The 143,418-nt window shown below is 38.0% G+C and overlaps 10 protein-coding genes, 1 long non-coding RNA gene and 1 pseudogene across 19 annotated transcripts in view; 5 read left to right on the plus strand and 7 right to left on the minus strand.

Annotated features, from left to right (window-relative positions):
* Positions 1–3,933: 3,933 nt before the first annotated feature.
* LOC131768961 (nucleoredoxin-like) lies at positions 3,934–13,447 on the minus strand. The gene is made up of 6 exons (XM_059084670.2): positions 13,026–13,447; positions 10,452–10,706; positions 8,761–8,965; positions 7,888–7,976; positions 6,940–7,030; positions 3,934–6,357 (listed from the first exon to the last, which is right to left on the minus strand). Exons 1-6 carry the CDS (start codon positions 13,320–13,322, stop codon positions 6,029–6,031), a joined length of 1,266 nt encoding a protein of 421 aa, XP_058940653.2. The 5' UTR covers positions 13,323–13,447; the 3' UTR covers positions 3,934–6,028.
* Positions 13,448–15,444: 1,997 nt separating this feature from the next.
* Positions 15,445–28,670, minus strand: LOC131768948 (vacuole membrane protein 1). Its single transcript, XM_059084649.2, has 14 exons — positions 28,380–28,670; positions 28,195–28,259; positions 26,470–26,531; positions 23,943–24,141; positions 23,586–23,676; positions 22,536–22,646; positions 21,708–21,787; positions 20,758–20,842; positions 20,083–20,134; positions 19,058–19,221; positions 18,373–18,489; positions 17,736–17,797; positions 16,971–17,076; positions 15,445–15,738 (listed from the first exon to the last, which is right to left on the minus strand). The coding sequence occupies exons 1-14, from the start codon at positions 28,533–28,535 to the stop codon at positions 15,586–15,588; spliced, it is 1,503 nt and encodes a 500-aa protein (XP_058940632.1). The 5' UTR covers positions 28,536–28,670; the 3' UTR covers positions 15,445–15,585.
* Positions 28,671–44,552: 15,882 nt separating this feature from the next.
* On the plus strand, positions 44,553–68,007 carry LOC131768918 (A-kinase anchor protein 1, mitochondrial). Of its 6 annotated transcripts, none has more exons than XM_066162185.1 (8): positions 44,553–44,882; positions 47,851–47,936; positions 50,133–50,245; positions 52,833–52,969; positions 58,786–59,943; positions 63,343–63,410; positions 63,712–63,842; positions 64,599–68,007. In XM_066162185.1, exons 4-8 carry the CDS (start codon positions 52,917–52,919, stop codon positions 64,656–64,658), a joined length of 1,470 nt encoding a protein of 489 aa, XP_066018282.1. In that variant the 5' UTR covers positions 44,553–44,882; positions 47,851–47,936; positions 50,133–50,245; positions 52,833–52,916; the 3' UTR covers positions 64,659–68,007. The 6 variants fall into 6 exon arrangements, with proteins under 6 accessions (XP_066018282.1, XP_058940604.1, XP_066018283.1 ...); XM_066162186.1 differs by lacking the exon at positions 44,553–44,882 and adding an exon at positions 46,695–46,719; XM_059084621.2 differs by lacking the exon at positions 52,833–52,969 and having other exon boundaries at positions 64,599–68,005.
* LOC131768919 (uncharacterized) lies at positions 51,353–73,228 on the minus strand. The gene is made up of 3 exons (XR_009339018.2): positions 73,119–73,228; positions 72,458–72,516; positions 51,353–51,881 (listed from the first exon to the last, which is right to left on the minus strand). It is a non-coding gene; the product is annotated as an uncharacterized lncRNA (long non-coding RNA).
* On the plus strand, positions 69,770–73,121 carry LOC131768917 (protein ANKUB1-like). The gene has a single exon (XM_059084619.2). It carries the CDS (start codon positions 69,943–69,945, stop codon positions 72,136–72,138), a length of 2,196 nt encoding a protein of 731 aa, XP_058940602.2. The 5' UTR covers positions 69,770–69,942; the 3' UTR covers positions 72,139–73,121.
* A 1,000-nt stretch (positions 73,229–74,228) lies between the features above and the next one.
* On the minus strand, positions 74,229–94,253 carry LOC131798273 (uncharacterized). 3 transcript variants are annotated; one of them, XM_066162223.1, is made up of 9 exons: positions 93,976–94,253; positions 92,114–92,178; positions 90,793–90,873; positions 83,987–84,152; positions 82,761–82,969; positions 79,147–79,225; positions 77,416–77,469; positions 77,137–77,232; positions 74,229–76,250 (listed from the first exon to the last, which is right to left on the minus strand). In XM_066162223.1, the coding sequence occupies exons 6-9, from the start codon at positions 79,178–79,180 to the stop codon at positions 74,731–74,733; spliced, it is 1,704 nt and encodes a 567-aa protein (XP_066018320.1). In that variant the 5' UTR covers positions 79,181–79,225; positions 82,761–82,969; positions 83,987–84,152; positions 90,793–90,873; positions 92,114–92,178; positions 93,976–94,253; the 3' UTR covers positions 74,229–74,730. The 3 variants fall into 3 exon arrangements, with proteins under 3 accessions (XP_066018320.1, XP_066018321.1, XP_066018319.1); XM_066162224.1 differs by lacking the exon at positions 92,114–92,178; XM_066162222.1 differs by having other exon boundaries at positions 92,114–94,253.
* Positions 87,151–90,775, plus strand: LOC131798276 (E3 ubiquitin-protein ligase TRIM71-like). The gene has a single exon (XM_059115938.2). It carries the CDS (start codon positions 87,248–87,250, stop codon positions 89,495–89,497), a length of 2,250 nt encoding a protein of 749 aa, XP_058971921.2. The 5' UTR covers positions 87,151–87,247; the 3' UTR covers positions 89,498–90,775.
* An 11,552-nt stretch (positions 94,254–105,805) lies between the features above and the next one.
* On the plus strand, positions 105,806–107,956 carry LOC131798277 (E3 ubiquitin-protein ligase TRIM71-like). Its single transcript, XM_059115939.2, has one exon. The coding sequence runs from the start codon at positions 105,818–105,820 to the stop codon at positions 107,954–107,956; it is 2,139 nt and encodes a 712-aa protein (XP_058971922.2). The 5' UTR covers positions 105,806–105,817.
* A 1,580-nt stretch (positions 107,957–109,536) lies between these two features.
* On the plus strand, positions 109,537–111,428 carry LOC131788788 (E3 ubiquitin-protein ligase TRIM71-like; annotated as a pseudogene).
* A 2,496-nt stretch (positions 111,429–113,924) lies between these two features.
* LOC131790068 (scoloptoxin SSD14-like) lies at positions 113,925–122,385 on the minus strand. Its single transcript, XM_059107249.2, has 8 exons — positions 122,204–122,385; positions 119,182–119,627; positions 118,751–118,952; positions 117,291–117,595; positions 116,934–117,070; positions 116,521–116,711; positions 115,912–116,152; positions 113,925–114,843 (listed from the first exon to the last, which is right to left on the minus strand). The coding sequence occupies exons 1-8, from the start codon at positions 122,257–122,259 to the stop codon at positions 114,577–114,579; spliced, it is 1,845 nt and encodes a 614-aa protein (XP_058963232.2). The 5' UTR covers positions 122,260–122,385; the 3' UTR covers positions 113,925–114,576.
* A 1,791-nt stretch (positions 122,386–124,176) lies between these two features.
* Positions 124,177–139,113, minus strand: LOC131791043 (glutathione hydrolase 1 proenzyme). Of its 2 annotated transcripts, XM_059108367.2 has the most exons (11): positions 138,951–139,113; positions 136,980–137,024; positions 136,074–136,139; positions 131,362–131,540; positions 130,627–130,923; positions 130,036–130,234; positions 129,124–129,428; positions 128,230–128,366; positions 127,352–127,539; positions 126,253–126,493; positions 124,177–125,551 (listed from the first exon to the last, which is right to left on the minus strand). In XM_059108367.2, the coding sequence occupies exons 2-11, from the start codon at positions 137,000–137,002 to the stop codon at positions 125,288–125,290; spliced, it is 1,899 nt and encodes a 632-aa protein (XP_058964350.2). In that variant the 5' UTR covers positions 137,003–137,024; positions 138,951–139,113; the 3' UTR covers positions 124,177–125,287. The 2 variants fall into 2 exon arrangements, with proteins under 2 accessions (XP_058964350.2, XP_058964342.2); XM_059108359.2 differs by lacking the exons at positions 136,980–137,024; positions 138,951–139,113 and adding an exon at positions 136,277–136,465.
* A 2,331-nt stretch (positions 139,114–141,444) lies between these two features.
* The window catches only part of LOC131797301 (gametogenetin-binding protein 2-like), a 25,651-nt gene continuing 23,677 nt past the window's right edge, over positions 141,445–143,418 (minus strand). The window contains exons 9-10 of the mRNA XM_066162069.1: positions 142,429–142,539; positions 141,445–141,965 (exon numbers count right to left, since the gene is read on the minus strand). Of these exons, the coding sequence (XP_066018166.1) occupies positions 141,795–141,965; positions 142,429–142,539 (282 nt within the window). The 3' untranslated portion in view covers positions 141,445–141,794. The remainder of the gene's footprint in view (positions 141,966–142,428; positions 142,540–143,418) is intronic.

Below are 143,418 nucleotides of genomic sequence, written 5' to 3' on the forward strand. Positions count from 1 at the left end.
CTTGTGAGAAATAGAGAAATTAATTCTGTTAACAATTTGGGAGACATCGTTGCTAAGATTATACTCATCAAGTTTGGTTTTAGTCTCAAGTGATGAGAAACTTTTAAAATCAGCTAGGCCCTGGCCGTTCATATAGAGAAGAATTGCCCTAGGTCAGGAGGTCACCCTCCCAGCCGAGTTAACTTTAGCGAGCGTTTACATGAGACAAAAATTGACCCCTTTACCTGAGTCAACATTGCTCGTGTATGTTCTGATTGTCTCGCCTTGACCGAGTTGACCCAGATGGGCCAACCAAAATGTTTGTATAGGGAAATTGCGTGCGTATATCATGAAAAACGGGTGGCCCGGCGAGGTGCGTCACCCCTCCTGCTGAGAAAAATTTTTGTTTGTCATGTAAACGGTTCCCCAAGTTTAGTAAGGAAACGTAGGAAAAGTTGTCTCGCCCAAGGTAGCTCGGGTACGAGGGTGAACCTTCTATACGATAACTTTTCTCCATATAAACAAGGCCTTATGATTCCGATTTGAGAAGAATTCTAGACAAAATGTTGAATATCCTGGGAGCATATTGAGTTTGGTTTTGGCTCAATAATTAGGAAACTTGACAATCAGGCTCGAAATGTTAATTGAATTGTCTAAAAAATTCTGAATCAGAAAAAATTTAATCAGGAGATCAAACTTAGGACAGCTGTAGAAATGATTATTTAAAAAAACAATCCGGGCATATCCATGTTTGAAGCATACTCTTTGAAGTTGGTTTAGACCTCAACAGGTGAGACACGACAATCAGGCTCCTAGGTTTAAAAGGTACCATTTTTGAAAAGTACTCCACAGAAAAAAGGAGTAACATAAATTTTGGAGTGCATTGAGTTTGCCTTTAGGTTCAAGAACAAGGAAATTTTACAGTTAGGGCCTCAGGGGTTTACTTAGCCCTTTAACTGCCCGGAGTGATTAACCAGTAATTTCTCCCTATACCATCCATACTTTATCCAGCAAATGTGTAATAAGAATAGTCAAACTTATCAGGTAAAGGTTGTTTTCTTGATCTAAAGCCAAATTCTCTCAACTAATTCACGAGGAAATGTGAAGCAGCTAGAGGGGAGAATTAATAATCGGATCTTTGGAGTTAAAGGATTATATTAATTATCGCACAAAAATTATATTTTAGAAGCGAAAAATATTATCGAGTAATTAACTTGGAAGAGATAGGTAAATGATTCGAGTATACAAGAACTTTGAATTATAGTGGATGGACTATACTCTTTGAATTTGCTTCTAGCCTCAACAGCAAAGATATTTACCAAATCGGTTTATTTTTTCTAACCTCTGTAAATAAGTTATTCAGTTCCAGCTCATGATGGAAATTTGCTATCAAACAAACCCATAAACATTTTCCAATCTTAAAACTAAAGCAGTAATAAAAAGGCCAACCGTTACTATGGTAAAATGGACGGTAAAATGGATGATAATTGCATGTACGATAAATTCTTGATTTTTTTTTACACTATTGTCTTATTTTAAACAGAAAGCTAGTGGTATCGATTTAGTTAACCAATTGTGCAGTTCATTTCTATTGAAGTCCACCTCAATCAGGGAGATATTTTGGATGTCAAACATTTCAGGAATCAAACTTATTTCTTCGTTTGTAGTTTTTTTTAAGGTTTTTGATGGTGGTTAACTTTGTATCACAGACTTCTGTCAAATCAAGATTCAGTGCAGACCAGACTTATAAGCGCAGATAATCAACTCGCCATAAAACAAAAGGGAAAAAAATATCGACAACAAACCTTATAACAAGTAATCCTGCTTTTCTCTTCCTCTCTTGAACTTCTGGAGTTTTAGATTTTCTCGTCTATGCTTAACGCTGTCCTAAAGAGAGAAAGAAGAAAAGTAAAATGTAAATATAATCATATTTATCCTTAGTGTAATAAAATATTTTTTATTTGTAAATGAAAATGATCATCATCAGGATCGCCGAAACTTGATTACGGCGAGCACACTTTGTATTGACAAGGAAAATATCCCTAAGTAAACAAATGCATCATAAAAATTTATTTCAAATGACCCAGAAAATATTCTGTCAACAACTTTAGGGGATCGCCAAACTCGCTTGACTAGAGGTTCTTAGTTCTGAAATAACAATGGGCATTTGACGAGCTAGACAGTTGCTATGGCATCTTAGTAATGGCGAATACGAAAAGAAAGGAGTTAGTCTTAAACTGTGCTACTGTCTATCGCGCTCTTCCTTTTGAAACCCAACTATGAAATTTAATTTTTAAGGGCAACAAAGAGGTACACGAACATTGTATGTCCATCAAAAATAAGCTAATAAATAAGTTATTTACCAAGCGAAAAGTCGTGACAAAATTACTTCCAACAATCCTCCAAGTCGAATTCGAACCACCCCTACCAGCATGCAGATTCTAATCACCACCGCACGCTGCTTTTGACAAAACGGATGATATCTCAGGTAATAACGTTGAAATATCGAGCTTTCTGGTGCCCAAGAAGCTGAAAAAGACGCTGAAATTTCTCCTTGTTCATAAGCCCTTTCCACGTGCAAAACTGATAGAAAAAATTATGAATTTTAATTTTAAAAATTATTTGAAATTCAAATGAGTTTTCCGACTTTGAAAGACGGGCCGAACACCATCGACACGCTCTTCCGTTGGTTTTGATCGATTGTAATACGAAACACCTCTCTGAAGGCTTATCTTAAACTTAGTTAAGTTTAACAAATTAGAGGAGCGAACATCGTACTCGTTGAAATATTACCTTCATTGTAACTTGAAGACTTTTTCATTTACTAAAATTGGCACTCCAAATCCAAATGAAACCTGGAAATTTATATTATTTCATCAATTTGTTTCATTTTATAAACTATTACTTTAGTCAAACTCGTTTGTGTAACAATCTTTTGAGATATGGGGTTGTATTTTTATTTAACTGTATCTCTGTCGATGGAGAACATAATTTTATTATTGTTTCCTTATTTTTAATAATATCTTCGATTAGGTTTCAAGATTTTTTTGGCCACAAAAGCATTTTTTTGACAAACAAAGTTGTCTTAACTTTAGAAAAAAAATAGGTGTCGTATTGCTCCTTTGATTCTATGGTGAAGTCTTTCTTGTGTGGCCGACATCAGTATCCATATTCTTCAAACTGTTATCTATGTATTCCCTAGGGTGCTTACGAGGATAATTTGTTTAGCAATCAAGAGCCTCTTAAGTTGGTGACCACTTTCCATATTCTTGTGACCTTAAAGTTTGATTCCCCGGGGATCACGTAAGGGGAAATTAGATGCTAGTTACTCCTGGAGGTTGAATGGTTAAGGAAACTCGTGGAGAGAGGATCTTCTTTCCTTCTTGTCCCTACTTTGTTTCCAGGTCCCTTTTTCCTGTTCAGGATGCAAGTGAGAAAGAAACTGGGACAAAAGTTGGGTCAATCCTCCCAGACGTTTCAACTTGCGACCAGGCTCTCAATAGTAGCGCTAAGGTACGACCGTCGTAGCTCGCGAGTCCCTCATTTTCCTCGTACGAACCTTCTTCATTTGAACTAAAAATGAGAAATCTTTGTTTCTCAGAGGTAAGGGCATCTGCCATCTTCTGTATCGTCTAATTTTGTTCTCAGTGAAATGCTCTCGTTCATTCCGAATCCAAGGGATAAGTGCAAGGGGAAATGGAGCGCGAGGAATTTATAAATATGTCAATACATGATTATTCTCTGGGATTACCAGCTCTTCAGAATGGTTATTCTAACTCTTTTTATGATTCACTCGTTCCCTCTATGCAACAGAGTCGAAGTCAGTCGTGTCTCGGTTGTCCTAAATGTTATTATGTTCCAGTCAAGTTTAGGACACCTATTTATTTTGTAGATGTGTACAGCGCTGAAAGGAAGATTCGTGTTAAGAATAAGGCAAATATTTCAATAAAGGAGTTACTTCAACACACTTTTATTGTTGAACAAGGTTACGATTATTTCCACACACGCTTGCATTGTCATGGGATAAAATAAGTAACTTAATGTAGTTCATTTAAAATTACTTACTTCGTTCTACCTACTTAGTAAGGGTAACAAACTAACAACCTTGTGTCTTCCCTGCTAAGGGGAGGGGGCACTCCTCTGTGTACATTTCTTGGTTGTATGCCACCCCAAAGAGTACGATTGCATGATTGACTTGTACGGTTAAAATTGGGTATGAACCTCTAGGGGGTTACAGCGGTATTTAGTCTTATATAAGATCAGGATTTAGAGAACCCACCGACACACCCCAACAAAGAGCTCCAGGGAGTACCCCCAGGATTTTGCCCTAGACCCAAGAAATCTTCAAGGCGTTTATAATTACATAAACTTGCATTAAATTATTATTACTACACACTTTTTTCACAGAGGATATGCCCTGAGGGCTAGCACACTACAAAAAACCCTCCGAGAGAGTTGTACAGATATTTCCCTACACACTATAATAAGGTACAATGTAGTAGTAGGTTGAATACTAAACATGACAATTCTAATGAGCTTAATACATATACATCTGGTGTGATCTGACTATAGAAGTACCTTAAATACTACAACATAATGAGTTGAATTGTCTGACTTGCGTGAACACCCTTTAAAATCAGAGTCGGGATTCTTATCAAAGGCTACCAGACTTTTTTTATTTACCCTTTGACTCCCAGAAGTGATTGACAAATAACTCCTCTCTACAATATCCACATCTTATCTTGCAAATGGGTAATGAGAATACACAAACTTAACTGGTAGAAGTTATCTCAATCTAACACCAAATTCTTGTAACTGATGTAAAAGGGAATGTAAAGCAGCTAGAGCAGAAAATAAATAAACAGATCTTGGGAGTTAAAGGGTTAAGTCTTGTAGCACTTAGATTGTTTTGCCATTTTTGCTTGGAGTGTCCTCAGCATCTTCCAGAGTAAGATAAGGAATCATAAAGAGTTACACCTGGTCAAATCCAAATCAAGTTGAAATTTCAATCCTGGATTAGGGCTAACTACCTGGCTATATTTTGCACTAACACAACTTCTCAAAACAGTTGCAATTCACTTAGTTACACCACTGCTTCAAAAAAAAAAGATTATGACCATCTGCACTGTACCATTACTGATAAAATACGTTATGACTAAAAACAGTTTTTGCTTGAAGATAATGAAAAGCATAATTATTTTATATGGCATACACAGCCACTTACAGTAAATTCATGCACCGTTTCAAAATAAAATTAATGGCATGTAAATTGATGGGAATGTACCATTTAACCACTGTTATTCAGCTTTTATGCTTGCTAACACCCAGCTTTTACAAATAGTGATGCATGCACAGTTAATAAATTAAGTTATTGCCTAAAAGTTACATGATCCACTGTACAGTTTGTCTTAACATTTTACAGAACTACAACAAAATAACTACATCAAAAACTGTTTACTTGCTTCACCCTTTCATCATTAAAATGCTCTCATACTTGAAACACATAAGTGTTATTTTGTTTGCTTTGCATCTAATTTATAATCCAAGATCTTATGCAAATTCTCTCAGCTAGCCTCTGAGCACTTTCTGGAGACAACAATAAGTTCCTTGTATTTGAAGCAAGATCACACCCCTTAGCCCCTTTAACAGTACAAAATATTGATACAGTAACAAGTAAAACGCTCATTGTATATGGGGATTAAAAAATGACATGAATACAAATTTGCTTAGGAACATGTGCACATCAGTCATGTTCAAATGAAATTTTAGTCTGTCCCTTCCAAAATAATTGTCCTAAATTGCTACTACTAACCAAAAACAAAAAGAAAAAAAAAATACCTTAAAAAGAAAAAAAAAAGGTGAAAACATGAGGAAGGCTGCATACATACAGTGTACACTGAAAACCAAAGTCATGTTCATGTAATTAAGCTAAAAAAAATGCTTAGGTGTCACTGATTAAACGTTTCTTACATTTGCATCATTAAAACAAAACAAAATTTTTCTTATAGTCATGTGGAAACTCAAATACCCAGAAATCATTGGTATCTCATCACCTTAAAGGTAGCCTTTCGCCAGCTAGTTTGTCATTGACAAAATCATTTACAAATGCCTCTACAACCTCTTTAGTCAGCACCTCTTCTTGACACTCGTAGATCATTTGCGATGGAATATCTAGTATCACTAGAATACCCGCAGATGTACCATCATCCTCCTCATTAAGACCTATAAAATCACGCAAACTGCTGGAGGTGTCATCTCTTTTTGTGTAAAAGAAGAACAAAGGAGGGTCGTCATCTGCTTCCTCTGCCACTTTGAAGTAGTGCTCAGCCACTGGTTGAATGATATCTTTAGCACCCTGAATAGAGGCTTCTTTACCATCTTAACAAAAAAAAAGCAACAGAGAGATAAGTTAGTATTATTGGAGCTTGGTCACTGCATCTCTCTCCTTTTTTGTGCTAGTGGCAAAAGCCTTCAAAATTGATTGCTGGTCAATTCAGCTAAAGCTTGGAGCACTAATTTTTCTTGGGGGAGCATTGAAACAACTAAATTTGCATGCATGAGCACAAAAGGAAACTTTGGCAAACTACTGTACAACAAAAACAGCAGGAAGAATGTGGTTAACCAAAAGGTCCAATAACAAAACAATGGCTGTTCAAGTAAATCATGAAACTTTATCATTTCTAGACAGTCCTCAGTAAAACAAAGTGAAATTGCTACATCATGATTAACAAGGACCCCAGTACTAACTGCAATTTTTTTATGTTTCTGTTTGGAAGAGAAGCTGGCCACCACATACATGTACTCTCATGAAATTAATTCTCAAATAGTTAGACTCACCAAATACATCTAGCCACTTGAAAAATCTACTATACAAAAAAGTTGATTATCTAATTGAGGTTGTCTTTGACCTGATTCTTTGCTATCCTTTTTACCCAAATCAATAATTTTTTAACAACTAACCAGTGAAATATATCAGACATTTCTCATCATTCACAGTAATGACTGTTAGTTGATTGATCACATTTAAAGGCTTCAGTTTCCAAGGAAATTGCTGCAAAACAAAGTCACAATGATAAAACAATCAACTCTACCCTTTACTTCCTAACTTCAATACAATAATACAATCCCAACACCAATACAACATACTGTATGTATATTTTGTATAATACTTGTACACTCTCTATACTGTTCTCTACACATTTCTTAACCCAGTTTCTCACAAGCTCTTGGCCCTTTGTTCTGAGCTACTTCTGAAAAGAGGAAGGTAAAACAAAACAAAACAAAACCACTGTCCTTCATCATTTTATTTTCTGTATTTGTTTTGCGTTCCCCTGTGATGTGCACCAGTAATCATCTTGCTATAGGAGGCGCTAATGTTCATCTGGTTTTTCTATAGATAAATGAATGTTTAATTGTTTGTCTCACAATGTAAGATTCAGGCTAATGAGTTGTGTCTTCATCAGGCGATGAGGTAAATAATTTGAGCCGCTATTGGTGTATTATAGCAAGCTGTCATTGGTGCATTTTGATCCTCATGGTTATTTCAAGTATTAGATGTTAGATGATGATCAGCTGCTATGCTTTTTGGTAGTAGGCATCCATAATTCAGGAATTTCAATTTCATTATCTCCATTGATGTTATTAGCTTAAAGTCTTACATGGATGGCTTCTTTAAACAAGTAAGGTTGACAATTAAACCCTCATTTAGTAATCATCTAATCGATAATATATGGTGACCCCCATAATGTGTAGTAAGCTACCTTAATCAAATATTACAAATAGATGTAAAATCAGCAAGGGTATACATGTCCAAATATGAAGTGTATAAAAAACTTATATTTTAAGATAGAAATAGGGTTCAAAAAATCTGGTTAGCACAAAATGAATTCTTGATTTATGCTAACTAACCTCTCCTTTTGGGTCAGCTGAAACTACATGACGACCGTTTGAAGAGATGATCTTGTGCTTCTCATCAAAAAGAATCAAAGTTGGAATGCCTGCAAAGAATTGAAGTGACTGCTCATCACTGCATTTTGATTGGACTCTGTAACAACCCTTTGATCCCTAAGAGTGACTCGCATCTAACCTCTCCTTACAATATCACCCCAATTCCAAGGAAATGATTACCAACCCAATCAAGCCCTTGATTGTTAAACAAATTCTCATTGTTAGCACCTTACGAGAAGATCGCTCCAGAAACCACATAATTTTTACTTCTTTCATTAAAAGGCAGTTATTGCTGTCTCTTAATTACCGCATTTTGAGATTTCAGGGTGTGACCTTTAACCATTTTAAATTCTCTGCAAAAGTGATTGGTTACTCATTGCTGTGACTACACTGAAATGAAGTGCAATTGTTCGTCTCGTTATGTCATCATTTCCAAAGTGGATTGCGATGTTTCAAGCCTTGAATATTCAGGCAAGCTGAAGAAGGCTTTCAGTCTGCAGTCAAAACCTCACAATTCACATCTGAAATGACGACATCACAAGACAAACAATTCTACTTCAGTGCCAGTTAGAGTCTATGATTTCACTCTGTTGAACCATCAGGCTTACACAGGCAAGTACTCAGCAATCACCAATATCCCTTGCTTCAAACAGATGCTGTAGGTCATATTTCTACTATTGTGACTACTGGAACATGTATGTGAATTGTATCTTCACCAAAATCACAAGTACAAGTATGCAAACTAGACTCTTCCAGCTGGATGGTCAAGAGTACCTCTCAATATTTTACAGAAGAAACCTTGATAAGTTTAAATTATTTGTAAGTACCTCTTACCTTGCACTCCATACATCTGGGTCAGGTCTTTTTTGATACCTTCCTGGAACCCAGTAGAGAGCCAGGGCATCTCTTTAAAATAATCACTATACCCTTCCTCACTGCGATCTGAACTCACAAAAATGATTTCAAAGGCGTCTCCCTTCTCCTTAACCTTTTTGTACGTCTTAATCAATTGTGGTGTAAAGGCTCGGCAAGGAGGGCACTGATAAAAAATAGACAGTCAAAATCTGTATGTGGCTACTGGCATAGCACAATCTCTATAGTATTGAAAAGAACCAGAGGTTGGATAATGACACTTGAACGTAGTTTTGCGGAATATTTGTCTCACATGCACTACAGAAAACCTGCTGCATCCCACGTACATTTATTTATGAGTACCATGTTCCACAAGAGAAAGATAATGCAACAATATGTTGTCTAAATGACATTCAATCAATAATCAAATGGTAACAAGTACTAATACCAACAATAATAATGTTGATAACAATGGTAATAAAATATTAATCAAAAGGGGTTCGCTTGAAAGCCTCCTAGTTTCCCAATCCTCTGGGCTCTGACAATGATAACCTTAGTTTTGCCTTAACCCTTAGGGTTTTGCCTTTAATGACTACAATTAATTTTGCTTGTTAATTATAAATAATATTCTTATTGCAATTCCAATTTTCTGAGACTGTAGTTTCATAGAAAAGGAATTCCGCGCTTTAGGATATTCTGACATTCTGTGTCTTAAGACATTCCATTGTAATGGTGATCAACCTTTACTCTGTTCCACAATTCTGATGAATAACCCAAGGTATCCTATTCCCAGCTTGCTTGCTTAGCAGTTCTCACTGCATAATAGTTGTTGACTCATAAGCAAAATACTCTCTTTTCCAAGAAAACAAGAATTCCACAAAGCTTCCATGATGTGCAGATCATTTCTATTGAAATATTTCTACAAGAAAAAGTTTCAATTTAAATTATGCCTCAGTGGATGCCAATGGGAAATTATTTTGACATGAAAGATTATGTCTTCAGATCTATATAATTTGCTGATTTAAACAGTAAAATGCTCTCTCTTCGAAGAAAAAAGAATTTCCTCTAGGTTTCATGATGCGCAAATCACACCTATTGAGATAATTTTTCAAGGAAAACATTTGTTTTTAATTGCACACAATCCTAAAAAGGATTGTGAGATGTTTACTGTCTTCAGCTTTCTTCTGTAGTCTCATGGTAAGAACTGAAACAATACTTTGCCAGTGGCTATGAGCCAGAAATCACAAAAGGAGAGAACTCAACCAGGTATTGAGTGAGAATGTCACACTACTGAGATACTCCAAAAAAAAAAACAAAAAAAACAAAAAAAAGTAGCACTGAAAACCATTAGGTCAAAATTGGGTCAAGATCTCATCATGAAAACATATCTGGCTTTGCTTCCTTTAGGAGGCAGGAACCACAAAAAATGAAAGAAAAACATTTTTTTGAAATACAAATAGTCACAATTTTTTTCCCTGCAAGATGGGAGTTTGATTTTACAATAAAATTGGCTTTCAGCTACCTGTATAAAAATTGGTGATGTCTTCTCTACTTTTTGTCATTGTTAAGTAATGGATACATGTAGCTGGTTTTGGCACATGTTTGGCTCAAGATACATAGGCAATCCTCATCATGTGCTTAATGTACATGTACATATACCAGTCATTACATACCCAATGTGCCGAGAAGTACAACCCAAGGACTTTCCCAGCTAAATCAGCAAATGACTTCTCCTCTTTCTCATGGTTAACCAATTTTACATCTTTCATTACTTCAGCCAGTCCTTTAGGTCTCCACGGAAAGTCTTTGGCTTGCTGATCTTCTGCAACCTTTGTTCGCCCATTGGCTACTATAACTTTTCCATCCTTTCCATCCAGTATGACCAGTGTTGGTATTCCATCAACTTTAAATGTTTTTGAAAGTTTCTCCTGATGAAGAGGGAGGAAAACCATTTAACCTTGTAACCTCCATGAGTGACCAAGACAGAATTTCTCCTTACATATCAATACACTATCATCAGACAAGTGATGAGAATAAAGAAAAATTGACATGTAAATTAGTAGATTACTAGTTGATACAGTGCCAAATTTTCTGAACTAAAAACATAAAAGTTTTATAGAAGACAGTTAATGTGAATTCCTAATGAAATCTTGGAAGTAAAAGGGTTTGGTCGCTAGTTCTGTTTAATGCATAGAGCAGTAATACAATAGTATGCCATGTAAGAGTCACAGAGTTGATAAAAGTTCTAAGTATTTAGAATCAAAGAAGCAAAGAGAGTTCAAGTGTTACTATTTTCCTTTAACTTTATCTGTTTTCACATGGCTTTGATCCTGAATGCATGTATATTGGAACAGTAAACTGATTAATTATTTAGCTTTTGAATATTGTATTGAAACACATTCTGCCCTGCATTCATATCCTTTAGCTCTGATGTGTATCTGTTAGTTTTCTTCATTAGTTACAGGTTAAATACATGTACACAGGCCAGCATTATAGTTACTCAAAGTTGCTAAGAGCTACTCAACTCAGAAAATTTATTATGAAAGATTGCTGGAAAAAAAAAAAAAAAAAAATTGACAGACACAAACCCAACAGTGTGAATTGCTTTGATTGTTTATGAACTGATGTGGAACAAGAACCATGGGAACAGTAAAAGTCTACTGGCTGATTGCAACCATTGGTGGCTGGATCAATCAATAACACTTTTGGGGTTGAAAAATTTCTCTACTTTCATGAGATAAAAGAAAACTTATTGAATTCACTACCTTATAATGTCTAACAATTCAATCCTTCAAAAACAGTTGTGGTCACATAAAATAGCTTCTGAAGTGTATCCTTCTGAGGCAGAAAACTGATAGATGTTTTTGTCAGATGCAGGTGGGAGAAAACCCAGTAAACATACAATTGTTGTGTTACAGTGTAAATATTATCGAGGGACTGTGAAGTGAAACATGAAAAATTTCAAACATGTGTAGAGCTGTGCACAGCTGCCCTCTTTTGAACTTCCACACACATTATCTTAACTATTGACTTTGCCACCCAAACAACTGTGACTGCAAAACCCTTTATTCATTACAGAGTGAAAGGAAACAAGGGAGTGCTTTCAAAGTACTACTGAAACTCAGAATATAACATCATTGTCCGAGTAAAAAGTGAAAGTAAATTTTTGTGACTAATCACACTTTCCCTATCCATGAAAATTAATTGCAACATATAGCCTCAAAATAAATCTTGACCTCTACCAATTCAGAGGTTATTGGGGATGGATAATCGAATCAAATGAAATGACTTTAATAAATGATTGTCAATCTCAAAGTAATATTTTCAAACAAAGAGTCAAGTTCCTAGAATTAACCCAACGAAAGAAGGTTTTTTTTTTAGGAGTCTGTCTTTCCCATTTTTTTCTTCTTAATCTTTTTGCCGCTAAGTATTTAACCATGATGTTGGTGAGCCATGAATAAATATCAGAGACATGTCTTCAACAATAGGTGAGCAAACACGATTCCAAGGGCTTACACGTCTATTTGACATGTACTGTATGGTTAAAAAAAACTAATCAATTGAAACAGATTGGTTAGCCATCATCAGCCATCTAGAGATCATTACAATTGCACGATAACAAGATTTAGTGAAATAAAAAAAACTAAAAAATTGAAAAACATTGAATTTAAATCGAAGGTTTACATATAGTTCATAGGTATAGTCTAGCATAATATTCACAAATGTTGTTATGGCTTCAACAAATTACTTATATTTAGCCAATATAAATAAAGATGGTTTAGCAAAAAATAAGCAGCTGCGATGTTCCCAGGATTATATGGAAAAAATGCGCCATGGGAAAAATTCCTTAAATTCATACAAGCTTTAAGAAAGATTCGTAAGGAAATTCACGAAAGTGGCCCTATGAAACTTTTTTTGCAAGAGTGCTGTTTGTTTACGAGCGCTCAAATTGTGATAACAGTTTCAGCGACTCGTTTCTAAATAACACATTGCATTATGCGAGCGCAACACGAGTCAAGCCCCAGGCGATTAGTTGGCGTTATTGAATTTTCATTCTCGGAGACGCGCTAATAACAAATTAGAGACTACTCATGCTATGAGTTACTCTGAAATAGTACACCTTGCAAGAAAAATTAGCTCTCTACATTTGGAATGCAAAATTTACAAATTAGAGGAATCGATAGATTGGGCGTTACATGTTATGCACACAAAACGAAAGCTGAACTGATTAAATTCAGCTGACTCACCTTTCGATCACGATCAGCGAAAGGCAAAGCAATCCAGGGCATTTCATTGAAATATGACTTCCACTCAGACTCATTCTTATCAGAACTTACAAAAACAATTTCGAACTTTTTCTCTAAGTGATGTTTCTTGTAGAACTCGGCTAACTTGGGCGTAAAACCGCGGCAAGGCGGACACCAGTGAGCTGAGAAGTACAAGCCAACAACCTTCCCTTCACCACAGATACTCTCTGTGGAGACCTCATCCGCTCCTTGGCCCTGTAGTTTCTCACCTAGAAGGCGCTTGAAAGCGTCAGCCATGATTTAATCAAATGTGGTTTGATTTTATCAGTTGAGGTTATCCACAACAGCTAGAAACCGTTGCCAAAAGCTCAGTTACCAACAATTTTAGTAGCACCTATATATACGACGCCTAGGCAACATCCTTGACAGGCCTGACGGGAAATGTAGGGTGACGTCACACATTTTAGGCTACAGCGAATACCTCAAGGCGTTTCCAAACAATCGTCCTGCGACGCAAGCAAGCCTTCCGATCTCTTGTTTTGTTTCTGAGGTAGTAACGTAAGAAAATTTCTAATGCATTAGGTGCTTCTAGCGACGTTGTTCGGTTGAGTATTTTGGGAATTAAAAAGTGTGATCGATGTCATTAAACAAACCTGGAAAACACAATGTTACTTCCTTTACTTCGGTTTCTTGCCGTTAGGACGTGACTTCAGAAACCAAAACTCGCTGCTGGTAGATTTCTGAAAAGAAAGCGTTTACAAGTCAACCAGATCGCTACTAAACATGATGAAGGTGGTTTAAATACATCATGAAATCCTATAAGCAAACCAAAGTAAACAAGGATAATTTGATAGTAACAGAGCGACAGAGTATATCAATATGCAGGCAGATTAACCCTTTAACTCCCAAGATCTCATTTGTAATTCTCCTTACTGTCTGCCATACAGTTCTTGTGATGTTAGTTTGGAGAATTTAATATTTAATCTACTTATAGTCCCCTTATTTGATATTTTTCTTTATTCTCATCACCTGTCTGCTTGATATTGTATTGATACTGTAGGGAGAAATTCTGTCTTGGTCACTCATGGGAGTTAAAGGATTAATAGGGATTGCGGAAGAATAGTAAAACGAAAAGAGATCAGAGTGACGAGGCTAAATAAATGAAAAGTAACCAACTAAAACCGAAAAACCTATATTTCAGTTTCATGATAAATGAAAGCTCATGACAAAATATCGAAACAACAAAAGTGAAAAACGAAAACTGAAAAATTATATTTATTTTTATGAGAAATGAAAGCTAGTGACTAAATATCGAAACAAAAACAAAAGTGACGACTTAAAACCGAAAAAACTATTTTTATTTTCATGAGAAATTAAAGCTAATGACAAAATATCGAAACCAGAAAAACCGTAAAACCATAATAGTATATAACAATATAGAACACCCTGAGTCTAATTAGCTGGACCTGCGTTACCAGGGCTGCATAACCAATTTCTGGTATTCACTAAGTAAACAGCATCCCCATTACTGAGAGAGAAAACACGGAGGGATTGGAAAGTATGCGTCCAACGCTACCCACCCCTCCCTTTCCTTTTTCACGTCTTTCCTCGCTACCTTCTGTACAAATGAAACAGGCTTTTGGCAGCAGTGTTTTTCTTTCAGAGCAAGGATTTTAAGTACTTTTTTCCATAGGCAGCTGCTAATAATACAATAGGCGGCCAGGCCCGGAGAGGGGGCCCGCAAGGTGAAACCTAAACTCGAGAGACTTCTCGCAAGCTGAACGCAATTTTCAATTCAGTCCCTTTAACCCTTTAAATCCTAAGAGTGACTTACATCTAATTTCTCCTTACAATATCACCCCTGAATGATACATTAAGGTCATGAGAATAAAGGAAATGATCACCAAAGAAAGAAGCTTTTGATCGGAAAACAAATTTATTTACGAAGTGTATAACCAACATGCACCTCTACGTGTACTCCAAACTAAAGGCGTGGCCACAGTTAGGTTCCTCTTTACAAACTGGATGCACCATCATAGTTACTACCCTATGGAGGGTTATGGATTGGCAATGGAACCAGTTCAGCAGGTTCGACTTTCATGTAATTGTTTGGTGTAGGGCCGACGACGTTTTGTTCCGCTGTTTGTAAACCATTTAACCTCTGGCAGCTAATTTCTCCATACAATATCAGTCTGAATCAAACATTGAGGTCATGAGAATAAAGGAAATGATCATCAACGAAAGAAGTTCTCGATTGGTAAACAAATTCTCCCTTTCAGAACCTTAAGGAATATATAGAGAACAGTATGGAGAATAAGCATACTGCTGTTTGGGTTTAAAGGGTTAAGACGCTGATGCAAGGCTGTTGTAATTCGACAGTCGTGGCAGGGTGTAGAAAGAAAGTCACAACATAACCGTGTCTTTCTAAGTCTTTTTTTAATAACAATCGTCTTCACGCTACAACAAGTCACAAGGTAAGATATTCGGAGTGTCTGCGTATTGGGGTTAGAAAAGAAGCTTGTGGTAAACATATTCTTGAACAGTCGATGAGTTTTAATAATCACTCTCCCTTCGCTGGTTTCTGCGACTGTCTCTTTCGCTCGTCCAAGCGTTTGGCGTAAGCCTGGGCCATGGAATTGATGATTGACAACAAAAAATACACGATCATGGCGATAACAAGCTTCTCAAAAATCCAAGCCAGAATATTTGGTTCCTGCCGAAGAAAAAGGAGACGAGTTTGTCAGATCAATCACCTCACGCAATTGTAAGGTTGGTCCCGTCATTTTTGTGTTACGCGGTGTCCAGACTAAAGTACTTTCAAAAATAATTGTTGTACAATTCTTAGGAGCAGAGCAAACATACGTTTAATCTCATAAGTTATCTCGATAAGGTTTCTTAGTTATGGTCATTCATGGTATCTATAGTATTTTATATAATAAGCTCAGTTATGCACGCATTCTGATTGGTTCTAACTTATGATCTATTGGAGGACAGACGTATAGATGACGTCATCATTAAAACTTTTTAAAAGTCTTTATTATATAAAACAAATAGGTTCCAAGTTGCCGTGCGTCTGTTCAGTAACAGATCACAGAGGACGTCAAAATGTGGTTAGAACATCAGTGACACACTCGGCTGCGCCTCGTGTGCCACTTTTTTGTACTTACCACATTTTGACGGAACAGACGCACGGCAACTTGGAATCTATTTGTTGATTGGACTATGTAGTTTTTAACAGTTTTTAAGTGCTCTATGTAAATAGTGATTGTTTCTTGAAAAACATCAAGTGCATTATGTATTATGTAAGTCGCTGGTTTTTAGTTAGTATGACGGGTGTAGAGCTACCATACAGAAATACTGTCAATAAATCGTTATTATTATTACTATCATTATTGTTAAATCGCGATGGTATCACCCGGTTGATTTTTCCAAATTTCTAAAACTGTTATATTGAACGTCTTCGAAAGGCGCGCAGCACAGAACAGCGGTGGCGGGAGACATGTATGATAGGAAAGTAGAAACGGAGATTGCAGGGTTCGTAACCTTCTTCAGAAACAAATTTCAAGGAATTTTTCAAGACTCAAATTGATTTTTCCAGGACTCCAAATTTCAGCTAAAACCCTTTCATTTCCAATCCTCCTTACGGTCTACATACATTTTTTATAACTTCAATTCTGAAAACTTAATTGCTTCAGTTAAGCAAATTTTCGGGACTTTTCCAAGACCTTTAATCTTTTTCTAGGACCTGTAGTCTTTTTCTAGGACTTTCCAGTCTAAGAAAATGTCAGAATAAAATTCCAGGACTTTCTAGGTTTTCCTGGACTCGTGCGAACTACTTCTGTCGTTTCTCCCGACCCATCACACATTAAGTTTGCGAGATGAAGACGGCCAGGAAGTGGTCAGACCAACTTTCTGTCGTGTGGTGGTATAAACTCAGTGACTTACCGATGTACTAGCTGCTTGACCAGGTTTTCGATGTAGTTTTTCCTTTTGTTTTTCAAGTGCTATCTTAAAAGGTTTCTGAATATACGGGCCAACAGTTGGAATGTCGCTGCAAAGGCGAATAAAAAAAATGCACATCAAAGTCACATATCCAATTCACAAAGAATAAAAAACTCAACAAGAAAAAACACTCCAAGAAGATGAAAAAGAACATGAAGTGAAGCTTTTTAAGAGGAATTCCCACTGCCATTTTCCTCTCAAATAAAATTAAAAACAATTTTTCCACCTCAAGAGTCTAGTTTTTTTTTTATTTCGTCTCAAGAAGACTTACAAAAGTTTGCAAATCATTTATAGTAACGTAGAAGCTGTTTAATAAAAATATCGAAAACGGTCGACTGGTGATCTTTAAAACGCTTTGTATTGCGACAACAACGACCTTTTAAGTCGTTCATGTTGCATTACCAAACTCAAAGTATGATACTTAAGAATGTTAGCTTAACAATGTTAGCTCTCTGTTAACTTAAGAATGTTAGCGCGTCGCGGAGAGCTCGTTAACATTATTTTTTTCATTGACTTGTTTTGACGCGCGCGATGGACTTCGCCGAGAACGAGGGACTGCTCTTGGTCTAACCTTGTAGCTGTACGCTTTAAATGATTTAAAAGTGAACCGAGACTTATCACACCCGTACAGGTTTGTTTAAAATTTGCCCAATGTGGGGAAAAAACATTGTTGTGGGGTAGAATCAGCAATAACAGATGAAAACTTACCCAACATAGGATAAAACAGCCTCTACATAATTTTTGCTAAATGCTAAGATAACGAACGTTTTCTGAAAAATAAATTACAATACATCTTGAGAATAATAATAATAATAATAATAATAATAATAATAACAATAATAATAATAATAATAATAATAACAACAACAATAATAATAATAACAATAGTAACAATAATAATAATAATAAAAATTAAAACAAATTCAAATCACGTGCCCCTGGAAATGACTCAAGAATCACTTCTCTATTAAATTCAGAACGGAACAGACCAACCACAACGAAAGAAAGGAAAAGTCTGTACCCGTGCCAAGTGGCCAACCCAGTCAGAGGTCATCCTGATTTCCATAGCATAAGCGACTAGGAGTATCACTAATTCCCCCCCCCCCCCATGGGATACTAGTCCATTGCAAGGTTACCCCCCACCCCCCTCCCCGAATATCATCAGAATATCATCAGAATATCATCAGGCTTCCCTGAATATTCGCCAATACCCATTTATACTCCTGAGGGTCGGGAGGCACCGTGAAAGTCAAATGAAAATACATTGACTTGACTGTCTCAAACCAGACCTCTCTGAACGGATGTCCAACCACAGACACAAAGATGAAGAGGCCCCGATTCTTACCTGAAGATGCATCTTTATTATGGCCTTGCCAATGAGTGTGGCCCCAAAAAAAGTCCAGAATGGTACCAGGCAGTGACCACAAGTGATACCAGCTAAGTCAAAAAGAGGATTTGGAACCTGTCAAAAAATTGAAAAGCCAAGCGATTATTAATGACCTCTGAGTATGAATGCATAAACTCTACCTGAGGATCTGGTTGAAAAGAGACATGAAAGATTTATGTGAAAGAGTAGCATATAGGGGCGCTATGGTCCATAGCCAATCAGAGAGCCAGATTCCAGACACAAAGAAGCATGGACCAATCGGAGAACCAGGTTGGCATCCGAGATGGCTATTTGATTTGTTACACAATTTCCTCACACCTAGTGTGTTCCTTACTCTCGTAACTGCACAACACCCTAAGCGTAACAATATTTTGTAGCAAATTAGCGGTAAATCTCCATTTCCAATGATAATCGGGCCAAAAGAATATATTGTGCCTCACTTGGGTACAAAGCCTGGCTCTCTTGTTGACTGTAGATTAAAGCACCCCCATAAACTAACTGAGGAAGTGTCAACTGAATGAAGATTGTCTCATGAAAGTAGAAAAAACTGACGATAGTTTGTGTGGCTCGACTGTTCAAATGGAAGGAATAACTGTGTATTGATAGGGAAAAGAATGACCCACGAAGAACAGGTTTTACTAACCGAGGCACACACAAGTATGCCAAAGAATCCTACACGCTCCACTAAATCAAGAACCATTTTCTTAAGTCTAGTCCACAAGCTTTGGTTGGCAAGAGAAGTCATTCTCTCTAATTCCTCAACCTCTTCCAGCTCCTCATCATCAGGATCTTCTCCTGACAAACGTGCTGAAGAAAACAGAAGGAAATTCGTTAAAGGAAATTTCACCGTTGGTGTATTCACCCAAGCAGGCAACTAAAAATTGTTTGGCCTGTGTAAAACAAAGGAAAAAGACCTGACAGATGTTATTTTCACACCCAATACATCACAGCCACACAATACCTCTACACTAACACCACCTTGTCCAAGTTGTTCAAAGCTCAGTTAAGATAACCAAGGATTAGTGTGAAGTTTGATTTCAGGTCTAAAAGCTTCAAAAGAAAGTTCAGTTCAAATCTCTTTGCTTGCAATTTGGTTATTGGATGTTCTAAAAAGAACAGGGAAATTTTTCCCTAAAAGGCTTTTGAACAAAGAAATATAAAAAACCTGGATTAAAATTTAACCCTAGCTTAGTGCTAATTGGCCTTCAAACAACTGGGGCTTGGCTATTTATGATTATACAACTTAATATTTTTTTGCAAAAAAACAAAATGCAATATAACAGCAGGTCATTTGTTATGAAGTTGTAAATTTTCCACTATCCTTGTTGAGTATAGTTTTTATTGGGTAATTAAGTGTTCACAAGTTTCAAGATGTGATTGGTCTGAAATGTTATTAACTCCATCTCTATACCATTTAATTGGGCATTGAGAAAATTCCCTCACAACCTATACAAGTCCCTTCTTCATGACTTAGTGACAAATTCATGAATGTTATTGACCTGTCAAGGATGTGTTCATTAATATACACTCTGTACAACCTTCCCTGAACTGAACATTTAAATTAAAATAATTCAGTTCTAGCAATTTTAAGAGTTGTGATTTTTAAAATACAAAATCAGAAATTCCCTTTGATTAAACAGCAAGGACATGTCACACATAACTGGTTACCTGCCCTGGCCATAAAATAAGGGGGTAGCTCTCCAATGGCAGTTCCTGCACCCTAAAAAAATTAACATAATTGGTACTTCAAGTTTAGCCCTTCACACCCTAACATCAGTATGTGTATTCTCCAAACAGTTCTCTATACATTTTCAAGGGTGCCGACAAGGAGAATTTGTTTAACAATCAAGAACTTTGTTACTTGCTAATCACAGCTTCCCTTATTCTCATAACTGTAATATTCTAAGGCAAAATGAGATGCTAGTCACACTTAGAGGTTGAAGGGTAAGCAGGCCAAAGCTCTACATGTATTTTAAAAGCAGTGAAAGATATCCAACTTGATTAAAAAACTCCCTGAATTTAAGCACCATATAGAAACCACACAATGTCCAAGAACAACTTGACATTGATGTAGACAGGGTAATTTCATATTATCAACTGAGTTGATAACCTAAAATTGGCCACCTTAAGGAGTTTTGCTCTGAGGAAGGGCTAATGCTTGAAACATCAGCACCGAAACTCCTTACAGTGGTCAATTTGATGTTATCAACTCAGTTGATGATAGGAAATTACCCTGTTATACTCTCCCACCAACGCAGCACCACAGTTTCTTAAGGAACTTGCCCCCCTTTATTCATTGCAATAGGCAGTGGAATAACAGATGAATATTTGGTACTGGCTTACCCACATAAAAGCTTCTATCCTGACTTTGCTCATAATGGTCCACATGTTGACATTGGATGTGTGATTGCCATCAGGACACTGAATTCTAAGAGCAAGGTCATTATCGTTGTCAGTACCTCTATCAATCGAGGTTAAAAGAAGTCACCAGTATACAGATGTACTAAAGATGCTCACTTCCTGTGACTCAGACTTGATTGTATAGGTACATGTACAAGGGCCAGGAGTTTGCAAAGCTGGCATTTCCAGCATTAGCCTCCATCAGAGTGAAAGGCATACATTTGAAATGTCAGCCTTTCAGACTCAACAACAGGCTAATCTAGTGAATTAATTTTATGATGATTATCAACTCCTGTGGATGCCTATTTTGGTGCTGCTAAAATTTACTGGTTTTAGATTCAAGCTGCCAGTTTTGGAGACCACTCAACTGAACAAAAAGACATAGTTATTCGGTTATAAGGTGCACTCGGCTATAAGACACACCCCCAATTCGGCAACTTCATTATTGCATGTTTTCAAACTGAAAATATCGCTAAAATACTTGGTTATAAGGCGCACTGTTGTTTGGGGAGTAAAGATCAGTCAAGTTTATTGTAAATTCTTTCATAAACTTACAAAAAAGCGAAAAAGTCGCGTATTGATTTTAGTTTACTGTTAATTAACAAAAGCAGAATTGTCGCACATGCAACCACGTGCACAAACAAAAGCCTTGATTAAACAAGAATTAACGTACCGCAGAGACCATATTTATAAAAGTCAATGACCAACACTGTGTGTCCTTTTATTTGCTTGAAATCGTACCAGTAACTGTGATAAAAAAAAACTTTTTTGGGAAAATATTTGCCTAAAAGAAGCACCCAAACTTTGGCAGTAATTTTTAGTAGAAATTAAGAATTTCTTGAAAAAAACGGTGCACCTTATAACCAAATAACTACAGTATTAAAATGACTTACTCATCAGGGTACGGTGGTTCAGGAAAGTCTAAAGAGCCACATTCCCAGGCAGCCAGAGTAACTGATGCAATGTGAGGTCCCTTTTAGAAAAAATAAAAGGAATACAAATTACATGAGAAGGAAGTTAAATTTTGTGATTTCACAATGTGAACTGGGTATGATTCAAACAAAAATCATCCCTATGCAAATTAAAGACCAATGTCAAAGGCCAAGGCAAGAAGTTAAAATTCTACTTTGCATCTAGGACACAATCATTGTAAACAAATAAAAAAAAAATCCAGGGAAAGGCATCCTACAAATATATGTTAGAACTGATTAACATAATTTGAAGTTCATAAATTCAAATCTTCGGGAAAAGAGGAAAGGAAAACAAGTATACAAGAAATCCATAAATGAATTAACCTTTGACCCCTAAGAGTGATAAGCATCTAATTTCTCCTAAAAAAAATATCACCCCTGAATCCAATATAAAGGTTACAAGAATAAACGTTATGATCAACAACAAAAGAAGCTTTTGATTGCTAAACAAATTCTCCATGTCAGCACCTAAAGAAATGTATAGAGAACAGTATGGAGAACATGAATACTGATCATAGGGTGTAAGGGGTTAAGAAACTGTGGTGCCGCACTGGTGGATATACAACAAGGTAATTAATTTTATGAAATGAGTAAATTGGCCACCCTTGAAAGGTTTTAAAGCTGGCATTTCAAGTGTTAGAACTTTGTTAGAGTGTTGTCTTTTTGATGAAAGGTTAATCCAAAAATGCACAAGCAGCACTTGCCACACAAAGTTTGTATATCAAGTAAATCAACTTTATGCTTGCTTACCAAGTACAGAAGGAATGTATGCAGTCCAGTGCCAAGGCCAACAGAGGAAAGAATGCCAAGACCAACCCAATATGCCCACCACAGCAACACTGATTTCAACTGACCTAAGCTCTGCATAAAAAAGGAGTGGATCATGTCACCTTACAGCCTCTTTTAAATTGGTTGTACCTCTAAAAACCCCATGGCCCAGTTGCTCAAAAGGGAAGACAGCGCTATCCAGAAATAAATCGCTATCCAGTGGATAAGTGTCAACAAAATGTAATGCACTATACCCACTGGATAGAGATCTATCCAGTGTGGATAGCACTATTCACCCTTTGACCAAGCGGCTACATGTGACAATTTTATGAGTGGAGAATTTGGATGAAAATCTGCCCTTACAAATACAACAGATTTATGCCACTGAAACAAGGAGCCCCAAAATAACTAAAACTGGGTGAGTCACAGTAATGTATTTTGGAAGGAGCAAATACATGGCAGTTTGTCACACAGACCTTGTGCTCCAGAGTGTCATGGCCTTACATTACTCAACAAACATGTCCTGTTCATTGGTCAGTCTGTCTCCTGAGTGTAAGGGTTCACTACTACACTGTACAAGTTAGAGCTGAGACACACATACTATTCAATAAAAACAAAAATTTCCCTTTAAATAATCTTGTCAAATACCACTGTTTATGTTAGATAATCTCATCATTGCACTTCTTTTCTGGACCAATTACAGAACCAAGTAAAGTGAACCTGGAGAAATCCCAGATTACTTCAAACTCAATTGAAAATCACTCTAATTTCTAAATGTACTTTAACCCTTTAACTCCCAGAAGTGATAAACACGAAACTTCTCCCTCTAATATCCTTACATCATACAGTAAACAGGTAATGAGAATATTCAAACTTATCAGGTAGCAGCTGTTATCTTGATCTTACACCAAATTCTTATCACTAATTTACAAGGATATTTGTAGCAGCTAGAGGGGAGAATTGACAATCATATCTTGGGAGTTGAAGGGTTAACACCCCACACAGGTTAAGAAAAAAAGGTCAATGTATTACCTCTTGATGGGAGCCCTCCAAATTATATACCAGAGTCATTAAAATTGATATCAGGACTATTGATGAAACTGTTTTTTTGTGTTTTAATACCCTGTAAATTAACAAAATAAAAAAAAAACACTCTAATATCATACATACTAATTCATTTGATTCACTAATAAAATATGTCACTTGCATGAAAGCCTACATAAAACTACTAACTTACAGTTTAATGCAATACTCTATCAAAATTTCTGACATTCAATCTACGAAGTTATTTTGTGGAACCAACTGTTAACAGACAAAGGACTAAATAAGAAAATATTTCCTAGAACAGAAAAAATTAATAATCAATAAAATGAAAATTTTACCAGTTACCTTTCCTTATAATCATGTAAAAGAATCCCCATCTCAAAGCAGAAGTAAGTCAAAGTTAAAAAGGGCTGACGCCAAAGTACAATCCCTTGTCTTCTTTTCTGATCTATTTTTTTCTGTGCTCGTATCTCATCTTCTGACAGGACACCAGCACTCACTCCATTGACTGGCACTGTTTGATTAATTACCATGGTGTCATTTTCTGTGGAAAAGATTCTATGTGAAGCACTTACAAATGTTAACTTGTATAGGAGCTGTGCTGGCTGTTATTTACACTCTTCTCTCAAGATCTCATTAGTAATCCTTCTTATTGTCTGCTGTAAAATTCTGAGATGTTACATATAGTTTGGAGAATTTTACGCTCAAGTAATAATGCCCTAATTGATAATTCTATTGATGCTCGTTACTTGTCTGCTTGATATTGTATTAAAGCCAAGGTTTGATTCTCTTGGTGGCATGAGGTGTTCGCTGAACATTCCAGGACATGTGATAATTGCTATGAAAAAGTTAATAAAGCTCCCCTTGACCAAAAAGGAAAAAACCGCAACTTCTGATAACTACATTTCTAATCATTTTCCAGATACAACTCTACTTTGTTTGCTCATTGTCCAGAAACACGAGTCCAGAGAAATGCCTCAAACAAACTTAATGGGTCTAATTCGAAATAACTCAAGCGGCTGTACACTAAGCTTATTTTCTGTATAGAAACAATGCATATATCAGGAACAATTTAAAACACATCAAAAGAAGAAACTCAAGAATAGCCTAAAAAGCTGTACCAGTAAAGCTGATTTCACTGCCGTGATTGAAGGCTAGGCCTACTTAAGGCTAACTCTAACAAACCCTTCTTTATACAAGTCATTTTGAAAAAGTCCACACTTATGTTGATTGTCTACAGAATACACATCGCTGGCCATGTATGAAGGTCTACAGAGCTTAGAAATGAACTCAGTGTAACTACCTAAGTATGAGAGATTAAAATTTTTAGCTCCCAGAGACAACACTCTTGCCAAAATCAACTATAACAGGGTAGAACCTGGTCTTCATGTTTCTCTAAAAGAGATTAATATATCCTCAGGTATTGTGAGCAAGATATAGAAGAGATTAAAGTAACCCTCGGTAACACTACCCAAGGAGGGTAGAGAAGAGCTTAGAAAAAATCCTCAGGTATACACTACCCAAGAGGGTATTGGAGAGATTAAAAGTAACCCTCAGGTATACACTAACCAGGAGGGTATTGAAGAGATTAAAAGTAACCCTCAGGTATACACTACCCAAGAGGGTATGCAAGAGATTAAAAATAACCCTCAGGTATACACTACCCAAGAAGGTATAGAAGAGATTAAAAGTAACCCATAAGTATACACTACCCAGGAGAGTATAGAAGAGATTAAAAGTAACCCTCAGGTATACACTACCCAAGAGGGCATGAAAAATTGAATTCACCCTAACTAATATTGGGAGAGTGCTCTTTGTCTGGACCATTCCTTTTGACTGAAAGTTGAGGTATCCACTGTTAACTTATATAACTATTATCCTTTACTAGATTTGAATGTCTTTGTCAAGCTCAGCTATTCTTGACTGACAACTAAATGTAGTTCCCCATAATTATTCAACTAGAGGCATTTCCTGCCTAAAGTGTATGGTCAAGAGTGATCTGATTTACCACATCAACAACAGGATTATATTTTGAGACCTCACAAATCCATCTGCTGGAAATTCTCACTTTCTAATTAGTCCAGCACAGAGATCAAATGAACATACAATTCAATAATTCATTATTTCAATATCATCTAGGTCTTGAAAATCAACTTGCTGCCAAGCTTGATAATTGACTCTGGCAAACATTTCTGTCTTCTGATTAATGAAGCCCTGTTAGGCGGGGGGGAGGAGCCTATACGTCTCCTGTCTGAGTTTCAAACCTTAAAAGCTAGCTTTTCATGTTGCAGTTTTGGAAGGTTTCATGTTGCTGCCACAATGTTGCCCAAAGTCACTGATAGACTGTTCAATGTAAATGTGTCCTCATAATTCTGTTCCAGAATCATTTTATTTTAGGATAATTTTTTATTATCAAACAAACTTAATTAATAGCCTTGCAAAGTGTGACATGGGAATACAGAGAGGAAATACTCATGGAAAGTTTAACTTGTTTGTAAAATACAATTTCTTCTACCTGAATGTGCTGCAAATCATTGTCCAACTTTTAGAAAGCCAATGTAGTGGTTGATTTCACAGTTCTCTTTGTCCCAGAGTCATGTGGCTTTGTCAGAGTCATGTTGCTTGTCGGAATTTACCTTATCAGGACCCCACTGATTGGGTGATAAGAGGTAATGAAAAACTAAGGGAATACTGTCTGATTTACCACCAAACTCTCAGACATAAAAATAAAGGAAACATTTGACAAACAGTATGGAGAGTTTATTTATAAACAATAAAGGTAAGAGGTTTATACTCAGTCTGATAGAACTTTCTCATAGTTTCTTTTAATAATGATGTATTTGATTCTGTGTTTTAAGATCACTCTTCTTACCTTGATTCATTTTTTCCCTATGCCTTGCTCCTCCAGTATTGGCAGAGGAGGTTTGTTGCTTACTGAAAACAAAAATATTAATAGATAAACAAACAAATGGCAGTCAAAGGTGGATCACTGTGGGAGAAAACTAACTGATAAATTGTGGACAAGTGAATATACAATAAAACAGTACACATGAAAAGAAGACATACAACTTTTGATCCTACAGACAATAATATCACAATGTATTAAACATTTCTGCACTCATGCTGTGTTTGGGAGTTAACTTTCTGGATCACAAAATCATTGACATATGTAAATTATAAAATGAGTCGATACTGAGCGACCTTGAGCAGAAAACTTTTGATTGGTAATGATTGTGTATTTCTCTTTGTGACAGTTATTGTTAGTTGTACTCTAAGAGAATATTGGGTAAATCCTAACATTAAAATACACAGAAGACCTCATAAAATGAAACACCTCTGAAAGTATTTATATCCTAAGAACAATGTTAATTTTTTTCAATCAACCTCTGAAAATTAAAGCCCCCTACTCTGGAAGTAACAACCAGTAAGTAAGTACCAGTATGTTCAAAGTGATGACAGAGATCTCAGATCCTTGTGTTACATCATAGTTATCATATCAAAGAGCAACTTGGTTTACAAATGAAAAAGAACTGAATACTTCAGAAGTAAAAAACAGCTAGAGGCAAATTGAATTCATTGCCTGAGAACCAAGGCAAGAGGAGAGTGGATAGGACAACACATAACAGGGCAAAGAGAACTACCAGAGCTAAGAGACTAACTCAGTGATGAAATGAGTTTGCCAAGTTGATACAGAAACATTTCAACTCCCCCCAGCGATGGAAATGTCTGGTCATTGGAGGAATCTACAGGTCAAATAAATTGTTTATAAACATTGCCTGATTTCAATAAATATAAAAAGTGATTTTAAAGTAGTTCATGCAAATATACTTTCTCAAAAGCTAATGTTAATTTATTCCTTCAGACATTAAAAATTGTCAATTTGACTTGAAAAGTCAGCTAAATAATGAAAAGAACTTAGAAATGACAAAATTATTCTCTACATTTCAAACAATTGACACATCATGAATTGCAAATCAGTAAAAAATTGGCAAAGAAAACTGAATGACATCATCACACATCATGGATAGAAAAAATATATGAGCAAAAAACTGAATAGAAAGGAAATATGATAAATTCTAATAACACTGAAACTGAGACTTTCAATTGCAGCGGAGGAAATCATACACATCAAAGATATCAGACAATCTTTCTTCAACTAATTTTCTTTGCAATGAACCCCAGAACAACATATCACAAACACTGTACAGCTAATCAAACACGTGGATGTCACGACTAACTTTCGTCGGAAAATGAATTTGTTAACTTCCAGTTCTCTAAGGTTTAAAATACGAAATATGCCACACTTGCGACTAAAACAGTAAATAATGAATTGACAAATCACTGCCAGCAAAGAAAAAGAGAATTCTTTAATTCACACAAATATGGGTATTTTCCCGGATAAACTAATAATACCAGTGCGTTGGATTTGAACACGTATGCAGACACAGTGAGGACGTATGATTGCAAGACAACCATGAGAATTACACCTCTAACTATTTCTTTCGATGTATGTCTTTCTATCATAGCTATAAGTGTAAAATATATGATTACAATCAAAAAATAGCCTTAAAGACGGTAAAAAAGGGAATCTACTTACCAATTGGTAGATTCTTCGGACATTTCGTTTAGGGGTATTACATCTAAACTCTCTAATCGTGCAATCTATGAGTACAGCGGAAACGAAATAAATGATAAATATTTAAATAAAGCTAACGCGGAAACGCGAAGCTTATTAAAGAACAGCATATAAACATATGTAATTCAGGTTCAACAGAAAATTACCAATTCTGCTTTCAAGCCTGTTGTAGGATACCCTCTTCTTTTTAATTCTTGGCGCAATTTCACAACAGTCCACGAGTTCAATATTGACGGACTGATCTCGGGATCTTTCGCCGCGATTCGTGCCAGCTGTCGGGCACTTCGCCTACGCTCGGCCATAGATCGCGCGGAAATATTAAGGGCAAAGTCCTTGCTGTGGATAAGCGACGACAGATCTCCTAGGTATCTGTAAAAATTGCGGAAATCCAAGGTGTCAAAAGAGTCCAACGAACAAAGGAAAAGCGCTCGAAAATGGCTGCTGTGTTTCAAATGGGAACAACCGCTGGAAACAATAATTGTCACCTTCGCTCAATCTCATACCGCTGACTGAGAAGTAAAAAGACCCTTCCTAACTACTCAACATTCGGTTTCTACAATGACTCAGTCTCGGAATTACTGGAATTATTAATTAATAATTTTTCTGCCAGTTTCACGTCTGAATCTTTCATATATTCGGGTTTTTCTCCAGTTCCCCCCCCCCTTCCCTCCCCCCCCGGCAACCGTTAGTATGGACGGAAATTCCTTTTCCGCGACGCTTAGCATTGGAAGGAAGCCCCATTCGATTGCATCTTTCCGTGAGTTATTGGCGACTTTCCCCTCCTAAAGGATCAGCTGAATGAATTATTTGGAGCTGTATTCTACATTCTACCTCCTCCTAATCATTTTATCTATTCAATTTTTCCATTTACTGTGCTGAAAATGAGAGAAGAAGTTGAAGTAAATCTCTTCAGGGAGTTTGCGACACAACTTGAGACACTCGTGAACTTACCAATTGGCTTACACGGCTGGCAATAAAAACGATGGAACATAAAAAGGAACCATACCTGTAATTCACTGCTGCTTCTTTTTTGGGCCACGTAAACTGAACGACCCATCGGACAACCATCTTAATAGATAATAGATAAATAGTTTGATAATTAAAAGAAAATTTTTTAAATAGTTGAAGAAACTTTAATTCGGCCATTTCTCTCTCTTGCCAATATAGTATAGTACAGTATAGTATCTGGTATGTGTTAAATTTGGCGGCAATTCGAAGAAAGTATATAGAATCGTTTAGCTAAATCAGAAACATCATATTATGATTGTGAATAATATTATGTCAGATTTCTTGTCTCTATCAAATCAGAAGAGATTCATTCCTCTGAGGTCCGCAGATGACTACTTAAAGCCAAGAGCAGAAAGCTGCAAACTTTTAATGGAGAACATGATGAATTAGGTGAAGTGCAACATGCTGGGGTAAGAGTGGTGCCTGTTACCACAGAATACGAAATAATCCGAAAAGAGAAATGACACCAACTCGTCCCAGGGCTTTTCCCTCGAAAATTGGGGCATCCCAACTCTCAAGGGAGAAGCCCTGGGAACGAGGTTGTAGGGACACCTTGCTCTTCACATCATTTTAGATGGAAGACATATATGACCATATATGAGTCATCTTGAAAAATCCTTTGACAATAAATCTTTTAAGATCCAATCTCACTTTTCTACGATGGGCAAAAGTACAGTTGAAAATACAGAATGGTGAAGAGATTCTGAGAAATATCATTATAACAAAAAATTGGAGCTCCGTTCTGTGAGGTTCAGGGACTATACCAAACAACTAAGCTTGGTACAGTAAAAGACAGCGAACAACATTCGAAGCAGTCAATTGATAAAATTTATTATGCGTTAATCATCAAAAGGACAACAGAGAGAGAGAAAAAAAGAGCATTTCAAACTCTGACCCTATGATTAAAAAAATGAGATTCCATATTGCATTATCCGGTACATCAAATTTGCCAAAATTATTAAATTTACGGGGTTTCCGGCCAACTAATCTAGTTTCCGACCACCAGTAGAAAACCAATTTTCCCTTGACAAAGAAAAACAAGCTTCCCTCGCCAAAGAAAAGGGACATGCCAACCCACAAATGCACTTTCTTTTCCTTACGTTGAATTTAGGAAAAAATAATGATCTCGGTCACGCGCAAAGCAGCACGTTTACAAAGAGTTCACGGGTCGTTTAAAACTGACCATTCATCTTTGAATCACTCATTAACCACGCCGTAGAGGAATTCTAATAAAAAAAAATATTGATAACGAATGCACTGCCTCGAGTTTAGCGTGGGAAACATCAGTATTGTATCAGTTGATTCTTTGAACACTGAATCCACAAAATGTCGTTTTTTTTAGCCATCATTTTCATCTCGTATTGACTTTTTCGCATCTGGTATAAATAAATACCTGGCAACACTGGATAAGAAACTAGTAACCCCACATTCAAAATGTTTTTTTTCTTTCGCTGTCAAAAATTTTCCCACGATTTGAAATTTGAAACCTTACTCCTACTTGTTCTCAAGTCCGCTCGATTGCCACATGTATATCGTGTGTTCAGCTAGCACCACGCGTCCGAAGCCCTCAGCGTGGGTTTCCTGTTTCCAACTGCTGGGTTACTCTCACACTAAGCTTGATAGAGCAGTTTTCAATTTAATGGCGAAAGTAATCCGGGATTGTTTTAATCTAACTGCATGACGGTCTTTAACTGGTCTAGAAAAATTCGTGCCACCCTCTCGATCAATCAGATACGAGAATCAAACCAATCGCGGCTTGGTCACCAGCGTTTTCTCGCGCTTTAGGTTCGGACCAATGTGTATGAACTTTGAGTTCCTATTGGCTCCAGTGATATTTTCCTCTGTTTTGACTGGCCATTGTGATTACTCACGGGCTTTTTTTTTTGGCTCTAAGGCACTCAGTTGAAACATATTCTAACCTACTGCTGTTTAGGAAAGAGCGAAAGCTCCTTACTCCTTAGAGAACACTGAACTCTAGAGAGTGGAGATAATTGAGCATACTCTTATACACCACGTGGTGCTAAGCTCACAGATATCTGTATATTAAATATGTTCATGATCAAAGTGAAATTGAAGCTCTTGCTAGGTAAAACCACGTTTTATGAATGCCTCCTGCCTTTCAGGCCATTTGCGCGACTGATAATGGAGAGGTTTAGTATAACGTTGGTAGTAAATTTCAAAGTCACTTTCGGCGGTTTCAGCCGTTTTTGCGTTAAGAGGAAAACACTTGCTCTAGCAATGAACAAGAGAACACTCTCTTGTTATGAACAAGACTCTTTCAGTCTGCTATTTTTCTTTGCGGATTATTTAAAGATTATAGGGGAAGTAAGTTAAAACAGTCTTTGTTTCCGCCGTTCAACTTTGTTATAGACACGCCATTAAACTCAATTATGGAGAAAAAAAAATTCGTATCTAAAAAAAAAAAGATACTCGCATTTTTTCTGTTCGATTCATTTACAGACCAAAAGAGAAGTAAGCAAAGGAAGAGGTGAAACTTAAGAAAAGTCGCGTTTTCAGTAACTCGCACGTGGGTCTCTCCGCGGTCCCACTGGCATAGTGCAAACACACATTTCTTTCACTAGTTGTGCACGTGCGTCTTATTTGGACTGGTAAACCGGAAATTAAATGCATTGCAGCGTAGGCCATAAGGTAACTTAGCAAACGGACATGTCAGTGTCATTATTGATTGTACAACTACAGTCATTAACTTGAGAACACATCAAAACATATGGCATCTCTCACTTATCCAAGGCCACGTGATACTCATACTCTTTCATAATCGATGTGTGTTGCCCCTTATGATGCTTACGTAAATTTTCCATAAAGCGTTTTGATTCGTGATAATTGGGAGACCATACAGTATGAGAAAAGATTCAAATTCAGTGTCATCATTCACAATTTTTAAACAACTTGATTTAATTAATTCACGATGATGTATACCATGTCTTATCACTATTGCCTGGAGCCGGAAAGGGTGAACTTTTATCTAAAACTTTATGCGCCAGAATAGCTGATTTTCGGCTGCCATTATTTTATTCGAGATCGAGAAATTGTTATTCGTTAATTCGAACGTTAAATGTCAGGAAACCAAAAAAAAAAAAAAATGTTTTGGCGCATACGCCCACGCCATCATTCCTTAAATTTCCTTAAATTTTGTTCCAAAATTAAATATGGCTTCAGGCCCGTAAAGTTACTAGAACTTTCAAGGAACGGGCCCGAAGCCAAACGACCTGTAACTTGTACGATAAGGAAAACAACGATTGTCTACAAAGAACTGAGTTTGCGTTAAGCCTGGCTTCCAGCATCGCCTTAAAAAATTCGCATGATCAAGGAGATACAGGCGACTGTGCATCAAGCTTTACCCCTATTATCTTATGACCTGTAAGCCTCTTGAGAGCTTTTATTGAAAACTATGAGACAAAAATCCCCGTATCAGGGTGGTACACGATAGCGTGAGCAGGGCCTCGAAAATCTGCACGGTTCCGCGAGCTAAAGAGAGACAGGCACAAAAAAGAGAGAACGACGGTCATATGATAAAATGGTTTTTAATTTAGTTTGGTGGCGCCACGACGGGAAAATATTTGGCGCTCGATCATGAAGCACTAACTTCGCTACGCTCGTTCCAAATATTCTCCCTTGCGGCCCTCCCTCTTTGTCAAAAAGTACATATCATTCCAGATCATATTATACAATCCGTCGGAATCGTCTGGATCAGTCTTTTTTAAGTGTTCACAACCTCGTCGCTAATTCTCCACCACAGAATACATCTACTCACGGTATTCATTTTTCTTTTTTTCTTTTTTTTTTTTTTTAATTCCAATCATGACATGGTAAATCCTTTTAAACTTTATAATTATTAACTTTCTCCTTTATTTTTTGTTGTTTGTATTTTCTTTCCTTGACCTTCAATGTCGGGTCTAAACTAGGCGAAAGCTTTGCGAGTGGAAGTCCAAGATAGCATATTCTTCCAACTCAAACATGCAATTAGTGGAAGTGTTGGAAATAGTTTGCGTTAATTTTCTTTTCTCCCCCGTCTTCACTGCCTACGCTTACAGTGCAGAGATACGATGATGAAAATAGCAATGCAAATAAGGTTTTGATTTAAGCGATATTCGGACAAAACTGCACAGCAATTTTGACAGGCGTGACATGAGCGAGAGGTTTTTTCACTGAAGCCGTTACTTAGTAACAAAGTAGCAAAGAAGATCCGTTTAGTCATAGAAGCAGGTGGGTAATCCATCTACTGTATTTCTTCCTGCATTAGTTGTTTGGATAGGCCCTGTGCTAGTAAAATTCGTCCGCCGAAAAGCGACTTTTCTCACTGATATGTCTGTAACGATTTCATCCGAACATCTGATGCAAAATCAGTTACTAAGTAAATTTACTGAATATGCATATACTATTGCTACCGATAGGGTCTTTGTGTTCTTACTCCCAATTCATTGATACACTGACACAAATTTGTGTCATTTATGGAGGAAGTCATAAACCAACTTGACTTATGCTCGCCATAAAAGCCCACATGTATTTCGCAACCGCCTTTTCTGATCAAAGCTGGATCAGCTGGCTAGGTCTTATGACCCTGAGTGACAAGGACTTCTAATTGTCAACGACAGTGTGGAAAAAAAATTGTCATTCTCGGTTTCTTCTGTAGAAAATCAAGAACAGGTGAGCCAGAATTTCTCTTTTGAATTGGTTAGCATATCAAGATGTGCAACAAACTAAGACTCATGAGCTAGTTACCTTGAGTAACATGTTCCACATGGTCGTCAAGTAATATTTAAAGTAACTCTTTTTTCAAAAAAGTATAAAAAGGCCCAAACGGTCAACGACATTAGAAAAAAAAAAGAGAGGGAGCAAAATCTTAGTCTTAAAAAAGGGACAATGGAAAAGTGCCGACGATTTCTTGACCTCAACATGACAAGGTCATAAGACGTTTTAACTCTGAACTAATTTAATTCTGCAGCAATCACTCGAGACATGAATTCTGATTGGTCATCAAAATTTCTGCTATATTCATCAATCATCGAAAATACAGTACAGAGGTGTTTGTGGAGAATATATTGCAAAAGGCTTACTTACTTCAGAATTGAGGGGGGAATTGAATATTCCCACGTGTAAAAATGTGCAAAAACGTGGCCCGCGAAAATGGAGTATCTCGTAACAATATTAAGAGTTTTGTACCTCACGAACGGAGAGGAAAAAAGCCGCATTTTTATTTTCTTGCAATTTTACGCGCAGTGCAACAATTAGGTGTTCAGGTAGAATATCGCTTAGGACATGTTTTTCAGTCTTTAAACTCGATGCGACATAACACGGTTGAAAAAGCTGTTGCCATAATTAAGATGAAAACTAGGTTTATTTTAAACTTCCCTCACGGCATAAGCTCAACCGAAGGTAAAACAAGGCACTGGCTGTTAAACCTTCAAGTGTGGTAGACTGAACGATGACTGCCTCTAAAAGACTCAGTTAAATCGCTCTCAGTTAGACTGGTCTCATGAAAAATTTGAGAAATCCAATTAACAAATCTTGCAAATTTGCTCCAATTTGAAACGGTGTAGATTATTGAGTTAGGTGTTGTTAGAAAATATGCTGATCTAAATTTATGAAACGCACTCAGAGTAACAAATGGAAAAAAGAATCACAGATTATATTTGATGTCAAGCAAATTCAAGTTGCCACCGTGCATGCTTCAGGTTTGAAATGTATCGCTTCAAGGACAGCTCATTTAGTTAAGCTGTGTGATGTTACTACATGGTATATTATTACATATCTAGACTTTCACTCAACAAAACGAGCACTGTGATCGGTTGATTCTTGATCACTTGTCCTGATCAAATTCAAATGTATCCCGACCGGGATACAATTGCGCAGTTGTTGCACGCGTGCCGAATACGCGCGCCGAATACACGCGCCGAATACGCGCACCGCATACGCGCGCCGAATACGCGCGTCGAATACGCGCGTCGAATATGCGCGTCGAATACGCGCGTCGAATACGAATATGATTGTTAAAGGGAAAGTCTAAATATATAAAAAAAAACACTTTATGTATGGTTCCTCGGGAAACTAGTTAGTTTTGTGTTCCCTAGAGTCCTGATGTTTCCCTCGACTTCGTCTCGGGAAATATCAGGACTCCTGGGAAAACAAAACTGACTGTTTCCCTCGGGACTATACATTAAGTGTATAATGTAAGTTAGCGGTGTTCCTTGCAAAATCACTGAACATGCTATAAAGATCGTGCCTGAACCTCTACATCAGTTTTACTGATTTTTTTTCCCACTTGTCGAAGTAGAGATATACTTTCACTAAAAATCAAATCTTTTCGATACTGAAAGACAATAGGTGTGAAGCAGTTATCGAGTACCCCGATAAAGCAGATTATTTTAGGGATGAAAACGAGCATCTGCGTTCAGATCGAGGAAAAAAAAAGATTCTCGTTTAAAAGGAATATAGGCTTTGTAGCTTAACAGAATTAACCACTGTGTGAAGCAGATAATTCAGGGATGCTGTGTCAAAGTCGTGAGGCAACTGACAAGCTATAAAATTCACGGTGCAATGATGAAACGAGCGTTCGAACTTCACGAATGCTGTTGCTGTAGCATATAGGAAGTGACTTTCGTTCTAGCACTAAAGTCACATGGACAAAATTCTGTGTTCTTGTGTGCCTGCGCTATCTTTTCTTGAGCAGCGATCACCAAATTTTGCGAGAGCCATAAACAGTTGACACATTCTTAATAAACTCTTTTCTTTTCCATTACGCAAATTCACGTCTCTTTTTCTTAAGATGGTGCACGGAGTACGTACGGTCAATCTCTCTATGTGATACGGCATAGTATCTACAATTAAAAAGATAATTGGTTGAGGTAGAAAGGATAGCAAACAAGAGGCTGCAGTGGCCTTGTAAAATAGAAATGGAGCGATAGCGTATTTAACGTTTTTGCGAACATTTCTACGCGGCTCGAGCGTGTTGGTCGTGACACCGTTTGCCATGCCTGTGACCATGCAAGTCGAGCTTCCTTAAAAAAAGTATTTCCATAAAGGCCTCGACCATCGAGAAAGGACACAAGATTGCGCTTTGTTTGTTTCAGAGGGCCGTAAATTCCTTATTCTCGTCCCCAACGGCCTTGCAATTTTTTAAATCGTCGGAGCCTGATAATCAGACACTGCAAGGGAAGATATACGACGACTGCAGGGTAATTTTAAACTTGGACTTTTCCCCAGGAAGCCCACGTTATGAGAATACCTGTCGGATGAATACTCATTACCGAATTATCATCATTTTCGTCCATTTTATGTGGTGATGTGTTGCAGACGGCTGTTTCCTTCGTTGTTCTATGTTTAACGAATGGTAAAAACCACAGCGTACACTATTAAGTTGTGGATGCACGCGGAAGGTTTAAATTTATTATGCACAAAAGAAGCGAAAACGTCGCTCAAGGCGATAGCCGCGAGTGACTCTAGCTTCTCGGGTGCCTAGCAAACATCCCACGTGTATCGATAACTAAATAGTGTACAGTGTGGTGTTTACCATTTGTTTTATAACATAATATTGATACCTTGTAGAAAAAGAGTTCCCTCTTACTGAATGAATCTAACGCGTCAAGGCTAAACAGATGCGAAACTTAGTCATTGCTTTTGCTAACGTCGGCAGAGTACACCCTTGAAAAATAGTAGACACTGAGTTGATCAGTTAAAGGGTGCTTTATACGTTGGCTAACATAAGTTATAACAAGTGACGGCGAGCTCACTGTGTATAATTTGCTTAGTTGAGGATTGATGCTGGACTGAACTATTATAAGAGACCTCTGAATGAAAGAAAGAAGGACGCACATATACTTTTAGAAGGATAAAAGAAAGAGCTAATTTTGTCTCCACTACACAACAAATAACACAGTAGTATACACCAAAAAGTTTATTTAGGTAAGCCTGCCGAGGACCAACCCGAGGCTTTTATAAATAAAAGAGCTATTTCATCTGGGTGAAATCTAAGGTAAGGGTGAAGTCTTTTTCCCATTATTCAAACATATTTTTTTATTGTTTTCACCGAAAGCACCTAGGCTTAACATGGTGGGTGATCATGACCTTTAACAGTTGGAATTTCGGATACTTGTATTAACACAACATGCAAAAACCAAAAGCTTATGCTGTAGCAAATCAACCAATTTCATATTATGAGCTTTATTATACCGACGCAGTTTGATTAGTATTTACTTATGATCTATTGTAGGACAGACGCGTAGATGACGCCACTATTACCAATATTTTGCTTTTGTTTATCTTAGATAAAAACAAACAGATTCCATCTTACCGTGGGTCTGTTCAGTAATAGATCACAGAAGGCGTCAAAATGTGGTAGGAAAATCAGTGACACTCTCAGCTGCGCCTCGTGTGCAACTTTAATTTTCTGTTCTTTACACACTTTGATGGATCGACAGATTAACACCGGTTGTAAATGAAGACGTTGAAAAGCTGAAGATTTCTATTCAAGGAGGTGCAATCCGTAACGCAGTCAGTTTAATCTTCATAAAGAAGTTGACAGCCTGTTGTACTTATTATACAGAATATTATCTCCATTTCTCGGATCAAGAATAACAAGTTAAACACTGAGAAAATGCAGGAACCAATTATTATTGGAGAGCAAAGAACCCTAAGACAGACACACCCACCTCTCCGGCGACCTATGTAAATACAATCGATACCTCGTTCATTGTCTATTAAAAAAACATTCGATATAACATGTAAAGTGTTTATCTTGGAACTGCTTCAATTAGCACAACGGATTCTCATTAACGAAGTGAACGTGAAGGCGAACGAAAATGTGTCACTTAGTTACAATTTTTTTTTCGTCAATCCATCATTTTTTTCCAGATGAGTAATTTTTTTCCCATTTCAAACGAATAACTTTAAGTCGAGAATTGTTGACAAAGCAAAGCTAAGCCTAAGCAAAGTATAAGTCTCTTAGATTGCGTGCGGATTGCGCGTGGAAACTCGTCGCTTGCAATCACAATACTATCGAGTCCAAACTTGATTATCAAAATCTGAAAAATAATTGAAAGAAAACTTGATTTTTTTTTCATTGAGGCACTGAATATTTCTTTGAACAAGGAAAATATACATTATTTATTTACTCCGTGAACATTGCTTGATTTAGTTAACAACTATTGCGCAAAGGTAATTGCGCGCCCACGACAAATGTCGCTAGGACTCTTACTATTTTTGGATTCAGAGCAGCTGGTACAATTATAAATAGCCTGACAAATTGTATTAATCCTGACTGCCTATAGTTAATTCTCATGTCTAAAAAAAAAAAGATATGAATATTCTCACGAGCTCTCACGAGAGCAAGGCGCGATCGTGATATAAAATAGAACCTGGGTTAGAAGTCTTATCACTTTCAACCCTCAACAGGATGAACTTTACGCGCAAAAAAAAGATGAAAAACCTTCAGAAAATAACCCAAATGTAATGCGCATAAGTTAACAACTGAGTTAAAAACCATTGCGCAAGGAAAATAAGGCGCCCGCGGCTAATCTCATTAAGATTCGTATACTTTTTGGATTTAGAGCGGCTGAAACCACCATAAAAAGCCTGACAAATCAATCGTGACTGTCTACAGATAATTTCCATGTCTGAAAAAACACGGATATTTTTATGAGCCCCAGTGATAACAATGCGCGATTATAAAAGAACAAAGGAGCTAGCTCTGAAGTCTTACAAGTTCGAACTTTCGACAAGATACAACAATATTAATGCAAACCCGACAAAGAAATTTGCGTATTTAGCGCACATAAGTATACTTGCATACACAAACGCCAGGAGACGAGACTGCAGACGTTAGGTAGCATACAGGGAAATATTATTTATGATCCTCTGGCACTCGTATTCTTTGGTGTCAATTTTAATACAAAGATCTGTTTCGAACTCTATTATGGCCAATCACGTGATAAAAGGCATCGCTTGACCACAGAGAAAGTCAAATCTAGATCACCACGCATGTGTAGTCCGGCGTACGTTGATGTTTTAAACAATTATTTTTAAACTTTACCTGACTACAAGTGAAAAGATTGATACGTGGGCACGTTTTCTTTGCCTTGACCTTTTGCAGGATTGTTGAGCAATTGCTTTCGTGGAGTGTGAGAACAAACAAAGTGTTTAAACAGTCATAAAATGAATAAAAAAATTCAGAGGATTGAGTGCAATTTAAATCATAATAGAAGTTTAGCTGTTTTGTAATCAAATCAAGAACATTTATTGTTTCCCGTGTATACAGTTCATTTCCCATAGAAGTTGATTTTTTACTAAACTGTACGATTAGTACCATCGTTAAAGTGATATTGTTGAATGCAGTGAGCACTTCAATTCTCTTTCTCCCAACGCTTCCTGAAGCTCAGACAAACTTGAAGGTGGGTCAAAATAGAAAAAAAATATTGTGAAAGAGCAGAATTTCGCAATATTCTACGTACGAAAATGTGTTTAGTTGTTTTTACGTAATGAAACCATAAGCGATGACTTGAAAAATTTATGACCTGAACTTGTATAAAATATATAACTTGAAAAGATCTGTCGTCTTACGACGGGAGCCTTAGGAACGACAACTGGAAGGTCTTTGGCGTGACTTTGAATTTGATGGTAAGTTGTGACTTTCTTAATTATTTTAAAGAAATCTTTTTGTCATACCAGTGCTACAAACAACGAGCCAGAGACACACTTCAGTTTCAGAAAAAAGGTTTTAGTGACAAAAAAATGAATTGATGGTAATTCCTTGGAATTGAGAGTAACATGAGATATCTGTTTAAATAACCTAACTGTTCTGCACACTCTATATAGTGATCTGAAGTGGATACAGAAAAATAGGTCACCGCGCTTCACAATGCGATATGACCAACGCAGATAATTGTTAATAAACCTATCAAACTGCATGTTAATACTATACAGTGATTTAACCTTCGTCGGGTGAGCACAAATACTATGCTGAAATAACTCTTATTTAAATGACAAACTGCACGTGATGCATTCGTTGTTAAGTGTTTCGTTACTTAGGTTTCTTAGCTCTTGACTTTCTCAGCTCCAGTACAGTCTCCTAGTTTGCGAGCAAGCTCTCATCAGCCCTACGGCACAATTAGCGAAGCTTGCAGGTTTTCGAGGGGGCGGGTGACGAGAGCGTGTAAGAGGCTGGGTGCGCGAAGGATCTGCAATTGTCTCCTTCGCAGTTTATCACTGGTCTGTCACGTGACGTTGCGTGACAGCGCAAAAGTTAGTTATGAAAAAGAAACAATTCAATTTTCATTTCACAGTAAGGTCGCACGTAAATAAAAGGCACCGGTTATATGGAATCGCAGATATTTTTTCTGTACACTACTGAAGGCTTCGTTCAAATTAGCACCATACCATTTTCTAAGATGATTCTTGGAGTCAGTTTAACGACACAAAGAAGAGGAGGCCATTTTGATGCGTGCCTGAGCGAGAGCTCTAAAGTTAGTCTTTTTTGCGCGCAAGAAAATTTATAATTCACAGCGGGGAACAGAGTTACATTTTAATGGCGAAATTCTCAGGGATATCAGGAAAACCTACGTGCCAAATTAGATAACAAGATTACTTCATCAAAGGCAGTTTTCGAATGCGCGTATAAAAAAATACTGAGATGAGCAAAGAAGTAGCCGTATATTCCAGGGCATTTCTCGGTTTTATTTAGCTACATTCAAGATACAACGGGTGGCTAGCCATAATGAACTCAAAAAAATGCATTTTCGCTGCTTGTCGTCTATGAGAAGGAGATGACGATGATCTTTTGGATATTTATAATCTAAGTTTTTATTTTTTAGCCAGAAATGTGCATTTTTTTAATACATCTTAGGTAACCCAATATCAGCTATTATAATTCAGATTATTCCCCTCCACAGGAAATGGGCAACTAAGCCAGGCGAATGCAAAAAAGAAAACAACAAAAAGGAACTGCTTTCAAATTTAAATCCGCACGAAAGCAAATTTTTATGTAAACTATGTGGGATGGAAAAGGGAGTTGCATACTCCTTTTCATCTAGAAATATCACGTAAAAAACCCACACAAAGGGTCTGTATATTCATAACTGACGTAGTCACTCACCTTTACTATATTATTCCGCATCACAACTTCAGTTTAGCTGATCTTTAGAAACGTTTGTTCATGCTTCCTTACTTTCGAAGTATTAGATAAATTACAACTTACAGGGAAAGTTTAAGGCAAGTTTACGATTTTTTCAGTTTAAGCGAGATATGAGCTCTATGAACTGAATTTTTAAAACGAAGTTGCTAATGTTTGCATCTATGGGGTACATTATAGTCGTTCGTTGACAAAAAAGTACTCGCGTAGTTTTAACATTTTTCGAACGAGTGAACAGACAGCCCTGATTAGTAAATCGATACTACAAGAAAGGTTAAATGACTTATCGGTAAATTATTGATCGCAACATCTTCCCTGTATTTCTACTTTACCCACTGTCGTGCTCGATCGCGCTTTGTCAAGTTGCGAATTGAAAAAATTCTGCGCTAACGTTTCGTCTTATGCAATCTGCTTCAGTCTTACACATCCTCAAACATCTTTACACCTTTCTAAATTATTCACAACTAGTTTTTTTTTTAATAAACCAGCAATTAAAGTATTATCTAGAGTATTATTTCGATTTCTAACTAAAATCTGAATCAAAGTTTAGAACTACGTATTAAAGAACTGGTCCAGAACATATCGTGACGTTGGTGTACCAGCCAACTCAGTCCATCTGACGCGTGCAAACATGTTGGGCGTGAGCAGAGGCGTGCGCACGCGCACGTTGAAACCCAGCCTGAGTTAAAATGTCGTTAATAGTTAAGGGGGCTGTAGTCAATGACTTATAACTAAACCACTGACTCATCGAGGTGGGATTATTTTAAAAGGAGCTAAGATCATGCAAGACGTGATTAAAAACTCAAGTATCTTAAAACACAAACATCTACATGACAGTTCCACACACGCCTTACAAGCAAACCCACATGCCTTATATTGTATTACATGATGCGTTTTTTATCACAAGTTGTCGAAGTTCAGCGAAGTCAGATGCTGAAGAACGGAGGTTCAGCGTGTACACTAGGTAAGCTTAATTTTTTCATGGGTCTTAGCGAGCGATTCAGCTGGTTGCCATGAACAACGTTACATTTGATCTGCAAATTAAAGAAACAGGAAGTTCAGATTAAGGCTAAGACATTAGCAAAATTAAAGTTCGCATACTACTGCATGGTTCGCCACCGGCAATCAAGGAACTTGAGTCAACTTCAAGATCAATTATTTTGTTCTAATTCAACTCAATGTCATAATTTTTTGGGCATTATTATTTGTGTTAATTCTTAAACCAAAATGGTAGTTTTAAAGTAAATCTACTATTAATTACTCTAGCTCTTTTTAAAAACAAATGTTTAATCGCAAACCGCAAACAACGCGGTAAGTTCAGTTTAAACCAGTTTAACGGTTTTTTGTTCTTTTTCCTGATAGCTTTAGGGACTAGCATCAGATTTTGTTTTTGAACCCAGCAAATTAGCATTTGTCAACTAAATGATCTGCTGTAGTCAGTCAATGACAATCCGTTTACTCTTCTCTCTTTTTTTTTTTTTGTTATTGAGCTGTTTGTAAAACTTTTATTCGCCTCTGCGTTCGGTCGAGTCTTTCAAAATGGCCGGTGAGTTCTCTGAGGTTTATCAAGATCCGAATACGAACTGTAAGTGGTCGGATCAAATGTAGGTCGTCCAAATAGATTGCGCAATTGCAATCGAAAGCAGATTAATTATGTCGGTCTGAAAGCATATTACATACAGCGTCAAATAGATGTGGATAAAAAACGATGGTAGCAGATTACGAGTCGACAGTCGCTATTTCAAATCCTGTTGACCAAATAAATTTATTGAGCCTCTCATTTGAAGCTTTTTTGAAAAAATATTGTTGTCATAACACGAGCCGAACACAAACACAGATAATGAACGGGTCGCCATTTTCGGTTTATTCGCTACTCAGGTTTTTTCAACTTCATTGTTAAGTGAGAAGGGCAGATTAGTACGTAGGACGAGGATGAGGATTTTGTTTTGGTTAGATCAGTTTTTCAACTTAAAAGCTATTTGAAAAAGTCGATCAAAATTTGCTTCCTGAGGGGGTATGGTGCTGAAGTAGATGCAGTTCACGGGTTGTTTTAAAAAGCCTTAAGGCACCGGTGGTAGGGGCACGTAAAACGGCAAAACGAAGTGTGAAAGAACAAAAGGACCTTGTGGGTTGAGATTTGGGCGCTCAAGCGTGGGACAGTTCTTAACCACCTCTCGGTGGCAGCCATTTGAATGTCAGTTGGAGATTTGACTGATATAATAGGTGCCTTGGATAAGGCTGGAGATAATGCGAATCGCGGTGAGATTCAGTGCGTACTGAGAAGCGATTCGGTTTGAAAAAATTCAAACAGGAAAAGTAGTAAATCGAAGTCTTTCTAAACCGATCGAGCAAATGTGCTGAGTAATAATTCAAACATTACTTAACAATCAGCGAAATTATACATTAGCATGTGTGCATTTATACATCAGTTCCATGGCTAGAGAGGATTTCCGTATTTTTACTGGGAAAGCGGAAGAAAAAGCGAACGACAGCCGTCACATCGCGACTAAGCGACTTTAAACAGCAGATGAAAAACAGAGCTATTTTTAAGATATTGTTAAAATGATTTTTTTCATTCGGACTCAGACACACACTCAGTCATTCGGGTGGATATGTAGGCTGCATTTGAGGTCGTTTTTTCAGAGTCGGCGTTTGGAAGGCCGAGGTGGACGTTTTTTGAAAAACACAGTCATGTCTTGAATAATAACTCTGTCTTAAAAAAAAAATTTACGTGCAACTGAAATATAACCTATTTTAGTGGTCTACGACAATAGCAACCTGAAAGTGTTAATGTCTAAGCCCATATTCTCCGACAGAAGGGGCAGAATTACACCAAGCCGTAATAGCTATTATGCTGAACGCGCGACTAATCAGAAATATAGCGACAATATTATGTAAACTATTAAAATTTCTGCGATGCCATAGCAACTTTATTACAACAGTTTACTCTTGTTGTACATATTAGCGATGAAGCTATTCTTTCGTTCTGTCGTTTTTTGTTCTTATGTAAGTCTCTGTTTCATGCTTTGCGGCAGGATATAACCGTTAGCGATGCAAGAGAAAGTGAAGAATCTGTTCACCATGTTAGCGCGTGGGAGGTACACTCGCGCCTTATGCATTGTGGGATAAAATATTCCCGCGTGGGAGTTGCACGTGGGCCGCCAAAGAAAAATCTGCAGTACTCATGAATGAAATTGACAGAGTTTTACTAGAAGGCGTTGTAGGTTTCGGGAGAGGATGTTCTTTATTGCGAGATCGATGCCTTGATGGGAGGAATTCCGACAATTTTCACTCGCGAGAAAGAGAGACATATCGTGTTGTGGTACTCGATGGTGTGACAGCTCCTTGTTCATCGAGTAGTCCCGGCAAATTCAAACTTAGATTATCCATGCGAAATATTCTCATTGATAACTGATTTAAAGGATTGTTGTGGTCTTTTAAACGACGGTAGAAGGATTAGGGTGGCCATTTGGGGAGAGAAACAGTGAGGAATTTTCAAGTAAGTGCAAAGATCGATGTGTGTAGTTTGTAGTTCACCAAAAGAATGCAAGTTAGTCGCACTTCGATCGTAAGAGCTCGAAATGCCACGGACTCACTTCAGAACAGCGTGCTTTTATTTACATTGATTAAAATTTCTTGGAAAAAGCGCACCAAAAATTTGTTTCAAGCCGAAAAAAAAACTTTTAAATGTCAGAGAGATTTCCAATGGGATATTGCAATGTACTCTACAATAGTGCCAAATAATAACAGTCCAGCGGAATTCCGGTAAAATGTCTAAATCTTGGCTTCAAAGACTTTGCATATAGTTGGGATTTACGACTTCCTGTAGACTATAAATAATTTCAAAACATTTCGTAATACTCTTTGGAATATTAACGAGCTTTCACGAGGTTAAAGTTCTTTCTATAAAGAACTTTTTAAGAAATCAGCTGATTGTAAGTTAAGACTAAGCAGACATGGAAATTAACAGTCAGGAAGTCTCCTTCGTAATATTTTTTGCAGTCAGTTCGTTTGAAACTAACAGCTAAACTCTGTTTCCTTTTTAAATACAATCACATGCTCGACATTTTGTCAATATCATGAAATAAAAATATTTGATAAAGGACTTATTAAAATTTTTGGAGTGGGTCTGCTAGGATATTGAGGAAGTTGTATGGTGTTATTGAAGAACTGATGCACGTACTGAACACCTTTTTAGATAGTTTTTCTGAATAAGTTACAGCGAATAACTCAGTTTCCACGAGAGTAAAGTTATTTTTTTATTTCTTAATACCATCAGTGATGAGTGTTGGACAAATCCTGTGGTTATTGCTGATTATAAAATTCATTGTGAAGTTAGTACATACGTACAGTACTTGTGATAAGAATAGCGAGTCTTTCGATATTTGTTACCCTTCAGGAGACTATTTCATTCAAAATGATCTCGAAAAGCTGGGTATGAGAGATTAAAATAGCATTTTAACCTTCTCCTGGCAATAATGTAGACAGTATGACTTAATACACAGTGAAATTAATGTCTAAACCTGTTAAAGCTAATTATATACCAACTTCCAAAAACAGTTTCATGTAATATGATGCACACAGCATTTTTATTGGTTGGCATTGATAAATGATAGCTGGACAGGAAGATATTGGGCACACAAAGCAGGAAATTGTAATTTCTTGAGGCTTTTCTTATGATAATGAGAGGTGACTAAAGCCAGACAGCATCTTCCTGTATTCAGCAGAATGAAAGACAAAACAAAACATAACATACCTTACTCACAAAGGGGAGTATCACTATAGAGACATGTTAACAGTGTGAACATATAAATGTAGTCGACCAATATTTACTGGAACCATTAGGATAGTCAGCCAGTGTCTTATGTTTAGATGTCACCCTGCTCTGGTGACATACAGATCTCAGCAAACAATTGAACATATGGCACTCTCCTGTCACTGTATTGGTTAAACCCATCGGCTGTCTATCACCCTTAATACATGTGTTGTCTGAGTCTATCTGCCATACGCATGATTAGAAAAGCAAAGGCTGAAAATATTAATTTTCTGGTGCAGATGCTATGGCTTGCAACAGTAGGTTCAAATTGTTAATAATTTACTTGACACAATATGTTTGGAGCACCTTCAGTTTGTTTGTTATGTGAAAAAACCCTTAGGCTAGGTCACTTCCTGAGCTAAGAAAAAAATCATAAATAGACATACCTTCAACTCCACACTCTCAGTCACTCATCTTGTCTAGCAGAATAGCTAACTAGCATTGATGTATGTGAAAAGAGATGCAAATAGTGTATAGATCACGACTGGTTTTGAGGAGGAGGAGTTGCCATGTTTACTAGGTTTGTACATTGTAAGCCATAAAAACCACAATTGCTAACTTATAAATATACTATTCCAGCTGATCCAGGTTTACAAGAGAGATTTCGCTCGACAAACTTTCTATCTTACTTGAAATGGCATTACAGCCCTAAAAATATAATTACGAGGTGTTGGTTATCGAAGTGTAGTAATACTTTCCTGTGATAATCTTCAGCAGAGATTTCAAAAGAAGAGACTTGGAATGTTATGCAAGTAGAGTTAAGAAATACTAGAAACAAAGAATGCAAGCTGCAAACAATTTAAATTTACCAGAGAATGGCTGATAAAATTTAAATTTTTAGCATCCTCCCACTCGTCTTTACTGTTTAACTTAAATGGTATTATTGGAATAACCCCATGTGACATCTCTCTACACCCACCTCTAGGAATGTGTTATCTAAAACAATGGAAATTTTTACCTTACAGATCATTACTGATGATTTTTGCCATATACATAGATGAAATTTTGCCTATAATGCTAGCTTGATATTTTAGAAATACAGTACCTCATTAAGTTTTTCTTTTAAACTTAAGTTGTGATAGTTTTGCTCAATAAATAAAAAAAGCATATTTTAAGTTTAAAATACTCCCTATAAATAAGACAAATATACATTTAAGTGAGAGAAAATTTACAGTGTCTAGGAGGGGAGAGGGAGGGAGGGAGGGAGGGATGGAGGGATGGGTGGGCAAAAGACAGCTTTAAAATCCAAGATGCAGTCGAAACCAAGATGCAGTTTAAGGGTCTGGAGTCAAGCCTCCTTCCCTCCCCCTGAGTGTTCAGAAGAGGCTATGAGAAGGGAGGAAACAGTTGTCTTTTGCTTTTGAAAAGTACTTCTCAAAAATACTCCTGATGCTAAAATGTCACAATACACTCACCCAAACACAACTATCAACCAATGAGAGAGTGTGTACTATCTCAATCATTTACTAATGAAAGTTGTGATTATTGTTTGTATTCTGTTTCTGCAACAGAATTTTCTGTATGTTACCTTAATTTTTTTTTTTAAGTTTAATTCTGCCCTGCAATATGACTTTTACCCCTTTAAGTAAGGTAAACAGGGAGTAAATATCATATGTTAACAAAAATAAATGTTTCTTCATTAATTTTCCAGAAAAAGATTTAAGTCTCCAATACACAGTGGAAATTGTGCTGGATTAAAGATATTTGAGAGAGGAGGAAACCTGTTACAATCTGAAGGTACAATTTCTTTTGATATTTCACCCTTTACATTCTACCATCAGAATGTATATTCTCCATACTGTTCTCCTTACATTTCATATGGTGCTGACAAGGAGAATTTGTTTAATAATCAAGAGCTTCTTTAGTTGGTGATCATCTCCTGTTTTCTCATGAGTGAAATGTGTGTTTCAGGGGTGATATTGTAAGGAGAAATTAGATGCTAGTCACTCTTAGGAGTCAGTGAGTTAAGCAAACATGTTTACTACGTGTACATAGATTTGGTGACTTTCATTGAGTTTTTGTCTGCCTAACTGGCCTTTTCAAAATATTACAAGAACGAGAACTGTGTCTTCTTCCTAGCTGTGGCTCTTGCTGGGACGTGCAGTAATGCATCACACCACCTGTACCTCTCCAAGTCAAGTACAAGGAGAGGGAGCATGTTAGATGAAAAGCAAAACTGTTGCTGTTTGGGAGAGGGAGGGGACTTTGAGAATTTAGACTTGAATCACATTTTGTGCTGGGATGGATTTCCTTGCATAATAAATGCAGAGCCCCACATTGAATTAATTCTCTACACATTGCACTTTCCTGGCAACAAACTGGAAGGAATTAAGAAAACTGCAACAAGAATTAACCAAAATGTAATTCCATTTAGAGCATAGATGTTGCAATTATGTGAGCACTGACCCCTTCCCACAGCAGTGTTGAAGTTTTGATTCACAAACCATTGATATCATCAGTCAGTGAGATTTTTTTCCTGCTATGAGTTTTTGTCAGGGCTCTCTCCTATTTTTTCTCTTCCACTTCCCCTCCCTCCCATAAAGTCAACAAACCAAACCTTTAATCAACTTGGAAACAACCATCTAGCTTAAACTCCTGGGGTAGGGAGAGGCATTCTGGGAGTTGACCCTTTTAATATCACTTGGAACCAAAATGGAACTTCACCGCCCAACAAGGAGAAAATCGGGGAGGAAAAAATGGAAATCATTAATAAAGAAGATATTGTTAGAATTAAACGCGAAATTTTCAGAACTAAAATTGTTTAAAATGTGGTAGAGACAGTGCAGAGAAGTTACAGTTAGATCACGGAAGCAAAGTAGGGTTTTGTAAAATGACCAGGAACACAAGACAATGACCTTTGCCTGGGTTTGACCTTCTGATGCGCGCCACTCTCTCTTCTATTTAATGGACTGAAAACGTTTTTGGATTTTTTCTGCACTGCACTTTGAACCACCAAGATCTGTAAAAGCTCTTTTTGAATTAAATATTGTGTTTGCCGACCAAAACTCTGATGCAGAACAGTTGAGTAAAGAGAAAGTAACTCAGATGTCGAAATGAGAAAGAAAAAGCAGAGATGGTTTAACTTCTCTTTTCAGTAAATTGGCTGGTACGAGTTTCTCTTGGTTTACGGCCAAACAAGGAAAGGTCAAGAATCAAAGTTTTTAGTTTCTATTACTGTAAATTGGCTATTAGATTTTCTTGTTTAAGTCATCCATACTGTAAATGCCAGCGCAGTTCATACTTTCCTAAGGACTTCCTCAAACAATTTCTGAGAAAGTGGTTTTATTGCAACATCGTGCAGTAAAACAGATAGGAAAGTGCGTCAAAGTGCCAATTTAGAATGCCATGGATGGTTTTCTTGGAATCACCTACTTTCAGGTTTCTGACGAAAAATTTCTTCAAATCACTATTTCGAGTTAATTACCATTATGCAGTGTCACGATTTAAATCTGATATTAACAGGCAAACATTCTGTTTTTGGCTAGACTTAATACCCGGTAAAAGGTTTTTTTTAAAACTACGTTTTCATTAGTTGTCCACACGGCTAAATTTTTAGGTTGCGCGCGTATTGCTTAAAGAAAAGTATTAACAAACAAACGTATTTTGCAAACGATACTATTCCGAAAGTTATTAGTTCAGCGTTAGCAGTTTCGTGGATTACAGACCATATAAACTTGCTCATCTTCAAATTAAATTAATTTCGGCGAAGTTGTCTACAGAGGAAGCACTTGAAGCTGTTGCAAAACCTCATGTGTGCGCGCGGAGTGTTAAGTAACCGAGTATATCACGCGAGTACTCTGCGCGAAATAAACTCACTCTTCGCGTTATGGAAAAAAAAATATACGCCCCATTTATTTGGTGGTTTTAATGTGTAGTTATTCACGCTAAACATGCATGTTGTGTGATACTGACGGAAATGTGATCTATTTATAGACTATTTACGAACAGAAGATGGTTCAGTTCCGCTATTGTGACGAGTGATTACACAACGCATGTTACAGCACTGCGTTTGGGGACCTTGACGCCGGAATAAGCCGAAGTGTGAGGTAGGTTTCAGTAAATCTTATACGACATGTCTTGAGATGTCTTTATATCTATATAAGGAATAAAATCGCTGTAGCATAGCGTTTAAGACGGATTAAATGGGCCTTAAACAGCTTGGAATAACAATAATAGGTCGGTGGGTGAAGTCTGGGTTAAGATGAATTGAGAGATTTTTTTCGACACTGTGGAATTTTTAATGTATTCTTGAAATTTCGCGAATCGACTTTTTCAGCGGTGTTTCTTTGTCTTGGGAGTTTTTCTGTGTGTAAGTTATTTTTAGGTCTTCCTTTTAATCGACACCGTAATAAAAACTTAAAAACAGCGTGCTACCGTTAAGATACAACTAAAACTTTCCCTCTTGGAATAGTTTACATGTCTATCTAATGCGTTTATAATACCCTTGGCAAATTGATCGCGCGTGTAGCAGGAAAGTCTATAAACAAGAATTCATATCAAGGAGGAACTTATGACTCAGCTTCCTTGTTTCGAATCATTCCAGCTGCAAACCATGGCACCCGTCAAAGCCTTTTTAAAACTGAGAGAATTCTCAAAGTGTTTATAGAAGTCGGGGCATCATCCGACTGTTTAATTGCATCTGCATTGGTTTTGTTAAAGAAGGACTTTCTTTACACGTTTTTGAGGTAAAGTTAATTAAGTGAGGGAAGTTTTGAGAGATTAGACGATAATTTTACTTTCCGCCTAACGAACGAAATAGCGGAAGCAAATAATGTTTTTTATGACAGTCCTAATACTCGCAGCCATATGGTCTTTTCTTTTAGTTCTCGTCATATCCGTATATTTTCCACACATTCGCTTACTTGTGCTTGTGGAACTACGCTGGCGTTTTCTGCGCTCAGTTTGGGAGCAATCTCAAGTGCTGAAGTAATTTTTCAGTAGTTGCTGCATATATTGAAATAGTTTGATAGACATTAACTTCCGGCACGAAAACTCGGTCATTCAAAAAGTGGACACATCTAAACACAAATGCTTAGCAAGAATCTTAATATCTGTCACCAATCGAAGACATTATATGGCAATGAAGGTATTCATATCCGTATAAACACAATTTGTGAATGAGTACTTGACAATCCGATGGAGTAGCAATTTTATTCAGCTATTCTTTCTTGGCACATGTGTCAGTCAGGATGCAAATGAACCAATAAAATATACATGGCTAGCGGATTTCGACTTCGTGTCAAAATCCTTCGTCCTTTATTAAAAATAATTTTCAAGGAGATTTTGGAGTTTCTATGGAATCGGTCTTTTTCATGATACTTTGCACAGATCGGAAAAAGAAATTTCACGTGACTGCTATCATTCAGAGGAATAATGCCTATGAACATTTCCGCTTGCATCTTACAAGATGAATACAAAAACAAAGTTAATGATAATTTGATAAGTCATTCAGAGTTTCCCACTTCAAGTAATAGAGCAAATTAAATAAGATATAAAGGTAGCAATAATTATGTTGACGATAACTCATAAGAATGGTAAATTCAGTTGAAAATACATTCAAGGAATCGCGTACACATTGCAATAACACGTAACGATTGTTAAGTGCAAATTCCATTGTCAGTGGCAGTTCTCACATGCACAGCGATACCTTCTTGGTCGTTCTTCATCAGCTTTACTTCACGTCTGAAAAACGGCAACAAAAAGAGAAAAAAAAACAAACAAACAAAGAACTTAAGTAGAGCTATTTTAAACGATGACCCTGTGAGTGTCGAGACTAAAAAAACGAGATTTTCTAGGAAGATAGGAAGAGGGCAGCCATCAGACCACTTGTACTAAGATTTGCGAATGGAAATAATTTGTATCGCTGTGCAACTGGTAATTAACTTAGCGGGAGATATCCTTATAGTGATTAGTTAGCTCGATACATCTTCGCAGTCAGGGGAAGGCGATCATTCAATTCGACAAAGTAAGCTTAGTTAAACCAAGTTTCGTTATAGTTGTTATGTCTCGGCTGTAAATTTATTAACCGTCCAGTTTCAGAGTCCACATGGTCTAACAGGGTTATTTAAAGAACATTTAAGCGCCAGTTGCTATAGCGCTGCTCGTAGGAATGAACCAGCGCTCAACGCAATACATCCTCATAAATTTGTAAGTCGTCGCGTTTCAGACGTGTGTCCACCAGAGCCTACAAGGTTTTACAGAGTTATTTAAAGAACATTTAAGCGGTAGTAGTAACGGTGCTAATCGCAAGAATGAATCATCGCAATGCGTCCGCGTAGTTTTCGTGTTTCAGACGCGTGTCGATTAGAGCCTACAAGGGCTTACAGGGTTATTGAAAGAACTGTAATTTGCCTTATTTTAGGCGCTAAAGGCAAGAATAAACCAACGAAACGCGTCCTCGCTTCGATCAAAGTTTAAGAGGAATTCACCTGCTGAAGCCGACCGCAGTAGTTTGAGTGGAATTTATACGGACCTGTAACAGTGTTTTTTGTACGGTAAAAAAGTCTCATACAGTAAACGCTTGATAAAGCTTGACAAATCAAACCGGAAAAGTGCAATAAAAAGCGGAGAAGATTGATAAGGTCCGCAAACAAGCACCATTTAAGTATTTTGGCTCGTTTCCTATTTTTAAAGAGGTGAAGGTAAAGTGGCGTGATAAAGTTTGAGAGCAGACCTCGATAATTCTCGAAGCGAAGCAGACAATTGACGTGGAAGATAATGAATGCCAAAGATTACGAGAGAAAAATGCATAAATGGAAATGTGATCGCAAGTAAGTTATTTTAATTTATCACATTTGGCTTGTGGATAATAAGTTACAAGGAAACTGTTATGAAAGCAAAATGCATAAAGCAAAGCTTACGAAAAGAATTGAGACATCAGCGGAAGTAGCTCCAACCCATGTTTCCTAGATATGAGTTAGGCGCTAAACCATTTCAGCTTAAAAGGCAAGGCAATTCCAGTGAGTTCTGTTTACCACGCATATGATAATCATGAAAAAAAAAAACATGCAAAAATGATATTTTTCTCTTTGCGAAGGGCCGTGTTTTTACACCGTTTCGGCCTGTCAAAACTCGCAAGCTTTAAACGCAAGTTTTTTTTTTCTGGCATGTTTTCCAGACCGCCACTCGCAATGTGTCAGGTTGTTTTCCCGAGCAGACGCCGGAAAATCCTTCTCAAAATCATTTTTCATACTTCTGTTGTTGTTACAGAGGGGTTTTTTTTGTTCTCTGTTGTTTTTCAAAGTCTTTTGTTACTTTAAGTTACTTCCCTATAAGGATAGCGTAAAAGTCGTGATACAATTTCTCATCGTACAGTAATAATTTCATCTTCCGTTTTTCTAATGCGCTGAATTCTGTTACTGATCCTTGAAAGTGAAAGGTGGAACTAGAATTATGTTTTTTTAACCACCTTCTGCACACCGCAGAAACGTTTTTCTACGGAACTTTTTCCTTATTTGGCAAAAGCGTAGTTCGTGTGGGAAATAGCGTGTGATCGATGATGAGAAGAGTTGCTATCACCAGAATGTGACTCAACAGCGTCAAGTTAATTCAGGCGTGGGCAGTAGTTTATTTTCTGCACTATATCTTCGTGTTGCACTCGTCATGTTCTCACGGCTTATAGCGTTGCTAACAACGGAACATGTCTCCATTGTGTCTTATTATGAAAGGCGTGGGTACTAAGGTTTCTGTTTGTCACGTGGAATTTAAGGTGAAAACATTTTCTCAGTCTGTTACGTTACGTCATTACGGCTTTGAACCAACTTGATCGAAATAATAACAGAGATTCAGTGGTTTCCTGAAGATGAACCAAAGAAATTAGGCATGGTTTTCCCATGGTAACGACTGATGAAATTGGAACGCTTGTTTTAAAAAAATCTGATATTTCAACTCGACCTAGTTTTAGTTCTTTCATTTTTAGATGTATCAATGTCACATTTCGTTGAAATAGAAATTCATCGAAACCATTGAGGAGGAAGTTTTAGGCAAACTCCAACTACAAGTATTTTCCTTCTCCGCCATATCCTATACGTTTGGTAATTGAAAGCTATGGTTATTAAAAGCGAAAGCAGGAAAAAATGTCAACTAAACTTTAGCCGAAAGAGCGTTCTTTCCTCAACGTAAGAAATCAGGTTAAAAATGAACGCGATTATTTTGACGAGTTAATTTGCTGTGGGAAGTAGACTAAATAAACGGGATGTCTCAGTGATAGCTAAGGAAGTTGGCGTTCCACTCACCGGAGTCGTCAAGGCATAGCGAATGATGGATAGTTTTGGGGATGTCAAGAACAGTGTAGATGTGGCATATTTGGTAAATCACTACACAAAACTCGTATCTCATAGAAATTTGTCTATTCCTAGAGAATTTTTTACAAGGTCAGTTACTGTAAGGGAAAGTTTCTGCTCTCAATGCCGACAAAGTCCCTCACTTTCTCTTTAGAGACTTCCCGTCTTTCTTTTCTTCCTGTTTTAATTACCCTCAGTGCAAAATAGGAACAGTCACGGGAATTTCATTTTTTGACGGTTTTGTTCCAGTATAGTATCGCTAGCGGGTCATGTTAGGGAATGAATTCACCGGAATGCGAGCGCCGTTTCGATGGATGTCGAGGAAGATGTTCTGTTAAAGACTCATCTACGTAAATCCAGGTATATAGAAAATGTAGCTTTATTGTCAACATGCGATACTGTGAGAATTATCGAACAAGTAACGGCGAGGAAGAAAGTGTACGGGCGATTTACGAAGTTCATTTTCCATTCTACAAAATTACTAACAACAATTTCTGCCACTAGTAATTGTGCTTACATATCGGTTTTTTGTCAACCTTCCATTCGTGAGTCGGTAGTTCAAGTTGCCTTAATTTTTGCAACGGATGTCGCGGAAGATGTTCTGTTAAAGACTCATCTACGCAAATCCAGGTATACAGAAAATGTCGCTTTATTGTCAACATGCGATACTGTGAGAATCATCGAACATTCGAAGAAAGTGTACGAACGATTTACGAAATTCATTTTCTATTCCACAAAATTACTAACAGCAATTTCTGCCTCAGGTTACTGTGCTTACATATCGGTTTGTTTCAACCTTCCAATCGTGGGTCGGTAGTTCAAGTTGCCTTAACTTTGCAACGGCAAGATTCTTTATAGCACCGGCGTTTTTGTGTTTTAGAATCACTTTATAGCCGGCATTGTATAAGTAAACGGGCTTTTGAAAGTAGCGTTAATTGCTTGTGGTAAAAGCGTAGCTTAATTGGGTGCATAAAGGTCAATAGATCGAGATTTTGAAGCCTAAGAAAATTTCTCATGGTAACGTGTAATTTGGGTAAGATACGTTACCACCTCACGAACTCTTTGATCTACAAGTCTAATTGGCATTGGTAAATTGTGTGTCATGGCAACCGGTTAAGGGGAAAATCCCAGGATGGACTAACACCCCACCAAGACGGAACAACACAAAGTGAGAATGCGAGGCATGTCTCTTAAAAAATTTAACCCCAGTTTGGTTCTCTTCTTGAACTGAACCAGTATAGTAGTTTTTATTGACCCTCCGCCTGGGAGGGTATTTTGAGTTAGTTAACAACTCTTTGCGAGGAACTTCGGCCAGACAGCGTTGACCAGTTTACAATATTTTGAAGGAAATTTTTGCAAATGCCTCCAATTTCGGAATCAAATTTCCTAAAGAGGAATGATAGCTAGGGCATTTTTCCTCTGCCGTAGAACGTACCCATTTCTACACTTCGTTTCTAAAATGTGAAGAAACCTCAAAAGACCTACACGATCTAAATTTATTTCAATTTTAGACAGAACGATAAAAAAAACATATTCTTTGGAGCAGCAATATCTACATAGTCAACAACAAGGTGTGCACCCTTTACTTGGAAGTAAAATTACCCCTAATTTGTTTCACGCTAAGATTATCGGTGTATGCCACTTAATTGAGTGTTAGGGAAGGCTTGAAGTCATCGTATTTTTCTCCCGAATGCATCTGATCGAGAAGAAGAAAGACGAGAAAAGGTTTCGAGTCTACACGATGTTGGGTTCAAAAAAAAATCTTTGCAGTTGATACTCCTACATTTGTGGTAGGTGTGCGTGAGTGTCTCCCCCGTGTTAATCTACTCTTGTTAACGATCAAGTTAAGATTTGTAGCCTGCGAAACGTTACTTCCGATGCACCGGTGTTCATATGTAGGTGACATATTTTAGTTATTAAGCATATTCTTGGTGAACAAGTTTAAAGCTGGTTTTAGTTATACGGAGATTGCAACTCGACGTTACATGATAGTGCAGCGGTGAGAGGCTTACATTTTGAAATTTTCACTCAACAAAATGTTTATTTTCGTAAAAAGACGTTGCAAAATTGAGATGGCCAGGTCGGTTTCTATTGAGCTAAAACCAGCCAAATTAACTCAAATTAACCAGCCCTTAAGCTCGCCACATAAATCCACCTGCTCAGATCAAAATAGCATGCCCCGTTTTAGCTTTGCGCATACAAAGTTGTTATTCTCCCGATTATCCTATCGGCGGAACAGTTACACATCTGAAATGAAAGAAACAAGTCTATCTTTTAGAGCGCACTCTGTAGTCCCTCGACGTTTTGTCAAGGAAGAGGCTTAACTGATAGGCGTCAGTCGTGGCCACGGAACCGGAATAAACGCGTGCAGAAAATGGCCACTCTTCGTGAAGTGCCCGCTGGGCAAGAACGAAATGCGAGGCGTATGAGGTACAATGAAAATGCACGACACATAGTCATCAGTTAAAAGTCAAATTGCATTGCAGTACAGGCAAGCAGTTAAGAACACGAAAGTGCACAACAACACTACACGGTAATGAACAAATTCTCGTCCGAAAAGATATTTTCTTCTGTAATAATTTGGTTGGGTGGTGTGTTTGTCTCATCACCATTCTGGTTATGAAATAAAATGCTTTCTGCGTGTTTTGTCTATCAGGTAAACGCAAGTTGTCGAGTTGTGTTATTTTCGACCATTTTTCGCGATATGCTTGCCGCTTTTCTCATTAGCTACATGACCTCTGAATTAAATCTTCTTGAGAAGTAGATATGCAGTTTCAATTCGAGCTTCATCAGTCTCGTCGCTAATTTTGATGAGCGAACGCTTTTTAACTAACGTCCTTGTTTGGCCTAAGCATTGACTGTAAGAAAAAAAAAAATAAACTCAAAACTCATGCAGCTCTCTTCAGATCGGACTGCTTTTACGGCTGCCATTTCCTCGGGCTTTGAGCGCTGATTGAAGAAACACAACAACTGAAGATAGTGGCTTATGTGCCAGTTTTTTAATTATATAGTTAAAGTTTTTTTTGAAGAAAAAAGACAAGAAAATAAGCGACGCGGAAAAGTGTGGTGGCGAAATGATTAATCTAAACACTAGCAATTTTATTATTTTGCAATTAGGACGGAGTTAAGCCACCTACGGCAAAAACGAACTCGTGAACAATGTCGCCAAAACACACAAAGAAAGCTTATAGTAGTTCATTACTTTGGCATTTTGCACAGAACTTGCAGTCAAAAATCGCGCAAGTAGTTGTACCCGCGCGTGAATCTAAAATGTCTCCAAAATCTCTTGGGAGAGAGAGAGCTAGTGTCGGCGTTTCCCCGGTGTAAGTGGTGACCACTTAGCTGCGTGATTTATTGTACTAGACATTTGCAGTCGTTGTTGATCTCATTACTCTTATTCCTCCTTCAAGTGTGGGCCCTATAAACCACATAGAACACTCAGCAGTTCTTACGAGAGATTTGAGCCGACATTTCGTTTAAGTCGAATAGTCTAGCACCTAGGCAGTGCCCTTGAAAGATTTTAGAGTTACAGCCAGGTTCAATCCAACAAGTAGTGTGGATTGCACTAGAGACGACTCCAACTCTGTTTTAACCCCATCTTAAGGGATCTACCAGTGTCTAGCTAAGAGCAAAATCAAGGTTTAGTGCGCATGTCACAGAAGCGGACTTTCTATCGAAACCGAGGATATTTTCTTGTTGCGGAAACGATATTGCAGCAATAATTCCTGAAAGTATTGACGTACATCGTATTTGAATGACCTAAGGAGTTCCTGTGGCTACGCTTACACAAGTTCTTTTCGACAAAAACGTGTCAAGGTAATTTATATCACGCATTGCCCGTGCATTCACCGAACTTTACATAATGTCGCCAGACCTGGGTTTCATATGCTGTGTCGAAGTATTTCGCGGGCTGTGAGATATGAAGACCACTGGGTGAATCTTGGCCAAAACCAGGCTAGAAACACGAAGAGTCGTTTCCTTGTTTAGATTCCAGTATTTGGTGAAACACTTTACTGGTGTAACAACTTTACTTGCTAGACCTAGGTTGATAAATTACTGGTAACCGAACGCCCAATGCAAATTTTTAAGTCCCTTAAAAACAGAACACATCTTCTTTGCCATCCAAAAGATCGTTAAGCTTTCAAACTTTGGAAAAAAAATTGAAAAAGATTGTAATGCTTCTGAAATCGGGTCTTATGTGTTCGTAAGGGGGTTTCAGCTAACGAAATTTAGCGGTCAACTGTTCCCATCCGTTCGTTTCGTTTTGTGTTTTTGCTTAGTTTATTTCAATGCTTCGTCCTTAGGTTGGCCGATATGCACTTTTCTACCAAACTGTTTGTATCTCTTGTCCTACCGGCTGCCATCACTATCATCGTAAGTTTTTTATGGCTGAAAAAGAAGAACAAGGAGGCGGAAGAACTTGAGCAGCTTGAAGAAAAACCAGATGTAAACAGTGAGGGAAAGGAGAAAATCATCCCAGGCAAACACAAAGATGCCTCGAGCGAGAACAGCGAAGTTAGTGAGTTCAATGTAGACACGGAAGCTTCAGACTTGCACCATTTCCGGCTGGAAAAACAGCCAAGCACAACAGAAAGCACACAACAAGATTACGGGGTAGAAACGAAGCCGTCGACGAGTTCGGAACTCAAAGAATCTTCGGGCGGAGAAGAATCAGCTAGCGAGGGAAGTGTCGATAGTGGCACTCTTTTGAGTTTCACTGAAGGTTTCAATAATGGCACTCCACCTCTCGGCGAAGAGAATGCAAGATCCCGAAAAAGCTCAGACAACAGCAACAAAGACGTGTGGGAGATTGAATTCCCCCAGATTTTGTGCGGAAGATTGATAGGACGGAAAGGCAAAAACGTTCGAGTGATCTCCGAGAAATCTGGAGCGAAAATTCGATTGATTCCTCAGTCGCCAGGCGAAGTTTCAACGCATCGAATCATCTCAGTTACAGGAAACGCCACACAGATTCAAAGTGCGCTAGATTCTATTCACGAAAAGTTTCCCTGTGTACCCCTGACAAGGCTCAACTCTGCTGTAAACGGTACAGCAAACGCTGTACACGTTCAGCCCATGGTGACCGCTGCCATGCCCGTACAGGCCTTACCTTTCGTTCAAGCTATGCTTCCGAGCGTTGCTAACTTCGATGTGGTGGTGACGAGCGTAGCGGATGCTGGTCACTTTTTCGTGCAGTTGCATAACGACTTCATGCAAAGGCAGCTTCAAGACCTTCACCAGAACATGTTGCAATGCTACGGACAAGGGACAGCGCCATTGATTCTTCCTCTTCCACAACCAATTGTGGTGGGCTCGTGCTGTGCGGCGCCGGCATACACCTATAATGGCTGGTACAGGGCACAAGTTCTTGGGCCAACTGGTAATCCTGACGAAGTAGAGGTTAAATATTTGGATTATGGAGGATATGGAAGGATTGCTGCGTCGAGTCTCCGACAATTAAGGTGAGCAAGCGATTGTGTTACAAAGATGCATATGTGACCTCTGCCAGTCACTTTTTAATGCTTAGTCATTTGTTTTGGTTCAAACTTTCGCTAAACTGAAACCTTAGTATTTTACAGAAATTAGTTTTACATTTCTCTTCGGAAAACGCGAAGAAAACTACTCTCCACTTGATGATTATACAGTTGAGACACGAGTATTTCGCGTAAAGGGCTTACTTAACATTCCATGTCTTGTCAATTCAGTCCGATAAAATTAAGCCGAATAAAACTCAGACATCGATATTGAAAACTTTCTTTACAAAGCTTAGCTAACCCTTTTTAGGCACCGTGTATTTGAAACGTGTAGGCCTGGAAGGAAAAAGTAAATATGGCTCTCCTGCCACGTTCACATAAACGGCTCCTACTCATTTCCATGCTGTTTGAACATCGACTTCATTAAGACTAGCGATTCCATTTTCTAAGTTTTTCCCCTGTTTTTGGCATACTTGAAGGGTGTAAATACTTCCGTGTCCATAGAAAGTTTAAATTTAATTTTTTCTTTGGCGGTGTTCCTCGAAAAGAAAGATAGTTAGGGCAAAATTTCCCACGCCTTCCACAATTTGGTCCTGAATAAGTCATTCTTATGTGCGCGCGTTCTTAAAACACACACCCCCTTGCTCTATGGTCACGAGTTTTAAAGGAGATATATTTTTATTTAACTCAGAGTTCATCAGTCTCAAGGTTACGATATGCTGGCTTTCATTTATGGTGATTAATTTAAAAAAATTCCGTGTTTGCCGGAACAACATCTCGAAGTTGTGCTTCTTCCATAACGATTCGCTTCCTTTCAAATCGTTTCTCTGTTAGCTGTTTCGTTGTAATTAAACAGGAACGCATTTCAACAGGAAATATAGCCTTAGATATGGTTTCGTTTACGTTTTTTCTCTGGTCTTTGATCCACTTGTGATGTATGACAGGTGGTTTAGATACCTCTGGTTGATGACTCCCACTTCATACTATTTAAAACAACAGGTCTTCTTCGATGACATCGTTTGGCAAAGCCGGCGGATAATTACGATTTTTTTTCAAGAATTAACTGTGCGTGCTGTGTACACTTTAATTTTTTTGGTAATCGCCTACGTGTAAACTGCACGGAGACCCTATATTTAATTTAAACATGAGGATATTTGCGAAAGACAATTCAGTGCTTCCACGACCAATGAAATTGAAATTTCGTGTATGATCAGCAGGTAAATTCTTCGTAGGATGTTGACATATTGTCTGGCAAATTGCTAATGAGAATGAAGTTAATTATTCGATTAACATCAAATTCTCAGCAATAGCCTGCTTGGATACTTATAAAACTATATTGGGAGAATAATGTTTCCGATCGTGGACGTTGAAGGCCATGCAACATTAAGTAGGGAGTGTAAAAGAAATGTTTCCTTAACTAATCTGCAAAGTTTGTACGGGTTTGAATGGCTGTCAAAATCGATGAATGCTAGACAGATTTGGTCACATAAAGTGTAGAATAATATACTTTTCATAGTCTTAAACCTTTGGTTCACCAGTAAGAAGACAGAAAATAGCATAAGTGTTAAAAATTTTTCCCTTATAAAGACCTGGTGTTGAAAACGTTTGTTTTTTACTTTTTTAAATTACATTTTCGCCTTGCAATGAAATAGCTCATTTTAAAACCTAGGAGAATTTCATGGATGAAACTCAAGACTTTCCAATAATTCTAATTCCTATGTTTTGTTTCTTGTGCCATAAATTTAATTATCAAGTTAAAAAAGAAAGACGAAAAGTGGCGTGCAAGCCCATGAGAAGCCGCAGGACTTTTACATGATGGGCTTCCTCTACTAAATATTATAATCACAGTTTAAATGTAGAAAAGAAGCGAATCACTGGCGAGGAGAAAAATTGAGCGGAGCTAAAACGTAATTTGTAAGTCTTTTTTATAGGTATAAAGCATAATTACTCTGAAAACAAAATTAAACAATAAAAATCGAAAAGAGCGAGAAAAAATAATAAAATACATATTGATATATAATTGTACAGAATATGCTAAGTTTGTGATGGGAGGGATACTTCCAGTATCAACGTGAAAAATTCAATACTAGAAACATTTTGAATTTCAAATCACTTAGCTGCAGCATAAATCATAGTCAAGAAAGTGTCATGGCGTCATAGTAGAGAACAACTCGGAAGTCAGAGAGGGAACGAAACTTTTCGTGTTTGAGAGCCTTACATCTTGACGTAGGCTTGCTAAAACACGTACTTGCTATTAATTAAAATTCGAGAATTGAAGGTAAGGTGGGGGCGGGTTTTTTTGTTTTTTTTTTGTTTTGCTTTTTCCTTCCCGAAACTGCCGCCTTTTTTCCGCTTTAATTTGCAGTATTATGTTTTGGGCTAAAAAAAGGCTTCACACCGGAATTTAGATTCGTAGGTAATTTTTTTGAGATAGTTGACCAGTGCGAGATAAAACTGTCAATTTTTTCATTTGATAATAGCTGACGCGGAAGAATTGTCGCCCCGGCATGAGCTCAAGTTCAATCTCAACGAATACAACAAGCATTGTTTAAGAAGGATGTGTATATTTGTCTACTTACTTAGGACTAAAAATAAAGAGACGTTTCTCTATTGAAGATCCTTCACACTTCCACTTCAATTTCTGACGTATGCATGACGTCACGGGTTTAAACCATTGATTAGGATGCTGAGTGAGGGGGGAGGAAGGGAAGAGATGTTCTATTGACAATCCCGCCTTTCTAGGGTCCAGTTTTTTTCATGGGTGATATGGTAAACCTTTCTTAATGCGTTTTCTTTAATCTGTCATCTAGTATCTATTGACTCGTTTGTTCTGTCTGTCAGCCTTCAACCTAGGTTTAACATTGAAAATCAGTATCCTTTGAAAGTTTTACTTTTATTTTATTTACTTTTTATAAAATTAATATTTTATTGGTAGGTGTGCGCACATCTCTCATGATAGTATCATCATGGTTGATGGATTACTTACATTGAATATTTAAACTCTTTAAGAGGGTGTGACATTGGATATTTAAACTCTTTAAAAAGATGTATGGAATTCATTCATCAGTTTGACTTTTGGTAAAGTTTTTGTCTTTCTGCTATCTTTGTGGAAGGTTTTGATGAAATTATCTTTGGTTCCTTTTCGCCTTTCTTTCTTATCATTATTATTATTACTATCATTATTATTATCTTTATTAGCTCTGTTAATAATATGATCGTTATTTTGTATCTTTCGTGTTAAACCGCGCCGAGCTACTACCCACCAACCCCACAAAAAAAATTTGGACAGCTTCTTTAAATCACGTTCTATGTAAGTAAATTCTTTACAAACAGATTTGAGAATATGGGAAAATTTCCACTTGTTAATGTTGTTGTTTTAATTTTCAGGGCTGATTTTCTGACGCTGCCTTTTCAAGCTATCGAATGTTACCTTGCTAACGTGATCCCACTTCAAGGTTGGTGGTATTCATGCGTAGTCAGTTGAAGTCAGTGGAACATAATTCCAGCACTATCCCTAAAAATCCAATACCATTTCAAACGGAATGGTGATCAGATGAAAGAAAATTATTGGCTAGGGAAAACTGAGTGATCTAACACCTAATTCCAAGACCTTCAATCTAAAAATCTTTGACAAAAAGCTAGAAGAATTGCTATTAAGAACTTGGGAGTAAGAGAATGAATTTTTTTTCTCTTTTACCCTTTTCTTCCCTTACTGTACAGGTTATCATGTACTAACTAACTTATAACCATTTTCAGGAGACACGTTTTCAAGCGTGGCCGGTGCGGTTTTGGAGGATTTAACAATGAATGCAGTGTTAACTGCCCGCGTTGTTGGTCACAGAAGCGGTTTGCCATGCTTGGAACTGTACCTTGTGCAAGGACAGCAGGTACACACTTAGTGTGATCTGATGAGTTACTCTCCCTCGGAGCCAATTCTTATTTCCTTGCAATTTAGTTGGGAGAAATTGTTGTCAAATCAAGATAACTTCCTTTGGCTGACGACATAATTTATTCGGAAAACTTTTTTTACCAGACAATAAATTAAAATTTCGAGGATAAATTAGACGTTTTTCACTTGTCGAAGTCTAAAGATAACGTTTAAAACTAGAACCTGAACCCCATGCTTCATATTGTATCTCTGGCATATGCGTTTGTTTTCATTCTTTAAATACTGGAAGTTTTTGTTTGTTGGTCTGTTTTTGTTGTTGTTATTTTCTAACGTCTCAGTTTTTTCAACACAACTGCTTTTCTACAATGACAGTCACTTTAAAAATGAAGGAAGGGGTTATGGGTAAAATTCTTTAGCACAATCCACCCTTCTCCAATAGCGAATGGTTTATTTACCATATCAATCTCAAATCAACACGACTCAAATTCTGATCAGATTGTCAGACTTATCGACATACCGACTGACCAACAAACCGACCGAGCGTCGAAAGACAGACAGAAAGAAAGACAGGCAGATACATAGACAGAAAGACAGACAAATAGACAGACAAACAGAAAGACAGACAGATCGACAGACAGACAGACCCAAGTTACTAACGACTGACTTATGGCAAGCTGGTCAATCATTAAATGTTTCACTTGAGTAATGCATTCACTGATAAAGTTATCTGAATGAATTTTGTTTAACTTTTCAGACAATCCTGATAAACCGAGAGCTGGTAAGCCGGGGCTTAGCTCGGTGGGCGGAAACTTGAGGAACAGGGCACAATGAGCTACGCGACATTACCTTATCCATCGGTTGGAGCTGTTAACTGCTTGTTGGGCATAATCAGTAATTGTCTCCGATGAATACCGTGGGGAACCAGCAGTTTTATTTGGTTGGAATATTTGGAATTTTGATATGGTATGAATGGGAGAATATGAAATAAATGAATGGAAAATTGGGAACGGAGTTAAGAAGCTCATGGAAAAAATTGAGTTACGAAAGAAACTACTTCGATATCGCCTGAAAATATCTTCGGTAGATGGCGTAAATTTATTGTACAGTGTAGAGGTGTATAATATTGTTAATATGCCTTATTTACCTTCAAAATGAAGGAGTTTTTACTACTTGACAAAGTCGTTGCTTTATGAGTTCTTTCGTACCGAAAGGCTACCTGTACAAACGGTAGGTTATTTTTGGAGATTTCCAGAGATGGCCACACGCCTAAAATATGTATTTTGCCTCACAATGTCATTCGTTCTCTCGATTTTCCATTTTAAAATTGAATTATCTACGATTTATTTTATGAAATTCACTTATTATTAACGCCTTGATAAAAATATCTACACGCACGATATAATCAGTAGAGTATTTTATTAGAGAAAAATGGCAGTGATATTTTAGCCAAAGTAAATTATATTTACGGTATTAATAGAATTACACGTAAGCTATAGTTATATTAATATATTAAAATAAATGGGTAATGTTTTATTTAGGCCAGTCCAAGTACTGCTTCTATTAACAGATGGGAAGTCTGCTCGACTTAAAAATTTTAATTACAAACGACCAAACTGCGAACAGTCAAGGTTGTGGTTCATTGAAAATGTTAAGATTTCTGTAATTACCACATGAAAATCTTTAAAGCTTTATCAAAATTTAGGAACATTTTTTTAATTGTTTGCTTTTCCATTTATTAGGACTAGAGATCTAATATTTGTGATATCTTTGAACGTCATAGCTTCGCGGCCAATTTCCGCCAATCATAATTCAGTCATGTTGCATTTTTAACAGCCCTTGTAAGTTTTATTGCTGGTTTCCAATCCAACAGTGATCTCAAAAGCTGCACTGAAAAGGCTCCTAATTCGAGTAATGAATGACCTTGAAAACCAGGTCATCCAAAGCAGAACTGTCAGAAATAGAGACTTTCCCTTACACGACCTTTTTAATAAAGAATATCGAACGTTATTATCGAATAAGAATTTTTTTGGAAACTTTTTGCTGTGAAGGTGAATATTACAGTAGCACAGTCAGAAGGAATCAAGTCAGTCCACCTGTAACGTGGAACCTTGAAATCAATTTAAAAGCTACTCGCATATCTACTGAGTTTTCAGTAACCGTGGAGTCATCATTTTTTTTGTTAAACAAAAGTCTGAGAAATTTTTTTTAGTTCAAATTAACACGTTTTTTTTAATCACCGAGGATTTAAAAAGCAATTTAAGAGCCATTTTTTGAAAATCAAAATGGAATAAAATTTAACAAAGCTCAGACGCCGCACCCTTTAGGTGGGTGTACACTCTGGTAAACACAATTAAACTAAGTCACTTTTTCAATCACCAAGGATTTAAAAGCAATTCAAGAGCCAATTTTTTTTAAAATCAAAATGGAATAACATTTTACAAAGCTTAAAAGCCGCACCCTTTAGGTGGGTGTACACTCTGGTAAACACAATTAAATTAAATCAACTTCATTACCAAATTATCGTGTAAGATAAAAAATGTTCGAAAAACTTCAAGTAAGTGAAAAACAATGCTTTTAAATTTGTCACATAAGCGTGATACTCTTTTCATTGAAGGAGAGCTGGTGTAGTCACTAGCATTAAAGGCTCACCACTTTAGGAGGATTTAAGAAATCAAGCTTTGAGGAAATATCATGTAAAATGAGCTTTCAACAGACTGAGTTGTATGCGATAAATAATTCTCTTTCTTTTTTCTATTTCTAGATGTTTTTCCAAAGGTTGCCTGATTATTAAGAGTTTACCTTGCAAAATTGTTAATCTTTAGAATAACTTGCGTTTGCCACGGTTATAGCTGTCACTCAAAGTTGCCCTCCGATAAGTAAAGATTTTGGAAAGATTACTACCTAGCAGCGACTGAAGACATGCACAGAAACGGGATTCTAAAAAGAATTTGTCTCGCTCTTTTTATTTTTCAATACGATTTGTTTTTAATTTGTTTGTTTGTTTATTTTTTTTTTCCACTTCAGTTTGTATATCGTCACACCACTTTTTCTACGGTACGATAGTCAGCGAGTCGATCACCAAATTATTGTAAATTCGTTCTCTATGATTTTCGCTTGAGCACTCTCTTGCCATCATTTGTATTTATCTACTCACAAACATAATTTTGTTGACACTCGTTACTTCTTGTGTACTCGTGCATTATTTTCTCGAGTGTTATTTTGACTCGTGTGCATCGCTGTCTTTGACTCCTGTTCAATAATTTGGACTTGTGTACTTTTTTCAACTCTCTTGTAATCACAGTGTATTTGACTCTTGAGTACCTTCATTTGCTCTTGTGCATCATTTTCGAATTGTGATTACTTTCGTCAACTCCCCGGCTTGCGCACTCTCGTTGGCTCTTGGGCACCCTCGTCGACCTGTCATGTGCTCGTTTACGTTCTGGTAACACTTTTCTTTCTGTTGGTCGATTCTGTTGTGCACCTTTAATGGTAGTTGTGTGCTTTCGACAACCATCATTTACTCTAGTGGATTCTAGTTCATTCTGAAGAATTGCAATGAAACTTTCAAAGACTCCTAAAATTTCCAAAATTTCGTTTTATCTAGTGTTTAATAGAGCCTTTTCAATACAATCTGTTAGCAAGATGGCGTAATAAAATAATCAAAAAGGTCATTGTAGTATAGAAGAAATTCACGAGACTCTATAAGAATGGAGGACGGTGGAATAAAAACAAAAAATGCTGCCGCTATTTATTTATGCTTAAATTAGTGAGAATCCTTTTTCAATTTTTCTGTTATTGTTTGCTATGAGACATTTATTTTTCCTTCATGTTTTTAGTGCCTTAGTCGAGACAGATCATAATTTTAAAACGTAAGTACTTTAGTGAATCTCTGAATAAATGAAAGTATTAAGAATGAAGCGTAAACAATATTTTAAAGAACTTGTTATTTAAGAATATTAATTTAAAATTAATAATTTAATTATAAATAAATGATAATTTAAAATGTAATGTGTTGTTAAACTGCAGGGAAGCTAAAATAAATAAATGGTTGGAAGTGAGAACTTGTCGGAAACCAGTCTTTACTAATCCAGTTAGCCTCCCTGGAAGCTGCTAAATGGAACAGTGTATTATATGTCTTGTGACATTTCCAAAAATGGAAAGTTTTATCTCAGGGTGGTAGGGAGGGGGAGTAGTCTTCTCTGACTACCACGAGATTGTTTACCAGAAGATGTCGCAAAATACTCTTTTAGGTGACAGAAAATCGTTTTAGAGGCGTTAGGGTTGTCCTTCATCGATTTCACTCATGCGATATACCAAACAGATTTTTGGGTGATTTTGTTTCCAAGTAAGCGATTCAAATGAAAGAAATCTTTGCCATAAATATCAAAGCGAGGGTTCCCATCATTTTTCAGATCGGTAACCTATAAGTATACGACTAGCAGCCCATTCCCCTCCCCCTCCCCCTCCCCACGCACATCTTCCCCATCGAAAAGACTGGATTCTGTGTGCAATAAGTGCGGTTTGAACTTTTTTGTTGTGGTTTTCTTTTTTTTTTTTTAAATAATCCATAGTATATCGGCGATTTTGCTCCATCTCCTAGTGGGTTATACCATGCGCGATGTTGGTGAAAATTCCGAGCCGCCTAAGAAGTGTTTCAGTGTTAGCGGCCTCCTCATTTTACCTACAGTCTCTGTTGGAGCCTCGCGGGAGTCCTGAATGTTTTGAAGTTATATTTTAATTAAAAAGACGACTTAATTTTCACCTAGGACAAAGTAAATTATTACTTCATCAGTTTTCTTAGTTTTAGCGTTCACAGTCAGGGATTTCGGGTTCTGAAAGTTGAACGATTTGTTGATTATGTAGAACCATTCATTTGGCATTTATTTTTTTATACCTTGGAACGATTTCAACATTTCCATAATAATTAAAAATGCTGGAGTACAAGCAATGAAACTTTTTCCAAAAAATATTTGCTTCGAAGCGAAGCTAAGAGTACTATAGCTATCAAACGGGAATAGAAAAGCCAGCAGGCGGGCGAGTTGTTTTCTCACACCCGCTAACTTCCGCGCATCACTTATCAGCCAGTGGGAGTCGTCGCGCATCAGTGACGCCTTATACGTGGTGTAAGCACGTGGCTAAATATTTCTAAATTTGCATTGTAAATCGTTGCGTGAGGTACGCAATGTTTTTAATTTTACTGAGTCAATATTATCTATTTTTCCCCGAGGTAATAAAAAGAAGAGGTATTTCCCTAGCCGTAAATTCGCGCTTATGGACGCAGAGACGATATACCTCGTGGTTATCAAAGCATTACACAAACCAACAAACTTAACAGTCAAATAATATTAACATAGATTCGTTGATAGACAGTGATTCGATCGAGTTTAATGACACCGCTTTAGAGAAGCCTTTTGTCTGAGCAAACACGATGATCAATCGTTGTCAATAATGCGAAGCTCTCTTTTGTCGCAAAGATTTGTTGCTAATAAAGTGAACGGAAACTAATCTTGTATTAATGACTGTCAAAAACAAGCTATTCTTTTACAAGTGAGCAAAACTACCAGTTTACACCCGAAAAAAGTGTACGATAAAGATCTATACCGTGCCTTAAAGTTTGAGGAGGAAAGCAAACAGTTTGAGGATGCTATAACGAAGTAAACGAGGCGTTGAAAAACAATTTACCGAAAGTGAGAAGAGCGGTTTCGTTCAACCTGCTGAACACCTAAGACAATGAGTAAAGAAAATTATGTTATGTTAAAATGATTCGACATCCTTTCTTTCTATACTGAATTTGCATTTCTCGCTCAGGTAACAAAGACCCATGAAATTGTCTAAATACCTGGCGCGATTGGTTCGTTGTGTGTGTTAATTATTTAAGCTGTTAATTGCACTTTATTCGGCTTATCAACCTCTTCACGTCACAAAGGCAAGCTTCGCTGAACTGCCATGAAATATTAATGTCCTAGAGCATTTGAACCGTCGCTTCTTAGTGATAAAACGCTATTTTGGGTATACAGATGTTTGTTGGCCTAGCTACAAGCAATTGCGAATCGCGTTTTCCTATCAATCATCCTCTGTCACAAGCGAAGGTATAGAAGATGAGGATTTTTGTGCTGTTCGACGGAATCAGACATTTACTAGACGTTGAAGTTGGGCAAACGGTGAGCGAGATAAAAGGCACTCTTCGAAAGAAACTCGATTTAGATACGGTGCAAAGCGAAGATAGCGAGAACGACATGCTTATGGCGATTAATTACGCGGGATCCAATTTAGAAGACGATTGGGTTTTCACGGATATTAGTATTCCACCGGGTGCAACACTGAGATGTGAACTGCTAGAAAATGTCAAAACTTATCTTAGTGTCACCTGTTCGCATTTCAACGAAACGCTTAAGTTTACAGAATGGTTTGACGTTTGGGAGACAAAAGTGGGACATTTTAAAACAATGATTACAGAGAAGACAGGGTTACACGTCAGCGTGTTTCGCCTCGTTTCTTCAGAGGGAAAAGAGATGTACGATTGCCATCCATTGAAGAAATATTCTGTCGATTACGGTGACACGATTCGTTTGGAGACATGGAATGGCTGGGGTGCGTTCCTAAAATCTGCTACGTCAGGGCAGTTAACTCCGACCATAAAACACATGGTTAGTATTCATGATGATCCATTGGTATTTAAGTACCAGCTTCGGGTAGCGCTGTTCATCGCGGCTCATTTCAATTACACGCAACTCGCCACTCAACTGATCAAGAGCGGGGCGAGATGCGATGAACCTGTCGGAGAGCACCCAGTGCGAGAGTGGTGCAACAAGGAAGTGCATCCTGATCATTTAAAGACTCCAGTTCACGAGGCCGCACAACACGGCAGCCTTAATTGTCTACAGAAATTTATCCATCACAATTACGCCTGCATCCTTGCCAAGGACGCACACGGTCTGACACCGTGTAATATGGCACGAAGGTACAAGCAAACTGAGTGTTTTAAGCTGCTTATTGCCGAGCAGTTCCGCTCTCGAAGTACATGCGGTTTGACGTTGGGAATATACTGGCGCGTGCGAAAATGGTGTGAACGCGCTCGGGATAGGGCTATTGTCTTTCATAAACATTCCCCTAATCCCCTTCTGTTGGCAATGGAAAATAGAACGTACCGAAGTGCCGTGGTTGGGCAAAAGGTTCAAGTTGACGGCTTCGGGGAAAATATGCAAAGTGGCACCTCAAAGATACAGCTCTCTTTGGCACTCAAGAGTGTGAAGCCAACGGCAGGTGGACAAAGTAATACAAGTTTGAGATCAATACTCAGTGACAAAAATGGTAATTCCTCAGGAAGTAGCGAAATTTTGAGTCTTCGTGAAAGCGGCGAAAAAGACGACAGAGCCGATTCAGGAAACTGTTCAAGTGGATCGAGCGAAGAATCGAACAGCGACCGAGCGACTTGTGTGGATTGCTTGCTACCGTCTGTTTCGAAACAGCGTAGCCATAGCGATATTTCGAAACTGGAAACATCCATAAAACACAAGTTGCAAATTAAGAATGCGAATCAAGAAAGACGCACAGCGAATCAACGTAAAGCGTACAGATGGAAAGAGAGAGAAGACAACGAAATCTTATGTTTCTGTCAGTCGTCGAAACATCACAAGGATAAACAAACCGGCAGTGAAACAAAAAACGATCAGCGTGAGAGCATGCCACTGATTTCGACAAACACAAGCCTGGTCGGAGTAAACAAAAGTGATAAAAATATTGATATTGAAGTTATCGATGAATCGGGAAACCGAAGTGCCCATGACTTTTTCGTCACGCAAGGGGTTGCGGTGAGCTCGCAAAAACGGCCTATTGAGGCAGAAAATACTCTAAAAGAAGAAACAAACAAATCAGTTGATCGAATACCGCCTATTAAACTGCCTGGTGGTAATTCAAGTTTAAATCATACGAGAATAGAGGACATCCCCTCGACAACAAAATCGGCGAAGAGTTCTAAAAGCGACGGCGTGCTTATCAAGCAACGCCGTAGAACTCGGTCTCTTAATTCAACGCCTAAACGCCTTCACAGCGCAAACCAACGTCGTCGAGCAACCTCCAGCGAGGATTTGAGCCTGCAGTTGACTCGCATGTACAGCAAGGTCACCGGACAAGATATGCACGAAGCGGCGAAGGAAAGCATGGGTGTTGCAATGACTTTTAGGAAGAAACGCTGGTTGCAGCAAGTTCACATGGCAATCGAGCTTAACAATAACAATTTTAACAGACAGCTTCACGGGTACAAAGGAAAGAACGGAGCGGGCCATGTTTCTTAACATCGTGGCCGGGATAAAAAAAAAAAGTTTCATTTCGAACAGATTATACTCACAAGAAAATATATAAACAAAATTTTGTGGGAAACAAACAGAAATAACTAAAAAAAATTTTAGCATAGTTAGCGGATTTGAGAATTACGTTTAATGAAAACGCTGAAGGGAAGATTTGAAATGCCTGGCTTATTGTGTATTGACAACACAAAAAATATTAATGATTGTATTCATTGCTAAAAGACAGGCAGCAAACTTAAATTTTTGCCATATGCTTGTTGAGTGTACGTGTTTTAAAATCATTCTGTTCTTATACAAAAATACTTACTTTAGCCATTTGACAAATTTTCGACAAATACAAGGAAAGAAGGTTCCAGGAATATGTATCTGAGAAAAGTAAATGAATGTTATTACCAAACAATCTCTCGCCAAAACATTCACCATAAATGAAAAACAATTTGTCTGATATTTACATGAATTTGAATTGCTATCAGACAGTGTTTACCTTTCAAGCGGGCAGTGAGCTAAAAGCTACTTTGTTTTTTTCATACATCTCTAAAACTTATTCCTAAAAGGTTTCGAAAGGTTTTTAATACAACTTGGCGAGTGTTGGCGCGCTACGAAGCCTTTCTATCTATAAACGAGTTAATTAGTAACGGCCTACCAAGGAGCAAATAATGTCTCCAAATGAGTGACTGTTGCAGATAAATGGGTGATTGCTTTGTGTAGCTCTCAAGAATAGCGGTCTCACAGAGTAAATGACGATTCTTTTATCGTCTCCTTTGAGTGCTTAAAAATAGCCTCATTTTCTTAAAACGCCGCAAGGAAGGCTTAAATATAGTGCATTTACAAAATGCCTCCAGTCATTGTTCGACTCAACACATACTCGTTTTAATAAGGGTCTTTTGCCCTCAGAATTTGAACAAAACTATTTTTATCTTACATAATAGTGTCATATGCAGATAAAGGACAATAAATTACCACTTTACCTATTTACAGCGGAATATTTGCGTCGAATCTTCTTAATAAATTTGCCTGTCCCGCCGAAGCAGCCATGTTTACATTCACTATCGTATCCAGTGCTTGGCGTTATGTAACATCACGTGGCCGCTTATCAAGAAGAATTTACTCGTGGGAGGGGTGAGGTTCTTTTATTCTTTTTGTTGCCCTTTTGCCTCCCTTGATGTGTTCTAACTAGAAATTATAACCCAGTACTGAATGTTTCTATTTTTTATTAACCTGCGTAGCAAGAGGGCTTTATTTCTCATGATGGTAGCCTTTGAAAATCTAGAAGCTACATAGGCTTTTTCTATTTGTATAATGGATAAGAGCGGCGCTAATACTTGCTCTTGCAGGGGTATCCCTAGTTAAAGTTAGACATTTTTTTTTGCTGGTTTTCTTCCAACAATTTGAGTCAATACTGTCCGTACTAATATCTTTTTGTCACTATTTTTTTGGAAAACTTGGAGGTAACTCGGTTCTAAATGATCAACAAATAGCTTTATATGTAATGAATAAAAGGTATCCACTCAGGCTAAAAACGCATACTGATCTAATGTAGCGAACACTGCACGCTCTCGACCCACTGTAGACGAGTGGGGCTAGAATCAAAGAGGGGTGGTTATAGTTAGAGGATAAAAACTTCTCGGAAACACTTCAGGTGCGATGCGATGTCTCTCCTCGGAATGACACGCAAAAGGTTGAACAAGCTCACAGGCTAAGAACATCTATATTAATCCCTTACATTGCAGAAAGGCTAAATTGAGCGCGATAAGTTAAATTGATTGACAAGAGAGTTGCAAAAGCACAACACAACAAACAGAAATAGAACTCGCCCCCAATTAGGCTAACCTTTAGAGCATTTAGTGGTGCTGATTCATTCCAAATCGGTACCAAATAGAAATCAACTATGGTGAGCCTCACTCCCGTCCCCTTCCCAGAATCCATTTTTAACATTATGCACGTGACTGGACACTCCATCTACAACAACAATCAAAGTAAAAGGTGGGGCACTAACCACTATGAGAATATCATTCCAAGAGAAACGCTTGAATGATTGAAAAAAAAAATTGAGAAATTATATTCTTTATTTCATTCGATTTAATTTCCAAATTGTTTTGGCACAGCAATCAATTAAAAAAAAATTCTAAACCATATCGGTTTTTGGCATTGTAGTAAGTATGTATAATTCCAAGCTATCTTCGTTCGTTTTCCACTCGTGATTGGCAATTATAAATATAACGAGAAGTGTTGTCATAATTACAAAATAATTCACAGACTTTCTTGAATAATGAGTGTGCATATTTCTCGCGCGTGTACTGCAACTCGCCTACGATAAAAAGTAATTTAAACACTTTTTAACTTTTACTAAAATAAATTATAAGGTTATCTTAATGATAAAATAAATTATTTCACAGAGACTAGAAGAGTGTCACTTTGCACGTATAAATCCTAGTTCACGAAAGAATAATTTAATTTTTCGGAAGAAACGTCAAATATTGTTAGTTCAAAAGTCAAAAAAGACGGTTTAGGCTTCCGAGTTAGTGCGGAAAAGAAGAAAATATGATTTTTTTCTGGAACATGACGCTCTGCTCATTCAAATCAGATAAAGCAGCTCTCCCTCCGAAGTTTCAGAAGTTCTTCATCTGTACTAGACATTGAAACAATGTCATCATCAAATGTTAACGCAACGACTTTTCCCGCCAAAGTTCCAATTTTCTCTTCGTAAGATCCATTTTCCGAAGCACCGAGAACCTCCCCTGAGATGACACCCGAAGGACTGTCTGCGTCATCATTCGGAGCAACATCCGCCATTATGGTTGCTATTTTTTCTCCGGTTGCACAAGACAACACATCTATTGAAGCGGTAGCAACATGTCCTTGCGACGCCGCCTCTCCAGACACAGCCAAAAGGTCTCCTCGAAGGGTGGCTAGATGGACACTTGATTCATTATCAGTAGGTGTAGAAGTGACATCTCCCTTGATGATCCCGATCTTTTCCCCTGGTTTGGGTGTGGTCGCGTCCCCGTCTATTCTTGGCACACGGTATACAGATCCGGTAAGCGTAACATTTTGTTCCCCCTGTGGATCATCTATGGAGCCTACAAGAACACTCGCGCTTAAGGTGCATATACGCCCAAAAACCGTCCTGTTTCCCTTCAACGAAGCCTCGTCGGTTGATTCGGCAAGAGGGGCTGCACTTTGTTTATTTTCAAGCGCTGAATCCTCCTTGGAAGGATCTGTTTGTTCCGTAGCTTCGACAGGGGCGGACGTGGAGTCGTGCTTAAGGTTATCACCAGAACTGTCTTCTCCACCGGGAGATAAAAGAACCTCTTTAGTGACTTCAATCGAGTGTTTAGTATTTTCTGTCGTAGCAGGTAATACGGAATCTAACTCCTGAATTAAAGCATTCACCTCACTATCCGAAGGTAACGTGGAGTGGTGACTTGAAGCTGTACTAGATCGTTTGGTTTGATTAACAGGGGGTGCATTTTTAATCTCGACAGGTAAACTAGCATCACTGGCAACTCTTTGTTGGGTTAAATCAGTTTCCGCAGCCTCTTCATCCCCGTCAGGAGAAGTTCCACTGACACCCTGAGTCTCATCTTGTGAGGGATCCTCTTCATTCTTGCCAGGTATGTTGACTTCACCGGCGACTTTCTGTTGCACTACACTAGTCTCAGCCGCATGTGTATCAGCAGTGGCACTTTCCATACTTATCTCATTTGGCACAGGAACCACATCTTTGTCACCAAGAGCTGTACTTTGGGTCTCGGTAGCTTCCTCCTCATTCAAAGTAGCTTTGCTTTGAGACGCACAACCATCCGAAGCAGGCGATCCTTCCTTCTGTGGCTCTTCCTTATCATTCGTAACCTGAGTCACATTGTCTGTGGCATCTGTTGCAGAAAGATTTTCAACCCTGGAATTTCCTTCAGAAGGAGGTGGTTTATTATTACTGGGACCATCAGTGTCAACCTTTTCATTAACTTCCTCACTTGTGTTGTCTGAGTCTATACTGTTGTTCGCACTTCCCTTTGGAGAATCACCACGAGGAACATGACCATTGGCAGAGGAAGGCGGAGACACAGATTTACCTGTCTGCTTACTGGATGACTCTCCTCCTACAACCAAAGTGTAAAGGTGTTTTCAAATATTTCAAATCATGGATGGTAATTTCTTATTTATTATTATTTTTTAAATTATTGAACTCCCGTTTCAAATTTACAGCGTCACTACTCAGAGGTGACGTATCATTCAAGTCAATCGATGGTGTGAAGTCGGTAGCATACGTGTAGCCGTACCCATTCCCTCCCACCCAAGGTGAAACGGAAGCGAGGGACGTTCCCTCCCTTCCGTTTCACCTAGCAGGAGGAGGAGGGTACGGCTACACGTAAGCTATAAAGTAGGATGCATCTAGGAGATCTAAAGAGGTGCATCTCTGCTGATCGTCATGCGAGTTTGGCGAGTATGCATGCAGTTTCGAGTCCCTCGCGCACACTACACTCCTACTCTGTATCAGTCAATAACTCTAATTAATGACTCCACCTTTTCAGACGCAGTCAAGAGAACTGTAGCCCATCAAAGGCTATAAGTCAGAAAAGAGGGGCGAAATAGAAGCGGGCGGTCAATGCAGTTCTCAATTTTTTTTAACGCAGACACCTTTTCGCTTGTGTCCTCAGACCGAGTGCCTGGTATAGGATTGGAAAACTACGTAATGGATGTATGTCGGACGCGTATTGAACGCGTGTCCGTCTAGTATGAGGTCTCTGACTAGAGAGCTGCCCTTAACCCTTTAACTCCCATGATCTGATTGTTAATTCTCCCCTCTTGCTGCTACACATTTACTTTTATATTAGTCAAGAGAACTTGGTTTGAAATCAAGAACAAATTCTTCGTGATAAGCTTTAGTATTCTCATTTCTTGTTTGCTGGATGGTGTAAGAATATTAAAGGGAGAAGTTATCTCTCAATCACTTATGGGAGTTAAAGAGTTGATTTTTTTTCTTACCGTTTCCACCATTCTCTGTTATTCTCTGTGCATGTCCATTGCTTTCTTTTACTGAAGAGCGGGAGGATGAACTCCGTTTAGAAGTCGACTGGATAGCTGTAAGAATAATTTTCCAACATTTGTTTTAAAAGAGGATAACTAAGTCTCTTAACTTTTCAAGACTGATCAAAAAGAGATTTCTCCTTAAAACTTTAATGATATCATGACTCCTGTCGGTAAGGTATACGTTGAGTTACTGTTAGTAGAAATCTGAAAACAACTGCTTTTATTTTGACTTACCATTTTCATCCTCTTCTTTTATTCTCTTCAATTTTGGAGCTGGCTGTGGAGAAACTGCCAAAAGTAAAGGACAAAGTAGTAAAAAAAAAATGAAAAGTTTGAATTCAAACCCAACCTAAGTGGCCCATTCAGCCAGAACTTATCCCTGTTTCTGTAGCAAGAAGTGATTATGTTTGCACCTTTCCCTGACTAGGATATGAGCAAGGTTACCACTACCCCCACCCACCCCCCCCCCCAGCATATGAGCCAACTTCCCCTAAGCAGACTTAAAGACTTCCCCCTACAATTTTTCAGTAGCCATTAACACTCCTGGGTGGAGACTGAGTGCCACTGAGGAAATAAAGTGTCTATCCCATGAACACATGATAGCATAATGACCCAGTCATCACTTACTTAACTCAAGCAGGCAAAGAAAACATGAGGGCTGGGTTCAAACCCTGGCTGAGGCCATTAACCTCTTGCAACCCAACATGGGTCCCCATATTCTCAAAACTGTTCTCTATACAATTCCTATGGTGCACGAGAGGAGAATTTGATAAACAGTCAAGAAGTTCTTTACTTGGAAAGCATTCCTCTATTCACGTGTTTGATTCAGCAGAAGTCGGTATGGGATGTATGGGTATATCAGATCTCCTCAATACTGTAAGGACACTTAATTAAAGATGCCAATCACTCTTAGAGGTTAGAGGGTATAGGGTTCTATTCTTGGGCAAGACTCCCAAACCATAATGTGCCTTTCTCCAGAAAGAGAAGTACAAGTTGGTGTTGGCAAACTGTTGGGGAGATATGAAGAGGCATTGGGAGTTAAAAACAAAGCTGCAAAGGGCTAACAATTCATCTAGGAAAGGAGGAACTTTTTCCCAATGCTCTTCATGCTACAGAAATCTCATTCATGTTATATCAAAAAGTCAACATCCCTTTTATATTATATAAAAAAAAGAATACACAGTTGAGCTATTCTTTTCTGGTACTGAAGACTGAACTGAATCTATTGACAACTAGAGGGTGGAACTTGCTTAAAAAGGAGAACTATCAAGGTATCTCAGAACTAAGTCTGCAGCTGACTAAACACTTTAAATAATGTCAGAGATTTATTTACAATCATGAACCTAAATAATATCACCTAATTAATAATAAATAAATATATGAATAAATGAACACAAAATTTAGTTGTTTTCTTGTAAACCATCCATTATTGTTTAAAATTTATTTTGCTGATCTCAAGTAGTTTAAAATTACAAGTTGGCCCATCAGAATGTTGACTTAGAATTAACAATTTGGCAATTTCTGAACAATATGCACTTGGCTTGCAAAAACATAACTCGAAGATAACATGTTATCAATCACATGTAAAAAGATCACTGTTGCCATAATTACATAAAAATTGCACCTTTCCTTGCAATTCATTGTATTTACTTAGTATCTCATTGATGTTTATGTACAAACTCTAATAAATAGGATATTACACGGCTGTTTGGAGATACAAAATTTTTCTTCTCATGTAGAAAAACATTTCAACACTCAAGGAGAAATTTCATATCTCCACACAGCCATGTAAAATCCTTTACATATCATAACTAATTTTCCAAGGCCCTCATTGGCAGGTTACCATTTTTTTAGAAAAATGCAAGATCCTCCATAGTAAGTAGATTTGCACCTCTAAACACATAAAGTAAGAGGCTCACACCTAGTAAGTTGTTGTGTGTTTCAGAAATAGGAGAATTTGCCTACCTGTGCTTGTAGCTTTTGAGGAGCCACAACCCATAAGTGAGGTGAACCCTGTTCAGGACTTTGTGTTTCTCAGGCTGAGCTAAAGTAAGAAAAAACAGTGTCATTGAATTTCAAGCAGCCTGTTTCCTTGATGTACCAGTAAGTGAAATATTATGAATCACTTCTAGTAATTTACATATCAACCAGATTTCATTTGGTGTAATAGTACAATACAGTATGGCCTGATAGACCAAACTCTCCCACCAGAATGTAAGTCATGCAAGCATGACAACATTTCCCTTGAGGTACATTTTTCAGTCATTTACTATCAACTAATTCAAATTCACCAATATTCTACACTTTTCTCAGTTTCTCTTTCACAAAGCTTTACTTTTGAAGGGTGCCACATCAGCGCATATACTATTGAAGAATTCATCTGTGCATGAATTTTAGAAATATGTCATATGTCTTCTAAAATATTGATGTTACATGTCAATTATTTTTGATGAATGCAAAGATGCAACAGAGATAAGGTTTTCTTGGGCATGCATGTTAAGTGAAGTTTGCTAAGGCTCTAAGTTTAATTTGCATTATTGTAGTGTAATTGGGAATCTGAGGATTAAATAGGAAGTCTTTACATGGGGTTTTACTGAGTGTGCAAAAATTCAGTTTCCAATAATTCACTCTCACACATATTATGCTAACTAACATATGAGACCTTATTAGTGTTCCAAATATCCAAAGGCCTAGTCGCTTTAACATATTGAATTTTTAATGAAATCTAGGTGCGAAAGGATTACAAGCCATCTTTTTTCACTTGGTTTTTCTTAACCTTTTTACTCCCAAGATCTGATTCTCAATTCTCCCCTCAAGCTACTACACATTTCTCTGTAAATTAATCATAAGGATTTGGTGTTAGATCAAGATAACAACTTAATTTGATAAGTTTGAATATTCTCATTTCCTGTATACTAGAAAATGTAATGATATTTTACATGTAGGGAGAAGTTTTATGTTGATCACTTCTGGGAGTTAAAGGGTTAATTCTTAGAGTGAGAATGAAGAGGAGAGATCCTTGTAAGGAGGTTGAGCTCTCAGATTCCAGGCATTAGTCAAGAGATTAAGGCTGTTGTAAGGACAACTCCTGTTTTGCTCACTGATGGAATTTAATTTCCTCACTGATACAATTACCAATTTCTTTTAGCTATAGTTCTGATCCCTAATAACTGGTGCTTAATCCAAAACTATACTGTCTTCACAATTTTCAGCAACTTATTACCTGTCTCTTGTACTAACCACCCCAAGCAGTGAAAGGATTAATAAACTTTTGCTCAAAAAGTATTCTTTTAAGTTTAATTTGTGCTACAATTCATTTGGGTTAATTACTCTAACCCAAACACATCCAAATACACAAACAAGGTACTCAAATTAAAACTAAATTTATGGTCTTCACTTCACCCCCTGTTCAACAGTAGTTTACATTTATTTTTACATCAAAACTTTGGGTTCATGTGACAGTTAAATCAAAAGATAAAGAAGACTATGAAACTACACTTTCATGTGACTTAAATATTTCCAAGGTTATAAAACTTATTTATAACATAGCTAGTAAATTTGTCTAATCAAATTCAATTGCACAAGTGTGCTTCATATTCCTATAGTGCATGCTCATGACATCAGCAAACAAATCCCTTGAGAAAAAAATTTTCCATCCGGTTGAAAATATTATAAAACAATTGGTTCATATGTCAGCTGTGTGTTCATCAAGATATGAAGCACTTGTGAAGTTTGGAGAGCACTCAAGAAGCTAGAGTTGCTCTTGGCTATGCCTCGAGCAACTCTTACACATCTTTCATGCTCTCCAAACTTCCTGCGTGCTTCATGTCTTGATGAATGCACACTGACATATGAACCAATTGTTAATTGCTAGTTTAAGGCACATACTCTGCTAGATCTGTGTTTTATTTAATATCAACAAAAAAAAAACAGTTATTGATGGAATTATATTTAGCAAACAACAAAAATCTCAGAAAAATTTTAAAGCCAGGTTGCAAATTTTATACATTCTGTAATTGGCCACTGCACCTTCTCAAAAGTACTTCACATCAATTTTTGCATCAAAACTTTGGGTTTGTGTGACAGTTAAATCAAAAGATAAAGAAGGCTATTAAATACACTTTCATGTAACTTAAATATTTCCTAACAAGGCTACCAAACTTCTTGAAGGCACATACTCCACTATAGAGCTGCCATTTTATTTAATATCAAAAAAAAAAAAAAAGCAGTCATTGATGGAATTGTACTTGGCAAACAACAACAATCTCACAAAATATTTCAAGCCAGGTTGCAAATTTTTTACATTCTGTTGAGATGAATACTCATGTGTACCTTTATTATAAGCCAATCATATTGTGTAAAAGAATATGATTGGCTTCAAATCCAACTACACTAAATGGTGTTCAAAGAATGCACAGACGGAGTATAAATATATATTGCATTATAAAATAATTCAAATAGTACGCACGCTCTGATTGGCCATAAAACCATTTTACATGAGCGTATGTAAACACGGTTTTTGTTCCTCTTTCATTAGTTATTTTATAAAAGAAATGTAAAATGGTTTCCATGTTTACATAGCCTGATGTAAACACTTGGGAGGTTGGGAGAACACAAGATAAGCGTGGGAAACCACGAAGCGAAGCGGAGTGGTTTCCAGCTTATCAACATTTCTTCAATGTTGCACAGTTATTGGACAGTTGGTACCCAACCTGTTTAACAGGTTTTGCTCTTGCTTGCAATGGTTTTTTATTATGTGTTTTGCATTGTCTCCCACTTTATAAGAAATGCATAAAAAACAGTGGTTGGATAATAAATAACTTATTGATGATTTGGTGTGTAGTTTTGCTTAGTATTTTTACAAAATATGGTACAACTCATAACATCTCGATAAAAAACAGCCTCCCTTTGGCACAAAAATATACTTAGACATTTGTTTACCTTTACCAACTGAGAACTTAAACAAGGAATCCAACTAGGTATCCCAGATCATCTCTCCCCAACATATTGTTGGCAACTCTGTTCATGGGATCATGAAAACCAATGTAATCCCCAAAGAAAAATTGGAAGTTATCAGAACAATTCTCCATACTCAAAAATTTTACTGATATTAAACGGCATATGCCAGAAGTGTTTGTATAAATCACTGGATAACTTTGTTTGCGTTTGTTTTTCATATTTTGTCCTTTCAGGCAAATTAGTTGATTGCCCACGGTATACTCTTCAGTAACACATTTTTTTTTAAATGTTTCTTGCGAAACTGCAAGTATAGTAAAAGTTGCCATGACATCTTATCCAAATAAGGCTTTAAATCGAACATTTAATCGGGGTATATTTGCCATCGTATCTCTCAATAAAAAGTGTATTTTACTGAGTTAAACATCACACTAACCTGTGAAAGCTAACGTAAACTGGAGAACAATATTTTAAATGAATATGTACACATTCATAAACCCCACTGTGAGAACGTGCATTGTTTTTGTCCGTAAATAGGTTAAGCTAAAAGTTTACATTTCAACTTGTAAGCAACTTATGGAGCAACTTGATCCGTATGTGTCCTAAGCTTTATAATGACTCACCTTTCACGAGGGAAAACCTCTTCCACGAAATCAGTACAAAGGAAGCCGAGATATCTTGTTAAGTTCGGTAGTCAAAGTGAAAATTGAAAAACAAATAATGGCGAAGTTGCTATACGCCACGGTTGTTGATCGCAATGTTGATCTTCGAGTTTTTTGCTCTGTATTCACTTAGGCGGCGATTCAATTTCACACCAAACACAAGTGGAATCCTTAAAAAAAGAAAAGGATGACGTCCATGAGAAGCAATTCGGATGAATTGTTCGCTGCCACAGGTCACAGATCCGTTTTGTTCTGATCTGACGTAAGAAAATGCCGTAGTCAGTTTCGCAACCAAGCGTGAAGGAACTGGTAACCATGGTCGCTGGTACCCCTCCCTCCTCTCTCACGACGATCACGAAGAATTAGATAATTCGTCGTACAATAACGACCATGTTGTTGTTATTTTTTTCTAACCAAATTTGAAAAAACTAAGTCTCTGACTCGTTACCACACAACAAATTGGTTGAGGTAAGAAAAACAAACCCAAAGGTTGAAGGGAAAGGAGGGAGGGGGGGGGGGCCGGTTAACCGCTAGGAGGGGATGGAGAAAGGGATGGAGAGAATAGAGGTAAAAGCGGAGGGGAAACGAAATGAGAAGAACAAGAATGATGAGGTAAGGAGGGTGGGTGAATGGGAGAAAGCTTTCCAGATAGGGTGGGAGATGAAGCCAGAAAAGAGATAGCAGGATTAAGAATGGGATAGAGCTAAGGGAGGCAGTGCAAAAGAGAGTAAAGAAAAGGAGAAGGGAGCAAGAAAAATGGTGAGAGGGCATAGATTATGAATGCAGAGGAGTTAGAGGGAAAAACAAGATTGGTAGCTTGGGAGAGAAGACTTGGAGGCCGGTCATTATTCAGCCTCCTAAGAAGGAAGGGGTGGGGAAGAATTTTGGCTGTGTCACGATAAACTTACCTGACCCATAAGGCTCTGTAATATTCTTATGTTCCCCCTTGACCCTCAGGGCAGTTAATCGGCCGTCAATTTTCTTTGTTCCCCTTTTATACTCTGTTTGCTTCGACTAATCCCCTATCCCTTCTTTCTGAAAACTATGTGATTCCCCCCAGTTCCTCCACACACCCATCCCTCCCCCGAGGAAACAAATAATGACTGGTGCCGTAATTTCGCTTCCTCCACCCGGGCACAGTGAAGTGACTACCCCTTAGACACATGATGAATGAATAATTTATTTACCACATAAACTTTTTGCAGTAAGGGAACTTTGATAAATAATAGAGATTCTCTCTGCTGCGCCCCGTTTCTCGTTCGGTTGGTACTGCAGGACAGGACACCTTTTCATTCTGTTCGATACCGCAGCATCATAAAAACGAAAGCTGGATGGAGTCAAATACCAATTTCTCTGGCAGAAGAAAACCGGAAATTAATTTTCTTTAGAAAACCTGTCCACTTAACAAATCGCCAGTGGTTTAGCGTGGTGTATACTCTTATCGACAACGATATTCGTCATCACAGTGGTCAAAATTTATTCCTGACCTACTCGGTTGAGCCTCACTAAACCACTTTCGTTTTGTTTTTACAACAATATTATTTACGTCAAATAAAACGACTCTTTCAGTGCGTGACCAAGATCTTGACACATTGACGCGAGAAGCGTTGTCTTTACTGTTAATTGGCCAATCAGATTGCGACATTACTGCCAATTGTGGTACATCTGATTGAGTACATGTCTGTCTACAGCTGCACATTAATATCTTTGAATGTGTGAGGTCAAGCTAAACTTAAACGATTGTCAGAAATCTAGTATGTCAAATATGTCTTCGGTCATCGCGTGTAATTGGTCAATGTTTAAAATAGCATTTCAATCAAAAGAAAACTTTTTGAGGCGATTTTTAATACGTGAAGCTAAAGCCATGGTTTCTAGCCCTTAATCATGGATGATAACACTTTTAGTTACATGACGATCTTCATAAAAAGGTTCCGTGCTCTGTGTGTGTGACCTCATTTACTGAACCAAAACAGCTACCATTTTAGCACAACTTCTGCTCTCATTATTTAGAGGGAATTCAAAAGACGAGTGGCCGCCAAAGAGGAGGAAGAAGAGCAGGTAGCTTAAGGGAGAGGAAAAGGAATGGTGAAGGATTGGAGAAAAAAAGATCCGCACCAAGCAACGTTTGTTTATGCTTAATATCTTTTTATTTTTGATAGTTAATGTACCTAGTAAACCTTAAGAGGGGAAATTAAATGAACATCTAGAGATACGTTTAACAAACCGATAATCGTATTTTTGTATCAGAGCTATTTGATACTGCTCGACTGCTATTACTCAATTGAATCCTAATGAATCAGCGAAGCCAGAGCGATTGAAAATTGAATACAGGAACTGAAAATGCATAAGTGAGGTCAAGTAAACCTTCAAGACGACTAAGTGCCTCATAATTGCTGGCTGAAATTCCATAGGAGACAAAAATTTTGAAATTGGACATAGTAAATAGAACATTGGCAAACTGATTCCGGCCCTTAAGCAGGAGTTCGTCTTTCTTGCGTATCCTGCTGAACTTTGTAACTTTTGTTTAATGATTTTATATTAATGATTGCAATTGGGAATCATCTTAAGCTGGAAAGTTGTCAATAAACGTTTCTGTGATTCTTTTCCTACAATTTCAGTGTTTGATGACTGATTAACGACTAATATATTTCAAATGATTGCACAACCGCCGTACAAACTCCATGAAGAAGTTACTTAGTCACACTAAATAGCAATATTAATGAAATCCGAAGTAGTATTTCACGCCTGGTTTTTATTGATTAGAATCATTGAGCGGCTTGTTGTTATTCACCCATGCATAATGACTGAAATCTACTCTTGTCACGTTGAAGATTAAAGAGAGATGGTTCATCCGATATAAATATAACCAGAATTCGTAAATGTAGTGTGCACTGTTACGTTATATTAACACGTTTTTGCGTCACATTAATCGACAAAAATGTCAACAACGATTTAAGCCCTATCCTAAAGAATTAGAAAATAAGATACTGAATTACATTTTTGTTGTATAGATTTGAATATGAGCAGTCCCTCCTTCTCAGCGAGGTCCGTCGCGCGAGTGAAAAAGTTGTCAGTGAAAAAAAAAAGTGATGTTAGGGCGCCTCGGTGAGCTCTAAGAGTGAGGCGCTCGAGAAGTTCAAGATCTTTCACGCGACAGACCGCCAAAAGGAGGGACTCGTAGTCAAATTCATATAACGAAAATGTAATTCGGCAGCTTATTTCCTAAATCAAAAAGTAATATCTGTTAATGTAAGTAAGTGATAAACAAAATCAATAATGATCGAAACAATTAATTCCGTGGCAAGAGGGACCAACTTTACACCGCATCCTTTACACCGCATCAAATCACTCGAAACACAAAGAACCAAAGGAAAGTGCATTTAGTTTATATATCTAACTGTCATGAAGAATTATAATTATTTTGGGGATCAAATGTAAAAAATTTGTGTATCAAAGGAATATTTCCCTCGAACCGATTTGAATAAAGGCTAGACCGACGACAGCAAATTACGGCAAACGTAAGTACGGAAGTAGTGTTTCACACTTGCCAGGACTAACGGAAAGTTCTTGTAGCGCACCGCCAAACTTTCGTAATGCATCATGCCCTGTTTCAAAAACTGATCGATAGCTTGTGTAGTTAGCGTTTTAGTTTGCACTTTCAAACGTTAAGCTGTGAGACTGCAGGAAGTTTCACATAGTAAATTAGTGAAGAAAAACGGAAAAAAAATCTTTTTTACAAACATCAATGAATAATAAACAGATCCCATTTTGTTTGCTCTTTCTCCACTAGGTGTGGACGAAAACCGGAAGTTTGGGCCACTTTTCCCAAGAGTTTTCGACAGATTTTCAGGTTCCACCGTTTAAAACTTAAAACGCTTCCTTAAAAACAGGACTTGTGTGATAATTGATGGATTTCATTGGAATCGATAAATTATTAGATGAAGGTAAACGAGTCCTTCTCGTTTTATTTTTTAGCTCCACGAAAATGAAAGCAAGATAGAGTCTAACACAAATTTCTCTCTCTGTAAAAAAGGACGGGTTACGGTCTCTTTCCAAGGCCGGTTCCAATAAACCCATTCTACGCACAACTTTTAGAAATAAAGATCTGACCTGAGAACAAATGGCAACCATCTTTAGAATCACGCTCTTCTTAAACACGTTCAATGGAAGTGAGCAATTGGTCGAGACCATTCCAAAGGTCAGCCACTCTTCCGAAAATGTCCATCATCTGATTAAAAACATGTCTGTCCACAACTACACAATATGCCTTTGAATGCGTGAGTTAAAGGAAGACTTACACGATTCTCAGAAATCTTGCATGTTGAAATGCCAGGGAGAGCTCTCATGTAATTGGTCAATATTAATAGCATTTCAAAGGTGTGACTACTTCGCAATTTGTTTTTCGCGTGTTTTGTACGTGAAGCGATGGCCTTATCAAGCCTTTAATCATGGATATCAAAACGTTGCTTGCCAATCTTCACGAAGAAGTATCCTGTTCTGTGTGTATGGTAACATTTACCGAACCAAAACAGCTACCATGTTTGCACAGCTTTTGCCTGCATTGTTTAGAGGGAATTCAAAGGACGAGTGGCCGCCATGATGTCATAACATGTCCTGAGTGTCGAAGAGAGAGTCAAGTCCCTGGAGGAAAACTCAAAGATCTGCCCACCAACTTTCGCATCAACAGCTTACTAGATGTGTTGGCCATAAGGGAGTGCAACTCTACTGGAGTCAAATGCGGAAACTGCGACAAACGAAGAGTAGAAAGTTTCTACTGTTTTCAGTGCTACTCGTTCTGGTGTGACGAGTGTATTACAGGCCACAATATTATCCGAGCAAATAAAGAACACCGAGTTCTCGCGCTTAAAGATTTTGAAGATCAAGACATCGAGGTTGTCTTAAAACGACCAGCATTTTGTTCACGACCGGGCCACGAAAAGAAAGAACTGGAATTCTTCTGTAAGAAATGTCAAGAAACCGTTTGCAGTTCATGCGTTGTGACCGCTCACGATGGACATGTTAAGGTACTCCTAGAAGAAGCGGCAAATGAAAAGAAATCGCAAGTCATGTCCGCGATTGAGTCCAGAAAAGCAAATGTGCAAAAGATGAGAAACAAAATATCTAAAATTGATGAGGCCTGTCATAACATCGAAGCAAACGTCGCAAAAGTAAAAAGAAGCGCGCAACAGTTTGCTGAAAGCATGATTACTGTCATCGAAGCCAAGAAACAGCAAATCTTTTCTGAAGCGGATCATGAGGCGCAACAATCTCTGCAACGTTTGCGAGCACAAAGGATCGACATTGAAAACAAGGTCAAAAACATCGAAACAGCAGTAGGAAAATCTGAAACACTAATAAAACGAAGCACAAACGCAGAGCTTGCACAGATAGATAAAACACTGAGCACAATAATCCCGAAAGAAGTCGATGATGAGCGAGAAGAAGAGGACTGTGACCTTGAAGGACTACGTCAATTTATTTTCGAGGAAAACGAATCCTTAAAGAAAAGAACGAACGATGAAGGAATCGGCTGTATTCGTACGTTTTCCAACAAGACCAAAGTGGATCAGTCGATTGCTGAGGGAAAAGGACTCACGGAAGCGATTGTTGGAATTCAAGCGAACTTTGTTCTCACAACAAGAAATGCTGAAGGACAACAATGCTACGAAAAGCGTGACCGAGTAACAGCAGAAATAAAAAATCACCAAGGCCATGACTGTGCAGCAGAAGTTCGAGTCCAAAATAAGAAAGATGGAAGCTACAAGATCAGCTATTTTGCCAAAGAAAGTGGAAGACTCAAGGCGGTAGTCAAAGTGAATGAAGAACAAGTTCGAGGCAGTCCATTTCCGGTTCAAGTGAAACCCAGACAGTTCAGACCCGTGCTATCTTTTGGCCAACAAGGTTCGCCTACTGGAATGTTAAGGTCACCCTGGGGAGTGGCAGTGAATGAACGCGATGAAATTACAGTGACTGAACGCGGTAAAGACAGGGTTCAAGTTTTCAGTAGTGATGGAACTTACTTACGGTCGTTTGGTAGAGAGGGTGATAAACAGGGAGAGTTTGATAACCCAGCCGGGATAACACTACATGAGACCAAGAACATTATAGTCGTGGACACCCGTAACCACCGTATTCAATACTTCAATGAGCAGGGTGAGTACCTGAAACAGTTTGGTTGTAAAGGGAATCTTGATCACCAGCTGTCTAATCCCCTTGGTTTATTTGTATGTAGTAAAGGCAATATTATTGTTGCTGATAGCCATAACAAATCAATTAAGATCTTTTCTTCTGACGGCCATTATTTGAGTAAATTCGGGGGTGAGGGTTTTTTTACCTTTCCTTTTCACTGCATACAGTATGACAAATATCTGATAGTGTCAGACAATGAAGAACATTGTATCAAAGTGTTTGATAAAAATGGTTATTTTTTATACAAATTTGGAAAGAAGGGGAAGAGGGACGGGGAGTTCAATAAACCTTATTGTTTGTCAGTTAACAAGGCAGGACACCTGATGGTTTGTGATGCACATAATCACAGAGTTCAGGTATTTGAGCTGAGCGGAAAGTTTATAACAAAATTTGGATCAAAAGGAAAGAGTACAGGAGAGTTTAATATCCCTATCTCTTCTGCAGTGCTTAGTGATGGTCGAATAGTTGTGTCTGACTTTTACAACCATCGCATTCAGATATTTGAATAGATATCACATCACTATGCCTTACCAGATTTGAATTTATTTTTTCAAACCTTTAAACATGAAACTGCTTTTGACAGGCGATTTATATTTTATGTAAGAATCTTCTGAATGGTCACTGAAACTACAACACTACCTATTACACCATGAATTTCAGTGATTGTGCAGTAAACTAACTGTCATCTGTCAGTCAGCCTATTTAATAACCTCTATTAGGTCAATAATTAAATTGGTTACAAAACTTCTGTTTGATAGTAAGTTGATTACGAATAAAAGGCTACAAAATTCAGTTCTACTTCCTCATTAATCACACTGAGGGGTTCAGTTTCAATTAATTCTACATCCAAGATAAAGATCTTGTTACACCTATAATTATTTCCTTAAATATTTCCAACACTAAGCTGAGTTGGGAGCCTATTCCCGGGTTGAACCAGTGGAGCAAATGATCTGTTTTATGACAATAGTAGTAAATTCTGTAGTTACTTAATTAACAATGTCATGTAAAATTGTAAATAATCAAACGGTAGAAATGTGTCATTAAATTTTTTGTGATTGTATTTTCAAATTTGCTGTTTAGTAATTGCTTGACAAAAACAAATAAGAGTGATTTGTAACTTTCTGACTGATCTATGACCAATTTATTCAGGGAGGTTGCAAATCCACCACATTTATTATAAAGGAAAGCTAAGATAATAAAATAACCTCAATGAATTTTTAAGATTTGAGGTAATTTTCCATCGTTCCATCTTTTAGGATTTTGGGTAAATTTCTGCCATCCCACCATTCTGTCATTCCATCCTTCAAAATTACAAGTTGACCCACCAGAATGTTTACTAAAAGTCAGCCATATGGCAATTTCTAAACAATATGCACTTGCCGCTGCACAAAAGCATCCTTGCAAAAACAGAACTTGAAGATAACATGTCATCCTCACATGTGAAAATATCACTGTTGCCATAATTACATATAAAAATTGCACCTTTCATTGTAATTCATTGTATGGATATTTCATTGGTGTTGATAATTAATAAATTGAATACTACACATGGCTACTTGGAGAAACAAACTTTCTCTTCTTGTGTAGAAAAATATCTCAACACTCAAAGAGAAATTTCATAACTCTGCATTGCCATGTAATATCTTTTACATATCATAACTAGTGAATTTTCCACAGCCCTCACAAACAGTTTCAAGAAAAATGCAAGATCCTCCATAGGTAATGGATTTCCACCACTGAATACATAAACCAAGAGGCTCACCCTAAGTAGCTGTGTCTTTCACAAATAGGAAAATTCGCCTACCTGCGCTTGTAGCTTTCTGAGGAGCCTCAACCCATAAGTTAGGTGAACCCCTGTTCAGGACTTTCTGTTTATCAGGCTGAGCTGAAGTGAAAAAAAAACAGTGTCATTGAGTTTCCAGTGGCCTCTTTCCTTGATGTAAATGAAATAATAAGAATCACTTTTAGTAAGCCAGGTCACAAGCCAATTTTTTTGTTGTTGGGTTTTTCTTAACCCTTTAAATCCCAAGATCTGATAGTCAATTCTACCCTCTAGCTACAAGACGTTTCCCTGTAAGTTAGTTATGAGAATTTGATGTTAGATCAAGATAACAACCTTACTAGATAAGTGTGAATATTCTCTGTCATTACCTGCTTACTAGATAAGGTAAGGATATTATACATGTACGGATAAGTTTCATGTTGATCACTTCTGGGAGTTAAAGGGTTAATTCTTTCAATTCTAAGAGTAAGCATGGAGAGGAGAGATCCTTGTAAGGAGGTTGAGCTCTCAGATTCCAGCTGTCAGTCAAGGGATTAAGGCTGTTGTAAGGACAAATCCTGTTTTGCTCACTGATGGAGTTTAATTTCCTCACTGATACAATTACCTATTTCTGTTAGCTATAGTTCTGATTCCTAATGACTGGTGCTTAATCCAAAACTATCCTGTCTTCACAATTTTCAGCAACTTATCACCTGTCTCTTGTACTAACCACCCCTAGCAGTGAAAGGGTTAATAGACTTTTGCTCAAAAGCATTTTTTAAAGTTTAGTTTGTGCAATGATTCATTTGTGTTAAATTACTCTGGCCCAAACACATCCAAATACACAAACAAGGTACTTAAATTGAAACTTAATTTATGGTCTTCACTTCACCTTCTCAGCAGTAGCTCACATTGATTTTTGCATCAAAACTTTAGGTTCATGTGACAGTTAAATTAAAAGATAAAGAAGACTATCAACTACACTGTCATGTAACTTAAATATTTCCTAACAAGGCTGCAAAACTAATTTGCCAGTTTAAGGCACATACTCTGCTAGACCTGCCATTTTATACAATATCAAAAAAAAAAAAGTCATTGATGGAATTGTATTTAGCAAACAAAAAAAATCTCAAAAAATTTTAAAGCCAGGTTGTGAATTTTATACATTCTCTTGGTCACAATTACAATGACAAATTAACAGATAAGTTAACTCACGTGTACCTTTATTCTCCTCTGAAATAGAATATGATTGAATTAAATATAATTAATTATTATAATCCAACTACACTAAATAGAGTACAAAGAACACACAGACAAAGTAAAAAATATGTATTGCACAATCATTGGACAGTTACTACCCAACCTGTTTGACAGGTTTTGTCATTGCTTGCAAGGGTCTATTTGCATTCTGTTTTGCAGCATCTTCCACTTTATAAAAAAATGCATAAAAAAGTAGTTGGATAATGAATAACCTATTGATGATTTGGTGTAGCTTTGCTGAGTATTTTTACTAGTTATTTGTATTTTAATAAGCCCACATGGCTTGTCAAAATATGGCACAACTCATAACATCTAGATAAACAATAGCCTCCATTTAGCACAAATACATATTCAACAAATATTTATTTGACTGTCTGCCCTTAACAACTGAGAACTTAATCAACAAATCCAACTAGGTACCCCAGATTATCTCTCCCCAACATATTGTTGGTAACCCTGTTCATGGGATCATGGAAACCAGTGTAGTCCCCAAAGAAAAATTGGAAGTTATCAGAACAATTCTCCATGCTCAAAAATGTTACTGATATTAAATGGCATATGCAAGAAATGTTTGCATATATTACTGGATAATTTTTTTTGCATTTGTTTTTCATACTTTGTCCTTTTAGGAAAATTAGTTGATTATCTTCTGTACATTCTTTGGTTAATCAATTGTTTTTCAAATATATCTTGTGAAACTGCAAGTATATTAAAGTTGCCAAGACACCTTATCCAAATAAGGCTTTAAGTGTCCCTGTCTGAGAAAGTGTTCCAGGGGCCAGAAGTAATGGTCAACCAATTTGGCTGAAAATTGGCACAAAAGTTGGGTGTGATAAGATATTTCAAAGGCCATTTTGGTTCACTTCTTTGACTGTTTGCTCTGGAGTTTCAGGGGGGTCCCATTTGTGGCCTGTGGAGCACCAAATTTAATCCTTCTAGATGGCATTTTGAAAGTGCTATGAAACTCCATTGGTAAATTGTACTGCCAAGTGAATTTGACCATGGACTCTACTTTTTCAAGTGATTAGACAGAGGGGCTTGGGGCTTAAGTTAGGTCAAATTTGAGGTCAAAATCACTACCCAAAATTTCCATTTTTCAAAAAACCTTTACATTCAGCTGCATTCTTGCATAACTTTCCTTCCAAATGCAGTATGTACTTTTGTGAATCATTTATCAAAATCAGTTGAGAAAAATTTGGCTTATTGAGGTTTGTTCGTTTTTGACACAAACTCTCCATCCCCCTCTAAGGGCAAGCAAAATGGAATTTTGAGCATAATTCATGCTATAAACAGACCAAACTCTTAACATAAAGCTTTTATTTTGTATTTGGCGAGTGAACGCGAAACATTAAAGCCAAATCAGTGTCATTTTTTAGAAATACCTAGACTCATAGCTTACAAATGCTCAAGAAGGCCTCTGATTAGCACCACAAACACCCAGCGGTTTAGCAAAATAAAGGTATCTTTTTTCCTATGAAAACCTTGTACCCATCATAGAGCATAAATGATGATGTTCTTGCCCAGATATGAAAATATTTTTCAAAGATGCTTGAATTTTCTCTGATTTACATACATACATACATACATACTTTATTTGTCACGTAGGTCGATAAATGGCAGCTAAAAAGCTGATGTGGACCTACAAAACTAAAGAGTGTCTACAAAATTTAAATAATAACAATAACAAGTTGCGAAATTATGGTAAGTAAGAAAGGATGTAAGACCTAGTAAGATAATATACAGTTGATTTACAGTAGTAATAAAAAGTAATAAAATAAATAAAAGTAGTAAAATAGCTTTAATATATGTAATTTACAACGTCTTTATTTATGTTTGTTAGGCCATATTTCCATATATATTTTACTTCAAGCATGCTAAGTCTCTATATTTTGTCCAGCCGTTTTTTAATTGAAAATAAAGTGACTTTACAATAAAACGATCGTTAGAAGATGATCTACGTCTGACCTTAGAATAAGCTGAATAGCTCTTGCAAATACCCATCACTAAGCGAGCATGACCATGCATACATAGCTTATGTGCCGAAGTGAGCACCGTCCAGGTGACTTGTGATTCATCAGAGATCTTAGGTACTTTAGAACTGAATAAATGGAACCATCCAACAAAGAGGGAATCCACATTCAGAAGAGCTGGATGGAAGAAAATTACTGTTGCTGTTTAAATGAAATATTCCACACGAGACACGATACTATGTCAATCGGGAGTTACTACATCACGGGCAACGAGTGGGGGATGAAAAAAAGACCGAAATACGAGTGGCCAGCGGGGAAATAAATTTAGTACTTCATATAGAGACATATACAATACAATACAATATTTATTTGCCATATACGACATTTACACATGGAAAAAAAAAATGAAGAAAATTGATGACAGAAAATAAATGGCGAGAAAACCTGAAAGAAACCACGAGGTTATAACAAGTCAGGCTTTCTCACTTAAAATAACTAATCTTATATTAGAATTACAATATGGACTTATGGTAATTAACTTTGACCGCGCACACGTACACACACACACACGCACACACATATTAAGTAAGTTAGTTAAGAATTACTGCCTTACAGAAGCTAATACTTAGAGAGAAGAAATTCCTTAAGCTTTCTTTTAAAAGAAGCGGAGGAGGGAGAACTAGTTATGTCAGAATTTAACGAATTATAAAAGTTTGGACCTTGAAAGTAAATTGAAAACTTCCTGGTGTTCGTTCTGCACAGTGGCAAACGGAAGGACTGAGCATTCCTAGTATTATAATTGTGGATTTGACTATTCAGTAAAAAAAGTTATTGAATTTGGAAGGGAGTGTAGAGTTCTCGAATGAAAACATAAAAGTACCTAATTGAAACGAATGGATATCATGAAATTTTAAGAGTTTAAGTTCCTTTAAAATAGGGCCAGTATGGGCAATGTATGTAGAATTGCTTACTATTCTTAACGCACGTTTCTGTAAGGTTACAATTCTTTGAAGGTTTGACTTATAGGTACCAGCCCAAGCTAAATTGCAATAATACAAATATGGAAGGATCATAGAATTGTATAAAGTACTAAGGGAGTGAGTAGAGAGAAAAAACCTAGATTTATGAATAATACCTATAGATTTGGATAATTTATTTGCTGTTAAGGATATATGCGATTTCCAGGTCAAATTGTCATCTAATAAAACACCCAAAAACATGGTCTCAGAAACACGAAGAATAAGCTGCTCATTTATGAAAACTTGAAATTCAAAGGATTGCTTCTTTTGCCAAGGCTTGAATACCATAAAATTAGTCTTGGCTAAATTCAAGGAGAGCCGGTTTGCTGTAAACCAGGTTGACAATTTGTTTAATTCTCTATTTAATGTGTTAATTAGGTAAACAGGGTCATTATGGGAGATAAATAAGTTTGTATCATCAGCAAACAAGATTGCATCAAGCAGGGAAGCATTGTTCAAATCATTAACATACAGGATAAAAAATAAGGGACCAAGAATAGAACCTTGAGGCACCCCACAGGGAATCCCCTGTGGGGCAGATCTAACGTTATTAAATTCGACAAATTGTGTCCTCTCAGAAAGATAACTTTTGACCCATTCTAGTGCCAGATATCATATAACATATCCTAACATATCAGTTATAGTTGCCGAAAAGCCGAAATATCAACAGTATACTTGACTAAATAAAATGTTAATTATTTTAACGCCTGGATCTTCTGAAAAAAGGTCTCCTAAACGAGTGGCTCTGATCATAAATATTTAAGCATGGTAAACACATTAGCCTTAACTTGGCTGTTTCTCGAAGCTCAGTGTTTTCTTACATGCCTTTTTCACGTGAAACGAGGCGATTGAATATATATATAATAAACACTAAAAGAACTACAGCTGATGGAAATTTAAAATTTCTTATCTAAAGGCTGTGGAAACAAACTTATTAATGACTCTAAAAATATAGAAATCTAGAACGAAATTTTTTTAGAGTTGCTTAGCTTTTCATTTTTCCGGAATCGAAAGTCGAGATTGCAAAATTCAAGTGAAAAGCAAACCGACTGTGATTTACGCCTTAAACATGTCAAGATTTTTTTTTCTGTTATGCAGCAAGTTACATATCGTAAATATCATTATTCTTGGTGCCTCTCCTAGTGTCACCGATGCCTTTCCCGATGCCTCCGTTGGTTAATATAGCAATAAAAATATTGTTTCAGTCAAAGCGTTTGGAAAATTGCTAAACTTTTGAATTAGCGAAGTATAACCTGGTAACATTTTGGCTTTACAACACGATTGTTTTTTGCAAGTTACAAAACGTAAATATAATTCTTCTTGGTGCCTTTCCGAATGCCACCGATACTTTTCCCCATACCTCCATTGTTTAATACAGCAGTAAAAGATATATTTGACATCAACACTTTTGAAAAATTGCTTCACATTTTATTTAGCGAGGTATACTGTTAACATTTTGGCTTTACAACTCTATTGTTTCTGCAACTACAACTGATATGTCTCCATATGAAGTATTAAATTTGTTTCCCCGCTGACCACTCGTATATCGGTCATTTCTTCATCCCCCGCTCGTCGCCCGTGATGTAGTAACTCCCATGTCGGGAAATCAGGCCTGCCATTTTGGACGTGAGAATATTGGGACTGGACCGAGTTTCCATTCCTCCCCCTCTATCCAAGCATAAATATTTGTGTCCCTAGCAAGTAGTAAAAGTGTAGAGATCAGAAGTTTCTGGATAATTTTACGATGGCGCTTTGTTCCTTCGGAGGGGTAAATGATCAGTGCGGTGCCGCGTCATGGGCTCTGCACGAAACACGAATGACTCCTTTGTTGTCTTGCGATAATGACATGACTTCTTGGTTAAAACACAAGTACAAGGGGTCAGGTGTGTCCGGGACGAGAGGAAAACCGAGTGATACCAAAGCTACAAGTACAGGTAATTCAAAATATCAGAAAGGGCTTATATACGCGCATAAATGTGGCAAATGGCTTTCACGATTTAGAGTCATCGTCTTCAAAATTCAGGTTTCCTTTACTTGCCTGTTTCATCGACGACATGTGAACTTGAAAAGTCTTTGCAAAATTTCTGCATTGCAACTTTTGGATGAAATTGAAATGTTTAAAAACCTTACCTCCGCGCCGATTGCTAGTTGTTATCTGAAACTTGATTAATACACTTGTTGGATATAAAAAATATAGGTCGACCGTGATAGAAATAAAAAATTTTAAGAGAGCATTATGACTTTGCAATGATGCCAGCGGTTGAAAATGGGCTTCGTAATGTCGTCTAAAAATCGAATTTCGTTTGCAATATCGGATTTAAAACGGTAAAAACGAACGATAAAATCCGACGTTTCGGAGTAGTCATGACTCCATTATCAAGGTAAAAGTTTAAAACATGCAAATAACAGTATTTAAGCGATGTGGCGCGAAAAATTAACATAATAGCTGCGAAGATTATACAAATACTTTCGCACGAATAGAGTCCGATTGCACGTTCAGGTTTGGCTTTAAAGTTCTTATATGAAGCATTTCGTACAATAAGCAGTCAAATTTGTTCCTGCACTTCTTAAGAACTTCGAACTTCGAAGTAACCCGCGTTACTCAAAACTCAGTGTTGCGTGACTCCTAGACTTGGTCCAGTCCTCTCAATCTCACGCTCAATATGGTATGTTTCATATAAACTGCAACACAAAATATTTGTTATCCAGCTCTCCTTACTGTGGATTTCTTATTTACTGCCGAATGATTTGATTTATTCAGTTCTAACGTACCACGGAAATCGGATGGATCACAAGTCCGCTGGCCCCGGTTGTTCGAAGGTTGGATAGCGCTATCTACTGGATAGAGCTCTATCCGGTGGATAACGCTATACGATTTGCCATCTCTTATCCGCTGGGTAGCGATTTATCCGTTGGATAGTGTTATCCGCTTTTAATACAACTGGGCCCTGGACGCTATCAACTACAACTTGTATGTATCATCCTGCTCTTTTACTGATGCAATCATGATTATTTACAAGAGCTAGCTCGGCTATCAAAAGTTTAGCCATAGATCTTCGGTTAACGGTCGTTTTCGTTAAGCTCACTTCATCTTGCATTAAAAAATGGGCCTGATAAAATATAGAGATTTTGCATGCTTGGGAGTAAAGTGTGTATAGAAATATGACCTGAAAAATGTAAATCAGAGGAAATTCAAGCATCTCTAAAAAAGATTGTCATATCTAGGTGAGAACACCATCATTTGGCTCTATGATGGGTTCTGGGTTTTCAAAGAAAAAAAATACCTTTCGCTAAACCGCTGGGATTTTTGTAGAGGCCTTCTTAGAGCATTTGTAGGCTATGAGTTGAGGTATTTCTAAATAATGACACTGATTTGGCTTTAATGTTTCATTTTCACTCACCAAATACAAAATAAAGGCTTTATGTCAAGAATCTGGTCTGTTTATAGCATGAATTATGCTCAAATTCCATTTTGCTTGGCCATAGAGGGGCATGAGGAGTTTGTGCCAAAAAAACTAACAAAACCTTAATGAGCCAAATTTTTCTCAACTGAGTTTGATAAATGGGTCACTAAAGTGAAAATTGGATTTAGTACGAAAGTTATGCAAGAAGGCAGGTGAATGTAATGATTTTTTCGAAAAACGACAATTTTGAGTGGTGATTTTGATCTCAAATTTGACCTTACTTTAGCCCCAGGCTCTTCTCTGTCTAATCACTTGAGAACAAAGTTATTTTTATGAAGTAGAAACTCCACTATAGTAGAGTCCATGGTCAGATTCATCCGGCAGCACAATTTACCAATGGAGTTTTATAGCACTTTCGAAATGCCACCTAGTCAGAGAAGTGAGCCAAAGTGGCTTTTGAAATATCTTATCACACCCAACTTTTGTTTCACACCCAACTTTTGTTTCACACCCAACTTTTGTTTCACACCCAACTTTTGTTTCAGCCGAATCGGTTGAGCACCACGTTTGGCCCCTGGAACACTTTCTAAGACAGGGACACTTGAATCCTCAGCGATAATTCTAACATTTAATCGCGCTATATTTGCCATCATATCTCTCGATAAAAAGTGTATTTTACAAAGTAAAACATCACACTTACTTGTGAAAGCTAACGTAAACCGGTGAACAATATTTTAAATGAATATGTACACATTCATAAACCCCACTGAGAGAACACGCATTGTTTTTGTCGGCAATTGGGTTAAGCTAAAAGTTTACCTTTCAACTTGTAAGCAACTTATGGAGCAACTTGATCCGTATGTTTTCTAAGCTTTATAATGACTCACCTTTCACGAGGGAAAACCTCTTCCACGATTTCAGAACAAAAGAAGTCGAGATATCTTGTTAAAATCGGTTGTCAAAGTGAAAATTGAAAAACAAATAATAATGATGAAATTAGGAGATCCTCGCAGCTAAGAACACTACTGAAACGAGTAGTTGTAATAGGACCTGAAAAAAATTTTCAGGCCCGTACGGGATTTGAACCCATGACCTCTGCGATACCGTTTTTTTCAGGTCCTATTACAACTACTCGTTTCAGTAGTGTTCCTAGCTGCGAGGATCTCCTAATTTCATCTTTCCACCGCAGTGCAAATATGTGAATTTTCATATATCTAAAATCTAAATAATAATGATCTTCGAGTTTTTTGCTCTGTACTGTCTCTTAGGCGGCGATTTAATTTCCACACCAAACACAAGTGGAATCCTTAAAAAAAGGAAAAGGATGACGGCCATAAGAAGCAATTTTGATGGATTGTTCGCTGCCACAGGTCACAGTTCCGTTTTGTTCTGATCTGACGTACGAAAATGCCGAAGTCAGTTTCGCAACCAAGTATGTAGGAACTGGCAACCATGGCTGCTGGTACCCCTCCCTCCTCACTAAAAATTGATATTTGTGAAAAACTCACACGACGAAAACTAAGAAGCAGATTCGTCGTACAATAATTACCATGTTGTTGTAATTTGAAAAAAATAAGTCTCTGACACGTTACCTATACGTACCTCATAACAAATAATAATCGATTGAGGTAAGAAAAACAAACCCAAAGGTTGAAGGGAAGTGGGGGTAGGCGCTAGGAGGGGATGGAGGAAGAGATGGATAGAATAGAGGTAAAAGTGGAGGGGAAACGAAGTGAGAAGAACAAGAATGATGAGGTAAAGATGTACGGACTGAGAGAGGGCGAATGGGATAAAGCTTTACAGAAAGGAGCCAGATAGGGGTGGGAGATGGAACTAGAAAAAGAGAGCAGGATTAAGAATGGGAGAGAGCTAAAGGAGGCAATGCAAACGAGGGCAAAGAAAAAGAGAAGAGAGCAAGAAAAATGGGAAGAGGGCATTAGAGGAATTAAAGGGAAAAACAAGATGGATAGCTTGCGAGAGAAGACTTTACTATTCAACCCTTAGGAAGGAGGGGGAGGGGAAGAATTTTGGTTGTGTCACGATAAATAAGGCTCTGTGATATTCTTATGGTCCCTCTCCTCCCTCAGGGAAGTTAATCGGCAGTCAATTTTCTTTAGTCCCCTTTTATACTCTGTTAACTTCGACTGATCCCCCATCCGTCCATCATTCCACTTTTAAGGCGGAGACGAAAGCTCCGAAAATGATAGTTCGTCTCTCTTGCGTTTCTTGCTGAAACTTTTAACTTTTACTTAAAGATTTTATATTAAAGTAAATTCCAGTAAATTGGTAGATGTGCAAATGCGCCAAAAAAGTTGCATTCTTCTTCCAGTCACCGCCCTCGTTTAAAACGTATCTGCTTATTACTGGTTAAAGGACTGAGTGGAGTCCAAGTCGGTTCGGTATCATACTCATAATTAACAAAATCGGACGACTTAATTACGAACATGATTAACAACGGAATTGGACGACTCGAAGTCCTGTCAACAATTCATTAACACCATGAGAAATTAAATTCGAGTAACAAACGTTTTCATCAAAAACAACCCCTAACTCGGCGAAAAGTGTGACAGTATCGCGCTCAAATGAACGTTTCATCCCGGCGAAATTATGATCAAATCATTCGATCATAATTCGTTCTGAAATCGGGCTAGTGATATCTAATCACGTTCTGACTAATTGAATCATTCACATATCTGAGTAGACAACATCACTTTGACAAACCATATTTGAAACTAATTCATCAAACGTTCATGCATGTAACTGCTGTTGGCTAGTGATTTTTATCATCCTCAAGAATCTTCTCACTGGTCATCGAAACTTCGACAAAACCTTCAACCTGCGAAGTTGCAAATTTCAGAGAATCTCCATCAACTTTAGTGTAGTTTTTAAATTCATCTCGTTTATAATCTTTGTTTGATCAATCATTGAACATATTTCAATATTTTCCTTTGATATTATGTTAATAACGATGTAAAAGCTGCAAAAATGCTGCTATATGTTCTTACTATAATCATATTTAAAAATGTAACACGAAGTAACGCTACATCAAAGATAAAGAGTTTGTTACAGCTATTACTATTCCCTAAAATAATTATAAAGCTGTAAATTTGGAACCTTATTGCTGAGTTTAATTAATAGAATGAATGAACAGCTTACTGACAATAGCAGTAAATTTTGTAATTGAGTAATTGACTGTGTCATTCCGATTTTTAAATTATCGAAAGGTAGAAATGTGTCAATAAATGTTGTCACATACTTTGCTGTACAGTAATTTTTGATGAACAAGAAAAAAAGAAGAGAGTTTAAAAGCTTTCTGACTGCAAAGCAGTACAGTAAAATCGACGAGGGCTGTCATAACATCGAAGCAAACGTCGCAAAAGTAAAAAAAAGCGCGCAACAGTTTGCTGAAAGCATGATTGCTGTCATCAAAGCCAAGAAACAGCAAATCTTTACTGAAGCGGATCATGAGGCGCTACAATCTTTGCAACGTTTGCGAGTACAAAGGATCGACATTGAAAACAAAGTCAAAACATCGAAACAGCAGTAGGAAAATCTGAAACGCTATTAAAACGAAGCACGAACGCAGAGCTTACAGAGATAGATAACACACTGAGCACAATAATCCCGAAAGAAGTCGATGATGAGCGAGAAGTGGACCGTGACCTTGAAGGACTACATCAATTTATTTTCGAGGAAAACGAATCCTTAAAGAAAAAAACAAACGATGAAGGAATCGGCTTCATTAAAACGTTTCTCAACGTGTAGTATATACAATAGCTTAGCCTACACAAAGAACAAGGATAGCTTCGTCAGAATTTCAGAATAATACAACATAGTACGAAGCTAACCATTACCAGAGTGCCCCTCCTTGAGTAATTTTAAAAGTTTGATAATTAAATATTTTTATTTGTAATTTTTATCCTCTGGAAATCTATAAACATTTTATCACAATTGTATATTTTAGCCTTTTAAATGTTCTTTAGAATTTTTATAATTTTTACTCTAATTTGAAATTTTTTAATTGTACTTATTTTTCAGATTTTAATAAATTGCACATATCTTTATTCCCAAGGGCTCCTATGGATACCAGCCTCGTTGCTTAATGGGCTGCCCTGGTTAAATAAAATTGCTTACTTACTTACTTACAGGAATATATTTACAGTAACCGTTGCATGTTGTCTTTTAGTAGCATTTTAAAATCACATGGTGAGCTGAATGCTACACGCATTTAATTGGTTTTTACCGCTGATCTATTGGAGGACAGACGCATAGATGACGTTATCATTAACGACATTTTGCTTTTTTATCATATAGGGCAAAAAATATTCACCATCATTTTCACCTCTGCGTCTGTCCTTAGTCAGCCCATAAATCCATACAAGTTTGACATATCCTTTTTAGGTACGAATCGTGTCTCCAAAAACTGAAAACTGCTAAAAAGCAAACATCTTCTTCAAGAATTAAAGCAGCAATCGGATATTTACCGACAAAGATTTTAAGAACGTATTCTAAAGATGAAAGAGCGAGATGGCTGGAAAAGTCGACGACTGTATCTAATTATTCAAGCCGAATTATGGGCTTTTCTACAATAAGTATACAGTAATCTGGTCTAATCCCACTTAATTAGAGATAAATATAATGTCACATGTAAACTACCAAGATTAATAACGGAAAAATTAACTTAGGTGGATGGCGTCATAAATTCAAAAGGAGTCGAGAAAAGGGATGTGGCAATTTGCGTTTCGTTGGTCCAGTTCAATAAAACGACGAATGCTAAAAAATATTATGCTATCAACTAGTAGCGTGTTAAAGTCTGTTAACGATGTCCTTTTAGCGGGTGAAGCCATTCCGAAAAGCTCATTATATACTCCTTAACTGTCTTTTTTCAGAGTGTTTGTCCTTTGAATAAAAACAGGATTAATTTTCATAAACCGGACACAGAAAGAACTCTCTCGACATATCTTAAAGAGCACTGCTTTAGGGATTTACTAAATTTTCTAGTCAAGTTCAAATTTGATGATAAAAGATTAACGAAAGAACAATAGAGAAGCAAGAGTTTCTAATTATAGCAGCTGTTGAGAGTTTTTCTGCAAAAAAATTCTTGGCCTTTTAAGAAATATCTGCTGCCAAAAAATTAGAGACTTTGAGGTTTGACCGCGACAAGGTGAGGCCCGCGAATGAGCTTAAAATATCAATCGTCTAGTTTCGAAAATAATCTTAGTGTACAAGTTGATACAACAACTTCAAAACTTTTCCAGGTTTTTTTTTTCATTCTTGCACTGTTTAATTCCAGGAATGTTTCTTTGTTGTTGTTCAAGTGTTTGCCCGGTAAAAGGTAATTTACTTGACTAATTGGTGTGAGGTGCTATTGTTACACAAATCGCAACATTTGAATAAGGACACAAGGGAGCGGAAAAAGTCTCTGAAGTTAAACGGAAACTACTTAGATATTCCATCTGTTTCTACGACGAAAAGAATTTCAAAATTAAAAGATGGATGCAATAAACTCGAGGCCAATAAAAATAGGAAACTTAAGTGCGAATTCACTGCTCTGGTATAGAAAATATATCTATCTTAATTGCAGCAGCGCAGCTTTGGAAATAAAAACGGAAAAGCAATTAAAAGTTTCTGCTTATCTATGCAAGGTTGGTGTGGAAACTATCGTATGAAAAGAAATTAAAGCTACGAGTATAAACTCAGCTGCTAACTACCATGAAAACCAATTTTTCCAGAGAAACCATTAACACTAATATTTACCTAAAAAAACCAGTAATAAATAACGAAAGTGTCGCATCACTGATTAAACAAACCCTCAGGGCTTTTTCTTCATAAGAATTCTAGCCACTCACCATTTCCCCAACCGCATGGTCTCTTCACACTTTCAAAGTCAGGACAACAGTCCGCGGCCGTCTCACAGAATTCATCGCAGTGGCAAATAGTATTATGAACGTAGTCCTCCATGCCACAACTGCTGTTTCTGCCGCTGCAACATTGAAGAGAACCGCCATGTTCTCTTTGATCACAGCAATGAACGGGGCCTCCGTTTTCTTCCTGAACGCAAGCACCGTCGGCTAATGAACACTGCGAAATACTAAGCGCCAGAACGAGCATCAAACCTTGGCGTTTCGTGTGGTCCATTTCTCAAAACGTGTTGTTGCTCTCGCTTGAGCCGGACGTTTGGAAGAAAATCTTAGTAGTCAATCGCAGTGTAAGTCAGCGAGTTTCCTTGCTTTGAATCCTTGAAATAGTTTCAACTTTATACCACAAACAAATGGAATTCTCAACAAAAAGTTGACGTACGAAATATATATCAAATTTCGCAGTCATGTGAGGAGGAACTGGTAACCAAGGCTGCTGTCACCCCTCACTCCTCTCTAAAATCGATGTTCTTTAGAATTCTCACAACGACTAAGGATTAAACAACAATAAGGACAATCGCGTTCTTCTCATTAGTGATTAAAAAGCGAAGCCTCTGGCTCATGTCCATGATAAATAAACTTTTTACAATTAAATTAGCTGAAAAAGCGAAACTTACCGTGAATGAAGGGAGGGGAAAAAGAATTGTTGGAGGAAGGAATAGAAAGACGTAGGAGACTGGAAGATTTCAGTTTCCTCTCTCAATTGTGATAGGTAACTTGAATTTGTTTGTTTAATTTATCAACACACTTGATAAATTAGTGAAGAACAACTAAAATTCTTATTTAAAAAATATCAATGAACAATAAACCATCAAGTAGACTACGTGCACCTTAATAACCGAATCTCATTTCCTTTTGCTCTTTCCCCACTGGGCGTGGACGAAAACCGGAAGCAAAGGGTACTTTTCCCTGGCGTTTTCAACAGATTTTCAGGTTCCACCTTTTAAAATTGAGAGTGCTAACCTAAAAAGAGGACATATATTATGAATGATAGATTTCATTGGAATCGATAAACTAATAAATGAAGGTAAACGAGTAATTTCATTTTGTCTGATATTTAAACTTCATGAAAATAAAAGTAAGATAGAGATAATCATAAATTTGACCGGTTCAAATAAATCCACTCTACGCACAATTTTTAGAAATACAAAAAACCTTAGAAAAAATGGCAATTTTCTTTAGAATCACGCTCTTCTCAAACACGTTCAGTGAAAGTCAGCGATTGGTCGAGGCCATTCTGAAGGTCATCCATTCCTCCTGAAGCTGTCCATCATCTGATTAAAAACATGCCTGTCTAAAACAACATAGTAAAGCCTTTTAATATGTGAGGTCAAGGTAAGCTTACACAATTCTCAGAAGTCTTGCATTTTGGATATGTCAAAGACAACTCTCATCTAATTGGTCAATATTAATAGCATTTCAATCGCATGTCTACTCTGCAATTTGATTTTCACGTGTTTGGTACGTAAAACGAAAGCCTTATCAAGCCTTTAATCATGGATATCAAAACGTTGCTCGCCAATCTTCATGAAGAAGTATCCTGTTCTGTGTGTATGGTCACATTTACCGCACCAAAACAGCTACCATGTTTGCATAGCTTTTGCCTCCATTGTTTAGAGGGAATTCAACGGACGAGTGGTCGCCATGATGTGATAACATGTCCTGAGTGTCGAAGGGAGAGTCAAGTCCCTGGAGGAAATCTTAAAGATCTGCCCACCAACTTTCGCATCAACAGCTTACTTGATGCGTTGGCCATACGGGAGTGCCGTTCTACTGGAGTCAAATGCGGAAACTGCGACAAACGAAGGGTAGAAAGCTTCTACTGTTTTCAGTGCTGTACATTCTGGTGTGACGAGTGTATCACTGTGCATAACTTACTCCGAGCAAACAAAGACCACCGAGTTCTCGCGCTAAGAGATTTTGTAGATCAAGACATCGAGGATGTCTTAAAACGACCAGCATTTTGTTCACGACAAGGCCACGAAAAGAAAGAATTGGAGTTCTTCTGTAAGAAATGTGAGCAAGCCATTTGCAATTCTTGTGTTGCAACCACTCACGATCGACATGGTAAGATACTACTGGAAGAAGCGGCAAATGAAAACAAATTGCTAGTCATGTCTGCGATTGAGTCAAGAAAAGCAAAACTGCAAAAGATGAGAAACAAAATATCTAAAATTGACGACGAGTGTGATAAAATCGAAACAAACGTCGCAAAAGTGAAAAGAAGCGTGCAACAATTTGCTGAAAGCATGATTGCTGTCATCGAAGCCAAGAAACAGCAAATCTTTACTGAAGCGGATCATGAGGCGCAACAATCTCTACAACGTTTGCGAGTACAAAGGATCGAGATTGAAAACAGGGTCAAAAACATCGAAGCAGTAGTAGGAAAATCTGAAACGCTACTAAAACGAAGCACAAACGCAGAGCTTGCACAGATAGATAAAACATTGTGCACAATAATCCCGAAAGAGGTTGATGATGAGCGAGAAGAAGTGGACTGTGACCTTGAAGGACTACGTGAATTTATTTTCGAGGAAAACGAATCCTTAAAAACAAAAACAAACCATGAAGGAATCGGCTGTATTCGTACGATTCCCAACAAGACCAAAGTGGATCAGTCGATTGCTGAGGGAAAAGGACTCACTGAAGCGATTGTTGGAATTCAAGCGAACTTTGCTCTCACAACAAGAAATGCTGAAGGACAACAATGCTACGAAAAGCGTGACCGAGTAACAGCGGAAATAAAAAATCACCAAGGCCATGACTGTGCAACAGAAGTTCGAGTCCAAGATAAGAAAGATGGAAGCTACAAGATCAGCTATTTTGTCAAAGAAAGTGGAAGATGTGAGGCGGTAGTCAAAGTTAACGAAGAACATGTTCCAGGCAGTCCCTTTCCAGTTCAAGTGAAACCCAGGCAATTCAGACCCGTAATATCTTTCGGCCAACATGGTTCGACGGCTGGAATGTTAAACCAACCCTGGGGAGTGGCAGTTAATGAACGAGATGAAATTGCAGTGACTGAAATCGGTAACGAAAGGGTACAAGTATTCAGTTGTGATGGAACTTACCTACGGTCGATTGGTGGGAACGGTGATAAACAAGGAGAGTTCAGCTACCCAGCCGGAATAATTTTAGATGAGAAAAGTAACATTATTGTGGTGGAAAATGGAGCCCACTGTGTTAAATTGTTCAATGAGCAGGGTAAGCAAACAAGGCATTTTGGTGGTGAAGGAAATCTTGATTACCAGCTATCTAATCCTCTTGGTCTATCCGTAGACAACGACGGAAATATCATTGTTGCTGATTCAAAAAATAAATCGATCAAGATCTTTTCTCCTTTTGGCCACTTCTTACGAAAATTAGGGGGTGAAGGTTCTTTCACCTTTCCGTTTCACTGTGTGCAATATGACAAATATCTGATAGTGTCAGACGCGTACGAACATTGTATCAAAGTGTTTGAAAGAAATGGTAATTTTCTGTACAAATTTGGAAAGAAGGGGAAGGGGTATGGGGAGTTCGATAACCCTCGTTGTTTGTCAGTTAACAAGGCAGGACACCTGATGGTTTGTGATTCTTCAAATCACAGAGTTCAGGTATTTGAGCTGAGTGGAAAATTTTTGACAAAATTTGGATAAAAGGAAAGAGTAAGGGAGAATTTAATCGCCCTGTCTCTACTGCAGTGCTCAGCGATGGTCGAATAACTGTGTCCGACTTCGGTAACAATCGCATCCATATATTTGAATAGATAGACATCGCTGGAACGTGACCGATTTTAGTTAATTCTGTCCTGTAGTCACACAAGTAACAGCTTTCAGCCAGCAACTAAATATTTCAAAGGTAACCACCTTCTGCATGTATGGTCATTAAAACCATAAAAATAACCTTATAATTTTGTCGAATTTTGTCTGACTTTAATAACCATCGCATTAAGAAATTTAAATGACCATAACAATGACAAAAGTAAAAGCCTTCAGACAGTAACCTTTGGCACTTTATTAAAGCCCCAATATAAGCAGTAAATTTTGAGTTGCAGAGAATTTGGATTAATTTAGCCTGTTGCCAAGAAAAAAATAGTAAAATAATGACGCTTGCTCTGCAAGCTGGGGTTTACCTAAGGTTAGTCTGTAAGTCAACTTTGTGAGTAAGCTCTGTTAGGTCTACACTTTGCACTTTTCATTACTTACGTTTTATATTAAGACTATTATCTTCACAAGCTACCAAAATCAGACCCAACTCGACAAATACAATCATCCATAGTGATGTACCTGCAAGTAACAAAATCATTAGAGAAAAGCATTTTTCATAGCTATCATTCATTCCATTAGATATTTCCAACTCTTCAAATTTTGAGCTTTTACGGCTTATCTGGGAACTTAGGCCAGAATTCGACAAACAGTTCATGAATAGTTTAGTGAGAATAGCAAATTTTATGATTGCAATTGTAAATCATCTTGAGCTGAAAACATGTAGTATTTTTCATCTTCCGCACTGAATTTGTAATTAGATAACTTATACGACTACGTAGCTCTTTTAGAGGCGCTACCTTGGGTACGCCCTTTCTTCTCCGAATTTTGTGTTTATTCTGCTGTTATGCAACAGCCTTCAAGGACTATTTTCGTTTAGGATACCTTTTTAAGTATGATTTTAATTCTGTTACTAAGTTTATTATAATTTTTATACTGTCAATCTTGTTTTTGTTCTGCCCAAACTTGACTGTAAGACCAAGAAATTTAAGTTAGAAAGACATTTTGTAAAGCGTAAACATCGCGAAGGTATCTATTTAGTATGCGAACTCCGTTTTGCGTAGCCCAACGTGATTCGCTATTTAAGTGTAAAAACATGACGAGGGTCAGAGATTGACAGCTCAGTAAGTGTCACCTTTATAAACGGTGACCCACACTTTCCTCGGGAGATCAGAGCGAGTCTTCGTTGTAATAACTTGTGTAGAAGAGAGAATAAAGAAAGAGACAACAAGACAACTAGTGTTAGAGCAAATTTTACTCTTAACAATATCTATAAAATTACTTTCTCAAAATTATTCCCTTTAATTATTTCCATAAAATGGTAAGTAGTATAGTTGAGATGGCTTTCAAAGTGGTCTCATACCGCCATCTCCTATGCTACTAATATTAATAGTATTTTAATCGTATGGCTACTTTGCGATTTGTTTTACGCGTTTGATACATAAAGCGAAGGCCATATCAAGCCTTTAATCATGGATATCAAAACGTTGCTCGCCAGTCTTCATAAAGAACTATCCTGTTCTGTGTGTATGGTCACATTTACTGAACCAAAACAGCTACCATGTTTGCACAGGTTTTGCCTCCACTGTTTGGTAGGAATTAAAAGAAACAGCGGCCACCATGATGTCATAACATGTCCATGTCGAAGGGAGAGTCAAGTCCCTGGAGGAAACCTTAAAGATCTGCCCGCCAACTTTCGCATCAACAGCTTACTAGAAGTGTTGGCCATAAAGGAGTGCAGTTCCACTGGAGTCAAATGCGGAAACTGCGACAGACGAAAAGTAGAAGGTTTCTACTGTTTTCAGTGCTGTGTGTTCTGGTGTGAAGAGTGTATCACTGTGCATAACTTACTCCGAGAAAATAAAGACCACCGAGTTCTCGCGCTGAAAGATTTTGAAGATCATGACATCGAGGATGACTTAAAACGACCAAGATTTGTTCCCGACAAGGCCACGAAAAGAAAGAACTGGAATTTTTCTGTAAGAAATAAGAAGAAACCGTTTGCAGTTCATGCGTTGTAACCGCTCACGATGGACATGCTAAGGTACTCTTAGAAGAAGCGGCAAATGAAAATAAATTGGAAGTCATGTCCGCGATTGAGTCTAGAAAGGCAAAAGCGCAAAGGATGAGACACAAAATCTCTCAACTTGACGAAAGGTGTGACAACATCGAAGCAAAAGTCGCCAAAGTAAAAAGAAGCGCGCAACACTTTGCAGAAAGCATGATCGCTGTTATCGAAGCGAAGAAACAGGAAATCTTTAATGAAACAGATCAAAAGGTGCAACAATCCCTGAAACGTTAACGAAAACAAAGGGTCGAGATTAAACACAAAGTTAAAATCATCGAAACAGCAGTAGGAAACTCTGAAACGCTTTTAAAACAAAGCACAAACGCAGAGCTTGCCAAGTTAGATAAGACTCTGAACACAATAATCCCTAAAGAAGTCGATGATGAGCGAGAAGTGGACTGTGACCTTGAAGGACCACGTCAATTTATTTTCGAGGAAAACGAATCCTTAAGGGCGAAAACAACCGATGAAAGGATCGGCCGTGTATTTACAACCTTCCAAATCAGCGAAACCAAAGCGAATCAATCAACTGCTGAAGGAAAATGAATCATTAAAGCGATCGTTGGAATTGAAGCGAGCTTTGTTTTAACAACAAGAAACGCTGTAGGACAACAATGCTATGAAAAGCGTGCCCAAGTAACAGTGGAAATTAAAAGTTAACAAGGGCATGACTTTGCAACGGAAGTGCGAGTTAAAGATGACAAAGATGGAAGTTACAAGATCAGCTATTTTGCCAAAGAAACTGGACGATATTGATCACCAGCTGAATACTCCTCGTGGTTTATCTGTAGATAATGAAGGCAATATTATTGTTGCTGATATGTATAACAAATCAGTTAAGATCTTTTCGAAAGGTGGCCATTATTTAAGCAAATTGGGGCGTGAGGGTTCTTTTACCTTCCCCTTTCACTGTGTACAATATGACAAATATCTCATAGTGTCAGACCACGAAGAACATTATACCAAAGTGTTTGATAGAAATGGTATCGTTTTTGTTCAAATTTGGAAAAATGGGGGAGGGGAATAGCGAGTTCAATTTCCCTAAGTGTTTTTCAGTTGACAAGGCAGGACACCTGATAGTCTGTGATGGAAATCACAGAGTACAGGTATTTGAGCTAAGTGGGAAGTTTGTGACAAAACTTGGATCAAAAGGAAATTGTGAAGGAGAATTTATTCTTCCTCTTTCAACTGCAGTGCTCAGCGATGGTCGAATAGTTGTCTCTGACTTTTTGAACCATTGCATTCAGATATTTGAGTAAACATGAGAACACTTACCAAATTTGAATTAATGTTATCAAACCCTTAAACAAGAAACTGCTTTTGACAAGCTATTTATCATATGGTCAATGAAACTACAACGCCACCTATAACATCACAAATTTCAGAGATTGAACGTTTAAGTACGTTTGATCTGTCAATAAGCCTAGTCAATAACCTTAATTAGATCAATTATTAAACAAGTTTTAAACTTTCGTATGATATCAAGTTTAAAACGTTGCAAAAGCTACAAAATTTAGTTCATTTATTCCTCATGTTAATACTGAGAGATTTGGCTTCAAGTAATGATACATCCAAAATAAGGATCTTGCCGGTTTCAGCTGTAATAGTTTCCTTAATATTTCCAACACTATGCTGAGTTGGGAATCTATTCCGGAGATAAACCAGTTGAGTGAATGGACTGTCTCTTATATAGTAGTAAATGTTGTAATTTCTTAATTAACATTGTAATAACCGCTTGTAAATATTCAAAAAGTAGAAATGTGTGAAGAAACGGAACACGAATCTCAGAATTGAACCTTGCGAACCTTAAGAATTGAACCTTGCCAACCTTAAGAATTGAACCTTACGAACTCAACACTGTTTATTTACACACGCATAGCATATATATATTAGAATTGAGTTTAAGCCTTCGAGAGAAATTGTTTTTCTCGAGTACGGATAGTTTTTTTTTTGACGAGCTAGAGCCTTGGAATCTTGTAAATCTAATTCTAGGAGGATATTGCCAATAAAAACCTTAACAATGAGTACTCATGAGGGGCTCATTAAAAAGCGAAACAAATTTGGGACTTTGGCAACCAACCGCTTAAATGCGGTGCGGCTTAAAACGTCTTGAAACAGGCTCGATTTAATAGGATATTTAATATCAGTCAGAGGTCATGCCTGGTGATTCTTAATAGCATATTGTTTGAAATCGATCAACTTTTGTGGGATCTTGCGCGGTTTTTAGTACACTTCACGACAGTCTCCTTCGCTGCCGTTCTCACGATGTCACGTTGCGTGACATCTCAACTCAATCGTTCACCACAAGAATGTGTGACTACTAGCTAAGTCACAACTTCCTTGAATAGAAGTGTGGTCTGTTCTTCGATGGAAATCTTTCAAGTCACGCCAGAGACTAGTAGCTACTCGTGGCCCATGGGAAAGAGAGATAGAAAAAAGCTCTGAAACCTTACAGGCAGTGTTAAGCCAAACATTTGTCGCTGATGTAATTTCGATAAAACTGACCGTGTTGTGCGACATTCACTCAAAAATCCTCCGAACAAAATTACACCATAAATATCAGGACAACATTACCATAGAGAATTAGAAAATATAAATAGGTTAGAAGTACTACATGCACAGTTATTTACGTACACGCTACGAGTGATTACAGATAATCAAATTTCTGAATGAATTCAACTCACCTCGTGCTTACGGTTAATATCTTGTTAAACGCTTTGTATATATTGCTTAATTCTCCCTTTGCAAACGATAAACTGCTGCGTTTTCCGGTTACATATCGCAAATTCGTATGCAAGAAGAGAATGTTTCATTATACGAACTGGACACCAGCGACAGTCACTGATTCAAAACTCACAGCTGTCAATCGAAGGGCATGCGCAAGAGGATCGATATCAGCCGGCTGGCGCCGATTTCCCGCGAAAAATTATAACAGGTAAGATAGGAACAACAGCTGCTATGCAAAACATGCAAAGAAAAAGTCAAACGTTCATAAAATTTTGAAAAAGGCAGCACAAAAAGCGAAAAGGAAAACTGAGAGTACACAAAGCTTATTAAATTACAGGTTTCATTTGGGTTTAGCATCTTTTTTTGGTTTATCAAAGAGATTATTAACTATAATCTCTTGGCTTTTTAAAAAACATTAAAGGGTTTTCAAACACCACGATTTACTCGCATGTGTGGTTATTTTATAACTCTTGGAAGATAACATGGTTATTTCAGCCTGAATGCACGTCCCCTCTAAAAAGTTTGTAATGTGGTGTGTTTAAGTTCCATCGGCTGTTCAGGTTAGGTACATCACTCACTTCCCGAAAAACTATGCCTTATTTGCTAAGACATTAACCATAACAGTTAACTTCCACTAAAATTAATATAATTATTTGTTTGTAACAGGCTTATGAAAGCACTGACCTGTTATGCAATCTCAGTGGAGTGTAGGTGGTAGAGATTTTTTGTTTCATTCGACTACATGTTGATACAGCGAGGAAAGCATTCCAACACGACTAATTCCACAGTGGGTATCAGAGATGCCAACCTCTGGAGATCTCAAATCTGGAGATTTTTTTTCGGACCAGCACTCCTCCTGATCGAATTTGCCAATGCGCCCCCCCCCTCCAGAAAATTTCCTTTTTTGACTTGTTCTCTCCTTCTCAACTTCCATTTTGAAGATCATCCCCTCCAACCACCGCCCCCCCCCCCCTCTTCTGTATTTTTTCCAGTTATGCCAGCCGATTTGCCATTTATCTCGAGGGGTCCATATCTCACCGGTATACACAGAAAGATATCGGGTGATATTCGATATTGTTTTTATTACGTTGTGGTTCCCAAACTTCATCCGTATCCTCACACCTTTCATTAAAGTAAGAAACAGTGGACAAGAAGAGTCACCTCGTTTAATGTCCACTGCTAAATCCCCATTCTTTTAAACCATGAACGTAGACATTATTTGAATGGCTACGCTCAACCAGGATGCATTGTGGGGATGATGTCATTTGAAAGTGATTAAATAAGAAAACTTACACCCATGTCGCAAAAAGTAGCGTTTTGTCAACAATGCACAGGATGGTAAAGGGTAAAAATCATCACCAAAAGAGTCCTTCAAAATGAAAATATGTAAACTTGAAGGTAACGAAGCTTCAACCTGAGTGCTATGTATAGTATGTTGAAAGTACCGCAAGGACTGCATCAGCTTAGATATACAGCATGTTTGAGTGTAAGTGGAAAAGAAGTAATTGTGAGTGTGAACATCTAAAAATCTGCGTGAGGCTATCTGAAAAAGTAAAACTGAGTTAAATATCACTACTGTGCTACGATTGCCCCTAAAACTTTACTAGAACTAAAACAATCACATCTATACAAAAACAACAAAGTGAGCCTGAAAACTAATTGTGACCTGTTTAGTCTTCGCTCATACTAATATATACAGTCACGTGACGGCAGAATCTCAGTACCCAGCAGCCCACCCACTCTTCCTCGGGTCAGATTTTCCTGTCAGTGTCCCGTCATCATTTGTGGCCGCAGCCTGCACCACTGCGTAACCACTGATATTCCTGACATTGTGCCCAAGCCTCTGTAGTCCTTCTTGGATGGCAAGGGGCATTTGAAAGTCTTTGTCTATGCGGATATACATCGGCATTAGCTGGTGGTGGAGCCTGGGATCAACTACAGCCTGCGAAAGGGTACGGTTGAACCAGAGGTAATTCATCATAACCTGGAAGTTAATTACACACGGTAAGGCATCTTTTGGTGAGACATTAGCCCTTCCGCTTGCAAGATTTAAATATCAATTCTCCAAACGGTAAGCTATACATTTCTTAAAATCTTGGATCAGAGAACTTCTTATTAAACCAAAAGGATGTCCCCTAGTTGATAATTTTCTCACCTCTACATATCTATCTTAAAAATGTATTGATATTATAGCGGAGCTCGTAGAGCGTAGCCCCATAATTATACAAAATAGTAGTAACCCATCAAGCCGAAAAAATTTAAATGTACGACCGTACGACCGACCGTACAAGGTGCTACTTTTAGCATGCGCGGCCAACTGTACCACGGGTACTATCTTATAATCAGTCCTCTACACGGACACGGAGAAGCTGCGAATGAAAATCCATCAATATCAACACGCACTTTATCCATAGTAGGGGCTTTAGTTTTGTTGAAGAGACGTGCGAGAAAAAAAAAATGCGAGCTCCGCTTTTAGGCTTGCCTAAATCTATATATTAAGAAGAAGTTCATATTTGGTTGCTACTTAGAGTAAGAGGTTTAATCAACACTCTAATTCCTGTGATCTGTTTTTGAAAATTGTGTTTGATCTGCAAAAACATGTTCTCGCGGGAAAACACCATCGAAAAAATATAACGCCGGAAAAGCTTGCTATCTCCAGTCAAATGAACACTCCCGGTTAAGTGTCTATTTGCACCTTATTCGCCGGACTAACCTAAATATTCATGTAATTATCATCTACTTTGTATGTGTTGCATTTGTAAAGCTCAGCAAGTAGTAAATTTCCAGAACATTTCGTGTCCTTGTTGTTAATGTTTCGAAGAAAATCGTGAGAATTAGTTACCAGGAAAAGTTTCATTCCATCTTTCTCTGGAAATATATTTTTCTATAAGCACATTTTCAAAACTTTTCGCCAAATTAGTCGATACAATTTTCACTGGGATAGACCATGGGCAACGAGCTCAGTAGCGATTCGGTTTATTTGTCTTTTTATACATGACTTTAGATCGGTAACACGATAGGGCCACACTAAAATAACTTGTTGCTACCTTACCAAAGAGATGGCGGTTGTTATTTTCGTTCCACCGGACGCTCCAATCACCAAACGAGCTGTTCCGTTCTTATCTAAAAATAGCGAAGGCGCGGTGGAGGACTGGGGCCGTTTCCCAGGCACAATCATGTTAGACTCGGACGGTTCAACACCGTACGCGTTCTTCTTACCAGGAGTAGAAAAGTCGTCCATTTCGTTGTTATAGATGATGCCTGTACGAGTTGAACGATATCTCGACCCAAAGCTGTGAGTTTGGAGTTAAAAGAAAAAAATAAATAGATAAATGAGTGAAGGAAAAAAGAAAGAAGCAGAGAAACAAAGACAGAAAAAAGATATTTGAAAATCGTGACCATCACGACGCTTACTTTCCGAGAAGACAACTCTTTCTGTAAAGAAATCTTCCATCTTAATTCTAAAGGAAATTCTCATGACAAAAAAGACGGAGGGGGGGGGGGGGCGAACCCTAATAGAATAGAATCGCCACCGTACCCTGCTTCGTTGATAGGGCAGATAAGGATAAGAGGCCAGGCTACAAGCACATGCATATCCCTATCTTTCCCCACCCCCGATCCCCAGCTGAATTTACGAAACCCCACTACATCGGATACTCACAAAAGATTTATCGTAGTGGTTGCAGAAACAGCATCGCCATTTTCGGCGATAACAGATAAATGTGAAGTTCCTTGATGGCTGGAATTGTGATAAAAGTCGCCGTAGTGTTTGTAATCGGAGAATGTCTGGTTGTCCCAAATCTGCTGGCGGATGGATTCGGCAAAGTCGGCGTCAGTCATGTTTTTGACGATCTGCGAGATGTAGGAAAGAAGGTCAGTGTTATTCTTAGGAACTAGCACATGGCTGGTCCACCAAAGGATTCTCGATAACTCAGTTGGTAGAGCATCCAACGGAGAAAACGGATCTAGCAGACTCGTTTTTTGACTCCTTGGAACTTTTAGGACAGCTGGTTAATAATTCTAAGCAATGTAACGCGAGATAGCTATCTCAGATAAGCCACAGGACTACCCTACCTCCGTAACATTTGCAAAGTCTTGGTCACCCAGTAATGCTCGGTAAGCGTAAGCAAACTTGAAAGCCTCCACAATTCTGTGATATGTCAGGGTTGAGTTTTTGATTCCATGCCGATCCCAAGGTTTCATATTGTATCCTATAGAATAAAGAAAAAGTGACGGAAAACCTTGACTCTTTTCAAAACGTTTGGTCGTGGACGTTGAACGGCGAATTACCATAATCCTGAATAAAAATAAATCTTGAAACAACTTGAGGAAAAACAACATGTGAATATCAAAGAGCTAATAAGCAGTACCGTTCTCAGGACCTTTTTCCAAACCAGGTCCGAGCCCCTCCCCTGACATGCCTCGACATACCTTTTAAGATATTGAGGATAAAACTTAACACCACGCCACTCCCCGGGGGTGGAGTAGAATACCACGAGTATTCTCCGAACTTTCCTTCCATAGGTTTCCTGAACTTCACTTTGTAGTTCTTCAAATCTTCCCGGGTGAAAATACCACCACCATCTTTAATGTCTTGTACAATATCTCTAGCTAGTTCTCCGAAATAGAAATCCTCTGGATTATCACGGATTCGTTCCAAGGTTCGTGCAAATTTCGGCATGTATAAAATTTCTCCTAACTTCTTTAGTTCACCATCTTCATTGAAAAGAAGTTGCCTTCGAAAAAGAAAAGAAAAATAATAAAATTCGACTAAACACTTTTTTGAGAGGAATTATCAGTTTTTTAAGGTCGAACGTGAAGGTCTCTTTCGAAGATTAGCTATTCAAATCATACAATTTAGAAATCTAGATCAAAGCTTAGTTCGAACATTGGTCGAACATGCGTGATAACATGGGTTATTCTTTAGATAACATGTCGTGTTACACTTATCCACTGGATAGCAATCACGATCTGGCCTTCGAAGTATTACTAGTAGATGCTATTACTGGTACATGCTATTAGTAGTGCATGCGGAATCTAGTCCCCAGTGTTCCAAAGTCAGTCAGGATATCATCAAGAGACACACGTCCACTTCACCCCAATCTTTACGCAGCAAAAGAGGACTGAGAGTGCCGAATGACTAGCCTGGGACTTAGAGCCATCCAGACGGCTGCTACCTAAACCGTAAGGTTTGTCCAAGGCCGCGGGCTTTAGGGAATGGTGCTCCATCCTTTTCATAGTGATGGTTGTTTTTATAAGCCTCCTGTCATTGCTAGGAGCCCATCATTATAATATACGAAACCAACGTAAATCGCGCGCTCTGTTTGATCAATTCAGAGGAATTTGCTCATGATTGAAGAAAAGCACCGACTGTTTATGGATACAAAGCTCAGAATGAATTTCAGGAAACGTGATTACATTTATCTTCGATTGTTTTGACGACTTAGGCAGCGCTGCAGATCGGCAATGATTAGCTTTCGCGCGACAAAACGTCTGGTCGTGTAAGACCACACGAACATTTTTAGTTCGATAAAAGGGGAATTCTTTAGCTTCAATGTATCGACGTCATGTTATAAAACAAATGATAAACACCACAGCGTACACTATTGAGAAAATCATAGGATCCATGATTTTCTCTCGGTTATGGATGCACGCGGAAGATTTGCAAAGCACGAGAGAAGCGTAAGAGTCGCTCGAGGAGATAGCCGATGGCGACCTGAGCTTCTTGAGTGCGTAGCAACCTCCCGCGTGCATCCATAAGCCAATAGTGTAGGCTATGATGCAGCATCTAATTTCTTGAACTAACCAACTTATGTGAAGACCTAATTTCAGAGCAGCTTTTCCCGCGTGAGGAAGGATATTTATACATGTTCTTTGTTCATTAAACAAACCTCAACCCAGGATCTGCCTTGAGGCGCGGTTTTACACTTGACCGTGTTGCAGCGTAATAAGCAGAAGGTCCAAAAGGAAATCCGTCCCTCGCCATGTCAATGCTCGGTTGTACTAAGTCTTTCCACAGTATATTACCCCCGTATTTCTTCCAAGCTTCGTAAAAACCTTTTACCTCACCTGGTACACCCGCAGCTGCTCCGCCTGGATGGGAAAGAGACAGAAATTACAATAGAATTATTTACTTGGCACTGAAGAGGTATAGTCTCCTACGTAGACGTTGTTTGGTTACGTCACGCAACGCGCTCTTAGGTAGGGTAGATAGCACGTTGCGTGACGATAGCCAGCAATAGCTGCGAAGGAGACTAAAGAGGTATAACGAAATTGAGAGGGAAAGAGGATCGGGAAAATTTCTCATAGAAAAGTAACTTACCGATTCTAGAGTCCAATTTTCCTCCTACATACATCGTTCTGTTGGCTTTCCCTGGGGCTTCTTCACGGAAGTCGATTACCTCCACAGACCTTGTGCCCTTCTTGTACACAACCATGAACCCACCACCGCCCACACCAGCAGAATGCATATTGTAGACTCCGATGCAAAACAAGGCTGCGACTGCTGAATCCATTGCCGTACCTCCTCTTTTAAGAATGTCACGGCCTATCTCCGAACAGGGACCAGCATCCGATGCAACTACGGCATGTTTGTAAGGCCCATCTGCTCCCGGTGGTGCAGTAGGAGGAGGAAGGATGGGCTGCGAAGTAGGAACGTCTGGTTCGGAGTCTCTGTCTCTCGTGAAAACTATTGCAAGTGTGATGATGATGGCTACCACAACAAGAACGACGAGGACGAGGATGATGATCATCCGTCGCTTTGTTGATCTGTTGAACACAGTAACGTGAAATCAAGATTGAGATTGTAAAAATAGTTTATGGCTGGAACGACGCGACCTCTATGAGCGAGAAGACTTTGCGCGTAAAGCTCAAACAATTGGCAACAAAAGTTACGAAAGTTACCTAATGAGTCTCTTGGCCGAGACGAAACACGGCGAATGATTTTATTGTTGAACAGTAGTGACTACTTTTTGATGTCATGAATCTTCGCATTTGCGCCTCCATCGAAAATGAGTCCATTCCCCCCCGCCTACATTTTAACTAGCGGTTAATGACTTTTGTCAAACGAGTTGGGACCACTGGTTACATAAAACAGGATTCCTGATTTGCTTGTCAGTTTAGCGCACTTAATTGACACGTGGACTCGTTGGTCTGTTTATTCAAACAAAGTTCAGTTAGCCGATGGTTGACAAAACCGCCTCCTAAACAATCCTAAATTTCGCTGGACCTTTTATCTGGACTCATCTTTTCTGCGGACAATGTCAAGATGGTCGAAAGCTGACAGTGTAAGGACATCAGTTTATTTAATTAAATTAAGCCCCTTAAAGAGAAAGCACGAAATCCATTGCGTAAAACCGTGGTTTGGGTTGGACCTTGTGTAAAGAACAGGCCCATTAGGTTTGAAAAAATTACTTGAGTATGATCATCACTGGCTACAATTTGGGGCAAAAATAAGCACCTCCTTACTTCGGAAAGACTTGCTACGCAGATTATTTTCAGTCGGCATCTTATGGTCCGTTGTCAGGGTTAAATTACTTGGCAAATTTTATTTCAGTTTAATTTCGAAACCCATATTTTCATTTGCAATCACAATTTTTGAAACTACTGTATTTTCTAATAGTTGCTGTTGTTGCTGGATGCCTATATATGAATCAACTCTACCTCGACATCTCCTGCTAAAAATGAATTCCTGTTTGCAGCGCGTTTGTTGTGCTGAATCATGATACACACGCAAAGTCCGAATTTTGAACTGTCAAATTTATTGACCCTGATAACACGCCATAGCTACTTGATAGACTACGATAATGTGTATAGCGCTCTGCAAGACAACCTTTGTAGGGAGGGGGGATGGCAGAAGCACACAGGCTTATAGACGGTGATGCTCGAGTGAACAAATAAACTGTGACAGTTATTTCGTTGCCGAAAATCAAATAGCTTATCTCTGTATAATGTCCTCCGACAACCTTTGGATGAATTTTGAGCTTTGTTTTTTAAATTTTAATCAGGTAAGATTCATCTTTAAAGAAACTCGAGCCGAACACCTCTTTTAGGCGCTTCGGCGCCCTTTAATCTTGTCATCGACATGGATGACCTTACCTGTATTTCCAAATGTAGATGACTGCAAACAAAACGCGAGGGGTTTTTTTATGAATAATTATTTTTCACTTATTTATTCAAGAAACCAATGTTTGCAATATTTAAAAGTCACGCCATAATACTGCGATAGTATATTTTTCACTTTTATATCTTGTTATCAAGATCTGTGAACATATTTCCGCAGCATGTGACTCTTACTCTTGGTATACTGTTTGCGTTAATAGCAAAGTTTGTGATTGATGCTTAAAAATACCTAAAGCGTGAGTGAAAAATTTTTTAACTGATCATGTTCACAGTCAGGCCCTCAAGAATTGACGCAACAGGAAAACGCATCTTCACAAATAAAACAAAGAAAGAGTGTTACACCACCACAAAACAAACATTTCAATTGTCACGCCATGTGGAATAAACTTGAAAATTTCTGCTCTGAATGGTACAAAACGAATCAAACAAAACACTCTGATCTTAACGTGCCTGGACAAATTCTTATTGAAGTTAACTCAGTTCTCTTAAAAAAGAAAATATTCCCTGGTTCACTACGTCTTACATCCATTGTCTGTCAACACAATTATTTGTTCTCGTTTATTGTAATAAACATCAGAAACAGGAAACAGTTTTCGAATACAAACCAATCTTGCTATCTTTTATTCTCGAATAGAATTTGAAATTCGATTTGTTCTGTTGTTATCGCGCCGCTCGTGTCTATCGGTTGGTGTTTATCGCACGGTTTCCCAGAGCAACATGTTTCCTACGATAAGCATCGCCTATTGATCAACAACTGCTGTTAGCAGGTTCACGATGACAGAAATCAACTTCAGTTTCGTTGATAGGTATGTTTTGTATATGACAATACTACTTCTGTCACACGACGCCGTCTCTTTCAGCTTGGTGTCTATTTTCCACCTCCACAGCTTTATTAGAAAAGCCCTAGCGATCGAAATTAAGAAGTCCAAAGTCCTACTCGTCCTCTGAAAAAGACGCCTTGACACTAATTTAGAAGGCACTGACAGGCAAGACAAAATTTCAAGATAGTCCTGTCTCCATTTGACACGATAGTCCTCCACGATACGAATTTTACCTCCCCCTTCGGACCCCTTCGTTATCCGTAAGCTTGCTTCGATTCTTTAAATGTACGTCTTCAAATTGAGCTTCTTTTGCTTAAAACAGACTCTTTTTTGCAGCGAAAGCGCCTGCTAATTGCCGCGAGCATTTCCTAGATTTCTCCAAGGGCAGTTTGTTTGACTCACCTTTCGCGGTGTTTTGGTTCACCCTCAAATATAACTTTGTTATCACCACTGCTCATGTTTGTCTGAACTTGTTTTGTCGCCTTCACTGAGCTAAACAACAAACCTGTCGCAAATTTGGATAGGAGCCACGTAACCGTTTTGCAGGGCAACAAAGGATGGCGGTTCCGGTTGGCGTAATTTTACCGCGTCTTCAAAACATGCTAATGTAATACAGGTCTCTTTTATAACAGCAATATGATATTCATGCACATAATAATAGATTGGACACGCATGCCGAACTAGACAGGTGTTCTTGTAGAAACAATGACACTGGTTTGACAGTCCTTACCCTAGCCAGATTCATTGTCTAATTATCACCGTCAAAACATAATAATTGTTGATATGACGACCATGACAGCTCTGTAGCTCAAGGGTTGACCATCGGAGCTTTCGGAGGTTCAACTTCACGTGAGGGATTCAGATGTTTTTTTTTTAATTTTTGCCCCTCGTTCCTAACAAAACGAGTAATGCAGAAGTTGATAAGATATTAAACAGGCAATTTTTATTTTAAGTAAAATTCAACAGCATTTAGGCAAAATACAGGGTTATTATCAGTTATCGGAAAAAGTTATCAAAGCTGTATTAGAGTTTGCTGTAGGCAGGCACGTTTTCTCTATTGGGCTGCCTGAATGAAATAAGGATGTAATATTTTTTTACGTCACGCAGGAGTACCTGACACAGTGCAACTTTTGTTGCAGTTAGTGTAATAGTCAATCTTTCCTCACCCTGAATTTAATTTGGTCGTATTTATAGTTCGTTTCTTTCAGTGCAAATGGTTCAGAGCAATTTTCCGAATGAGCATCGAAAGCAGGAGTCCATGGGCTCCTATCGAAAGTAATCCGTGATTGACTTGGCTTTGCTTATCTTTACTCTCTGACTGTTCTAGAAACTCTCAGCACCCTTCTAACCGATTAGATTAAATCTAAAACCATTTTTGCCTGGCATAGAAATACAGTAGTAGAACAAATTACAAGGAGTAAGTGTTAAAAGTCTTTCCGACTCCTTTTATACAAACGGGGAAGAGTAAGCCGAGCATGAGCCGCGCGAGAGCATAGGGCAAAGGGAGCAAAGAAAACGACGAGCAGAGAGACGGGGTAAGGAAGTAAAAGAATGAGCCATTCTTTCCCCTCCCTAACCTCCCCCTTCTGTTGCTTTTTGGGCACGAGTTTTACCCCGACTGATACCCTCACACGTTACCGCTCAAGGTTGAATGAGAGGAAATGGAAAGGCTTACAACGCGGGCTTCTTCGCCTAATTTTGCATCCTCTTCTCTCGCTTAAATTATTAGGCAGTTGTCTCATTATCAAAGTCGCTGCATAGTCGTAACCCTTGCTGCCAAACGGATCAACCGCATAAAGCAGAAAATTCTTGTTCACGGAGAAAATAAGATTACTATCAGTCCATTTCTCCAACCTTCATCAAACACCACCGGATCAAATCTACCGCATCGAGGGAAGCTCCCTTTTCTCGGTGAAACTGGAAAATCTATTAGGGCAGTTAACATTGAGTTTAAGTGCTCGATAATATTGTGTTACAGAAAATTTAGTAAGTTTTCATTGTGTTTGGAACATAGTTACGCAAAAACTTTTCATGTTCAACCATTTTCGATTCATTCAAGTTCTTTCGCTCTAGTATTTCAAAAAATATAGAAAAGCCACAGTAGTTTTTGAATCGCAAACTAGTACATTTTGCTGGTTACTTTGCCTTTCATTATACATCTCAGTGTCGGTGCCTTGATGACCATTACTACTGAAATCGCATGTAAATAAAAGTGTCAATGTTCTCTCTGGAAATATAAATATAAGCGTTGATGATCTTTCTGAAAATTTGGTTCTCATGGAAGTTGTCGGCTGATAAGTTGGCTTTCCTTACATAGGACAATTTTCTCACGTTGCCATATTTCCAAACTTAACACCAACATCGCATAAATAACTGAACAGAAATTATTACTACTTCTCACTTTTATTTCCTAAGCTGCTCTACCGCAATTAAAATAGGTGTTTTTAATATCAGAGCTGTGAAATTTGACTTAAGTTTTCTATTTTTAATGGCCTAGAGTCTATTGCATTCGTTTCTTAGTTTTTAAATTCTTTATTTAAACGAAATTGCTCAACTACAAAGAAAAGTTTTCCGCCCTTTTGTGACCCTAAATTATTCAAATATTGCAATTCGATTAATAGCAGAACCTCGCACCCGTTGATACTTGATACTAGGCAAGTAGATTGTAAGGCTTTTTCGATGACGAAGTTGAGTACGTTAGAGGTCATGTCGGTTGTCGGTATGAGCTAAAATAATACCTTTACGGTGGCCAATTTACGTTATTAACTGAGTTGATAATACCAAATTACCCTGTTATACTCTCCCACCGACGCAGCACCACAGTTTCTTTAGAAACTTATCCCCTTTTGTAGACTTCGAGTTAACCCTTTAATTAAACTCCCATGATTGACCAAGAGAGAATTTCTCCTTACAATATCATTACAATATCAAGCAGAAAAGTGATGAGAATAATGAAAAACGTCAGGGGATTAGAGCATGATTAGTTGATCAAATACCAAATTCTGCGAACTAACATTATAAGAATTGTATGACGGACAGTGAGCAGAATTACTCATGCGATCTGGGAGTGAAAGGTTTAAAGCGAATTTAACACAAGGCAAAACTAGTGCGATGACGTCTCAATTCAGCGCCACTAGCCCGCAATCTCGTTGTCTGACAAAGAGTAACAGTATAGCAGTTGACATATCGCAGTCAACAGCTTCAACCTGTTTTCTTTCCACTTTATACATCTGTATTGATAACCAAATAGGACAATAAATATCTTAACGAAAAGCTTAATGGCAAAGAGAAAGTGTCTTCTATTGTTCTAAGACATCGCTCATCAAATTACAAAAGGAAACTACACAAAAGTTACAAAAATTTTCGTGGTTAATGGGTCTTTTCCCCTCTGCAAAAAAAGCTTCGCCGGAGTGCTAAGCAGCAGATAACAACAAATATGCTCAGATATGTTTCTAACTACATTATCAGCTCTATTTTAAATCATCTTCAAAATCCTGCGGCCCAGGAGCCCTTTCTGGGATCCGCCTTTCCGTAAAGTTTACCATCAGGGCTTGTGGCCGCCGCCTGTACCACTGCAGAGGAGAATTCTGTAATGTTGTGTCCAAGCTCTTTCAGTCCCTCTTGAACTGCAAGGGAAATGGGGCGGACTCTTTCGATGCGAAGGAAGTTTGGTAGTAGTTGATGATGGAACCTGGGTTCTTCTACGGCTTTTGTTAACGTTTGATTGAACCAGAAGTAGTTCATCACCACCTGTTCCATTCAAAAACATAAATTTCTACAGTAAGTACAACCACGTTCCAAAGAAAAAAAAAGCTTGAAAAACAGTAGTAGGATGAACACAATTTTTTTTTGGGGGGGGGGGGGGGGGAAGCAAGTCATTATTTATCACTTGTGGGGGATAGGTCAGTGAATTTTGGGGAAAATAAAATGGTTTTCGGGTAGGACGGAGGGGGAGATCAGTTGTCATTTACAGAGTATAACTGGGGGGGGGGGGAGGGCTGTAGAAAATTGACTGCGCATGCCAACGAGGGGCGGAGAAACAGAACCTTAGGGGGATCAGGTATATTTAATTGGAACAAATTTCTACATTGTTCCAATTATTCATCTATTTACTCATGCATTAAGAAGAAATCCGTTTCACGGGGGCTGTTCAGTACTCTCTAAATATAGGGTGTCCTTTTAATAATTTAATCCCTTTAGAGTGACCATCATCTATTTTTTTCTCTTAAAAATATCATCCCTGAATCAAACATTGTGGTCAGGAGAATAAAGGAAATGATCACTAACAAGAGAAGGTCTTGATTGATAAACTAATTCCCCTTGTCACAACTATATATATACCCAGGAACGGTAAGCAGGATAGTATGGGGAATACGCATTCTGATGTTAGGGTGTGAAAGGTCAACATGCGTTCACTTGATAAAAATTTCACTTAAGTCAATACATCTTACCAAAGGAATGGCAGTTGTAATTTTTGTGCCTCCCGACGCCCCGACAGCTAGTCGGGTAACGTTATTATGGTCTACAATTATGGTGGGAGTCATTGAAGACATGGGTCGTTTTCCAGGTTCGATGAAGTTGCTCGGTGATGGTTCCACACCAAAATAATTAATTTCACCTGGAGTCGAAAAGTCGTCCATTTCATTGTTGTAAATAATGCCAGTACGCGTCGAGCGATACTTTGACCCAAAGCTGCGAGTTAGCAGTTAAAGAAAAAAAAAAGACAGAATAAATAGTTTAATATGATAAGGTGTGAGACTTTGGATTCACTTCTCAGAAGTGCAAGACGTTTTTTTACTTTAATAATTTAATAAAGTGATCAGAGAATTGCACAGATGAAGCCTTCAAAAGCTTGTTAAGGGTCTATCGAGTGTGACTCGTAGTTACGGCATCCGACCAGCTCCGACACCTTTTTCAGTTTCGTAGGATTATTCGACACTCCATTGATGCTAATACCAGGTTAACTGCGTGCAGAAGTAATTTCTATTTTCCCATAACAACCTTGGTGTAATTATGCTATCAAACAACTTAGTCTCAGAAGTTGGAATAGGTTTTTTTTTTTTGGGGGGGGGGGGGGAAGGAAGCTGATTTAGGGAGAACAACGTCAAGGGCTTTGCAATGGGGGTCTTCGGGTGCATGTGACCCTTTCCTTATAAGCCTCTTTTTAAGCTAACAATCTACAATGGTGAAGTGGCGAAAACTGGTGAGTACCCACACAGTGTGACACTTCCACCCCCCCCCCCCTTCAAAAATCCTGGCTACGCCCATGAAGAGTAATCGCAGGAGATCGTGACTTGTTTTGAAAAGGTCAAAGAGAGTTAGCAAGTCGCGATTAGTTGCTTTCTTGCATGTGATTGGTTCAGACGGTAACGCAGAATCTCATAACAAATCTCGGAGCGTATAGTACAGTAAAACCAAACAATCTGGTTTACCTTCGACACTCATTCGGAAAGTGCTCATAGGTTACGAAAAGATATATGATGTAGATATGTTTTCTTCCCCTAACACTGAGCGTTTCTGAAAAAAAAGGTTGTATATGGCAAGACTTACTAAAGATTTACTGTGGTGGTAGCGGAGACAGCATCCCCGTCAGGAGAAATCAGAGACAGGTGCGTAGTCCCTGCGGGGTTGACGCTAGAATAGAAGTCCCCGTAGTGTTTGTAGTCGAATGTTCGGTTGTCGTAAATCTTTTGTCTTAGACTTTCTCCGAACGCTGAACTGGTCATATTTTGTACAATCTGTTGGAAACAAAGATTGATGTATTAAGCGCTAAACGCTGATTTCGCTAAGAAATATTTCAGTATCACTACAAAAGATTTGCCAAAAGTTTAAAGGTAGGGGGCAAACTCGGATATTTATCGCCGATAGAAGTAGAAGGGAAATGTGGAGTAGGTTCAGAGCCACCTTAATTTGCTCGATAATTTAAGCGGTTCTCAATCTACACGACAGATTTTTTTTAAACTTGGAAAAAAGATGAGCACTGATTAAAAAGATTGCAATAATGCAGGCCACTGAATCAATTTTTGAGTCCTGAGCATATATAGTTAAAAGTAAGGATGTTTACAAGGGGATGTAGCGTTTCCATTTTAGATTTTTCGTTTTAGGGAAGGGACCTGTGACCGTAGTAGAGGAGGAAAACAATGTTATGTTAGTGTCGTCCATGCCATTTTAATCAAATATTGACATAAAACTTCTAGAGCAAGGGCGCACATGGTCCCTAAGCAACAGCAATCGTGATTACAAAAAGTAAGAAAAAAATCCAACATTAGCAATAGCATAATACCAAACATGGATATCAAAGTTCTGTTACTGTCACTAATTCGTCACATCTTAACTAAAAAAAATATATATATATGCTTTCCAGCAGTGATAAATTGAATGAAGAGAATTTATGAATTTTTCACTTATGATCTTAAATGAGGCCTTACCTCTCCTACGTCCCAGAAGTCTTCGTCTCCCAGCAATGCCCTGTAAGCGTAGGCAAACTTGAAAGCTTCCACTATCCTGTGATAAGTTAGCACTGTGCTGTTTATATCTTTACGGTCTGCAGCAGTCATATTGTAACCTGTGAAACAACAGTGATTACCGCTTTTAAAAGTTTCATTACCACGTGCGAGACAGAGATAAGCTGCTCAGCAAAGAGAGTGATACATTCTAGTTTTTATTTTGCTATGCTTTCTTTTTGCTATCGAAGTTCATAACTAAATGTATTCAACTCTGAACTAGCCATTTCAAATGATACAAATTAATTGCGTCATAACAACTTTTAGATTATGCCGCATAAGCCCTTAGATTATTTTGGGTCGCTGTTGGATTAATTTCAGTTTCCAGCCTTGGCAAACCTTAGTTATCACAATGTTTTTTTTTTATTTTTAATTCTAGGTGACTCAGTGACATCTAGCTCTGTTCTGGTTTATCATTGTGAATGAACTACCTTTGATACCTCGCATGCTAGTATTAAACTTTCCACATAATCCTTTCGTGGAATTCTCAAAGATGCCGGCTTGGAAATCGAACTTCAGGACTTTCTGATCTTAACCTTAAATAGATTAGCCTCTTACATGCACTCAATCAGTAAAACGTGGCGGGATTGTAAATGGCACAATTGCTGCAGCTGCGCGAAAAGGAGAGAGGGTTGGGTCGAGTCACGTTCCTTGCGCGACCCGACAAACTCGATTTTTTTTGTTTTGCTCGTGCCTTTCGTTTCTTTCACTCTGTTTTACCAAATAGTTGAACATCAGCAACGAGCTATATGAAACAGGAAAAAAAAACACCAGAGAGACTGATTCAGAAGGAAATTACGACACCAGCACACCACATACCTTTCACAATGTTCATGATTAACGACAAGACGGCGCCACTACCCGGAGGTGGGTTCGTATATAAAGTGTAATCATCCATCTTTACTTTAAGTGGCGTACGAACTATCGTTCGGTAGTTTTTCAAATCCTCCAACGTAATGATGCCCCCACCATCGCGAATGTCTTTTACTATGTCCTGAGCCAGTTCGCCGGTGTAGAAACTACTTGGATCATCACGGATTCGCTCCAAAGTTCTACCGAGCTTTGGCATTTCCAAAACGGCTCCTAATTCCTTCAAGTTTCCTTTACTGTCCAACAGTAATTCACTGAAAATAGGCATGCAAACAAAAATGAGGTTAACTAAAGGAGAACAATGTATTCAATTCATATTCAACCTTAGCATGTTTTATAGATATGTAATTATTAAAAAAAAAACCAGTGTTTCCACCTCATAAGCTTTCATTTACGACAACACGGACTAACTAGTTATCCTGGACTCCTTTTCAAGACAATTACTCTTGAAAGAGGACAAAGCACAAGAACTAAAGAGAAAAAACTATTTTGAAGCACAGTTAATCAATGCTACAATTCCTTAAGGTATACTTTAAGCTAGGCCAAAGTAAAGTGTTTTTTGCGGTTCCGAGATTACTCCCGACAGCGAAGACGAAATCACCACGAGGAAACTAACCACAAATCTTTCATCAAATTCTAGCAGACTATTATACTTAAGAGCAAGATTAAACAAAAGTATGGCACGAAACTTGCAACATAAAGTTTTTCGTCGGAGGGGCGCTCTTAATTTTGAGCAAAATCACACAATTTAAAGAATTAGTGTAGACTGAGTAAGTAGGTGCATTAGTGAGGCCAATTATCAGGCCATCGCGACCACGCTAACCCACCTGATCCCTCTCACGGTAGTAACCCATTTTTTACCTCAGTCCAGGATCTTTCTTGATCGCTGCCAACGTGGAATTACGGCTTGCCGCATAATGTGCAGCATGTCCAAATCGAAATCCATTCTTGGCTAAATCAATAGCCGGTTGGACTAGATCCTTCCAAGGAAGCCTTCCGTGTGCCTTCCATGCTGCAAGGTATCCGCTGACCTCACCTGGCACACCTGTGGCTGAAGCTCCTACAGTAAAAGGTGGGGAAAGGGGAGGTTATCTTTTAGCAATGAAACTTTTCTTATAACTGCTCAGTTTAACCTTGGCCGGGTTATTGTGTTGTGTTCTCGGGACCTGTAGCCTCATATGTCATTATGTGTTGTAGTGATGCGTTGTAGTGGGCCTTGTGCCCACAGTTCATCACGGTTCCCGCAGGATGCAGGGACAAGAAAGCGCTATGAGCGCTTCTGAACTTTTCAAGTGTACATGGACGATAGGTTAAAACGCATTTAAGAGTAAGCGTTTTCAAAAAGGAAACGCAGTGAGGTGATGAACAAGCTATTGTGGGTGAAAATGATTTCCTCGTTTTGGCTAAGCGTGGGCGGATTCCTCCAAAAGGAACAAAACCTGTATATCTCACCTAATTTGGAGCTGAGGCTGCTGTTGACATACATATTAGCGCTTGCATTCCCAGGAGCAACTTCTCTGAAATCGTACACTTTGGCCAGTCCTAGACTCCTATTATACACGGTCATGAAACCACCGCCACCGATGCCGGCCGAGTGCATATTGATAATACCTATACAAAATAGGGCAGCAATGGCAGAGTCCACCGCTGACCCATTCTTCTTGAGGATATCTCGTCCCACTACTGAACAAGGGGCGGCGTCCGCTGCTACTACTCCGTGAGTGTAAGGTCCATCGGCCCCTGCGGGAGCTAGGGTGAGGTGAAAAGACATGATCGTCACAATTAGCCACAGTCAAGAAAAAGTGTTAGATGCTTCTTCAGGATAAAAATCAATCGTGTTAAGGGAAACCGCAAAAAAGATGGTTTCCAATTTTTTAAAAATATCAAAGCAAACTTAAGTTTTAAAATCAGTCAGTCAGACTTGATTAAAATCTTGGGAAGTACTGATAAATATTTCGAGAAGAACAAGTTTTTTTTAAAGTAATCTCTTCTATTTAATTCTCTCCTAATACAAAATGCAAAGGAAGAAATAAAGTCATCAGAGTGTACACTAAATCTAGGAAATAAAAACCTGCATCACCGTTGTAAAACTTTCAAAATGTTATTATGAATTATTTTGTTATGAAATTTAAGAACGATTTCCAGCCGTGCAAGCGCACTGGCTTCAGTACCTGTCCAGCCTCTTACCTCCAGTAGGTAGCGGCGGCACTATGAACTCAGTAGGCCCCGGCACAGTTTCTTCTTGTTTTCCTTGTTTTTCTTGTTCTCCTTCTTTTTTTCTCAGCACCAAGGCAAGAACAATAGCGAGAATTATCACAATCACAACGATAATCGCTACTGCTATGATGATTTTCCATTTTTTGGAGCTACAAAAGTAAACAGAATGTTTAAATCACCCCATATCAGAGAATGTCTCTTGCAAACCACCTATCGAAATCTGAAATTACGGTTTGAGGATAATGGCATATACGCATCGACCGAGGAAGCCGATTTGAAAATGACAATAACTTGTGAAGATGCATGTGTCGCACCAGTGAACCGCAGAACCCTCAGGGATTCAGTTCGACAACATGATAATAGTGTCGGATCAATGTAAGTGGGGTGTTAAAGAAAACCACGATGGCAACGCCAACGGGAACGGCAGTAGACAAAAGGTTCAATAAGCAAAACAATGGCTGTACACGTGCGTCATAAATCTTTGTAAATTTCTTTGCCTCCTTTGCAAAACAACAACGTGAAAGAACAAACTTTGCGTAGTCTGGTAAGCGTGAACGACGACGGCTAATTGTTTTTAATTTTAATTGTAATCCTGTGTTCCAAACTCAGTTTTCGAGATAGTTTTGACAGTGAGAAACAAACTTAACTACTTAAGAGCAGTGCGAGATTCGTAGGTAAAACATAAGTTCATTTTTTAACTGACATTGTTCACGGCGTCGCCGTTGTCGTTTTGTAAACTCCTAAGTACCTGAGCAACTTTGCACCTACCCTTCTCCTAACCATTAACAGTCAACTGATAACAAATTAGGGTTACTTTTGCCTTAGGGGAGGGGTAAGTACGCATGCCGTTGCTCAGATACTGACATTGGTCCATAATCTTCATTGCTTTGTTTCTGAGGTGAGTGGAGAGGAGGGGGGGGGGGAATTCTTTTAAGTATGATTCTGTTAAAGCGAGCTAATTCTGTTTCCGAGATTACGCTTTGTAAAAAATAAGATAATGTTTGAAAACAAGCCGGTGGGGAAAATGGGGAACGTGCGACCCTTCCCAAGTGATGGTGATACCCGTGGGACTTTTTCTACCAACTCTCATCCCATAGCTATCTTGGCTATTTGCGCTCTGCGCACCAGCAACTAACCCTCCCTCCCCACCCTCCTAAAGATGTCTGGTGCCGGTGTCCTAGCGGATACGGACCCCCCCTCCGCGGATTTGGACCCCCCAACATCCTTAACGTTCTAGTAGCAATAGATAATACTTTACGTTCCAGTGCGTACTAAAGTATGTTTCTAATTCAAAACATGCGTATTGCCAATGCATACGAACTGGCAGCCGGAAAGGACTTGTCGGATGTTTCTTTTGACCAAGGGAAAATGGGCAAGCATTTGGTGTAATGTTTGGAGAAAGGTCGTTTTTGAACCTTTTCCGCGATAGTCGAACACCTCTAGATTCAATAAGTGACAAACTTGTGACACTAATTTATTTTATTGTTCAATGCCCGAGTGTTGGGACGAAATGGCACAGTGCGAGTTGTGCGAGTAATGGTTACACATGAGCTGCGAGGGATTTAAGACTGCCTCGGAGGGCGAGTGGCTCTGCATTGTCTGCAGACCGCCAGACTCTAGACGTCTTCGTAACTGTTAAGGTGTTATTTCGGATCCCTCAACAGTAAATAATCGCTAAAATTAGGCAATAAGATTGAGTTCGATGTAATAGTCTCCACTTTTGTTAAGACGTAGACATTAATGTTGATTTGCATCTGGAAATAAGCTGAGAGTTCCAATAGTTCAGAATAGAACATTTTTACTCATCATAGGCTTTACAAACGACTTATAGTATGAGTAGTTACTTCGTTCTTGTTCAGAAACTGTTTAATGTTATTTAATTAGAAAATCAGATTGAGTTATTTTTGTGACTGGTCGCAATAGTTTCCACTACTGTTATGATGTTTCGTATCAATGTTGATTCGCATCAGCAGAAGCAAAGATTTATTGTAACAATTTCAATGGTTCGAATGCAGTAGTTTGTTCGCATTTAATTCTTGCGTACAGTGTACGACTCGCTATAATAAATGCGGCAGAATTGCAACGAAATGGCTGTTTTTCTTTACCTTTATTGAGGAATGTTGTGTTGTGATTGAAAAGAACATCGAAAAAAAGGTTGCAGATAGAATTAGATACCAAATATGATACAAACGATGCTTAAAAGGAAAATTTGGTAAGGGGGGGTCCATATCTGCGAAGGGGGTCCATATCCACCGGTCCAAATCCGCGGGGGTCCAAATCTGCTGTGTCACCGGCAAATAGTTATTTATGCAAATTTAAGATTATAACAAATTTAATTTTCCTTAATGAACCGTAGCTAATATTTGTTCGATAAGCAGCCGAACAAGTTGTCTAGACTATTTTAAAGGGCCTTTGTTCTGACAATCATACTCGTCCAATTGAGAGTTTATAACAGTTTACGAAGACCACAGACCGAAATGCTCTTAAGAGAGAAATGTTCACCATTTAAGCACCACAGTAATAAACAGTAACATTATGAAGCCGAAAGAACAGGTCTAGTTCAACTGGTGTGTTTAACTCCGATGTTGACAAGCGACAATAGGTACAAGCCTTCATTTCATACACAGGTTTTCTCTTCCTTCTCTTCCTAGGGCTTCTGATGTTAAAACATCTCTTATGCGTATCCTTATGACGTAAACAGAACTGTAATTTACGGTTCTGTTTATGTCATAAGAAGAGCCATGTTTGACAGAGTAATTGTTGGATAATCCAGCGAACAATATGATGGCTTTGTTTTCTTTCTCCATATTAAACACAATAACAGCAAAGGAAAAATATCAGCACTCATGCAATCAACATTGAAATCGTCGTTTCTGCTCAAAGCTATTGCAATCGTTGATCTTGAAATTCTCGAAAAACTGTGCAATAAACCTGCTGCTTCTTTTGTATCTCACGTACTAACTGATCCAAATAAACATTCTCATGGTTTTGCGCAAATTAGTAGGAATCATCACAAAGACTCTTGTTTCGAGCACGATTACGGTGCGAAACAATAATACGTTCGAAATCAACTTCGCGGAATTCAATAGCGATTCAACACGTCAGTCTCACAGAGCGAAGATGTTTACCAGGAAACCGATCATTCTAATTGGAACTTTAAGTTCCACACAACTAATAAACGCTTAAACGCTGGCAAATTGAAATAAAACTTAGAGAGATGACTAAGTTGTTTGGAGAACTTTCTTTGAGATTACAACTGCTCCGGAGCGAAAACTTCTACCGAAGTCCACATTCTGTACATATATGTTATTTGCCGGCTGGGAGGTCCGTATGGTGAAAAACTGTGACCGAGGTCTTGAAAATGCTGCCCGAGGCCGTAGGCCGAGGGCAGCATTTTCAAGGCCGAGGTCACAGTTTTTCACCATACGGACCGACCCTTAGCCGGTAAAGAACATATTTATTGTTTTTAAACTTGACAAAATTCTTTCCGAAAGAACCCGAATGATTTATGGCCGTAAATACGGCAAGATCTTCCATAGACTGAACAATTTTTGAGTGAGTAAATGGTAGTTAAAATACAGGTGATGCAAATTTAAGAGAGATGCCTCAGCGAAACATTTTCATTTCCGTAACGATAAAGGTGATTTAAAAGGCTTCCAAACAAACTTTGAAACATTATTTTTACAAGTATCTGTCACAATCTGACACCTGTCAATTAGAGAGCGCGCAAGAAAAAAAAGCGTAGGAACATTTGAAAACAAACAGAACTAGTTTGGCAAGGACTGTCACGACAATGTTTTCTTCAAAATCAGTTAATGATCTAACGGAAAGTATTATTCACTCTCATCGACCATTCATTCATGTACGAAGATTTACCTCTGTTCATTAAGTAAACGGCGAGGAAAGTAATTGTGAGCAAATTCAATTTTTTTTATTTTGAAGTTGTGAGAGTTTGCTCGTTTGTTTGCTGTAATGGCGTGTTTAACTCTGATCTTTCCTTCACAAAAACTTAATTCGAACGGCACACTCCAACGAGACACAAGGGAATGTAATGCGGCCTTTTCTCAAAAAATTCCTTCAATTTCTGTTGTGCAATTTAAGGTACAAATTTCCAAATTGAACGGAATTGGAAAGACTCACCAGGAGCGTATATTTGTTGTAGAACTTAAATTAAAACTTCGCTCGCTCTTTCACTATGAACAAATTGCTCGAGAAAATTCAGATATTAAATGAATGAAAGTTCCATCGTTCAGTTTAACTGTAACCAAATACCTCACGTTCCAACTTTCTGGGTACTTTTTGTGAACGATTAAAATTAATTGCAGAAGGTTTTTAGGCCGCTTATCAACCAACGTAATTACACTATTGTTTATACAAATTCATTCTGAAACCAATATTTTTCTGTCAACCAAAGTGATTTGATAGAGAGAAAAGAGAGGATTCATAAGTTATTTATCGGCTTGAGGTAGTGACCGACGTGTTTGCTTAAAAATACTGCCCAGCCGGAAAACGAGGTATATTTATGAAGAATTACAACGAAAGTTGGGATGTCTCGGCGACTCACGAAAGCGTTACCGTGGCCCGTGGGCAGAGATAGGAAAATACTGACCGGGTAAAGAACCAATCAGATTGCAAGATTCGTTACCGTGCCCTCTAAAAAAACAATAAGAATTTTTACTCACATTTTGGGACGTTCCTCAAACTTTAATTCCACCTTTTGGTCTGCATCTGGGCCGTCTTCAACCTCCCTGTGAAAGAAAATTGCTCAACTTACAATATGCAAGATATCAATCTCTGAGCAAATAAATAAAGTCGAGCTCGCCATACGTTTTAAAAAAAGGTTATAAACAAACGTCAGATTGAGAAATATTGCACTTGAAATTACCGTAGCGGTTCAAATTCATTTTTTTCCATCTTGCGATGAACGAGTGCACGTGGAGTTTAAAGCCTTTTGTCTGCAATAGAATTGTCCTCGTTGGTTTTTGCCAAACGTTTACCTGTTGTTTCCTTTCAGCTGTCGCCTTTGTGCAAAACAATTTTTAAGAAATTCACACGAGAAGGCCTGTGGCGAGACAGGCAATGACCTTTTTACCGTGAATGTTTTCGCTTTCAAAACGAAACAAATAAGCCATTTTACAGTTATGTACTTAGTTGCCAAGCCTTTGATTTGGAGTGAGGCTGAAAGTGACCTTGTTGTGATAGAGACCAGTATCTAGCTACATGATAACAAAATAATTTGCATTTGAAAAGCAGCAAGGTTTGTATCATAACAAGGTCACACTTAGCCTCATTTCTGTTCAAAGGCTTGGCAACCAAGCACACAACTATAAAATGGACTATAAGTGATCCCGAGAAAGGAACTACTTTGAAGTTTTAAGCAACACTAATTCACATTTTAATTCAAGGCTTCAAGTGCCTTCAGGATATTGTACACAATTAAAAATTGTTATGCTTGACGTCATCGCCAAGAACACAAATTATGTGTAGAGCGCACAAAGTTATTAACTAAACTGTAAAACACTGTGAGTGGAGTTAGTGAGGGTGTTACAAATTATTTTAATTTAAAAATTTCAAAGTGCTTCACTCACATCTTGTATTTCTGTCCTTCCATGTTACCTCCAGCAGATACAAACCTTATAATAAAAATATGAAGAACGCATTTTCAAATTTTGTTAAATATAGTCAAACCTGTTTTAAGTGGTCACCCACGTTGAAAGGCGCAGTGAATACTTGAGACAGGTAGACCGCTTAATACAGGTTCCACATAATAGGGATATTATATAGAAACGATGATAAACGTAGATAAATAGATAGGTTTAATTTCTCTTGAAAGATTATTCTTAGTTTTCGTGACCGTTCAATACAGGTGGAAGAAAAGTAGGCCGTTGGGACTCAGTAAAGGATGATCGTGACCGCTTGATGAGGAAAAAAATTAATTTTGAGTCTTTGAAAATTGACTGCTTAATACAAGGTGACCGCTTGATACGGTGCCGCTTAATACAGGTTCGACTGTACTACTTCAGTAAAACTCATTTTTGTTTGTGTTGTTCGGATTTGTCAATTTTTTTTCTCACATTACCATTTCAGGTGTTTTGGTCTCCGCTGTCCTCATAATGGTTCATATACCATCATTATTAACCCTTTAAACTCCTAAGAGTGACTGGTATCTAATTTCTCCTTACAACATCACCCCTGAATCACACATTAGTGTCATGAGAATAAAGGAAATGGTCACTAACTAAAGAAACTCTTGATTGTTAAACAAATTCTCCTTGTCAGCACATTAGTAAATGTACAGAGAACAGCATGGAGAAAATGAATGCTGATGTTAGGGTGTAAAGTGTTAAGCCAATAAAAATTGAGTCTATTACGCAAGAGACCGGTCGTAGATTGTTGCCTGGGGGGAGGGGTGAGGAGGATTTTGGTCGTGTCACAATAAAATTTACCTTATGCCTCCCTCTAAGCTGTGTATATTCTAATGACCCCCCCCCCCTCAACCCTTATAGACAGTCCCTCCTTTATACTCCGTTAGCGATGGCTAAGAGAGTGTAATCTCTTGCGATGACTGATTCCCTTCTGCTCTCCCTAAAAAAAATAGTGTGATCCCCCACAAAAAAACGTCATTCGACCCATGGCTCCTGAGATCAAATTTATCCTCTACTAAATTTTGCACAACTAACTCGACACAGCAATTTAGAATTAGTATGAGACCAATATTAAACTAGGAAAGTCAAATATCCGATGGCGTTTATAATCCCATTTTCTTTCTGACGATCCCAATAATTTTGGCAAGAGTGTTCAAGGTTTCTTGGTTACCGTTGGAGCTTTGTTTGAAAAAATTCCGTTACGTTCGAAGAAAGGCCCGGAAATGCTGTACCATTTATGGAAACATTAAAAGTACGTGAGTGCATTGTACTTATTGAAGTACTTCTCGTGAGGGCAATACAATTGATTTGAAACATGACACGAAATGCCTCCGAAAAAGAAAGATAAAACGCGGGTTCATCTTGAACCGCGTGACATGTGCAAGTAATGGCTTCTTTTGGTAATTTACGAGCGTAGGGAAAAGTACTCGACGAAATTCGCAAAAATTCGAAATATTAAGCCTCCTCCTGCTTTCAATTAATATTTTGCTGTCTCACGGCCTTTCCGCTGTACCAGACAAAACTAGTGAAGTCCTAACAAAATCAAAAGAGAAATTTTGTCATAGCACATTTTGTTTTCGTCTGTTGCATCCGCAGTAAATTTCAACACGGAAAATTGGTCTGTGGTTAAACAGTAACTCGATTCCTTAATGATTTGAAGTTAGAGCGGTAAATTCATCTCAAAAATCTAACTAAAACGGTAAAATGTTTCTAGCTTCTACAGATCTCGTTAACCTAGGCTGGTCGCAAACTTTCCCCTCAATTATCTCGATAGTAAGTTAATTTCAACTAATAGAGCCAGAGAAGCAAGCCCATCGTTACGTTAGTCACAAGACTAGTGTCGACTAGTGACGTTCCATCTTTTACTACATCAAAGCCTTTCGAAATACACAGAACATCCTTGTTTTGACTTACCTTAAACTGAACTGAAAAACGCCAGGTTTGCAATTTAATTACTCTCTGGACCGACGTCTTTTGTTCCTTTGCGTTATGGATTGTAGCAAACAAAACCGAAAATCGAGTACACCACTCCACACTGGCCACTCCAAGTCAAAGTCTGGTCCTAATCTTTCGTCACTCCTATTGATTTTCTGCAGACGTAGTATCCACTCGTTGTCACGCACATCTCAAATCCACCTTCCGGGGTCCCGTTTGGCCTACGTGTAGCAAGTGAGGGAGAGGAGAAATCTCGCATCCGTTTCACCATGGCGGGGAGGGTCTCTAACCTACGTGATCCTGTTTGTTTACTGTTTCGAAAAGGATTGTTTTCTTTCGTTTGGTGCGTTTACGCTCAGGATCAAGGTAACAGGGTTGTAAATTGGAATATTATGAAATCACATCTTCGACAAAGTTTAGATATTGAGTCATTAGAAAGAAAGGAAAGGCTTGTTGAAGGCCTAATTGTAATAACTATCCTAAATGTAATTAGTCCTAAATCAACATAACATTTGGTCCTAAATGTAATAAAGTCCTAAATGTAATAAAATTTAATCCTAAATATAAAAAGCCTCCAATGCAATCGTATAACTCCGCTAGTGCATTGTTGTTGTAGTGGACATTCATATTGAGATGTTAAAGTGACAGCTGTTGCACCAAAAAATCTTCTGACCAGAATTCATGTCACATTGCGGGCTCGTTGATGTTAATCAGTGTCTTCTCATTTGCTAGACTTAAGTCGAGAAATACTGGCTGCAAACCGTTATACTGATAAACAATATAGCATCAAATAACAGCTGGCAAAACAATGAATACGCTGACCTATATCTCTCCAAATATCACTGGCTCAGACTCTCAGGTACAATAGCCTTTAGAAAAATGGGATAACGTGACACTTGTTTGATCAGTGATCGAGTTAACAAGTCACAAACCAGATTACAAACTTGGACGAGGGAGTCCGCTGACTTGTAGGACAATTTGCAGGCTCGAATATACAATTTTCGAACCTGGGATCCCTTTATGGCTTCACTCCACCTCGGTAATCGGGTCATGTGCCATGTAACTATAAGTGCAAAATGACGAGCTTTCTTCTTTCATTTATTTTTTTGTTTATCTATTCATTTTCTCCCCTCACGGCGGGGAGAAGAGAAAAAGACAAAAAAAGAAATAAGATCGATTTGAGATCGAAAGTGGAATATATGTTCTCTCTTGACCAAGCTTATTTGTTTTCATGTCTGTCAATTTGATGCCAAAAGCACATCAGTATAAGGGTTTGTGGCCACTGCTTCTCGACTTACGTCTCTAGCAAATAAAAAGACGCTGATTAATATCAACGAGCCCGCAATATGCCGTGAATATTGGTCCGAGGATTCCTCGATGCAACAGCCGTCACTCAAACATCTCACTGTGAATGTCCGCTACAACAACAATGCACTGACGGAGTTAAACGATTGTATTGGAGGCTTATTACATTTAGGACTAAATGTTGTTATATTTAGGACTTCATTAAATTTGGGACCAAATGTTATTACATCTAGGACAGTTATTACATTTAGGCCTTCAACAAGGTTCTCTATTTTATTAGGCGCATTCCAAAGTCAGGTAACTGAGTAAACGAGGGAAAAACGCATTGGGAACGAAGGTATAGGGGAACGATGTCTTTCAAACGTAACTTCCCCGCGGGTACCCAGTTCTGTTGCTTAGAATTATTGTGACCAGTAAAGGGAACTAAGCAGTACTGTGATCTTTGCCACGCTTCCGACGTAAATATCCGTTTCCGTTGAAATTGCCCATTCCTTCGGGTGCAGTCGACACCTTCCCAGGGAAGCTCTCTGTGATCGACCCACACACGTCAGATGTGGAGGTTAGAGACAGTTGATTACTTCATATCTCATTTTGATTTGGTGATTGGTTATTAAACTATTGGCCTCTGTAGGAACTTTACTTGTTACTGAAGGTATGGGCATAAAGTAAAACAGAGCCAAGTTCTACCACTTTGGGTCATCAGGCCCCATCCGTTTAACACATGGAAGCAGATTGACGAAGGGCAGATAGTCAAAAATTCAAATTGTCTTATTAAAATCTCCAACACTCCTCACTTTCAATTGAAATTGTTTATTACACTGGCATAAAATCGTTAATTAGAGTGATGTTCACCAGGTTGTGGAAGAAATATTCCATCAAACATCTCGGCAGACACTTTCGCCTTACCATGAGTTCGAGCAAGGGACATTTTAAATATAGCAATAAGTTTGAAAGAACAAGTCAAAGCGAGCAAAAAAGGGAGTCCCCATGAAGAGTTACAGTCTGAAATTCATTTTTCGTTTTGCCGCAAACGCAAATTACTATTTGCTATAACGGGGGAAATTCCCGAGACAAGTGAATAAACTTTGGTTCTGGTGAAAACGACTAAAAACAAAGACTTTATAAGTCGAGTAAAGATTCCAGCCTGGATGTTTAATATCTGACGGTATCTGATTCAAGAGATTTATTTCCGTTTTCACGTAAACTCATCCTGATTTACAGAGTAATCAGGGAGTAAAATTAAAATAAAGAATTAAAACAAAGGAGAACCTTATTAACATTGCCACATCGCTGCACACCTTACCGACTTCACTTGCATACAACAAACAACATCACACACACACATACACAATCTTTCCACCGTAACTACAGAAAACCGTGACTTCATTCTACCGAGATGGATCGGGCAGGGAAGTTGTCTCTCTAGTTCAGTCACTTTCCCACCCATCTCCACTATCCGCTGCCCATTTCCTATCGTCCATCTCCCCATCTCCTGTTGTGTGTGCATTTTAACAAGGCCTAATGAACAATAGCGACGTTGAGACCCTTCTTAAGCGTCATATTGTTAAATTGTTGGCGAAGTTTCTCTCGAAGCTTCCGTCGCTGCTGTGACACTGACGATTGGTTCGCTTTGAACCGTAGAATTTCCTGCTTGGATATACAGAGATCTTCCTCCGACGAAAAACACTCCTACAATGTAAAATGAAGAACGACGACTAAGGTTAATCGATAGTATATCAATTCGGAGAAAGGCATCCTGTTGGTCACGATCCCAATATATTTGTGTGACATATCCTCAGTCACGCATCAATTTATGATCGCGTGACCAGTCGCAACTGGCTCAGTGGTGCACAGAATTATGTTCAAGGTGACGGAGAATACAAAATTTTACCACGATAATAAAAACAAACGAAGATAAGTTAAAGACAAGCTAGGAGGAAGTAAAGATAGCTAAGGATGGAGAAGACTTAAGCTGACTGTACATAAAAATTAAAAAAGACTATATGAACTTAAGCTTACTTTTTCAAGAAGCACAAATCGTGACGCTACAGGAAGTTTGAGATCAGGGGATATTCTACCCTTGGGGTTATCGGATCCCAGGGAAAACCTAAATCGCCATAGGGCGACGGAAGTATAGTTAAAAATAACTCACCATTGACTCTGTTCCTCCATCCTTCCAACCCATTAGCTTCAGGAGCCGTTTTTCTTTGTCATCAATATTTTCTACAAGCCTTTCTTGCTTATCATGTCTCGGCGAATTTTGCTAAAGAGATATATAAAAACATTATTGAACACTAGAATGAATGAATGAATGAGTTAATGAATGAGCGAATACTTTCACTGACTTAACGGTGAGGAAGAACAACGCAACGATTTGCAAAATTACATTTGAACATCTTCAGTCACGTAAACTTCACACGGTAAAAAAGCGTGACCGCCTAAGTTAGAGTGACAAGATTGCATGACGATTGAAACTACCGCACAATAACCCTTTAACTCCCAAGATCTCATTAGTAATTCTCCTAACTGTCTGTCATACAGTTCTTGCAATGTTAGTTTGGAGAATTTGGCATTGGATCAACTTACAATCCCCTAAATTATATTTTTCTTTATTCTCATCACTTGTCTGCTTGAGATTGTATTGATATTGTAAGGAGAAATTCTGTCTTGGTGGCTCATGGTAGTGAAAAGAGATAACTAATTTAAGCATTCAATAGTGTAGTTCGATCGTTTGGGTAAGTGTAGTCCTGAGAAGGACTGTTGTCGGTAATGGTGACCGACGTTTCGACAACCTGAGAGGAACTTATCATCAGAGTCAAATCCACAACAACCTTTCACTTGACTCTGATGATGACTTCCGCTCAGGTTGTTGAAACGTCAGTCACCATTGCCCACAACAGTCCTTCTCAGGACTACACTCACCTGGAGCATCAAACTACACTATTACATGTTACCCCCGGGTTCAAACCATTTACTGTATTAATCAAGCATTGTGAAGGGGTGTGGATAGGAGGCTTATATGTTTACCTTCTTCCCCTTGCTTTTGCCCTTCCTCTTTCTTCCCTTTCCATTATGAGCTAAGTAATCATGATGAACTTCAAGTGAACAGCTTTTGTCTGAACAAAGTGCACATGTGTCTCCT

Source organism: Pocillopora verrucosa, chromosome 2 (assembly GCF_036669915.1).
Source record: "Pocillopora verrucosa isolate sample1 chromosome 2, ASM3666991v2, whole genome shotgun sequence".
Lineage (NCBI taxonomy): Eukaryota > Metazoa > Cnidaria > Anthozoa > Scleractinia > Pocilloporidae > Pocillopora > Pocillopora verrucosa.

Bases quoted from the DNA above. Each gene is read 5' to 3' on its own strand.
- LOC131798273 (XM_066162224.1), bottom strand. From the start codon at position 79,180: ATGGGTTGTGGCTCCTCAAAAGCTACAAGCACAG. The intron at 77,470-79,146 runs GTAGGCAAATTC...TACTTTTGGCAG, and splicing joins CTCAAAAGCTACAAGCACAG to TTTCTCCACAGCCAGCTCCA. The intron at 76,251-77,136 runs GTAAGAAAAAAA...CTTTGGTTGTAG, and splicing joins AACAGAGAATGGTGGAAACG to GAGGAGAGTCATCCAGTAAG.
- LOC131790068 (XM_059107249.2), bottom strand. From the start codon at position 122,259: ATGAGCAGTGGTGATAACAAAGTTATATTTGAGGGTGAACCAAAACAC. The intron at 119,628-122,203 runs GTGAGTCAAACA...TGTGTTCAACAG, and splicing joins GAACCAAAACACCGCGAAAG to ATCAACAAAGCGACGGATGA. The intron at 118,953-119,181 runs GTAAGTTACTTT...TTTCCCATCCAG, and splicing joins AAAATTGGACTCTAGAATCG to GCGGAGCAGCTGCGGGTGTA.
- LOC131768917 (XM_059084619.2), top strand. From the start codon at position 69,943: ATGAGGATTTTTGTGCTGTTCGACGGAATCAGACATTTACTAGACGTT.
- LOC131791043 (XM_059108359.2), bottom strand. From the start codon at position 136,305: ATGGAAAAAAATGAATTTGAACCGCTACG. The intron at 127,540-128,229 runs GTAAGGCCTCAT...TGTTTCCAACAG, and splicing joins ACTTCTGGGACGTAGGAGAG to ATTGTACAAAATATGACCAG. The intron at 125,552-126,252 runs GTAAGATGTATT...TGAATGGAACAG, and splicing joins TTACAACTGCCATTCCTTTG to GTGGTGATGAACTACTTCTG.
- LOC131798277 (XM_059115939.2), top strand. From the start codon at position 105,818: ATGGATATCAAAACGTTGCTCGCCAATCTTCATGAAGAAGTATCCTGT.
- LOC131768961 (XM_059084670.2), bottom strand. From the start codon at position 13,322: ATGGCTGACGCTTTCAAGCGCCTTCTAGGTGAGAAACTACAGGGCCAA. The intron at 7,977-8,760 runs GTAAGAGGTACT...AATTCTTTGCAG, and splicing joins CCAGATGTATGGAGTGCAAG to GCATTCCAACTTTGATTCTT. The intron at 7,031-7,887 runs GTTAGTTAGCAT...TTTGTTTTGCAG, and splicing joins CAGCTGACCCAAAAGGAGAG to CAATTTCCTTGGAAACTGAA.
- LOC131798276 (XM_059115938.2), top strand. From the start codon at position 87,248: ATGGATATCAAAACGTTGCTTGCCAATCTTCACGAAGAAGTATCCTGT.
- LOC131768948 (XM_059084649.2), bottom strand. From the start codon at position 28,535: ATGGCCGAGCGTAGGCGAAGTGCCCGACAGCTGGCACGAATCGCGGCG. The intron at 28,260-28,379 runs GTAATTTTCTGT...CTGTACTCATAG, and splicing joins CAGGCTTGAAAGCAGAATTG to ATTGCACGATTAGAGAGTTT. The intron at 18,490-19,057 runs GTTAGTAAAACC...ATTTTTTGACAG, and splicing joins GCATACTTGTGTGTGCCTCG to GTTCCAAATCCTCTTTTTGA.
- LOC131768918 (XM_066162185.1), top strand. From the start codon at position 52,917: ATGAATGCCAAAGATTACGAGAGAAAAATGCATAAATGGAAATGTGAT. The intron at 59,944-63,342 runs GTGAGCAAGCGA...TTTAATTTTCAG, and splicing joins TCGAGTCTCCGACAATTAAG to GGCTGATTTTCTGACGCTGC. The intron at 63,843-64,598 runs GTACACACTTAG...TTAACTTTTCAG, and splicing joins ACCTTGTGCAAGGACAGCAG to ACAATCCTGATAAACCGAGA.